Raw genomic sequence first — 121836 nt, forward strand, 5'->3', positions numbered from 1 at the left:
ATAATCCTCGCAGCACATTGGTGCCTGAGGAGGATTTGCTGAACAAAGCTGGAAACATTGGTTTACTGAAAAGAACCGGCTACCTCCCAACTGCTCTCCACGGAGTATTGCGTAAATGAAGGTTACAAAGTAGGCATATATAATATTTGGATTTTGGGCTTGGCAATGAATCAGGCCTATGGCCCAACACCCAAAAATAGGTTCAAATTTAAAAGCGGTTATGTGGTACCGTTAATCCGCGGTTATTTTATAACTATTAACCGTCTAAGACAGAACATTGCAATTATAAAAATAAAATAACCGCTTAAAAGGCCTTTTCACCTCAATAGTCCTAAAAATTATTCTTCCAAAATACTTTTTTTTTTTTTTTTCTCCAACACAACAAAAAAAAATCCGTATTTACGGTTTCCAAGGGTCATGACTCGACCTCACCCCCCATCAGCCAGCCCAGCCCATTGTCGTCATGTAATGCTCAAATCCAATAAATGCAATATTTTACATAAGACAAAGTTTTCCTTCAAAATGGGTTGAAGAAATTTTCTTCAACCTAGTCTATAAAAGTGACATGTGCCCCTTAAACATGTGAGATGCACATGTTTTTTTTAATAGCTGGGACAAAGTTGGAATACATTTGATTAAAAACTCATGTGAATCTCACATGTTATTAAAAAAATAGACACATGTCACTTTTATAGACTAAGTTAAAGGAAATTCCTCCAATCCAGTTTGAAGGAAAACTTTATCCTTTTACATATATCCTGTTTTTTTTTTTTTTTTTTTTTGATATGTTCGCACAAAGAAAGAGAGATTCGATTTAGTAATATCCGCTTCATAAGACGTCACCCCCCAAAGGTCATGACTCGACCTCACCCCCCATCGGCCAACCCAGCCCATTGTCGTCATGTAATGCTCAAATCCAATAAATGCAATATTTTACATATATCCTGTTTATTTTTATTTTTTTTGATATGTTCGCACAAAGGAATAGAGATTCGATTTAGTAATATCCGCTTCATAAGACGTAGCTTCCAGTTGATTGAGTTATCGCTTGTAAACTTTACATAACACTATTACTACATTCCTTATAAATAAAGCAGTGAAAAAGTTATATATATATATATTTTTCTTGAACTTTAACTAAACTATAAAACTGTAAGAACAAGTAATAGAACATCAATCTAAAACATTACTTGCATCATAACTTATAAATGCTTTAAACAATCCACCCATATACATGTACATTATGTTATCATTGAATTATTACGTTATCTTTAAGAGGTAGCTCAATTAGCTGAGATCACGCTTAGGCCCCGTTTGATTCGCGGATTAGACCATTGGATTGGACTAGCTAATACTAGGTATAGCTAATCCTTTGTTTGGTAACACTCTATTCCTGGGAATAGTCTATTCCCATGGAATTACTAATCCTATATACACAGGGTTAGCTAAGCCACTAAAAAACAAGTGGCTTAGCTATTCCTTTCCTATGGGATTAAAATTATCGTGTAAATTGCTCACAAAACCCTCACCCTTTTAGCACCCACGTCTCTCAAGGAGACTCTGCAAAATGATATCCATCTTTCAAAGAGCAACGATCTCTCTTCTCTGCGCAAGGTATCTCTCTCCCCCTCTCTTATCTTCTTTGTTTCTTGGTTATTTCATTTTCTCTCTGTTTCTTGGATTTTTTTTTCTCTGTAACGTTTCTTAGTTTTTTTTTTTTTTCTTCTTCTGTTTTTTTATTTCTTTTGATTATCTGTATCGTTTCTCTTCTCTTTTTTTTTTTTTTTTAAATTCTGTTTCTTCATCTCTCTTTCTCTATACTTTCTCAGTTTGATTTTTAATTCAGTTATATATATATATATAACCTGTATTCAAGCGTGTATATATATATATATACACGCTTGAACACAGGTTGTTCAAGCGCGCGCGCGCGCACACACACACACACACATATATATATACACACACACACTTGAACACAGGTTGTTCAAGCGTATATATATATACACACACGCTTGAACACAGGTTATTCATACCTGTTCAAGCGTATATATATATACCCAAAACGTTTCTGAGTTTTTTTTATTTTTCTTCTGTTTTTTTATTTCTTTTGATTCTCTGTATCGTTTCTCTTTAATACTGTTTAGGGTTTTTTTTTTTTTTTTTTTTTTTTTTTTTTTTTTTAATTCTGTTTCTCCATCTCTCTTTCACTATACTTTCTCAGTGTGATTTTTAATTCAATTATATATATATATATATATATATATAAAACCTGTATTCAAGCGTGTATATATATATATACACGCTTGAACACAGGTTGTTCAAGTGTACAAACTGTGCTCAAGCGTGTATATATATATAAAATTATATATACATGACATAACTAAAAAAAAAAAAATTATAGTAAAATTGTTTATGTTTCAAAAAAAAAAAAAAAAGAATGAAAGTCCTTAATAATATAAATTGTATTTATATTATAAGAGTATTTTAGGAAATAAGATCACAATACGATTCCATTCACCAATATATTGCATTGTACCAAACGAAGGAATATGATTAGGTAGTTTATTCCAGCGTTACAACCAAACAAAGGAATAAGACTAGCTAATCTATTCCTAGTGGTAGCTAATTCCAGTGATAGCTAATTCCAGTGATAGCTAATCCTTTTCCAATGGACTAGACAATCCGCGAACCAAACGAGGCCTTAATGAAGCAGATATTACTAAATCGAATTTTCCTCCATTTCTTGTACGGACATGTCAAAAAAAAAAAAAAAAAAATCATTACATTATACATAATATAATACTAAAAACTAAGATTCGATTATTTGTTTTTTATATAATAAAAACCAATTCTTAATCCTGCTCATATTATATAAATTAATTTTTAATTAAAAAAAAGAAAAGAAAAAGAAGTTCTCTTTGCAGAGCGGATCGACGGGCAAAATCCCAGCATTTAGCACCCTCTCAGAGACTGAGAGTCCACTGACGCTAGTGCATTTCGGTCCTTTCAAGGTAGAGAAAGGTGAAACGCTCTGTTATATTCATGGAGGATCCCGAAACCAATAGATATAGTTGTTGATCGGAGAAACACATAGTACCAAAACGATGCGTCGGGCGATATCGCTTTTGGTCCAGCCACGCTGCCTCCTCCTCTTCCTGGTCCTCTTAATTCTCCTCGTCTTCGCGTTTTCCAACCACAAAACGGTACGTTTTCTTTTTCTCTCTTTTAATTTTCAAACCCATTTCGTTTTATATGTGTGCGGATCTGAATGTAGGAGTGGGATTGAGTTTTGAGCTGTTTCTAATGGCAAATTTGGTCTGGGTTTTGATTTTTTATGATGGGTTTTTTTGTTTGGTTTTGGTTTATGTGATCTGAATGCCTTGGAGGAAGTGGTTTTTGATATGGGTTTGGTGTTTAACTGGGTCTTTGTGATGTGATAGCATTGGAAATTGAGATTACAGCTTTAATTACACTTGAATTCTGTCAAATTGGGTGCAATCGAAAAAAAAAAAACAATGTTCATATTTCGAATCTCATATTTGGTAACATTTTCATTATGCTTGACAGTTGAAAAAGGAATTACAAAGTGATGGTTAAGGTGGAATAGTTGGGATGAGGATTTCATTACTTGGATTTGGTAAAAATGAGTAGCATCGGCTTTAAGTTGATTAACGAAAGGATTGAAAGGTAGTAGGGGCAAATTGTTGGGAGGATTATCAAAAGTAGAAGTAATTTCCCCATGCAATTGGACAATTTCCTCTCATTTTCCCATTGTTTTCAAGGCTTTAGAGAATGCTGGAGTTTGTCATAGAACTTCGATTGTTGCTGTGGCAATACACCGGCATGTGGTGTATTGCCTATGAGTAATGCCAGAAGGAAGACCCATGTCCTCCCAAAATTGATGTGGCTTCTAAAACTACCATTGGATCAAAATCCAATAATCATATATAAGAAATTCAATGGTAATTTTAAAAGTTATATCAATTTTGGGAGGACATGGCTTAGCATTACTCATTGCCATATTGCATATAAAGTGTTCAAATCAAGGCTACCAACCATCTATTGCATTTTTTTTTGATTTGTGCCGGGGGGGAGGGTGGCTAATCATTATTTTTAAACAAATTGTTCAGATTTTTTTTTTCTTTTTTATCTCGTTATGTAACTTAGAGAGATACAATAAATTATGCTAAAATTAAAGACTCTTTAGAAGTCATAAATGTTAAGATGGAAAATTTTGAACCATTTAATAAAAAGTAATCGTTAGGATGTTAAGAATTCCACCAGGGAGTAACCCTAAGAAATCTAAAGAATCTTAATATGCTTGTGGCTATACACTTAGATGGAGAAGATCCATTGCTAAGGTATCAAAATGGGCATTAGTGGGAAAATTGTTATAATCAGTGGAGCTGTTTCTTTTCTCAAGGATTTGGAAAATATATGATTCTATACGATTACGAGAGAGTGAATATGGTTCCAAGTTCTCCTTGGACATGACATGGGAATCAAGTTTAACAAATAAAGGTGAGTGGGAAAAAATATGGCCCTTTAGATAGATACAAAGGGATTTTAGATTCCAGTTTTACTTCTTGCTTTAGTTATGTAGCTACCACCTCATGGTGAAATCCCAGGAGTCTGTTACTTCTGGAAATACCATTGCAACTCACGAGTCTGCTATGTAGAGTAACAACAATATCTGTATGCTTGAGAATCAAAATTTCTTTTTAGTACTCTTTTGCCATTATTTGCTTATACATTGATTTACCTTTTCATATGGTATGTATTTTCACACTCAACTATGTACCATTAGCTCTAATCTGATGGCAATATTCTAATATGTAGGTTGAGGAGAAAGCAGAAGAAGTACCTGAAATCACACACAGAGTTTACTTGGATGTTGATATTGATGAACAGCGTCAAGGTACGGCTTCATATTAAAACTGCAACTTAAACTGTTTGTTTGTTTTTTTTTGTTTTTGTTTTTTTAAATAAGTTTTTAAACTGTAATAATACAGACCTGGCTACTCTGAGTGGCACATATGCTAACGGATAAGAATTGATGTCTTATCGTTAGTTATTAATTGAAGCAATACCAATTTCTTATTGCAAAAGTTCTCTCTCAACTCCCACCCTCCTTAAACATCTCGTGTTACGTTCGCAAAACACAGCACTTTATAATTCTCAATGATTATGGTGAGGAAGACGTTTCATTATGGAGCCTACCCTGTTATTGTGTGATTGGATCTTCATGTTCTTTTCTTTGTAATTTTTATGATCAATAATATGGCAGTACTGTCTGCTTTATGTGGAATTGAATCAAAATATGGATTGGTTTATGATTGATTTTTAGATACTTTCTAAGTGGTGGTTCCAAGGCCATGGTTTATTTTATTCGGTGGTGGATACCTCAAAAGGATAAGTATGTTCAATTTTTCCAATGGATTGCTGTGCAACTCCATTTGGGCATATAATGAAGTCATTAATGGCCAGGGCTACCATTATTCATTGTCCAACTCTAGTTATTTACTCAAGCTTGGGTCTGTTAAAACTGGCACTTGCTGCTTAGATCAGTAAAGCATAAATATAGGTCCGGTTTGATTGAAAATATTACAATGTTTGCATTTTTTGATAACAACCCAGGTTCTGACAATAAGCCAGAAAGGTCATTGGTCTGAACTATAGAATATACTGCGCTGGGATTCATATAATAGGTCAACTTTTAATATTTCTTTACCCTGTTTATCTATTCAACTGCCAATTTATACCTTTACTTGTGCAGGTAGAATTGTGATCGGATTATATGGCCAAGTTGTACCAAAAACTGTTGGTATGCCCTCGAGCTTGTGTGTGTACTCATTTCAACTAGTGGTCCATTGATGAATCATATTGATTTTTTGTTACCCTTTACCTGCAAGACATGTCTACTTGAATTCAAGCTGTTGAGTTCATAGCAAACTGAAATGAAGTCATATAATTTCAACTTGTATAATTTTTTTTTTTTGTTGAAATACTGGTTGTATTTGTTCTCATGCCAAATAGTTGCCTAATGCTCAAGAGTTTTTTTGTTTGCAGAAAATTTTAGGGCTTTGTGCACAGGTACTGGGGTTCTTCTTACTTGTGTTGTGTGTTTGTTAACCTGATGGCTACGTTTATTGACAATACGCTGATTATAACTTGCTCACCTTAAACGCAGGGGAGAAAGGCAAGGGTCCCAGTGGGAAAAAACTCCACTATAAAGGAACACCATTTCATCGTATAGTATCTGGGTTCATGATTCAAGGTGGAGATATTGTTTACGGCAATGGTAGGGGGTTTGAATCTATATATGGTGGCACCTTTCCAGATGAGAATTTCAAGATAAAAAATGCACATGCAGGTCTTTAACTTCAAATCCTTTAGTGGTTGAGCAGTGTGTTATATAAGTCATGGATTCCTAAAGCTCAATCTTTTATTGAGTCTTGTTACAGTTCCTTTTCTCTACACCTTCTCTGAAAACATGCTTTGAATGTTGCAGGTGTTGTTTCCATGGTGAATTCAGGACCTGATTCTAATGGCTCACAGTTTTTTATCACTACAGTCAAAGCCAGCTGGTAAGCTATCTCTAGGGTGATATTATTGAATATTAAGACATAAAAAGCCTACATTAAAAATTTAAGGTCCAGAAACCTGATAAGTCCTAATTGATATGTTTGGATCGAGCTTTGAATCTTTAAATGATACAATCTTCTTCTGCCCACTACTTCAACAATACTCATCCGTCTATGTTTTCTAGGACCATCTGAAATTATTATCTTTCTTTTTTTGGATGAATAGAATTACCATCTAATTGTCATTGTGCAATTTGTTCTTATCTGAAGAAAATGGGGGCAGCTGTTGTTGACACAAGTGGATTTTCATATTAGATGGACAATCTTCTTAATGTATCAACTTCAGCTTGTATAAAATTTCATTGTTTAAAACTTTATACTCCGGGTCTGTTGCTCATATGCATATTGTGCCACCAAAGTAGATCTACTAAAATGATGTGTGCTATGATATACATGCGTCCAGGTTGGATGGGGAGCATGTTGTCTTTGGCAAGGTTATTCAAGGCATGGATACTGTGTTTGCAATTGAAGGAGGGGCTGGAACCTATAGCGGAAAGCCTAGAAAAAAGGTTGTTATTGCCGACTCTGGAGAGATACCCAAGAGCCAGTGGGATGAGGAAAGATAAGCTCCTTTATACATGAACATTAGCAAGCTTTTCTGTTTCAGGTTTGCGAATTTTGTTCGGATAGTTGATTCACATTCTCTTAACTTTGTAACACATCCATGAATTTTAGCAGTCATGATTTCTCAGAATCTTAGGTCTTCTTGGAAAATATTGTAGTTTGTCTTTTGTATTTTTCATTAACACGAACATGTTTGCTGTAGAGGAATCAAGAGGAAATGAAACTGTTTCTTGCATTTTAGTGTCCATTCTGTACATGAGACTGCTTTTATGAGTGAGCTTGTAAGCAACTTTATAGAGAAATGTTTTACATACTTAGAAAAGAGAAGCAAAAAGAAAGGAAAGAGCTCATTTGGGGCAGAGCCGACAGCATTTGGTCGTGTGCTACAAAGGGCTCACTTTTGTTGATCGTATTGCTATGCTGCTTCCTCACAATTAAATGTTTAGTATAAATAATAGATGGGTGCCGATTAGAAGAATAAAGTCATATAAATGTATATGAAAATCATATGACTGAAAATTATTAAATATGTAGGTGAGAATTAGAAATACATTTAATAAACTAAACTAAAAATATTTATTCCGACCCAATTTGCAGGTGATGCTTAATGTTAAAATTGTCGAGCATATACGCCGCCCAATTTGAAGGTGACGCTTAATGTTAGAATTATCAAGCATATATGCCGACCAACTTACCAAGATAATCTCCTCATTATGTTTATTGTTAAAAAGCCAAATTGCCAACGACAATCCGGATGTTGATGTTATATGATAAGGTTTTGAATTAGTTGTCATGAGATTGGAACGTGCGTCTGAGTTGGGTTTTGACTTAACCTGTTGTTTGCTGCTTACTCTGAGTGGGCATTATGAACCACCCTCTTTTTTACTCAATTGGGTTACAATATTATAAATACTATGTAGTAGACTTTTGTAGAACTTTCACAGAATTGAGATGTCGACTGCGAAAATCAGTTCTTAGATCAGCGTTTGTATTTTTGTTTTTTTCTTTTTCAAAAAAACTCCTCAGCAGTTTCCTGTGGGCAGGTGCTACGTGACTTGCCCTCGTACATTAAGTGCTTGTATTACATGTTGCAACACTGAAATCATTCTTTTTCAATATCCAACAAATAAATTGGGATTAACCACTTGTTGGGGCCAATGTATACTTCCCCACCCCTCCCCAAAAAAAAAAGCACAAAAGGAACCCTTCTAATAAGATGAGCTTTTGCTGCAGTCTTCGTAGCAGCCAAATTTGCATTTTGTTGTTTAGTACAGCCAAAAAAAGTTCACTGAAACTTTTGCACAATCCCTCTTTTGAATTTTGAGACCCACATTATATGACATAATTTTCACACACCAAGTGTAATAAATAATAATCCTTTTCTTTTTCTTTCTTTTCTTTTTGTTTTAATCTCGTTTTTTTGCAATTTCAAGGAAAAAAAAATTAGAAAAAAAATACATTTTACCCCCGAACTATTTACTCATTTGCACTTTTAATCAAAATGTTTAAAAAGTAACATTTTACCCTTCCAAACTTCTAAATTGTTGCAATTTGACCATTTTGACTTTTTTTGTTTTTGTTTTTTTTTTTTTCTCCAAAATATTCTCATCTCAAGTTAAAAAAAATTAAAAATTAATTTTTTTTTAAAAAAAATTTTAAAAATTAAGGGGTGGCCGACCACCCCAGTTAGGCTTGAGGGAGGCTTCGGCCACCTCTTAATTTTTAATTTCTTTTTTCTAATTTGGTATAGGGGTATTTTGGAAAAAAAAAAAGAAGTTAGAATAGTCGAATTGCAACAATTTAGAAGTTTAGAAAGTAATGTGTCACTTTTTAAACATTGAGATTAAAAGTTCAAATGAGTAGATAGTTTATGAATAAAGTGTATTTTAAAAAAATATATATATTACAAAAACAAAGATAAATATAAGACAAAACTAAGAAAAAGCCCTTTTCAATAGCCTTTCCGGCCATTTCTCATCTCTTCCCAGTTCCTGCCGAGCTAAAGAGTCAAACATACAACAGCTGGTCCATACTCCTCCCTGCGTGTTTCTCTGCGTGTGCGATGGGTAGCACCGAGGAACCCGACAGACCCATATCCTTGTATGACCCCTCCTCCTCCCCCAGCCATCCCCTCCTCTCGAAGCCACCCGACGACCCACAACCGGAAACTGAACCCGACCCGACCCAGTACCTCCAGATCTCCTACAACTACGGGCCGAGGCCATTCAAGGACCTTCCTTTCCTCGTCCTATTCCTCCTCATCGTCCTCTGCACCTTCGGCTTCGGCCTCTTCTCCGTCTTCAACCGAAACAGCTACTATTCCGACCTCTCCTCTTTCTCTTACAGCTCCAACTCCTCCTCGTGCGTCGAAAGCTCGGTCTCAGAGCCCTCGCCCACCACCTGGTTTAGCTTCTATTCGCTTTCTTCTTCCAATTTTTTGGACAGTTTGATATGGGTTTTTGTGGTTACTTTCGTTTTGAGTATACCCATTTGCTTCCTCTTGCTCCTCGCCCTCAAGCATTATACCAAACAAATCGTCTACGTGTCCCTTCCCTTCTTCGTTGTAATCCCCATCTTCTTCAATGTCTACTGGTTCGTCGCCTGCACCGTCAGCTCCTCTTGCAGCGACGCTTTCCCTTTGGTTTACCGGATTCTTGTCCTCGTCTTCGTGTTTTTGGTAATCGCCGTTATCGTCTGGATCTTCGTGGTCAATTGGCACCGAATCGAGCTTACTGTGACCATAATTGGAGTCGCTTCTAACGCGTTATCGAGGAACTTGGGTTTGTTCCTGGTGCTACCGTGTATGACGCTCGGGTTGGTGATCTACTACGCGCCGATTGTGGTGTTTTTGGTGTTTGCGAGCCATAACGGAGAGATTGTGCCGAAGGAAACGGACGGAGAGTATACTTGTGTGTGGAAGCAAGATGGGTGGGTGCCCGCGTACTATGCACTGGCAATTCTGACGATGCTGTGGTCTTTGGCGGCTATGGTGGAAGCGCAGGTTTATGTGATCAGTGGGACTATTGCGCAGTGGTATTTCTCCAAGGAGGATCAGAGTCCTAGGCGGAGTATAAGAAGTTCTTTGAGGTGAATTCCATTGCTATGTCTTGCTTTGTGGTCTAATTTATCATTATTTTCTTATATATGTCTTTTTGTTGGTTTTTGAAGAGTAATTGCAATTGCATATGATATAGCTTTTTGTGGGATTATATTTATATGTATCTATAGATTGGGCTGTATTTTATAAGAGCGTAAGTGAAATTTAGAGGATTAGTTGGAGATTGTGATGAAGTTTATGATACATTGTCTTTAAACTTGAATAATGCGTGGTGATGATGATGGTTGCTATGAGTAAATTTCAAATTTTTTTATTGGTAACTTACATGCACCCGGTGAGACTTGAACCCACGACCTCACTCTCCATCTTGCTACAAAGGGAGGAGTAGCAAGATGGAAGTACCATTTGAGCTAAAGCTCATTGGTACTATGAAGAAATTTCATATGATTATCTCCTAATAGAAGGTGTAGATAATGGCAATGCATACCGTGTCCATCGATGGCTACTTGGTTGTTGGAGATTGTGATGAAATTTAGGATAGAGTGTCATTAAACAGAAATCATGAGTGGTGGTGATATAAAGAACTGCTGAGTTGCCATGAACAAGTTCCATATGGAGAGCATTTTGTCATGGAGGTATAGATAATATCAATGTATGCCGTGTCCATTGATGGCTACTTGTTTGTTGCCATGGGGTACCAAGAGTACAGGATCTAGTTGAAGATCCCCACCTGAGTGAGATGTACATCCCTTGTGGTTACCCTTACAGTATCTGCCTCTTGTGCAGGGTTTCCATTGCAGAACAAGTTGTGTAGCTCTAAAAATTGATATTGTGTAGTCTGAGGAGGACGAAATTTGTTTTGAAGCTTAAGTTTTAGGATTGTCATGTTGGAGAGCAGCACGTGTGGGATTTTCTGTCACATACATGGGGTGCTGTCTTGTGACCCTTTCTATTGGGGTTTGCAACCTTCATACGAGATTCTGTTAGGCTAACCTATGGAGCATTCTAAACATCATCTAATGAGGATAAATGGATGATATATCTGCAAGGAATCCTTTATTTAATTCAGTCGCTTATGGCATGGGATTAAAAAATGTAATGTACTACTATTATGTATTTTCAGTAACTTTTTTTGGGATTCTGGCACTGTATGTCTATTTTCAATATTAATGGCAGCATGTGTTCATGGATATTGGTCCACTTGGTAGTGCCAGTTCACTCTGGCCTTCTGTTGCATAGCTCCACCCCAGTATAGATGTCCAGCTCAGGCCTCTGAGATGTAAAATATTGGAATTTTATTGTATCTGTTGAAGTTTAAGTTATCAGCTTTTGTTTGTAATTATGTACTTTTGGTGCTATCAGTATCAAACTTTTTATGGTTTCAGTAATCCTGTTGTCAATATTTGCTCATGAACCAAATCAATTGGTTGTGTATACAATAATAAGGTTGTGTAATCACTTGACAAAAGGCAGGCATTGTTTCACATGTCTTTCAATGTTTTTCTTGTTTAGTCTTTCCATCTAGTTGTATGGCCAAAACTTTCAGCACATTTCCTCGCTTGCTAGTGAAAAAAGAAAAAAAAAAACCTGACCTAGATGAATGCTTTTCAAATCATAGAAATGGCAACAGTGATCATCATATAGTTTCTTTCTCATATTTTTATTGTAACTACTTGCAGAAATGCATTTGGTCCCTCCTCCGGCACAATATGTCTGTCTGGCCTCCTTATATGTGCCGTGCGTGTGGTGCGCGCTGCTGTTGATACTGCAAGACAAGAAAACCTTCCAGGGATAGTGAACCTTATGCTACGTTGCTGTGTTAATGTTTTTCTGTCAGCAATTGATTTTCTTAACAAGTTTACTATCAACTTTGTGGCAATAACTGGTGAAGCCTACTGCACATCTGCAAGAATGACATATGAGCTTCTAAAACGTAATCTTCTCTCAGCTGTATTTGTGGAGACCATCTCCACACGTTTATTGGCGGGAATTATTTTTGTCCTCTCAGCTATATATGCAATTGCGGTATGTAGTCTTACCAACTCCCTAATCTTTTTGATTGCTATTAGTTACTGGTTCAAGTGGATCTTATCATGAGTTGGCGATGTGAGGAAGCCCTCTGTTTGTTATATGTGTTATTTTTACAGGCCAGATGAACCTGCTTGTCTCGAATTGCAATTGGATGACAATAACCATTTAAAGTGTAGCCTACTTTTTCTCTTTTTGGGAGGGGGGTTCTAGCCCCAAAAACACAGTAGGGGAGAGAATTTGGTACTGGTTGTAACGTGCTTAACACTATAGGAACTTGTATGAAGTCTTTGTTAGGGAGAAAAGAGAAGAAGAGAGAGATTGGAAGAAAAGGAAAGAAAGAGGGTGGGATTTTTTTAGGAGGGTGGGGTGGGGTGGTCGCTGATTGCTGTCTGTTTACAGTTTAATGTTGTTTCTAAACTATGCCTTTTAGATATTAAACTAGAGGATTCTTATATCAGGAAACCTTTTTCTTTTGCAAGGATATATAGAATATCATCAGAAATATAACACTGTTACACTGCCGACTACTTTATCAAAGTATGGCTAGTTTGAGTTGCCAACCTCTTGCACTAGTCAATCGAGAAGGCTTCTGGTGCCATACAAGGATAACTTGTGTCCTTTTTGATGATTAGATCTTCATTACTTGCTCAACCTTTTTTAGTTTGTTTAAAGCCTTTTTTATTGTGCTCTCCTTACTTTTTCTAATGCTTGGTGTTAATGGATGTGCATAAGCAGGCCTGTGCTATACTAAAGGCTGTAAGCCAACTTGGGGTTGATTCATACTATGTGGCTGCTCTGGCGTGGGTGCTGCTGATCATGGTGCTGGGTTTCTTTGTCCATGTACTGGACAATGCGGTTGATACTATTTATGTTTGTTATGCAGTAGACAGGGACAGAGGAGAGGTTTGTAAGCAGGAGGTTCATGAGGTTTTTGTTCACCTACCCATTAGTAGAAACCATAGACCATCTCTTGACTCCAGAACTCTGGGTGTATAAATAATCCTTGAATTCGAATAATGTGTTGTTATTGATCTGTCATTCGTTCTGTGTATCAAGTTAAACATGCCTGTCGGCAAAATGTGCATACCTTTGAGTGTATAACCTTGTACAATTTTGAGATTTATTCAATAAAGAAGTGGATTTTTTTTTTTTTTTTTGGCAACATTGAGCAGCAATCCAAAAAAATTATCTGGGTATTCACATTTCAACCAGATTCTTGAGCTGTGAGATTTGTCTCTTCTAATTTTGTTGCATGCTTGATGTCAATTTAGTGGTTCAGCCTGAATTTTTCAAGAGATTTAATGCTTTCCTTGTGTTATTCTATGTGTTTACATTTAATTTGACATATTTCATATCTTTATTCAACATTCTGAATTCATATATTTGGTTTTTATTTCAATAAAACATTTATTTATTATCTTGTCTTATAAAATATTATCCTAATGCATAAATTAATGTGTTTCCAATATGATTTTAATATAGTGGATAAACCATATTCGACAAGTTGATTTTATATGAAAAAAAAAAAAAAAAAAAACTAGTCTCAAATATATGTCCAGACAAATAGTGTGAACTTAATAATTGAAGGGCACATCAACCCTACCAATTTAGATAATGTTTGGAGGAAAGGGATGATATGGACAGAGGACGAAATACAATATGAGGTGTCTTGAGTCTGATGTTCTATAGCACTCCAAAATACCATTAATTTACAATTATTTTTATTGATTAATGTTTTTCACCTGCATTAAACACTTCAAATTTCAAAACCTGATTCATATTTTGCCCTAACATTTTTGGAAGACTTCAGTATCTGATATCTAGTAGGGTTTGCGGCTGGAGTAAGCTATTTGTCGTCTAGTCATTTGATATTTAACAGAAACAGTTAGATGCACACATGAATTCACATTACAACCAATTGCTGATTGACATATAGCATAATTGATGACTCATGTTAATTGATGTGATCGTAAAATTGGGTTTTTACCAAAAAAATCTAAAAAATCTAAAAAAAAAAGGCCACCCATTACAACCATTCCTAGTGGTCAATTGCTTTATGTGAGGGCTGCCCCTCATTAGATTTTTTATCCGGTTGCGGTTCATTGCCAAACATTTAGTGAGGGCGCGGCTCCTCTTCACTAAATAATAGATAATCCTTATAGGCAGGGATCAATCGTTTCTCATTTATTAAAAGGTAGTCGTGAGGAATAGTCAATATTTTTTATTTTTTTTAATTAATTTAAGGGTAAAACTATAATCTTATAATAATATCAAGCGACGTGAGTCATTAGCTATTTTATTAGCAACGGAATATGACGTGAATCCGCATATGCATCTAATAGTTTAGACCACAAATCTACTCATACATCCAAAAGATTTCATGGAACAACTTGATGATAGGGACCATTTTGAAGAAATAGCGTGGTCCAAGATCTTGAGGATATTTTTTGGTAGGGAGAAATGACTTTGGGAAGATTGGACATGATGAGATGGTAACGGAATTGCTTCAATTGATTCTCTTCAATCCACCCTAATAGTTTTATATAATAAGCTTCCCCTCCCCCATATAATTATTTATCCTTTTGCTTTTAATCATACGGTTGAAGGAGGCTGTTTTCTGTTTTATTTTATTTTATTTTCTGAATTTATAATGATTTTTGTTTATCTTATTAAAAAAATTTGAAGTTATTTTTGTTTTCTTACTGGGTTGAAGACATTGATAATTTTTGATAATTAGATGATGTTGTCGTAAGAAAAATTTTATTTAATAGACTGATATATACAAATTTATTTCATTAATCTTTTTCTTCACAAGTTCTTGTTAATTCAAAATATTAATTTTTACTACAAAATCATTTCAATCGTATTAAAGTTGTATAATAATTTAATAATTTAATAATTTATTAAATGACATTTCTTAGATTACACTCTAAAGTCTGGAATTGAAGAACAGTTTGAGAGGGGAAGGTATTTCATCCCCGAAAAAAATAAAAAAAATAAAAAAACTTTACCTTAGGTAAACAAAGCCTTTATAAACTCAAAATCCAAAAGCAAATGCTTACAGTTTAGCGCGAGCTTTTTTGGTCCGACGTTTGACATACTCTTTCTCTAGGTCTCCCGCCTGCTCACACACAAATCTACCAGCCATGGTTCTTGAGGTTAGTCTTGGAAAAATCAGTTCATACTTCTTAAACCTAAAAGGAAAGATCTTGTTGTTTTCTTTAATCATCATGTATTGCTCATAATTATTGGATTGTTGTTGTTGTAATCTTTTGATTAAACCAGGCAACAATGATATGTATCGATAACTCAGAATGGATGCGAAACGGCGATTACACGCCCTCCCGATTCCAAGCCCAAGCCGACGCCGTTAATCTCATTTGTGGCGCCAAAACCCAGGTCCTAAATACACCAATTTCTTGGTTATATGGGCACATTGTATGTATCTTATTAGAATTTTATGATTTGACTTTTTTATTTTTGGAAAATTGATAGACTAATCCGGAGAACACAGTTGGGATTTTGACAATGGCGGGCAGAGGGGTTCGTGTATTGGCCACTCCGACCTCTGATCTCGGCAAGATTTTGGGTTGCATGCATGGTATGCTAATCCAACGTACTCTGTGATTGATTTTTTCATGTGGGTTTCGGTTAATTTTTTGAGATATTTTATACCCACTGGAGTTGTCATGTGTACCAATTACAGAATTTGTGATTGAAAAAATTGTGACATTTATTCGGAATTGGTCTCTTGGGTTCACGTTAAGAACTTCGGAATTGTTAAATGTAAGTAATGAGTGATTACTTTTAGTTTAGTGTGAGGTTGATTTGGCTTAACATGCATGGTATTCTAATAAACTTGTTCTATATTTTATTTTTTATTTAGTTTTTGGTTTATTTATTTATTTATTTATTTTGAGATATTTGTACTAATTATAGAATTTGTATGATTGAAGTAATACGTGACATTACTTGGGTATTGCCTCTTTGCTCAACTTAAGAACTTGAAATTGTTAAATGTGTGTAACGAGTGATTAGTTTTTCAGTGTGATGTTGGTTTCAAGCATGGAAATTTGATGGTGTTTGCGATTCATAGTTCAGAAGGATTGTGGAGAGTGAGGTCATGAAATTGAGTGAAGAAAGATTAATTCTTTGGTATTAGATGGTAAGAAGCTGTTTGAATTTCAGCTTTTGAAGATAGCATTGCTAAAATGAGTTGTGGAGATTCAAAAGGTTGCTATTATGTTTAAACAATATAAAGTTAGATGGGAAAACAGCTGTCCTTTGTAGGTTATATACTTGTTTGTTTCATTTCCCCTCTTTTTTTCTTTTGGATGAGTACCTGGGTGATATTGGATTCCTATGGAACTTTCTGACCCGGAAATATGTGCTAAATTGGACATTTGAATAACTTTCAGCTGTTTCCTTATCATGTTGCAGTGCTTTCTCTATTTTTTTTTTTTTTTTTTTGATTTTCTGATTCCCTTTTGATAGGTCTTGAAATGGGGGGTGAGATAAACATAGCGGCTGCATTACAGGTTGCGCAGTTGGCTCTTAAGCATCGCCAAAACAAACATCAGCAGCAAAGGATTATTGTATTTGCTGGAAGGTAAATAATTTGAGCTTTGAGTTGCTCATTCATTTTTGTTTACATCTAACCTTTTCATTTCTTCCCTGTATTCAGTCCTGTCAATTATGACAAGAAAGTGTTGGAGACGATTGGCAAGAAATTGAAAAAGAACAGTGTAGCTCTTGATATTATTGACTTCGGTGAAGAGGATGATGGGAAGCCCGAGAAGTTGGAAGCCCTGCTTGCTGCTGTTAATAATAATGGCCACAGTCATATGGTTCATGTTTCTCCTGGTCCAAATGCTCTCTCTGATGTGCTTCTCAGGTGTGATATTGTTTTATTTTATATTATATTGTTTTCTTTTTTTGCTTTTATATAAATATTACTTATGAAAAAAAATATTGTTTTCTTTTTTTGCTTTTATTTTTTAATTTGCATTTTACATTTTGAAATTTCCCTTTTTAGTATAAAAAAAGAAAAAAGAAAAAGAATTGTGACTAAAATGCTTTGGAATTTAAAACTTAAATTTGACTGTCGTCATATATTAGTAAAAATCTATTTGAAAAAGGTAAAAGTTTTGGGAGACCAAAAGCAATGCATATTCGAACAAAGAAAGTTCTCAAATTCATTGAGGTTTTATTACCGGTTACTTTGAAAGTGATAGAAGAAGTGTTCATAATGTATAATTCTTATGATGAGAGGCAACCGAATTACATGCTGAACCGGACTTTACTTAATGGTAAAGGTGGTGTAACATCTCTATTACAATTAAGTAGAATGCTGTGTAAATTCTGATAATGGCCTACGTGATGTTAATTCATAAAAACACCTTGGATGTCTATATTTCTATCATGAAAAGAATACTGACTACAGAACTTTTTTAGTACATCATTTTATCATTTAGATAAAGCAGTTACACTCTACTACACCATAACCACCCCTGTCACAACTGTTTCTATTGCTTCCTGTACTTTCTCCACATCCTTTCCCTTTTTCTTCACCAAAAGCCATGACAGACTGCCTGCCTGTTTATGTCTCTTCTTTCCCAACCTTCCACAGTCTTCATCTCTTCTACACAGAAAATTTAATACTTCACCTTTCACCTTTTGAGAAGCCTAATATAATATCATGCCCCGAATCTCAACCGAAAGGAAAGGACAAAGAAGAAAGAACGAGAAAGGAGAGGTGTAGTAGGAGAAAGGACAATCTGGCCAACAATATGCAGGTTCAATGTGAGACTTTATTTACCTCAACGAATATAACTAGGCGAATTATACGAACTAGGGTATAAGTTTCCAATTCTGTTGTTCCTTTGCACACTTATTGTTCCTTCAACTTGGCTAATATTACTCAAAAGAACAGAATGGTGCATTTATCTCAATGTTTCACACAAGTGATTTAATTGTTTATCATAATGGCAGTTCTCCTGTTTTTACTGGAGATGGGGAAGGAGGAAGTGACTTTGCAGTGGCAGCAGCAGCTGGTAGTGCTTCTGGCTTTGATTTTGGCGTAGACCCCAACTTAGATCCTGAGCTGGCTCTTGCCCTTAGAGTTTCTTTAGAAGAGGAGAGGGCAAGGCAAGAAGCTGCTGCAAGAAGGGCTGCTGAGGAAGCTTCTAGACAAGAAAAAGATGAGGAACCATTATCTAATACAGAAGATGCAACTATGGCAAAGCATGTGGACATTGCAGATCCTGAAGAAAACAATAATGCCAGTGATGAGATGGTCGGTGTCTTCTTTTTAACTTCTATATTGACATTTGTGTGAGTGCGCTCGAGCGTTCATGCGCGTGTGTGAACACAGAAAATTACCGATGCAATGGTTGGTGTCACATTCAATTTCAATTGAAACTCGTACGTGTGTGTTGAAGACACTTGTTGAATATTGCGTGTACTGCTCACATTTTATGGAGTTGTTTGCTTGGATGTCATTATCTGTTACCATTAGATAATACAAAGAACTACTTTACTTTGAATTGGCCTTGACAATTGATATGGTTATAGGATGACGAGAATCCTGAGGAGGCTCAAGCTATGTCCATCGATATCTCTGGATCTGATCTCTCTGTGGGTGATGCTGAGATGACATTGGAAATTACTGAGGATCGGGAGCTGATCTTAGGTAAATTTTTGTGTTATTTCATTCATTTAGGGGCTGAATGATACTTTGACAACCTCCCCCCCCACCCCCAACACACAGCCCATCTTTTTTTATTTTGCTTATTGTTTATGGGAAATCATTTCTGTGTATTCTGTGTTGAGTCACTAGTTTGAAATGAGCTTAATACCAATATCAAATTCAAATTCTCTAATGATTTTTGTTGATACTCCAAGATTTGTTCCACCCACCATGAGAGGACTTTGGAGGAGATTAAGTTTTTATTTTTCAACACATTGTATTTTTGGACAACTACATTTGTTTCTCCTTTGGTGATTAGTTATCATGATTTTTTTTTCCTACTAGCTAAGTGGCTTCTCTTATATACTTCTGGTGTACGTGGAGTGCCTTTCGCTTTTAATGATATTTTGATTACTTGTATATGAAGAAAGAAAAAAATGGGGTTCTCTACATTTATGTGTGCATGCGATTGACTGTGATGACATGAAGGATTCTTCCATGGTCCATCACCTAACGTTTCTTTTATTGCTACATATTTCAAACATATTAGATCTTTCACTTTGTTGTATGGATGACTGAATTCTGAAACCCTAATATGAATCCTATCCTAAGATCTAAAATCATTTTGTGAATCCTACTCTTAAGACATTTGGCTGCACCCAAAAAATATGCAGCACCTTTCTGTATTTCTTTTCTTCTTTTCTGGTTGTATGCTTGCAAATGTTTAGAGGCGCATTTATGGCCTTGCTTGCTGTTGTAAGTCCTATGTTCAACTGTCCCCAAGAGGTAGCTCAATCGGCTTAGACCACGCTTAATGAAGCGGAGGTCACTAGTTCGAATCCCCCTCTCCCCTCTTGTGCGGACATGTCAAAAAAAAAAAAGTCTCATGTTCAACTTGGGACTGAATCAATGTCAAGTTGATGTTAATATTTACCAAGTTGGCGAAGTAGCATTTCGGATTGGAAAACTTGTTGATATAGAGCTTTCTTTGTCATCTGGTTAATGTGGCATTTGATTTTTTAAGATTTTAAACCTCAACAGAGATCCAGTCATGATTTTTTTTTTTTACCATTGACTTATTAACATGTGCTGATCCATTACCCTAATTTTGCTGCATGCAGCTCTTGAAATGTCCATGCAGGGAGGCGAAGAAGATCATCAATCGGCCGCCGAGTCACTTGTAAGCAAGGTGTTGAAGGATCAGGCCGCTGTGTCATCTATCCTTGCATCAGTATGTGTACTTGAACCTGCACTGATTAACTTCTAAAATAGTCAGTTTTGCATATGCGCCATTGTCCTGACATGTAATGTCCCTCCCAGCTTCCAGGAGTTGATCCTGATGATCCTTCAGTACAAGAAATTCTTGCATCGCTGCGAAGTCATTTTGATGTGAGTATTTAGAACATAGAGTAATGCTATATACCATCATTTTATCCCCCCAAAGCTATCCAATGGTGATTTTAAAAGTTACATTAGCATTGGGGGAATAAAAAGATGGCATATAACATTACTCTTTGAACATATCCGATAAGACCTGCATGGGTGACTAAATATACCTTCTTTTTTCCTTTCATCATGGCATTTGTATCCGTGTTTACTGTACCAACATCTTCTTGTGTATTTTCTGCAACTCCCCTTTTCTATTTTTATGTTTCTTACACACAACAGAAGAAGAATGAAGATGACCCACCAAGTGAGGACGATTGAACATGCTATTACCCTACTGCTGAATCTTCTTTGAGGTGGGAACTTCAATTTCAGATCCCAATTCTATTCAGATCCCAATTATACGTTTTAAAAGTGGATGATGCCTTAGTTGTTTTGACATTGATAATCTGTCATACAAGCATTCTGTTCTTCTCCTGCAGGCAATGGGTTCTTTATCCCCGAGAAAGGCTTCTATGTCTTTTGGGAAGGACGGTACAAGAAACAGATACAGGAGGAGCTCTTAGTCATGGAAATAGAAGTCTATTGAATTTCGCATAGAAAATCACAAGCTTGGAGCAGCTTGATTAAATTGCAATTACTTTGTTAGTAACTTCCAAACATTGTGAGCTATGTGATTAATTGTCTTTAACTCCATTCTTGATCCATAATTGCATCTATCGAAGAAAAAAAAAACAGGGCATAGTTGGATCGGAAAGGGTTTAGATCTAGATGTGCTGAATGGTATCTCCCTCAAAATGGGGGTCTTGTTCTGTTTCTGCTTTGCCTTCCCCACCCCCACTCCCCCTCTTGATTAATGTTTTTTAGTTGAGCAATGCTCCTCGTCACATCTATTTTCCACACCTATTTTACATTGACATGGAAAGCTACTCATCATACGTCACGATGTTACATTAGCTGGTATGAAATAGGTGTGAATGGTAGCATTACTCTTCTTAGTTGTATTTCCCCCTTCCCAATCCATTAATGGCTGAGGAACGCCTGGCGAGGCCTTCCAATGAGAGCCTTTTCCTCTTCTTAGGGTCTGCCGTCTCATGTGTTAAAGACCAGTATCATAAACCAACCTAATGGCCTGTGGCTGATGCTGAATAGTTGAGGTACCAAAGAAAATGTGAAACTCAGAGGAATCCTATTCAATGATATCCACAAAATCCATTGGGATACATTGCCGAAACATTATGATTTCCCCAAAACAAGTGATGTTTAATCAATGCTGCAATTTGCGGTGCTGAGAAATGCATCTTTTCGACTTTTATGTGGGTCAATAATGTGCACCACCAAATTGAGTGCTTCCATAAGGAAGAAGCTGGGAGCTACCGGCGGAATTCTTGGGTTTCGATCCCAGAGCAGGTACGTGTCATACTTGACAACATTTCTGCTCGTAGTTTTTGTGAGGATATGAGACTCCGAACTTAGAAAACAAATGAACCATGCCAACAAAGTCGTGGGCCTAAATGAGGATTTTGTCAAGGGGGGCGGGCCACCCACATGAGGGACATGCCTCCCCATGCTCTCTCTCTTGCATTGCTATTATGATGGATTCTAGTGTTTGTGATCTCTCTCTCTCTCTCTCTCTCTCTCACTTTCATTACCCAACCACTCATCTTTATCTTCAACAATGGTGAGCTATTTACCAGTTTATTTTATTGAATAATTGTTGGGATGTTCCTAGACAAACTCGTGGAAAAGCTGAAACCTTAGAAGTATGAAATCTAGAAAGTTATTTATGTACAGAAAACCAAAAAGATATCGATAACCAAGATGGCAAAAGAGGCTGATCAATGGAAGAAACGGTAATTGGAGATGCATACATTGACTCGTTTCTACCGAGAAAAGCTTTAACAAGTTCCCCATCCTCCTTTTCTCCTTTGCTTTCACGCCAAGACTTTTTGATGAACACAAAGATAGAGATGTGGGTGTGCGATCCGAGATGGGACCACTGTCTCAGTTACACTGCTTAGCTTGTATGCACCTCAAAATGAATGTTACATGCTCTTGTTTTGTTCTCCTTTCTTCACTATTGCTGTATTTTGCTTGACTGTGCCATGCCTATTTGCTGTTGTCCCTATCATGCACTCATTCATGATGGATCAAAGTGTGTCGGTAGCTATAAGTTTCTTAAACGTCCATGTCACTTATCACGTCAGTTACTAACATGTGTACCTGCTTTAGCCACTAAAATGTAGAGGCAGTTCACTTGACACTCATTTGTTATCGGGAATACTGTAATTCTTAGTACAAAATCGTTACGAACTAACATGATAGTCTACAATTGGTGAAATAATTAAGAACAAATCTCTGATTAATTAAATTAGTGGTTGACTTGTCAACCATACACTCTTAATCATTTCATCAATTATGAACTTATCATGTCAGTTTACAATTGAGTTATAGTAAAAGTAGTATTACCGTATGCATTTTTCCCTAACACCATGAACATGAACAGACATCGGGGTAAATTGAACAATGGAATGATTTGGCATTGGCCTAGGATGAGTTCAAATGTCATATCTTAACAAGATTGGAATCAATGTATTATACAAAGTTGCAATAATGAATGCCAAGGGCTGCTTTAACTTATCCCCATATGATTGTGATGAGCTCATAAGTAATCAGCTTGTTGGGAAGGCATTATCTACATAGAGTGGATCAGATTCCATGAAAAATGCTTGTGTTACTATAATTTCTTTACAAACTTACGTGGCAATTCACATAGATGCCATATGCCGCAACATGGGTGATAAAATTAAGCGACAAAATTTGACAGATAAATTTAATTATTTAGTGACTGGCGTAACAGTTCACATGAGTGTCACACAGATTACTATGTCAGTTTGTAAAAAACTTGTAGTAGAAATTGCAGTACCTCTAACAACACTCCGAATTCTATCTCTTTTGATTAATTAAAAGTAATTAAGAGAAATTATTAAGTTAAAATACACATTAAGCCAATTCATACCTAGTTGCCATTCAGACTTTGGTAAATCCACTGCACAACTGCAAAGAGAAACCAAATCTACTAAATCAAGGGCAACTTGGTCAATGACATCAACTATATATATACAACTTTAGTTAGATCTAGTATATGGACAAAGTTGTAATATGAATGAATATTAATGGCATTTCAATCTCCAAATCTTTATATAAGATCAAGTGCCACTCTCTCAAATTCAGACCACTTTAATCACATCACAACAACCATGGCTATGGCATTCAAGATGGTAATGTTTTCTTCCAAACACTTTTTTTCTTTTGATCTTTTTTCCAAAGAAAGTATGCTTTTTTATTTTGATTTGGTGTTGCTGGGTATATGGCAATTGCAGGCCACCACAGGAATGTGGGTGACAGATGAGTGCAAGAACTCGTTCATGGAGATGAAGTGGAAGAAGGTGCATAGGTACATAGTGTTCAAGATCGACGAGGGGTCGAGGCTGGTCACCGTCGATAAGGTTGGCGGCCCCGGTGAAGGCTACGACGACCTCACCGCATCGTTGCCGAACGATGATTGCCGATATGCTGTGTTTGATTTCGATTTTGTCACAGTTGATAATTGTCGGAAGAGCAAGATCTTCTTCATTGCATGGTCCGTCACCATCATTTCTTATATATTATTATATATCATGCTCTAGATCATAGCAGTTGTTACAATATTTTAGCCATGTTAGGTGACTGTTTTGATATTTTAGCCATGTTAGGTGACTGTTTTGACCCTATGGTATAGAAATGCAGGCATCGAATCTCTTTGCCACTCTTGTAAGCAACATGGTGCAACCACCCCACCATCCAAGTAATCTAGTAGGATTATATAGTCATTTTAGTGAAATAAGAATAATATGGTAATTAATGGAATCCTAGGAATTGTACTAGGACCCAATGACGGGATCTCGTGCATGTAATGGGCAGCTTTATTTTATGCGATCCAACCAAATTACTAATGAATGACGTCAATTTCGGGGTTTTTTAGGTCTCCGACGGCATCAAGAATAAGAGCAAAAATACTGTATGCAACCTCCAAAGCTGGGCTGAGGAGAGTGCTGGACGGCATCCACTATGAAGTCCAGGCAACCGACCCGGATGAGATGGGAATGGATGTGATCAAGGACAGGGCCAAATAGATTGGGGGCATCTTACTTTTATTTAATAACTCCAACCCTATGTGCTTTTCTTCTTGTTGCTTTCTCTCTTTTTTTCTAGATAATTAGCACTAATGTAAGCTAATCTTCCAATTTGTAATAATAAATTATGTCTTCGTGTGTGATAATTTAATGACAAAAGGGCCTTTTGATGTAATCCCTTTCATCATGGAAAGGTAAAAAAGGTGAATTAGTGTGATATTTGATTGCCAATGACCCTTTTGCTTTTACTGCCACTAGTAGTAGGATTCCCTGTCATCGTCACGATGGTGATAGGACAACCTTATCCAGGATAAGTATGTCTCTGGCTTTGGCTTGGTTTGACATTGATCAAACTCAAAGAGCTAAGAAGAGGGGAAGATAGATAATAACAGAGGAGATGATATTGGATGCTTCCTTAAAAAGGTCGGGAGCGGCCAGTTCTAACGTATTGTGAGCATACAAGTTAACACTTTTATAAACCTTTCTTGTCTTTTAAGATTAGACAGAAAATGAGTTAAGTATGTCTGAAATGATCGGGGAAATCTTTCGGTCCTCAGTGAGACTCGGATGATTGAGAATTAATGTCACAGTTAATGAATCGAATCACCCTCCCAAGATGAAGTTTGGTGGTAAGAGCTTCTCCAAAATTTGGCTTGCAAAGGGAGGATAATTATGAGGATAATAAAAGAATTCAGAGAAAAGAAGTTGTTCATACCACCTAGCTAGCATGATTTGGGCCAGACCCAATTGCCCATGATGCGACTCCCACATAAATGATATTTGATGGCTTCACTTAAGTTTATCGGATAGGATTTGAGGTATAATTTATGGGCCCTTTTTTGACTTGAGTCATTGGCACTAATGAGAGTAACGAGGATGTCATGAAGTGCTTGTGGTGCTATTTATTTTGTCTAGCCAATGATATCAAAAAACCAGGCTACTGCTAATTTAGAGCTTGAAATCTTTCCCTTTCCCAAATTCACCAAGCCTGATCTCATCTTTAATGAAGATTTTTTGACTTATTCTTTTAAAAACTGGTTAGCTTTATCAGAGAATTGTTAAAGAATAACTCTTTCATTTGTAAAGTGTAGTCTGTTCTCTTTGTTTCAAAGTCTAAACTTTTAGATTGGGTAACAAAACTCAGGCATGTTAGTTGATACTTGAAAGAAATGTTATAAACTACATGAATGAGGAGGCCCTTCACTCTCCAATCCATGAACAAACTTACATAAACTTGAAAGTTCTGTCAACTTTCATTCTGCGTAGGAAATGCTAGCCATACCACTACAAAAAAAAAAAAAAAAAATGGAGAGATTTTTTTTATGTCCGACACATGTCAGTATTGACACGTCACTAAAGTTTAGTGACATGTCGGACTTCCTGACACGTCAAAAACAGGTAGTAAAAAAATAATGCTTTTATTTTTTGTAGTGTACGTGTGGTATACGCACGACTAATTTACATGATGATATGACAATATAATTTGGCACTACCACGTCAGACTCCCAAAAACTTTATTGATAGCACAAACAAAATCTGCCCACTAGGACAATCGGCCACCTCAACCGAACTTTTGAAGGTGGTGTGACTACTTTTGAAAGCCATCAGAGACCGATCTGGTGGTCACAGTCACTAGATTTCTTTGATCGGGTAGTCTCAACTACCCTTGCTTGGTGGTTGGGAGTAGGTTGGCTAGATGAGAATGTGCAACTTATTTTTGTTGATGTGACATTACTATGTTAGCACATAAGGGGCAGTACATACCATTACTCTCATGGGAATCAAAAAGCATGAGAGAATAAAGAGTAATGCTACAATCAAAAGGGCCTAAAAGAATGTTAAAAGAGCATGGAGTAGCTATATATGAGGTGAAAGCAACGCAGACCACAAAGATGGGCATTCATTATCATGGGCCACCGTCTACAAGAATTGAATCATGTTTTGGCACCTAACTCTCACACACAACATCATCCCTCTCAGAGGTTGTCTTGTCTGAAATTCTGGATCTGTCCCTGTACTTAGTACTAATAATCATGTCTAAGCTGCATTAATTCAATGATATATAAACACCCTTCTTTTAACCACTTGTGCAGCAAAAACCTATATGGATATCTTCTTCTTTCACAGTTGAGGAAAACAACAGTTACAACCACCATTGCCATGATAACACACAGAAGTCAAAATAACCATAGAGACATGCCTTAAAGTTGCCCACAATGATGCACTCCACATGCAATTTGCATATGAATGCAGGAGAGTAAATGGTGTAGCATTGTAAATTGCACTTATGAAAATAAAATCATTTGTAAGCTGTAACAACATCAGTGTCATGTCAATTTTTGTTAATTTGTTAAACGCTTAACTGAGTTTTTAAAAATCACATTTTTAAATCGAACTTTTTGAAATCACAAATTCAAACAGACCCATAGCTGAGAGTAAATGGTGGAACCTGGCAATGGTAAATGTTCATTGCTGATTAGGTATTTTGGTTAAAGACTATTTGGGACTCTAGCTTTGTAGCAAGGATTGGTCTAGCCCAGGTCAAGTTAACCACTCCATGGTCCATGCCTTCAAAATATTTGCCTTCAAGGCCCTTTATGAGTTGCTGTATTCTGCCTTAAAGCGGGGGGGAAAAAAATGTAATGGGCCTGGTAGCCCAAGTTTGTTTCAATGCAATGGCCCAGTCAGCGGACCACTTGGTTTTGGGCTTTTCCATGAAACACTTTTTTTTTTTTTTTTTTTGTCTACGACCAATTGACCACCTAACCCAATTCAAACTTTTTCTTTTTCTTTTAGGTACCACCTAATTCACTCATCTCGGCTACAATCACGCAAATTATTTTGACTAATATAGAATTACTGTCCCAAGCCAAAAGAGCCTGATTGAAAAGAGATTACATTTTTCTGGTTAATTTAAATAGTTTAGTGAAACTCAATGTATTCTCATTAAAATGAATTGAATCAATAGCATATATTATATACTCTGATTATATATACATTATAAAGCGGTTATGGAGTTTTTAACTAAAGTACATTAATATACATAATTGAACACAATTCTATCTCAAAAGCCTAAACTAATGGATTAAGGTCTATTTAAGTATATTAACTACTATTTTCTTTTATATTTTTTCAATGTGAAATACATCATTTACAAGTGCGCTCACAACAAATAGTTACTCTGTTACTCTCTCTCAAGATGAGATATATCATAAAAGACTATGAAACCATGCAAAGCCAAATGGTTTAGTGAAGAGTTGATGAAACATGAAAATCTTAGTAAAAAAAGTTGAATCTTTTCTCGTACCAAATGACAATCTATTTCTGTATGTTTTGTAATTTGCTGCAACAATCTCAGGTTCTTTCTATTTCTCTCAGAGACACAAATCACAAAAACAAAGAATGTTTACACTATTTTATCAAAGTCATAACATATTGATGTGGTGCAAGAGACAACTAGAGGACTTTCCCTGGCAACCATTATTTTCTGAGTGAGTGCGTCGAGTCAAAATCTGAAATGGGCAAAGCCGTACATTTCCAACCTCAGACAGCTTTCCAGCTCAGAAAAAAGGTCAGATGATGTCACCACAGAGAACGGTGGGATCCAGCAGTGTATGTATAGATGACTGAAATGATCACATGTCCGCCACGCGACTATGTGAACGCACGGGTGACAAATCTGCACCGTTGAATCCGCCGAATGGTGGCCCATGGCCCCATTATTCAAATGATGCATGCACGTTCAATATGTGATCTCTGCCGTCGGTTGGGTGGGAATTTGGCAATGTCTATCTGGCCCCTGGCCCCTGGCCCCACCCAGGCCCCCCTAGCAGAAGCTCCTCCTTGATTAGGCTGATTCTCACCTTCCCGTCAGCTTCCCTGCTTTTGGTAAAAGAAAAGGAAGTGTGGGTGGGAGGTGATACTCCACGCGCCTTCGTAGCACGTGCTCAGCTGCTTCTCGTCAATCTCTTTGACCAGTTTTCACTTTATCTTGTCAAACAAGTTTTGATAACGTTGGACAGTACCCAATGAGAAGCTCTTTGAACAGCAAATGACTAGTTTATACCCAATGAGAAGCTCTTTGAACAGCAAATGACTAGTTTATACCCAATGAGAAGCTCTTTGAATAGCAAATGACTAGTTTATACCCAATGAGAGTTTATACCCAATGAGAAGCTCTTTGAACAGCAAATGACTAGTTTATACCCAATGAGAAGCTCCCATTAATTAAAAAGAAGATTAATTTTTGTGGCTTGAATGATAAGTGTTGTTCATATATAATTTTATATTGTAAATTTTTTTTTTTCTAAGCAAGTATAAATTAATGTACAAAAAAAGCAAGGCTTTGTTTGGCAACGGGGTTGGGTGTGTAGACACTGTTTACGTATCTGACCATTTGTGCGTTTTGTTCAAAAAAAGTTGAATTTTCAAAGTTTTCTCAATGTAAATTGATGAAAATGGATTGGATATTGGAAATGAACCAAAATATTAGCTTGATTTATGGTAAGGAGCGCGCATGATGAAGGGAGTAGTCGTTGGATGGATCCAAGACTAGTGGCGGATTTAAGAATTCGTAGTAGGAGAGGTGGAACTAAAATAATAATTTTAAAAAAAAATTTGGAAGGGTGAGAGAAGGAGGAGTAGGGTTTAAGGTCAAAAAAAATTAAAAAAATTACCCTTTAAAAAAAAATTTCAAAAATTTTTGGAAGGAAAGGCGCCCCTGCCATCCCCCTTTACATCTGCCTTGGTCTAAGACTAAGGTGGGGATGATGCTTGTTGAGAGGAAGGGAGGAGGGGTGAGGAGATTGAGCTCTTCTATTCTCTTTGTTAAGGGTTCATAAGGAAACTCTGCAATGGGAGAGAACATTTGATCATTTCAAGTATAATCACATAACCATTCACTAAGAATATTCTAATTCTATGACTAAAAAAAAGAAAGAGAGAGAGAACATGTGATCATTTCAAAGTACAAATCACATAACCATTCTTTTTTTTTTTAAAAAAAAAAAAAAATTAAATTAAATCACATAACCATTCACTTCGTGAATATTTTTCTATAAATCTTTGACTCTTAGCAATTTTTCACTATTTGCCTTTATTAATCAATATAAGCATCGCAGAATTCCACTACCAATAACCCACCCCCCCACAAGTCTAATTGTTTACATCCCTCTTGCAAGCAGGTGTCTATTAGCTAAGTTTGATCTTGCAATCAACTGCACCAGTAATAATGTATACTATTAAACTACGTACATAATCAAGAAACTTCACATATAACGAATGGATCAGATTGAATCAAGTAACACAACCCCTAATACGAAATTAATTTAACCAAACTATTTGATACTAATATTTGGACCCAAAATCGAACCATACTAATACAAAAACCGAATCGAATCAAATCAACCCAAATAATCCGAAGAACCAAGTTGCATTCCCCTACTTGCCATATATGTTGGTTATTTTAAACACGTCACATCAATCACTATAAAATAAGTACGAAGAGTAGCATTGCTCCAAAAAAAAGTGTTGGTTATCACTTGTATAAGTACGAGGTAATTACAATTTTTAGATATTCACTCAAAATTGATAAAATTATTACCGATGCCTCTTAACTTTTGAATGTTTAATAGAGCCAGGGTACTTAAAAAAAAAAATTAAAAAATATGAGAGACACGTAAGAATAGAGAGAGAGATGGGATATGTGTGAGGCTTTGGGTAATTGGGATGATACTCGAGATTTGCATGAAATATCTAGATGAGCCATTGATAAAGTAGGCAGGTGCATCTCACAATCAGCATGTGTAGACGTATGAAATGAATGAATTTTGGATTGTGATGGGGGGTTTGCATTTTATGCTCTTCATCACACCTTCTTTCACACTCGAGGAATGCATGGGAGATTAAGACTTTGTATGTTAAAGACTCATAATGGAGAGCAAAAGTTGGACGTGAAATATTGTAATTGATCCATAACTTTGAAAAATAAAATAATCTCAAACCATTTAATGCTTTCAATAATGGAAGACAATTTTATTCATTCAAATAATAATAATAATAAGGCGTTGTGTCCATTACTTATTTTTTATGATCTTATGTGGATATTATTTTTTTAAAAAAATATAAAAGACTGGTGCAGTAATTTTTTTTTCTTCATAATTGTTAAAAAAATAATATTTATCTAAGATCAGAAAAGTATAGGAATCGTAGTATTTCTCTTTCAAAAAAAGTTGGACGAATAATGATAATAGAGATACATATATTGAGGTGTTCAAGTAAGTGAGCCTTACACTCTAAACAACGCAAAAACTTGTTCAAACACTCTGCAATCTACACCGTCTTTTTTCGGAATTTAAATTTAATACGAGAGAATTCTTATAAAATTTATCAATCTAAATGAGTGGGAGAGAAGTAGATGGAACTCGTAAAAAATCTCTAGTGTTTACTATCCAAAGTAGAAGCAATCAAAACAATAAAATTATGTGTGCGTGTGGTCTATGGCTTTTGCAAGCCTAGTGAAAATATAGCTAGAGAATATAAAGCCTGCCTAGATTTACTTTGATCTGCTTCAATTATTTACGCACTTTGCAGCGCCAATCCAACGGCCATCATTTCCCTTTACTTTTTTCAGACAAACCTGACGTTGACAAGGAAATCTCTAGCCAAACCAAGGTAAAAGAGGAAGTCGTTTTTACCCTGCAAAATTCCAAGGACTACGTCGTTTTACAAGTACAGGAAAAGATCCCGCAGACACAGGGCTGACTCATCAATCCCCTGTCGCGACAATCAAAATCGGCACTCTTTCTTATGGATTAGACGATTAGTTGTTTAAATTAATCCTTAATTACTATTTAATTAAGTGGCCGTTAATTAAGATTATTAAAATAAAAAGACAAAAATCCCTCTTATATCATCGACTCACTCTCTTCTCTGTCGGTCACAAACACTCTCACTCAGTCACTTCCCTCACTCTCACACTCTCTCTCTCTATCATGGCCTCCTATTCAATCTTCTTCTTCTTCTTTCTCTTTCTATGCGGTTTTGTGTCTCAGGTTTTTACAGATTCAACCCATAAAACGGTTAAGACCTTTATCTTCCGAGTGGATTCTCACACCAAACCCTCCATTTTCCCCACCCACTACCACTGGTACGCCTCCGAGTTTGCCGATCCACTCGCTATTCTACACGTGTACGACACCGTTTTCCATGGCTTCTCTGCCAGTCTCTCACCGGAGCAAGTGTCCTCAATAAGTCAACACCCCTCGGTGCTTGCTGTCTTCGAGGACCGCCGGCGGGAGCTTCACACCACGCGCTCTCCTCAGTTCCTTGGCCTCCGGAACCAGCGTGGCCTGTGGTCAGATTCCGACTATGGCTCAGATGTTATCGTCGGTGTATTCGACACTGGAATCTGGCCCGAACGGCGTAGCTTCTGGGACAAGAATCTCGGTCCGGTTCCGAAACGGTGGAAAGGGACCTGCGAGGCCGGAGAGAAGTTCGCGGCGATCAATTGCAACCGGAAGCTTATCGGAGCGAGGTTTTTCATTAAAGGTCACGAGGCCGCTGGTGCGAGCTCTGGCGTACCGCCGATTACATTGATGAACGATACAGTGGAGTACCGATCTCCGAGAGACGCCGACGGCCATGGTACCCACACGGCGTCCACTGCCGCAGGACGGTACTCTTTCCAGGCGAGCATGGCCGGTTACGCTGCCGGAGTTGCAAAAGGCGTGGCTCCGAAAGCGAGACTCGCTGTCTACAAGGTCTGCTGGAAGGACTCCGGATGCTTCGATTCCGACATCCTTGCCGCCTTCGACTCCGCAGTCTCTGATGGTGTCGACGTCATCTCAATCTCGATCGGAGGCGGAGACGGCGTATCTTCCCCGTACTATCTCGATCCGATCGCAATCGGAGCATACGGCGCTGTTTCCAGAGGTGTTTTCGTCTCGTCCTCCGCTGGAAACGAAGGCCCCAGCGCAATGACTGTGACAAACCTCGCTCCCTGGCTTACGACCGTCGGCGCAGGCACCATCGACCGTAGCTTCCCAGCGGTCGTCATCCTCGGAGACGGGCGGAAGCTATCCGGCGTGTCGCTCTACGCCGGAGCGCCACTCAACGGCAAAATGTACCCTCTGATTTATCCAGGCAAGTCCGGGATATTCTCTGCCTCGCTGTGCATGGAGAATTCCCTGGAACCCAATGTTGTCAGGGGCAAGATCGTAATTTGTGAGAGAGGAAACAGTCCGAGAGTGGCCAAAGGCCTGGTGGTGAAGAAGGCCGGCGGCGTCGGAATGATCCTCGCCAACGGGGCTTACAACGGCGAAGGACTCGTCGGCGACGCTCATCTCCTCCCCGCCTGCGCAGTTGGTGCCGACGCGGGCAATCTCCTCAAGAAATACATCTCATCGACCTCCAATCCCACGGTCACCATCGATTTCCGTGGAACTCAACTCGGAATCAAACCTGCACCGGTGGTTGCCTCATTCTCGGGTCGGGGCCCCAACGCTTTGAGTCCCGAAATTCTCAAGCCTGACCTGATCGCGCCTGGAGTGAACATCTTGGCCGCTTGGACCGACGCGGTCGGGCCCACAGGGTTGGACTCGGATACCCGAAAGACCGAATTCAACATCTTATCGGGTACTTCGATGGCGTGTCCTCACGTGAGTGGCGCAGCGGCTTTGCTCAAGTCGGCCCACCCGGATTGGAGCCCCGCGGCGATCCGGTCCGCGATGATGACCACCGCTAGTGTTATCGACAACCGGGCTCATCCCATGACAGAGGAGTCGACTGGAAAACCAGCCACGGCGTACGATTTCGGAGCCGGCCATCTCAATTTGGACCGTGCAATGGACCCTGGGTTGGTGTTCGATATCACCAACGATGATTATGTGAACTTTCTCTGCGCGATTGGTTACGGGCCGAAGCTGATCCAGGTAGTTACGCGAATTCCGGCGAAATGCCCAGCGAAGAAGCCAGCCCCGGAAAATCTGAACTACCCGTCGATCGCGGCGTTGTTCTCGGGCGCGTCCAAGGTGGGGCCATCGAGTAAGACATTTGTCAGAACCGTGACGAATGTGGGGCCGATGAGGTCGGTGTACGTGGCAAGAGTTGAGGCTCCCAAGGGAGTGACGGTGACGGTGAAGCCTACCACACTGGCGTTCGCGGCGGGAGTGACGAGACGGAGCTTCGTGGTGACGGTGACGGCCGACACCCGGAACCTGGTGCTGGACGACTCGGGGGCTGTGTTCGGGTCGCTCTCTTGGTCCGATGGGACCCACGTTGTTCGGAGCCCCATTGTGGTGACCCAGTTGAATCCTCTGTGACCGCGAGCTTCGGGATTCGATCACGTCGTTTTGATCGATGGCCCAGGACTCGACAACTAGTAGCTGTAGTGTAGTCGTGTAGAACTCGCTCACTACGTGAAGTAGAGGTTTTTAAGTTTTAACCCACCCCTCTTTTTTTTCTTTTTTTCTTTTTTGTTTCCTGTGTGATTTTAATATTTTTATTTGCTTTTTATTATTTTATTTATCGTTTCAGATGTGTTTATAGACTTTGAGGCTTTCTATATATACTCAAATGTCATCAACTTTATCTATAAGGAATAGTTTTATAGCCTAGCAAAATTGGGCATATTTTATGATAGGGTTTCAGCAGCTAAGAATATGGTGCTCTGATAGATTCTGTTCTTCAAGGAATTTAGAATAATAACTTAATTGCCCCCAGATAAAATACCCAATAGTTTCAAAAATAATAATAATAATAAATTTATTTGTTTTTATAAATTTATTTATAATATGTGATTGTGGCATTGTGAGTGTGTGGCCATTAGATGTTTAAATAAAGTTAAAGATAGACCATTAGGTGTTATAAAGCATGTGGGGAAGCCTCTCTCTCAATCTTTCCCATTAGATTAAAGAAGATGCACTAGTCGTTTCATCTTTCAAATCTTTGTTTTTCGTCCATTTCAAAGCAATTATTATATTCTCTTCTTTTTCTAATTTTTATTACTTTTTTCTTCTTTTTTTTTTGGCATAAAGGCATTCAAATGTTAAACTATGCATACTATGTGTCTTGTCCTTAAATATTCCTTTTTAACCTTTTGATGTTTCCAATTTCTGAGGTTGGTTTACATAAATTTACGTTGTTGTAGTTGTCGGTAAATGAAGACTTTGTTTTTTTCTTCTTCTTTATCAAAATTACAACTTAGATAAGAGAAGAGAAGGAAGGAGCCCTTTTCTGTTTGAGGAGATGGGAGGAACCTTCATTCTTTAGAAGAGGTTGTAGCCAAACTTTGTTTTGGTTTGCCATTAAAGGCTTTTGAAGGTGTCTGGGCCTTTGGGGGGCGGGACAAAAACATTAAAATTGATTGAGATAGGTGAACCCACACAAAAGACCAATACTCTTTAATTTCCTTATTTTTTAACCAAATCTCTCTGCAAATCAATGTCCCATACAAAACAAAATGATGGTGGGGGAAGACCCACCTTCACTTTGGTTGCTTTTATTCAATCAAGCATGTGGAGTGAGTGGAGGGGGATTGTGATTAGTAGAAGATTGGATTTCCATAAGAAATTAAAAGGAGTAAAAGTTGGTATACTTCTCTACTCATTATTTAACCAAAGAGGAGACATTGTGGGTCGGCCACTAATGCTTGTAAAATATCTCAATTATTTGGATCTATAATTCAACTAATTAGGTGTAGGGGTAAACCTGTTTGTTTTAATCATATTGTAAAAAGTGAAAAGGAAAAAGCTCACACAGTGAGCACTATTGCCTCGATTGTTCATACCTTCTCTCTTTTTTTTTTTCTTTTTACCAACAAAATAAAAACATTAACAAATAACTTTAGACACAAACACTCTCAAAAACTTAAAAACTATTTTTATCTTTATGTCATATTAAAATACATTTTCAATCAGAACAAAAAAAAAAAAATCCTAAAAAATGTTATGAAACATTTCGTACAGCGTTTACTATAATTTTGTTACAAAGTGAGATAAAAATTCATAATTGATGAAATAATTAAGAGTGTATAATTGATAAGTTGGCCCCTAACTAATTAAATTGACAAGTTATACTTTTTGTGTAATCGTTTAATCAAATATGATCTGACACATCAGCTTGTACAATTTTTTTTTAGTAAAAGTTGTAGTATTTCTAATAAATAGCATTCAAGTCCAACTTCATGATTATTGCTTGTTGCTTAAATAATAGCTTTTCTTTAATTTGACACATGCATCTTGTTAAATAGGGATTATGATCTTTTCAAGTTTAAATGAACCGGAGAATATTTAGTTAGTTATATTTTAGGAGTATTTTTGTTCCCTCAAAAAGTAAAAAGCCAAAAATACCTCTCAAATATACATAACCGGATATGCGTCCGTTAAATAGAGGGGTACTTATAACGGACGAATCATTCCACATGCTTTTGATGACTGACCGGCACTATGCTGTTTTGCCTAAACAATGTGAATATGAAGTTACGCTTAGGCATTGCTCCGATGGTTGCTCTTCCTCATCAGTGGGGGCGAGGCTAGAAATAGTCCGCCATTAGATGGGTTGAGGCATAAGATCACCTGTAAGATATCAATCTGAGTGATTGTAAGGCTCTTTTTTTAGTCCTCTTGAACTATGGATTTAGTGAGTGCTTTGTCCACACCTCTGAGAGAGAAAACTTTTGAAATATCACATGAAACAAACCAACTACAGTATAAGTGAGGTACTAATTTTAATTCTGCTGTGATATTTTATTTAAGTGAAGGACTGGGCAGCAACTAGGGAAGCCTTATATTCTGCTTTGAATTAGCTTACATCAGTCATAGAGTTAAGAACCAGTTCCTGCTTGCTTTCTGGACAAGTTTCTGAGTGAGAACACTTATTATTATTGGGACTTGTATAATCCCTAGACACGGGCCAGAGCAAAAAGCAAAGAACCCTTAGAACCTACTTAAAGGTCAGAAACTTCAACAACAATTAATCAGATAAATTACACATATGATGATAGGATTAAATAAAGAAACACAGTTGTGTATGAAAAGAAAATTATTTTAAGAAATAATTCCAGGGGCCTGTGATTAAGAGTTTTTGATACGATCTTACCTACTACAACCAAATCTGATTCTAAGCCTTAAAAGGAAGACCCAAGTGACATGGTGGATAATGATTTAGCTTTTGGATTATTAGAGTTTTTGAAACCAACTTCAAGGCCCATGCTGTCCACTTTAGAAAATGACTTACCGACACTGGGTGCACATCTGACATGTCACATGTGTGTGGACCCTGTGGTTATAGTTCATCATTTCCGACAATAAGAGTTATTTTAGCTACTTAAAAACTTATCTCTTTTATTTTACCTATTCATTTCTCAGGACAAACTCTAAGAGTTGACAAGCTATTCTCTTTAAATAATATATATTTTTTTTAATAAAGAGAAAGAGAAAAGAGAAAGAGAAGAGAAAATAATAAATAAAAATCCTATAAATTGCTACGGTAGACTTTCATATTTGAAAGTTCACTGTAACAAATTGTTGAAAGATTTTCATTTTAAAAGGTGTACCGAAGGATGAAAACAACTCATAATAGCTAAATTTAACTTAAACAACTATTTGAAGGCTCTGCTGGAGATGCTTAAGTAGAGTGGTTTTGATACTTGATTAAAGATATGCTTTCTTCTACTCCTGTGGTAATGAACATGTGGAATTTAGTTAATGTGGCCATATTCTTTGGATTCGTCTGGTAAAACTTCAGCTTTCAGTCTTTTGTTTTCTTTTCTCAAAACAAAAATATTAACAATCAACCCAAACACAACAAACAAAAACAACTTTTAAGTTTATGTCACTGACACAATACTTTTTCAAGCCAAACACAGAAAGCACCCCCTAAAATGCATTGCAAACAAAGCCTCTAATTCTTGCTCAGACAAAAGTTCTTACAACATTTGAGATCAATTCCTGAGCAGAGCAGTACATGTCATATCCAAACAGCCCACTTTAAACACTGATTACGTCCATTATAAAAGAAACATTTTCCTAAATTACCCATATTAGCTAGCTATTACAAAGGTATATTGCAGGAGGGTTGTAACATATGAAACTTGAAGGTAAGCAACACTGGAAAGGTCAAAAGGCTTCATACAGCAACCATACACTGCAATTATACACTACATGAATTCTTTGTAGTCATTGCAAAGAACATGACAATTATGAACGTTATACCAACAAATGCCTGCATTGCGAGTGTTGCTTCCATTGCTGGTCTGCAAGCCAGCACGATGGGCACCGGAATGAAGTATGATTAGTGCGTCGATTAGAAGAGCAACAAAAATAAGAATGAAAGAAATGGTTGCAGAAAGCAAAAGGAGGGTGAGGCTAGAGAAGCTTAACAAACCACTAACTTGTAGGGAGTTGAGGAACAAGATAAAGAAAGCCCAGATGTAGTTCCAGTTGGAGGCAAGAATATCTGATATCCTCATGAGGGCCTATACAAAAGAAAGTTTGTTAGATAGAGTAAGGACTTCCTATAGTATATATAGGGAACAAAGACTTAAATGAAGGGTGTATTATTACTGCAAATTGAAGCAGAAACAGAGAGAAGAAGGGCGGGCCTAGAAATTCATGGAAGGATCAACTTTGTGAGGCTGATGTAGATGGGGCATAGAGGACTACCTGGATGGCTAAGATGGGCTAAATGAAGACCACTTTCAATGTATTCTGATTTTTGAGCTGAATGCACATGAAACCCAAGCACCACCTCTGGGGCACCATTTGGTAAACAGTTTGGTAAACGGTTTGGCAAAGGCAAAGGCAAAGGCACAAAAATCTCACTTTTTCATTTTTTCAATGTATTCTGAAATTGCTATATAAATCCATTTTCCTAGTAATTCTCCTCTACATGTGGTGCTTTTGTTGTAGTCATTTGGGGATTAGGATGCTCCACAGTGAAAGAATTTTTTTAGTTTACTAAGCCAAATATTTCTTTTAAAAAACTTTAAGAGAGATGAACTTACAGTTAGAGCCTAGAAGATTCCTGCAGAGTCTTCACAAGGTTGATGGTACCTTCATGACTTATCGTCAGAAATGTACTAGAACTTGTAAGAAAGAAGAATAAGTACATTGCGGGTCCACTTCTCTGGTTCATTGTATTCTGTATTTCATAGCTCTCTTGTGGATTATATGCATTCATAGCAAGCTCTTCTGAAGCCATAACTAATGAAAGCAGTCGCAGATGAATTGACATTGGGCAGCCTGCCTGGGTCCACTGCTCAAGATACTCTATCAAAACTCGTTGAAAAAGCGTCACCCTTTGCCACTGATTTCAAGGCCCAATAATTATACCATCAATAGCCATTCGACTTGTACTGCACTCAAATGCAAGTAGATAAAGATTTCAATATTCTCAGTTATCTTTGTTTCATCACCGTCACAGTAGCACAGAAAATCCATTGAACGCCATCTTTGTCCCATATCCACACTGCTTTGCCCTAACTTTCTCCAATCAGTATGTAATATAGTTCAGCTATCATTCATGAACCTCCTTTGAGAAAAAAATGCTAACTTGCAATACCGAGAATATCCAAGAGAGACATCCTAAACTTTGATGAATTCCCATCTAAAACTGCTCTTGTTAAGTATTTCAAGTTACGCAATCTTCATCCAAAATCATATGGAATCCCATTAAGTAAGCTGATCCCTGGATTTTTTAACAACCCCTTCTTCTTCAGGCTTGATCTCAATGATTCAGCATCCTGAAACCTACCAACTGATGCATAAACATTTGAAAGAAGCACAACTTGATCATATCCTTCTGGATCCCGCTCACATATTTTGCTTGCTGCAAGTTCTGCAAGCCCAACATTGCCATGAAGCAGACATCCACTCAGCAAAGCTCTCCAAACATTTCGGCCCATCCCTTCCAAAAATTTTCTAGCAAACCCAATCGCATCAGGTAAGCAGCCTGCCCTTGCAAGCAAGCCAACTACACAACCATAATGCTCTTCGCTTGGTTTTATTCTATTCATTTCCACCATCTGATTGAATATCACCAGACCATCATTCACCAAACCTGCATGGCTGCAAGCACTCAAAATGCACAGGTAGGTTGCACTATCAGGATCTTCGCCACACCGCCTCATCTCATGGTAGAGGGTGATAGCAGTTTTCCCATGACCATTAATCCCATACCCATTTAAAATCGCATTCCAAGAGACTACGTCTCGAAGATAACCCATCTCCTTAAAAACATTGTGGGCAAGTTCCACCATCCCACACTTCGAGTATGTTGATATGAGACTATTCTGAACGGGTCTATAAGAGGAGAAGCCAGCTTCAAAAGTAAAACAATGGAGCTGCTGGCAGAGCTCAAAAGCAGCAAGCCCACCAGAAGCAGTTAAAGCACCAATCAACATTGTTGGATCAAGGCAAAAGTTTTCCTCTAGTCTTGCTTCAACCAAGAGATTCAAAGCTTCTCTTGGGTGTCCATTCTGTGCGCAGCCCAAAATCATTGCCGTCCATGAAACCAAACTCTTTTGAGTTGTTTGATCAAATATAGTTCTCGAAGAATACAAATCACTGCACTTGGAATACATCGCAATGAGAGAGTTTGCCAGAGAGATTTCAGATCCAAATCCACAAACAACAGCTTGAGCATGGACTTGTCTCCCTCTCTTTAAATCCCTGAGGATTGCACAAGCTGAAATGAGATTTATGATGACCACAGTGTCATGACGGATCCCACTATCCCTCATTTTGCAGAAAAGCTCCAGTGCATTAGAGGCATATTCAAGGCCAATCATCAAACCCATCATTGTTGTCCAACTAATAACATCTTTGCCTTCCATCTCACCAAATATTTTAGCTGCAGCATCTAAATCTGTTAAACTTGAATACATATCAAGAATCGAATTATTGACAGATACATCAAAAACAAGTGCAAATTTAACAATTAATCCATGGATACATTCACAAAGCCTCTTTGACTCCAAAGCAATGCAACCCCTAATAAGACCTAACACCGTAGCTGCATTAGGTACCAAACCAGACTTCCGGAACTGGTTAAACAGCAAAAGTCCCTCTTCAAAGAGTTTGTTATGTACAAACCCGGCTACCACTGCATTGCACGAAATCAAACCCGGGCTCTTCAGTCCCTTAAATACTTTATAAGAGTCAATCATAGTTCCACACTTGGCATACATATCTAAGATAGCAGTGACCACTATCGTATCAGACTCTAACCCAGTTTTAACAACCAGTCCATGAACGGATTGTCCAAGCACCGAGCTTCGCAAGCCTGCAGTGCTAACAATAACACCAACCACGGTGAAAGAATTAGGATCCAAACCCAATTTCCGCATATGGGAATACAACCCCATGGATTTCCTATGGAAACCATTTTTGGCATACCCATGAATCATGATGGAATACGAAACAACGTCTTTGTCAGGCATATCGTCGAACAACTTCTCTGCATCTTCAATCCTTCCCAATTTGAAGCAATTGCTCAAGCGCTTTGAGGAGTTATACGGGTCAATGGTAGGACAAGAACGTTGGGATGAAATGGAAAAGTGTTTGAATTGCCAAAAGGCAACTGGGATTCCCTTTATCTTCATTAAGATCATAGTCCATAGAAATTGCCGGAGTGTCGAAGTATAATTAATACCACGTAGCTTTCGATTTTAGCATGTTGTAGAAATGGGTGCAAGTGCTACGTAACTCTGGTATTGGGCTTATTTGAGACTTGGGCCTTGTATTTTCTCCAACGTGTGAGATGGACCAATTTGGAGTCTCAGCCGGTCCAAAGCTCCAACCCCATCAATGTATGTACAATTTTTTTTTTTTTTTTTTTTTTTTTTTTTTGGGCATGTCCACGTAACGAACTATAGACCTCTGCTTTATAAGGTGTGATCTCTAACCGATTGAGCTACCTCTTGGAGACATGTATGTACAAAATTTAACCAACAGCAATGGACACAAAGACCAATTTTAAATTTAACACAAGGTCAAGACAAACCTAGGCCATATCTAATTTAAGGCAACAATTGTACCATCATTAATGAAAATTTACTACTTCTTGCACATATTTAAGGATTTGAGCCTATTTATTTTGTGATAACTCATTCCCTATTAGGCTAATCATGTTGGCGGTGCTTTTTTCATTTTTTTTTTTTTTAAAAAAAAAAATTTTAAACAAGGGTGGACGTGATAGAGAAAATGAGCACCATTACGTCAGTCCAGTAAGATGCATGGGGTGGGATGGAAGTATGACAAATAGCACAACCCTAATAATTTATTCAATAATAGATGATTTAAGGATTAATTTGCAGCGTCAAATTAACCAAGTGAAATAAAAGTGTGGTGTATAACATTTTTTCTTCTTCTTCTTCTTCTTTGGGTAGGTATTTATGAGTAACGCTAGAAATTTTTTTTGTGACACTTTAAGAATGATGTGGCTCTTAAAATCACAATTGAGCTTCTGATTGATCATTATTGGATTTTAATCAAGTGATAATTTTGAAAGCCACCTTATTTTTTGAGTGACACAAGAGAGACTTTTAAAATTATTCAGTATTTTTTCATGCAAAAATTAAGGAAAGCGCTAGAACAAAACTTAAATATATATATAAAAAGAGAAAGTTTATAATAAAAAAGAACATAGACCTTGTCACTTTTGCAATAGGGTAAAAAGACGATTACGGTCGGTGACTACTTGCAATTGTCTAGGGATTAGTAAAACTGTCTAACTGTCTAGACAGTTAGTGATTATTTAAGAACCGCATCACTAACCGCTTTTAAAAGGAAAAAAGAAAAAGAAAAAAATTGAAAAAATCAAAACCACGGCGTTTATATGGTTAATACCCTACTATATACAACTTTGTTTATAAAGTTTTATACATTTTATATATATATATATATTTTAACACCAAAACAACCTCTTTATATATATAGATATAGAGGCGGCTAGTAATTTTCTCGAACCCTAAAATATCTAATCGCACTGTTGTCCTAGGCAGTTATTAATTTTTTTTCAGCGGTCTTCAAAAGCGATTACACAGTTAACTATTAACGTTAGTGGTTTACTTCAGCCTCATTTTGCAGAGACCATTCCATACTCCACGTCCACGGTTATTACGCGGCTTCTTTCCCGCGTGCCACGTATCCTTCCAGCACCTGTAACACTGTAAGCCGAACCGACACGCCTTCCGTTTCCTTCAGTTCTAAGATTCCGGGTACGTAAAAACTCCGCAGATCTCTATATGCTTTCCTTCATCCAATCGAACACCCACGAACTCCACCATGTCTGCTTCGAAGCCCTCGCAAACCCCAAACCCTCTCTACCCACAAGTCATTCTCTCTAACCCAGAAGCCAATACTCCATTTTCGACCAACCCTACTTCTTCTTCAGCGCCGTCTTCGTCCCTATACCCTCCCGTTGACGTGAACGGCCTCGCCGAGAATCTCTTCCCGGCCGAAGACGACGCCGTTTCTGGGATCTCTTCAAGTTCGCTATCCTCCGAAGATGTTATTATCAGGGTTCCAGGCGTGTTGGTTCACCTCATTGAGAAAGACCGCAGTGTGGAGCTCGCTTCCGGTGAGCTCGAAATTGTTGGCCTCAGGCAAGGCAATAACGTCGTCGCAGTTCTTGCTCGTGTAGGCGATGAGGTTCAGTGGCCGTTGGCGAAGGACGAGGCTGCCGTGAAGCTCGATGACGCGCATTACTTCTTTTCTCTTCGGGTTCCGGCAACTGGGTCGGTGGGAAATGGTGAGGAGGATGATGAAGATTTTGGGAGTCAAGAGTGCGAGATGTTGAACTATGGGTTGACGATTGCGTCAAAGGGACAAGAGGCTTTGTTGGAGGAATTGGACAGGGTTTTGGAGAAGTATAGCTGTTTTTCGGTGCAGAAGGTTGGGGATCTTGGGGATTGGGAGGTGTTGGATGGCTCGGTGGCGAGGGAGACGACTCCGGAAGAGTTGGATTCGAAGGAGAAGAAGGAGTTGATGGGGGAGAGCTCGGCGGCGTACTGGACGACTCTGGCGCCGAATGTGGAGGACTATAGTAGCCACGTGGCGAAGCTGATTGCGGCGGGGTCGGGGCAGCTGATTTGGGGCATTTTGTGGTGCGGTGATGTGACTGTTGATAGGTTGAGGTGGGGAAATGAGTTCTTGAAGAAGAGGATGAGTCAGAGTTTCAATTCGGAGATTAGCCCGGAAGTGATGAAGAGGATGAAAAGGTTTGAATTTAATCTCTTTTTAAATCATAGTTTGTCTCAAAAGTTTAATAATTTAATTTATATTGTAACCCTTTTCTCACATGCGGGTACAAACTCTCCCTAAATGTTAATGAGGCCTGGCCCTTAAAATATTTAATTGAATTGAGAAATGAATAACTTCGAACTTGGGTCTAATACATGTTAAAATCTCTGATAAGTTTGTATATCAATGTTTGGCTTGTTTGCTATTTGAGTTGGTTAATTTGGATGGTTGGACTCATGCATATTTAATTATTCGTTTTTATAAATTTTAGACCTCCAATAGAAACTTTGTCTCTTTTTAGTTTCTTTGTATTTTCAAGCGTGTGGTTTTGAATGTAATTTTTGCTATCTTTGAATCTTGCTAATTTGAGCTGGTTGATATTGAATTATGTTCATTGAGGTTGTGAGGTGCATATAACAAAAGCTGTTATGCTGTTTGGACTGCTTAACATCTTGTTCAAAGAATTTCTAAAATACCTTTCGACTTTGATAAAAGAGGCTACCATACATTCGTCTGGGAATTTTTTCCATTAGAGAACTAATTATGATTGGGAATGTGAGGGAGTGAGTTCCCATTTTTCTGTCATTAAAGTGGTTAGATTGCCTGTTGATTTTGTTCAACAATCCTAGTGATCTTCCACTGCAGAGTGGAAAGCCTGAAAGTCAAGGTTCTATTATTTGTTCAAAACATATATGATCTAGTTTTTTTATTTTTTTATGGCTTCTGATGATTAACGTCTTCCTAAGTTGTCTTTATATTATATTTGAGGCTCCTGTTTTTCTTCTGGATTGTCGATATTGTAATTCATGTCCCTGCTTTTTGTCTGGATTATGTACATTTTGTGCGGAGTAGAATATTGTGGTTGATCTTTTAGGATAAAAAAGTTGACATTGGTTGAATTTTTTGTAGGGTTAAAAAGTTGACAAAGATGTCGGAGAAGGTGGCTTCTGGAGTCCTTTCTGGGGTTGTCAAAGTCTCTGGATTCTTTACAAGCTCAATAGTGAACTCTACTGTGGGCAAGAAATTTTTTAGCCTTCTCCCTGGAGAAATTGTCCTTGCTTCCTTGGATGGATTCGGTAAGTTCCTATCAACTCTCTGTGTTTTTTTTTTTTTTTTTTTGGTCGTTCTTTTTTAGTGGTAAAAGGGGAAGGAAGGCGAGGACTTTGCACCATTATACAATTATCATACTTATGCTTTGGTATTGAGTTTTAACCTTGTATATTGGTAGCTATTGGAAGGATACAAAAAACTATAAAGCTGCTCAAACTACAACTGCACATATTCCTCTGCTCTCAATGCCCTTTTATGTGTCTTACAGCCTAATATTTTGAAGTCCACCAGCATCTTGTGATGGGCAACACTTGTGTTTTGAAAGTTCGTTCTCTATGTTTCCTTGTCTATATATGCCATTTGTTATGGGTTATGCTTCATCTGGATTGACTAGTATTTGGACGCCAAATTCTTTTTCCTTCCTTTCTAATATAATATTTTTTCACTTAGTAGCTACCAAAGCTAGCTGACACTAATTGAAGCGGCTTGTTTTGTACTCATCGTATGCTAGTTTGAAGTGCAAATTTTCTATTCATAGGCTTTGTTTTCAGACTTCTAAGAAAGAAGATTTATTGATAACTACTTGTTTAGAAAGTCAAGAATTTGAATAGACAGCCAAGTTTGAAGACAATCTGTCCTGGTTGGAACTTGGTATGGTACTGTGAAATTCAACTCCCTCTTAGATGTAGGACAGTTATAATACATTACATGTATAGGAGATGAGATATACAAACAGATCCATAGAGGGTCAAGTTGGGACTGGAAGCTTCATAAGATAAAAGGAGGCTCTTGAAAATTGTAAAGAGGGAGGAATAGCTATGTGACCAAAGATTTTGGGATATGACCACTTGTGTGTTTTCATGTCTCTTGTTTTGTCTGCCATGGTGTGCTTTGTGCTTCTGCCACTCAATGTGTGCTCTGAATGTATTTGCAGCCAAGGTCTGTGATGCTGTTGAAGTTGCTGGAAGGAATGTCATGTCGACCACTTCAGTTGTGACTACCGGGCTTGTTTCACAGAGGTAATTCTTAATCTGAGGATGAAATTGATGCTGAAATTGCACCATCATCAATGTCATGAATATTGCTACAATCACCATCAATACAATTTTATGGTGTGCTGTTCTGTTTTTTAGTGGAATCTTTTATGGTGCCATTAGATGAGGTCTTGTTCCACTAAGGTTGGATCGTGGATGTGCTTGAACTTGACAGTAGTGTATATGGAAATCCTTATCTTGAGTCGTATGCCATTTGATGCAGTTCAAATTCCTGTAGCTTGGTTTGGACCTGTTTTGTTTTTTTTTGGGACAGTTGTTCAAAGCAAAAAAGGTTCAACTTGGGAAAACAGCGGATTAGCTGCCTCCCATGTTTGGAAAGGACCTGAACTTGGTTTTGGCCAAGATATAAGTACTTGTTTTTGTCAATGAAAAAACTGAAGCTGTTTTTTGTCATTGCAGGTATGGAGAACGAGCAGCACAAGTGACAAATGAGGGATTTGACGCTGCAGGGCATGCTATTGGTACAGCTTGGGCTGTGTTCAAGATAAGGAAGGCTATCAACCCCAAGAGTGTAATCAAACCAACAACTCTTGCCAAAGCAGCTGCTGAAGCGAACTCTGCTGAAAGGAAGGCAAAATATAAGAAGTAATGCCAGGGCCGCTGAGTTTTTTTTCACTTTTGTATGAATAGTAGATATAGCTAGCAAAAATATAAGCACAGTTCATCTTAGTTCCTTCAATAGCTAGTTGTTGATAGATGTTATCGATTGTATTTGTTCTTCGCTTGTATTTCAGTGGATGGTTCAGTGATAAAGCTTGGAAGAGGTTTTCTGTAATTTGTTTAGTACCCCAAAACTAGGGTTGCAATTCGTATTCGCATGTGGAGTTTGAATCGTGTGCATGAATATAATGATGTATATGTTGACCCTAATCTGACCCATTTAAATAATCGTGTTAAAACTTTTCAATCCAAATTTGCGAATTTCATTTCGGCTTTGTGGGTCATATAAAAAATTGTCGGCCCTAAATGTTGCTTGTTGGGTTCGAGTTGTGTCGAAGTTTGAGTATAAGACTATATAGGTAAACTTTAATTCAACTTATTTAGTTAAACAGGCTAAATTCTTCAATTTTAATGTTGTGTCAAAAATTGTCAGTCTTTCTCAAAACATATCGTCCATTGGCATAGCGTGTGGGTGTACATGTGGTTAGGCCTGTGTACATGTGGTTAGGCCTGCTCTCAACCAATACACGATGCAACCAATACACGATGCTGACCAGGGATCGGCGGATGCGGATATTACTTTACTTTTAGAACTTTGTCAGCACTTATGAAATCAAAGCACTTATGAAATCAAAGTCTTTAGTAGAGAGGTATGGTTGCAAGGCTAAAATTTAAAAGAAATTGACCAATGGGCACCACCACCAGGAGTAATTTGACTCAACAAAAATATCAAAGACTTGGAAGTTACTGAGGATGAAAATAATTTTGAAATTTCATAGTGAAGGGTTGATTCGAATTTAGAATCCCAACTCTGTAGCCAAGGACCGTGGCCTGGCAACACAGCATATACAAGCAACTTCACAGTAAGTGTACAGTGGGGTTTTGAAAGCTAGTTTTGGTTTTATTCCTTACTAGAACCCCCAAAACAAAAAGCAACCTAATTGGTCACCACTCTTTTCTTAATAACTAGTTCTGAATGGCTTGTAAGTCTTGAGATCCAGAGCAACTCCTGCAAAGGAGCCAACTGCAGCGGCTATAGAAATGAGAAGACATGTCATACTGATTATCTGAAGCCCAAGCCACCTGCTTGTCCAAGGTGCAATCTTCTTCTGCGCAATGTACATCTCAATGGGGAAGAAAACTGTCAATGGCCAGAATCCAAAGGCTCCAAGTATTCCAACAACATCATTGAAGAAAGGCATGAGCATGGATATTAAGGTTGTCATGATAACAAAGATTGTCCTCCATACTAGCCGGAAGAAGTTAAGCTGGTAAAGACCAAAGAAGGGGATAGGTATGTCATATTCTGCTGTCACAAAGTCACTCTTTGGCCACTTTCGTGCACTCCATTTTTCTATAAATGCAAATAAAGGCTGGCAAAAGACCTGCAGTTTTCATGCATAGAAAACCTGTAAGACTTGACTCAAATCAGAAGTAGAACAATTTGGTTTCTAATTGCTGCTTGAGAGTGCATTACCTGATATGCACCGACGAGATGAACAACAATTGCTACATTGGCAATGTCCAGCAGCCAGTAGGGGTTGTAGAATCCGAATCCGGTTAAAAGATTTCCAGGGGAGTCGTTACCAAAGGCTGCATATCCCATGGATCCACAGAGCATATAGAAGATCGTGGTGACGGCGATGCTCAATAAAGTAGCCTTCTTCATGGTCTTGTGCTCTGCAGGAGGAGATCTTATTGTATCCTGAGGATGCAAACAATTTGCACAAGTTATTCGATATGTTGTAATAGAAGTTGACATGCACCCTCAAGCAATTTGGCTATATATATATAAAATTGAAGAACCTGAATCTCAATAAGGATGATGGAAAAAGAATATGCAAAGGCAATAGCTCCAAGAGCTTGCAAACTCCTCCACAACTTCTGCATAGAAGTGACTGTTCCTGCATGTGTTTGTGTCCCTATACTAATACCCATTAGGCTTCCTTTGAAGGTCCCATTTTCTGCCAATGAAAAAAGCAGAGGTTATTCATACATATGATTGGCTGCCTTGATTGAATGATTTCTGAAAAAGAGCTATGTTAAGTGAGTGTCAAGATATCCAGAAATCACATATTTGAGTAAATAAATCACATATGATTGGCTCATGCAAGTATAACTAGAACATAAAAACAAAGTTGCTGTACTTTTTTTCTGTGTTTATACCTGCAACTTTGGCTACGCCAAGACTAAGACCCACACTGGAGTATGTGAATGACATAACTGCTGCGACTATAGAGAGCCACCATACTTGATCAAAATCCGGAATCTGAGAAAATATCACCTCTATGATTCCAAATGTTATCATGTACCCATTGCTTGACATGTGACACGGATCTTGCCCACCACTCTTGTGGAAACAGTTTGATCTCTTTATTGCCCTATGTTAAACACAACATGTGTTATAATATTAATTAAATAATGAAATCAACCATTTTTTATCCGCTTAACATGGTATTAGGAGCTAGAGGTTATAAGTTCGAATCATGACTTCATAATTCACCCCACTATAACGTTATCGACTTAAACTTTTGAGATAAATAGTGATTTAATAAGACGAATATAAGAGGAGAAGATATTGAATATTCTTCTCTGTGTACAAATCTTTTTTTTTTCCCCTCTGTGGTAAACATGTGAGCCTTTGTCACAAACAAGTAAAAAAGCTAAAACAGAATGCAAAATACATGAGTCAATAAACTAATGAAACTCACATCATGCTGACTGATGCTGCAATTGTATACCCTATGGCGATGCCAAACAGGTTTATGTACTGAATCAGCCCACATAACATGACCTTTCTCCCCCCTGCAACATCATGGATAACAGGTTTAGAATCAAAAGAAAAAATAATCTTAAAATGACAGAAATTATCCCTCACCTAAGTTGGCCTTGACAGCATCCATGTAGGTGTAATTTCTCTGTCCAGTAATGGGGTCACCTGCCCTATAGCAATGTGCTAGGAGGCCTGAAGTATAGACGTTGACAAGGGCAAAGAGTATCATGACAGCAGGCCCTGCAACCCAACCAAGCTGAGCTATGGCCCATGCCAATGAGAGCACCCCTGACCCAATAACTGCAGTGATAATGTGAGCAGTTGCAGTCCAGAAAGTCCCTGCATCACCATATTGTTATGATCATAATCAGTTCCATGTGTACTCAGTTGGATGATGTAAGCTTTTACCATGTAATTATAACCTGTCACAATTTGTACATAGTGAAAAAAATGAAAATAAAATTCTCACTTTTTACAGGTAAATGATGAGCTTAATTGGGTACTCATGAAACTGTAAGAAACTCAAAAAGGTCATCTTCATGAGCTTCAACAAATTGCAAGCTCAAAGCAAAGATAATTAGTGTACTTATCCTACACTTTCTACTTTAAATAATAAGCAATTAACTATCCAAAAAGAATAATAAGCTATTCAAAATGGTAATCCCCATATAAGCTGGGATATCCATCATGCGCCTCAGCCACACCAGCTTCGCTGACTGCATTTTTGCTCAACTTAATTTCACCTTTCAGGTCTCCCTCTGGAGCATCGAAGTGCTAGCTGTCTATCTAGATTCGGTTTTTATGTTGTTTTGTTTGTTTTTTGTTCTGATTTTCTTCTGTAGTATTTTAAAAAGCAAAAAAAACAAAAACTAAAGATAAATGATGTATCATTTACCAGTTCTCTTCAAGCGGCCATCATCATCAAAGCACTTGGAGTAGTTGGACTGAGGGTTTATGGCTTCAGTCTCAGCCTGGGCTTTAGGCTGGACCTCCACTTGCAAGTAATGCCTGATGTCATGCCTCTCTTCCACCTGATGAGGCAAAGAAGGACATGTACATACATCAAAGAAGAACATATGTAAAATTCCAACAAAGAAAGACATGAAAGGATTAGCTTGGTCTTACGGCTCCATGGTGGATTCTTGATGGAAGTGTACGACTCCTTGGCAACATGGTTCTGAAATGATAGAAATTGTATGCTCCAGAGAGAGAGAGAAGAAGAAGAAGAAGAAGAAGGAAGTTGATGGATGCTCAGAAACCATGGAGAGTGTGGTTTTATATACAGCAGAAGATACTGACTTGAATAGAACTACTGTATGGTTGTGGAACATGTTTGTTAACCATCATGAAACACGCTTCTAGCTAGTGCTTTTTCCAAAATCTCCATTCAGATTTTTGTCAAATTAAAAATTATAACATTATGATTTCTATAATGACTAGCTAAAAGTTCGTGAGTTCTTAATCTGAACTTGAAGGAAAAGTGGTAACAATCTGTAAAGTTACTCTAATATTACGAGGGTGAATTATAAAAGTACTCGTTAATTTCTAACTAGGTGATACTCTCTAATTACAATTTGACGAGTCATTTTGGAATGACAACAGAAATGAAAGTTGCACATGGTGTTAAGTCTCACATTATTAGAACTTAAAATTTAGAAAAGAGAAATGACAACAAGGAATAAAGACTCAGAGAATTAAGGTGGTTTGGCTTATGGCCTACGTCCGCACATCAAAGCCTTTTTTTGGCTACATCTTTTCTTGATATATTTGATAGTGTACAATACTCTATTTATAGAGAAAGAGTATGAACATTACAAGCATTTCTACTTCTACATTAACATTAATAAACTTATTGTATCATTTGTAACTCTTGTCACTTGAGTTCTTGTAACTCTTACTCTTGAGTTCATTGTCTCTTGAGTTATTGTAACTTTTGACTCTTGAGTTCTTTGTTCTTTGAGTTAATGTAACTCTTATCTCAATACACCCCCGCAAACCCAACGGTAGATCATATACGTTGAGGTTTGATCTTGAACATGAAAGGATTGAAAAATGGCTTCTATAGCCTAAATTGGAACATCGGTTGCTATGACCGAAACTTTGACATCGGCGACTCTTGGCCGGTATCGGCTACTTTGACCGGGATTTTGACATCGGCGAATTTTGGCCAGTATCGGCTACTATGGCCGGAACTTGGATGATAAGGATGTTTCGACGGTGAAAATGTCTTTGACCCGACAGTCACTCATTAAGGAAGAGTGATTGAAAAGAGAGGAAAAAAAATTCACAGGATCGATAATTGGCGTTAGCCTATAGCTCTGATACCATATTAAAGTATACAAAAAATATAAAGAGAAAAAACAATGAATAAAGATACGGAGAATTAAGGTGGTTCGGCTTATAGCCTACGTCCACACATCAAAGCTTTTTCTTGGCTATATCTTTCTTTGATATATGTGATGGTGTACAATACTCTATTTATAAAAAAAGAGTATGAACGTTACAACTTACAAGCATTTCTACTTCTACATTAATATCAATAAACTTAATGTATCATTTGTAACTCTTGTCACTTGAGTTATTGTAACTTTTGACTCTTGTTGTCTTTTGAATTATTGTAACTCTTGTCTCAATACATGTTAATTTCTTACTCAACTAGAAAACCTCAAATATAACTTGACAAATCATTTTAAAGTATTAGCGCTTTTTCACGGCCGTCACAAAAAGTAGAAATATGTTTTTGTGTGGTTGGCATCGTTTTAGACCTCGTAGACATGTTGTACATCACCGAATGCCAATCCTAACCAGATGAAGACATGGCATCATGAAAAAGTTGAACAATATGATCAACTCCTGGAAAATATCTACAACAATTCACAAAATATGGATGTATCATGTATCATGTATGTATATACTCATTAAGTGAAATCCCTAACAAATAACGGAGGATTTGTAATCTCATTGTTTGCTCTTATATGGTGCCATTATAGCTATTTTTTGTCGTTTTATATGGAGAAATCACCATTAGATCAAAATCCAATAATTATTAATTTCAAATTCAATGATAATTTTAAAAGTCACATTAACTTTGGGATGGTAAAAAGATTGTCTCTAACATTACTTGAATTGATAGTTTAGTACGAAGAAAAAGTGGTTTGACGAGAATATTTGGGTTATTCTCTCTATTCAGTCTATAAAAAATGACCATCAAATATTAACATACACTTTAATTAATTTGACCGTTATTTATAGTTTAGCTAATATTCTAAAACTTCATTTTATAAATGAAGTTCAACATGTGAAATATTCAATTGAAATGACCAAGAGGCGAAGAATTCAAAACTTTTACTCTGATATCATGTTAAATCATGATTCTAAAACATAAACCGATTAAAAAAGTAAGTTTAACTATTAATACAAAGCAATAGTTATCATGTTTCTAAAGTAGCTTTTATGAACACGACGTGATGCATATCACAGAAGATTACATATCCTCCGTTGTTTAAAATAGAACAAAATAAGTAAGAAAAAGCCACAGGGTTCCATCAGCATCACTACCTAATAGTTTGAAGCAAATGATTTTGCGAGAGAAAATATATATCTCCTTGTATAGTTTCTGGGGGGCCGGGGACTCATGATTGAGAATTTCAGACAGCAACTTGTGAGCAGAAACATTAGCTAGACACTGTTTAATTAAGACTAATCACTGTAATCAATATAAAATTAAAGCTAATTCGTATTGTAATGGCTTGTGACATCAGCAAGATAATGATGCATATCCGTTTACATATATAGCTCCCACGTTGTACATCTCCGAGATGTTCGTATTTTCTTGTGTGTCAGGACTGTACATCATCACCAACATGTCAAAAGGGTTTGAAATGAACAAGTTACAGCTACCTGCAATCATTTTTGACGATGTCTTTTTGCAGGGAATGTTGAATATTGGCTTAAATGGTAATTAAGTTGCTAGTTTGGTGGGGTAGCTCTTAATTAAGTTCAAATTAACAACCTTAGATGAGACCTTCTCAATTTTGTTTCATTTGGAAGTACTACAGTTAATTTATCACCAAGGTTAAAAGCTTGTCAGGATTCCTTACACTTTTTCTGTCCAAATTATGAATTCTAGACAATTATGAGAGGCTTTCGATGTGCCTGCTAACAAATGCTTGCCCGATTGCAGGAACACGTAATTACAAAAAAAAAAAAAAAAAAATCAATTGTAAGAAATCTCGATCTAGAGCCAAGTGTTATTTTTAGGCACATATTGTGATTCTCCCATTTGCATGAGTTTTTGATGGATATCCAGCCCCAACCCTGGGAGAGAAGATATCCAAATCCGCCATCCATGGGGTAGCGAGCGGCGGATATTTTCCGCTATCCGCTAAAACAACGCCTTTTGGAAAGTGGAAGGTTTTCTTTCATTAGCACATTCCCTTTCAATGGAAACTTAAAAGGGAAATGTGAGAAGATGGTTGTTGGAGTTTCAGGCATTCCCTTCCCTTTTGAAAGGTCCCTTTTTCGCCCTCCGCTTTGAGCCTATCAACTGCAAAAAGGTGGACTTGCTCTCTCTTAGGGTTTTGTATTTATGCTTTCTTGTGCTTTGTCTTAAAATTTATTAACTCTGAAATCTTTGTTTAAATTTCAGTTTTGAATTGCCCTTGCCCGGTCAAGAAGCGGATGTTAGGGGCGGTTAGTAAAAAAACGGCCCGCCCATGGGCAATTACAAGCGAAAGCAAAAGCAAAATATTGTTGTTATCCACCATTCCACCTGTATAGGGTGGTGTACAACCCTATGATTTAATCATCCAAAAGCATTCTCAGTTTTGGACGTACATGTCTCTAGAAGTACCACAACCAATTTATCACAAGGGATAAAAGAATATTTAAGCACTCTTTTTAGGCACATAACGTGGTCCATGCAATAAAAAAAACACATTGGTACCTAGAATGGAATGTGGCAGAACCAGAACCGCACAACTACAACCTAATTGGGGAGGTTCTAGATCTTAGTCATCCAAAATAACAGTTAAATATTGCTTTGTTAACCCTAGTGGACGGTGGTTAGGGTTTCATTAGGTTTAATTTGATCAAAATCAAGTGGCAGCTTGTCGACTTTCCACTACGGGACATGACAATCAAAACATCCCAAGTTATGATTACATATTTTGTTACCTTCTTTCCCTTTTGAGGACATCGGCATTCTCAGTCGTCCCATGGGGTGAACTACTCAGTAGGAGCACTTTAAATCTCTACTTTCCTTTTGTTGAGCTTATCTGTCCCTCCTCCAAATGCTTTCTGACACTCTCCTACAACAAAAATCACACCTCAAAAGCATACCAAAAAAAAAAAAAATTGGTACGCACCACTCCCACCATCCTAAAAAATATCACTTATTCTTTAAGTTTTTGTGTTAGAAAGTTTTTTTTTGGTAACTGACTTACTGGTTGGACTTACGCTAGAGTTTGTTTTCGTTGAAACTTGACTCGTTGGGATGGAGATACGTATATCTTATATTTTGTTATGAAATACGTGTCATAGTTGTAACGGGTTCAATTTCAATTGAACTGGACGGGGGTAGGTATCAATTCGGTCGGTGTCGGTATGGGCATTTTTGCCTACCGAACCGTAGAAGTCGATTAATTAAACTGACTTCATACCAATAATGAATATTTTCGATTTTTTTGGTTAATTGGTAAATAGGCAGTTGGTTAAGTCAATTAATTGTGGTAAAAAGTTTTTATTTTAAGATTTATCAACTTTCTTGTAACTACATAATTAGTAAAGCATGTGCTTTATAAGGACAATTCTACCGCTTATCAAATAGAATCGAGGTCAAAACAGTATTTTTATTTCATTTACTAACCACCGAAAGTCAGTTGTTAGTTTATGACAGTTCAATGACGGTCGGTAAATGGTTAATTTACCCACACCCTTAAGCTAAACAGTGGTTTTGATTATTGTTGATGAAAATTTTAAAAAGAAACTCATTATTAATTGGTCAGATAATCTGCAAAAAGCTTGGGAGTTGACTGAGAATATGATTGTATCGACTTATGGACCCGTGAAACACACATGTATGAAGAATATGCTTAGTGCTTTGGTGGTGAAGCACGATAAAAGTGGCAACAGGAACTAGGTTATAGAGAGAGAGGGAGAATTCATGATTGGAATAATTGGTTGTGTGCAAATTAGGAAACAAATTATACATATATAATTAAAACACTCTTCAACGTTGGATTGGATTTTGCCTTAATCTCTACCAAAAATCACCCTTCTAACAAAAAAAACAAAACATTATATGCAGTTGTTGCACGAGGGCTGACCATGAGGTCTACGCCACCCAAAGCCAAAGGTGCACCACCGCCCATATGCTCGTCCTTCCCACTCACTCTCGTTGCTTTCTTTCTTTTTCCTAATAAGGAAAAATCAGTATACCTACCAGGCTACCACTACTAGCTAGCTAGCCTAGCTGCTACCTAGTCCTTCTCTTAGCATCCCTCTTTCTACTAGTGCCTTGATCAATAATTAAACACCTGGATCAATAATAAAAAAGTCCGAATTTCAATGTATCAATTAGTTTTCTAGATAACCCACGACAAAGGAGCGGTGTGAGAGCATTACTCCCTCTCGTCACAGGGGCAATCGGCATTTAATGCCAACTGACTAGCTACAGAGAAGGTGTTATCAAGGACACTCCTTAATTATCAGAGCCGATGACCTAGACTCATGGAAAAATTACATGCAATCTAGTTGGAAGACGACATGAGACATGGTCGTACAAGAGAGGAATGACCTTTGACTAGAGTGAATAGGGTTCAAAAGAGAAGGTATACACTTTATTCATTCATTTGAAACACACTAATTCCAAAACTTCTCTTCTAGAAAAAATTACCGACCTAGATATCAAAGGTATCCATTATCGGCTCACCCCAACAGGCTTCTAAGCCAATTCTCTTAGTGATTTTCGTTCTCTTAAGAGTGAAATGTTTTACTTGAGCCTCTACTTCTTTTTTTGAAAAGAGTGTCTTATTTTTTAAAGTAAGGTGCCACTCAATACACTCCCTAGATGCATGCCATGTAACGGGCATTGAGCTATTTGATTAAATTTAATTATTCTCCATGTAGTGAGCTACTTGAGTCCGCCTTTTATATAAAATGAACTCTAAGCTTAGGTCGTATGCTCATTTATTGTACCAACTCTTACCCCCATGCATCCCATTGGCCCTTATAATAATTTAATTTAAAAACAATACTTAGGATTCAAGAATATATATAGTACCGTCAAAATTTTAAAGAGAAATGTTTTATTTTTATTTTTTTCCCATCTCTTGTTCATCTCCGTATGAAAAAAATGGACAAAAAATAAGAAATAGATGAATGTGTAACCCTTCTCAATTCTAAATCATCGCGATCTTACTTGACCTTACCTAAACATGATTTGAAAATCTTCAACCCTAGGTTGGATTAGGTTGAGCTTAAAGTTGCGCTTGGGCTGGCCTTAAACCCAACCCAACTCTCAATTGGGTTGACCCGATTAAACCAAAAAAAAAAACAAAACGTTTCGAAACAGCAAGAGAGCAAACGATGTCGTTCCCCATGAACTCGCTCCCCCAGTGCCTTGTCGCAAAAGAAATGGTTTTTATTTCTTCAGATCACTCGCAGAAAGGCTAGAGCCGAAATCAAAAGCAGAATCACTGAATCAGAGAAGCTAAAGAAGAAGAAGAAGATGGCGAGGTACGACCGAGCGATAACGGTTTTCTCGCCGGACGGGCACTTGTTCCAGGTGGAGTACGCCCTCGAAGCTGTTCGGAAAGGCAACGCCGCCGTCGGCGTCCGCGGCTCCGATATCGTCGTTCTCGGCGTCGAAAAGAAGTCCACACCCAAACTCCAAGACTCCAGGTGTCCACTCTCATACGCATACATATATATATAGTTGTGCGGCTGTGCCTACGAAAAACTTGCATTCGAAAAGTTTGTGTTTTCGGGTTTTGTCTGGACGGTGAATTTGGTTTGGGGTTTAGGCGGGTTTTGTGAATTAGGGTTTTTTCTGTGATGGGAATTTATTAGTTTCCAATCCCAGTTTAATAGGATGGTTTATTGGAATTTGTGAATGTGATAGATTGACAGACTGATATGTTGTCAAACGCTGACAATGTTATGTATAAATTTATAATGAATTTCTAGGAATTTATGAGTTAATTGATTGTCTGCTTACTAATCAAAATAATTCCATATGATGTATTTCTTTGTTCTTTTTATTTCTATGAAATTATTTTCTTTATTTTGTTTGCTAAATAACACAAAAATAATTGCTTGATACTTATGTTGTAATGCTTAGGCTTGCCTTGCGTTGAGGTCAAATGCACATATGGGTCACCTTTCTATTGCGCATTTCTAAAAATATGCTTCAAATATTTGGTGCTTTTAGTTTTGGATTTAATAAGTTTGCTGGTTAGTTATTTACAGCATGTGAAGAGCTAAGTGACATTCTTAGTTTTCTAAAGCTTGATTATTGATGTTTTTGTTGTTGGATTCGGGTTCCTGCGTGTAACGTTAACAATTGGACATGTTACTGAAAATCTGTGGCTATTACAATGCTTATGTCTAGCGCAATTGCCATTTCATGTTCACCATGTTTTCTGCTGCTTATGTTCTCAGATCTGTTAAGAAGATTGTGTCCTTGGATGATCACGTTGCATTGGCCTGTGCCGGTTTGAAAGCAGATGCTCGTGTGCTGATAAACAGGGCACGCATTGAATGTCAGAGCCATAGGCTTACGGTTGAGGATCCTGTAACTGTTGAATATATAACACGTTACATTGCAGGTCTGCAGCAGAAATATACGCAAAGTGGGGGTGTAAGACCATTTGGCCTTTCAACTTTGATTGCAGGTTTCGACCCGTACACTGGTGTCCCATCTCTCTATCAGACAGATCCATCAGGAACATTTCAAGCGTGGAAAGCCAATGCGACTGGGAGAAACTCAAATTCGATGAGGGAGTTTCTAGAAAAGAATTATAAAGAAACTTCCAGACAAGAAACTGTGAAGTTGGCGATTCGTGCTTTGCTTGAAGTAAGTTACTCCACCTTGTGCATTTGTGCTTATGTGTATGAGTTTGTGTGTCAGTGTGTGTGGGGTCAGAGCGTTATCCTGGACTTATTCCCTTTCATATGTATTAAGACCACCTGAACAGAACTCTTTTTGATTGGTGCTGCATATTTTGAATTGATGTTGCATAGATTTTGTTCAGTTGTCAGTCAAATGATGTGACATGCTCCCAATTAGGATCTCTGAAACCTACATTACTTGGCCTTTTCACTTTAACGAAGCTTAATTTGGCTGTGGATATTACTTGATTAAAAAGAAAAATGAGTTTGGAGCTCTATATGAGTTACTTTGTTATATTATTGTGAGACTGATTTGAGTTTCTTGATGTCTGACAAAGAAATTTTGTTTTTATAAGTAAATGGATTTCATTAAAACCAAAGGGGGCACCCAAGTAAATTTGCGGTGATTTTGATATCCCTCATCCTGACTAATTGGTTTAATGAATCATATTATCCCATGCTTTTGTATGAAAGGGCTCCTACAATCAGTATGGCTCGTAGCTATATACATCACAACTTTTGTTTTACTTCACATCTTTATTTATGGATATCTTAGTTATCATTGCATGTACTTAGAGTATTTTTATACTTTATTTGTAGATCCAAACATCTCTTACAATTGGCTAGAAGTTTTGGTGCATAAAAGTGGTTATTTATTCTCTTACAGAATCAATTTGTTTATTCATTTAAGACAATTTGCTCCCAGACTTGTACTTTTCTATGTTCCCTGAGCTGTTTTTGTATTGATCATGTTGTTGAAGAGGAACAATGGGAATATAAAGGTGGAAGAGGGTTCATATGACGTTGGAAGATAAGGAGAACCACCTAAACAAGTAAATAATGAAAACCTGAGCGAAATACATTGATAACTAACTAATAATGAAACCTCCTGCTCCTGGCTATAGGACCTGCCTTGAAATTCAATGATCTGAACATTGATATGAAAGGCTTGAGTATGATCTTTTTTTTTTTTTTTTATGTCGGGAAACCTCTCCAAGGCAGGGCCCTTCGAATCTACCCCTACAGAGTAAACCCCGGTCCCGTGCACCGCACCCTCAGAAGTTTCCCTACACGGAACTGGTTAAATCGCTAGCTTTTAAGGCTTGAGTATGATCTTATGGAGATCAGATGGGATTCTAGCACATTAGGTATGGTTGAGTCTGGTTGATGGTTGCCCTTAAGCCAAGGTCGAATGGGATGCTTGCAACGTAAATCAAATCAGTATTGGTTTCGTGGACGTCAAACTCATTTGGCTGTGCTGCTTTGAGTTGTTGTTTGGCCATAGAGGAATATGGCATATAGTACAAGGCTGGGTAAACAAATAAACATTTAATTGGTATCTTCTTTTCCCTTTTGTTTATTTTATCAATTAGGTTGTTGAGAGTGGAGGGAAGAATATAGAAATTGCCGTGATGACAAAAGAGCATGGGCTGCGCCAACTTGAGGAAGCTGAAATTGATGCCATTGTTGCTGATATTGATGCAGAGAAGGCAGCAGCAGAGGCTGCAAAGAAGGGCCCTGCAAGGGAGACCTAGTTCTGTTGCGTTCTCATATTTCACCTCAGTTTCTAAATACTTCATTGTTTCTTGAAACTTCCGCATCTAATTTATGGGTCAATCAGGACCTGAATTCAGTGCTTTTCTTCAAACCAACACCCCTCCCCCCTCCCAAAAAGAAATTCCACACCCCCCAACCCCCACCATTTTTTCCTCTTGTATGGAATTGTTGATGATAATTAAGCACATTTTTTGTTATGTGCAGACTGCTACATATATCCGTTCCATTTATGCTTTGTGAATAGTAGTCTATTACTTAATTTTGTGGGTGAAAATTTGTTACCTACTTAAAGTAGAGATTAACACATAACGGATACTGCATATGTTCTGTTTGAAAGCTTGGGGGATACCTTAAGGTTATGCATTCATTGTACGCAATCATTACAAACCACAGAGTTACGTTTTTTTCTGCTAGATTTTTCACCTAACATCCGGCGCTGGTCTTCATCATTGGCCTGCAGTTCTTCGTAGTCTGCATGGTGGATGAAGTAGCCATCAGTTTTCCAACAATCTGTTCAACATCAAAATCCAAAATATGATGCCCCAAATTATATGGTCTTATTAAGCTGGACCGTATCAAGTTTGGCAAGGTGCTATTCTTGGGCCTTATCTTCTTTGCTCTTTGGAAAGTTTTTTAAGTATAATTTTTTTTTTTTCCAATTTTTTGTTGGGTGGGGTTAATTTTCAGTGATGAAATGAAATGAAATGCACCCATAAACCTATTTTAATCTTGTGAGCTTTTTAAATATAAAGTTCAAACTTTAGTGATGAAAGCAAAAGACAAATTAAAGATTTGCTAAATGTAAAGAAGAGTACTTTCCTCTTCTTTACATTACTTGTCATCTTCATATATTACCTAATCCCATCTCTTTGAGACTAAAAAAAAGGTGGATGTGGGTTATGAAGTCATAGTGTTAGCTTCTAGAAAATCTTGATTATCTATCGTCACTCAAGATAACAACATGCTAACTTAAATCAAATATTCAAACAAAGATTGTGACCGCATGACGAAGGAAAAGAAACAAAGACTGGTGAAAATTCTAAAGACTTTTTTTCAAATTTGAAACGAAAATTCAGCATTTCTGACAGGCCGGCTGCAGCCATGTCAGCCTCCAGGCAACGTTTGTCGGAAATGGCCAAATTTAACTTCAACTGCCGTTTAAAGAGCATGTGCTCTTTTCCACGTACCCTCCATGGCATCGTTGACTACATCAATTACAACAAAGCAATCAAATCTATTCCGACTTACTTGTAAAGAAAGAAAACTCTTTGAAAAAATCTCCCTAATTCACACCTACGTGAGCGTGACCATATTTAAATCCGCCCACATAAAAAAAAAAAAAAAAAAAAAAAGAAAAAAAAGGCAAGAGATGACAATTTGTGTTCATATGTTGAATTCGGATCGTGTTGAAATATGTGTGTTAGTTGCAAAATGTCCCACCACCCTGATACTAAATCTCAGCTAAATGTATTTTGTCTCTCTCGATACTAGCGAGCTGCCAAATACACAAAGCTTAGACGCCCGTCAGGCTATTCCGATAAGAACTTTAATGTCTAATTTAGTAATTGACCTCTTACCTAGAAAATATGTTGAACTACCCTATTAGAGTTACTTACTTGGAGACGGTTCCTTCCATCACATACACATTTCATTGGCTCTTCTGCCATGTAGACCTCGGTGTCTCGCACCCTTCTCTCTTCTCGTGCTGAATGTCCCATCCTCCTGCTACCATCACTCACCTGCACTTGATGAGTGATCCGCCACTTCGAGCCACCAACAATAAATGCAAACATTCTCTCGGGCCTGGCTTGGGTCTTGTGAACGAGGGAGATTCCAAGCCAAGCCCAGGCGGGTTGAGAATACAAACCCAACAATATGTATAAGACTATATAGGTCAACCATAACCAATTCATTTAATTTAATGGATCATACCCTTCAACCATAATCAGCTAATTTCGTGATGGGTTTATGTCAAACATTGTCAGCTTTAATCAAAGTTTTGTTTGAAAAAACCTTTTCTCTCTCTTTTTCTTTTTTTTTTTTGCTTTTTTTTTTCTCTCATTTTTTTCACACAATATTAATAAACAATTCAAACTCTAAAAACTACTTTTACTTTTATGTCACATCAAAATACTTTGAAAAAAAAAAAAAAAGAACAAAACAAAAACAAAAACCACCTTGTAAAAGCATAAACAAACATGAGCCAACATTCGTGGAGGTGCAGACCATTTGAGAGTCTTTTTTACCCATATGTACCCAATTCTTACATTTGTTGGTTGCTTCAATCATTCTGCACAGAATTATATGCCTGTGAAATCATTTTGTTGTAAATCCTGTAGATGATTATGTTGAAATCTTTGTGCTGCTTATGATTTATAACGTGAATTTTTCTGTGCAGAGAATCTTCAGACACATCCAGTGGACTAAAATGTATCGTTTGATCTTATATTCTCTGCTACTTCCCCTTTTGAAATTTGCTTTGGCATACAGTGGCGTGCAAAGTCTAATGCATCATGATGAGCATGAATTTACATTATTTACTATATATATATATATATATATATATATATAGCATGAATTTACTATAATTGTAGGTCTCAAAATCAAAATTCCAAAACTCTTGACTTAATTTCATCTCCCAAGTCCCTGATAGTGACACAAAGATTTGCATAGTTTGGTCTGTGACCTACATCCACAAGATCAAGCCTAAGATTGCATTAAGCTCTTATTTCTCTGGGTAATATTTACAATATAACATACTCCTATTTATAGAAGAATCATGTTGGATACAAATAGACTTCTACTCTAACTTGGTTAGCTAGATGATAGTTTTTAACTATTCAATTGAAACTCAGTGATAGTCTTCAAGTGTAACTCAATGATATCCAACTGTAAGTCAGTAATAGTCTTATACTATGACTATTATTCTTGAACTACATGGTATACTCTAACAGCCATAACAAGTTGCAATTCTAGAACCCCGAGTTAGGGAAGACACTTTGTGTACGTTCAGATGTTGAATTTGAGTCATGTCGAAGTATGACTATAAAACTATATAGGTCAACAGTCATTTGACCCATTTAATGAAATGGGTTAGACTCCTTAACTATAACTAGGGCTGTTAAGTGAGCGAAGCGTCTCGCGAGCAAGCTCGGGCTCGGCTCGCATAAGATCGACTCGTGCTCGACTCGAATATTATATGAAGCACTTCGTGAACACAAATCCTAACTCGAATATTAAACGAAACAAGCTCGGCTCGACTCGGCTAACTCGTGAGCTCGGCTCGTATAAGGCTCGCTTCGCTTATTAAGCTCGGCTCGTATATTTTTTATTAAGTAACAAATAACAATATATAATCAACATTACTTATTTACTCAATAATAACAAATATATTATATACCTTTGTTTTTTTTTTTTGTTATTTATGTATATGTGTGTATATATATTATATATTAATATAAAAACATATAAGAAATATATATATATATATATATATATATATATATATATATATGATATTGTCATTAATCATTTTATCATATGATATAATCATATAGTACAACCGCACAAGTTATTGTGTCATTTAATACAAATATTATAATTAGATAGTTTATACTTTGGAAATTGGAATCGTATATATCACATAATCATTAATCATTATATAATCATATGGTATATCTGCATAAGTTATTGTGTTATTTAATCAATACATTATAATTATATACTTTATTCTTATAAAACATATATGATGTATCACATGATTTTAGATCTAAGATAATATTAATATTAATTGTGAGATAATATGATCATAAAATTTAAGTATGAGTATACGACCATTAGATCATATGAATTTATTACTTAGAATTTGAGTATTTCGGTTTTCTTGCTTCTGTTTTGTAATAAGGCTTGGCCACTCGATCTGCCTACTTGGATGTGAACTGAAGTACTGAACTTTGATCCAGATCTTTTAGGTCGTAGATGTGAATTTTAGTCCAAACCTTCGAGTTGTGGACATGAACTTCATCCTGGCTTTTGGGTTGAAGAGGAATTTGCGCTACCTATGCATTGGATTGCGTCTGTCTTATGTTTGTTTAATGTTCTTTAACATTTTAGTTGATTTTGTATGGATGATTGTGATGTTGGGATTAATCTATTATATTTGTTTAATGTTCTTTAGCATTTTAGTTGATTTTGTTAGTTTTAATTGTAAGGTTGACATTAATCTGATATGTTTGTTTAATATTCTTTAGTATTTTAAGGTGCAAATTATTCTGGATGATTTTTATAATCTAATACATCTGAATTACAAAAAAAAAAAACAAAGTCGAGCTCGAGCTCGAGCTCGAGCAGGGTACATAGCCTTTCGAGCCGAGCTCGAGCTCGAGCCTGACTCCAAAATAAACGAGCCGAGCCTGGACAGCCAAAGCTCGCCCAAGCTCGGCTCGTTTACAGCCCTAACTATAACTTGCTAATTTTGTGTTAGGTTCGTGTCTACTTTGTGAGCCATGCCAAAATATTGCTAGCCCTTAATATTGCGTGTCAAGTTCGAATCATGTCAATGCATAGATATAAAATTATATAGGTCGTCAACTATAACCTAACCCATTTAATTAAACAGACCAGACTTATCAACCATAACTCGTTAATTTCGTATTGAATTCACGGATCGTGTCAAAAATTGTTGACTCTACTATAAGGTGAAGAAACGTTAAAAACATCCCAATCGAAAGGGTTAGGCTATGACGAACTTTTCATAGCCACTATTAGAGTAGATTTGCATTAATTCTCCATAGTAGCCCGTTAATTATCCTACCTCGCAAATGTAGATTAGGATTCTCTATAATTGGTTTGCCTGAATTGCAAGAAATTTCTTATAAAAGCATTTCCAGCAAACTCTCTATAAGGGAGTCTGTTCTCTAAGTTTAGAGAATATGTCCAAAAAATTACAAAAAATGTCATGCAGCAGACTCTCTAAATGAAGCCTAAACATTAGAATTGCTACAGTGGAACCCAATATTTTGGGTTCCACTATTACAATCCTTATGATTATTAAACAAAAAAATGACTCTCTTTTCTCTCCTCTGTCCTCTCATGTCTCACAATTCTCTCTAATCTCTCATCTCATATATATAATATAATTAAAAAATATATATATATATTTTAATGATATATGGAATAATTAAGGGAAGCTATTGGGGATCCGGATCCCTTGAAATCCTAAGGGAATTCCAGATTTTGGAATTAGGGGATCCTAGCCGTTCAATTTAATCTAAAGGCCAGGATCCCGCCACATGTCCCACTAACTTAAAAAACATTTAAAATAATAAAATAATATTTAAAATTTAAAAAGTAATTATAAAATAAAATAATAAAATTTAAAAACAAAAATAATAAAATAATTGGGGTGGCCGACCACCCCATTTTTGGCATTGGGGTGGCATCAGTTGGGGGTGGCCGAAGCCACCACCATGGCCCTTGGGGGTGGATCGGCCACCCCCAAATGGTTGTTAGCCATTTGGGTTTGGCCCTTGGAGGTGGCCAATCCACCCCCAACGGCCATGGCCACCCCCAAATGGGGGTTAGGGGTGGCACCATGGCCCTTGGGGGTGGATCGGCCACCCCCAAGGGCCATGGTGGTGGCTTCGGCCACCCCCAACCGGCGCCACCCCAATGCCAAAAATGGGGTGGCCAGCTACCCCAAATATTTTATTATTTTTTGTTTTTAAATTTTATTATTTTATTATTTTCTTTTATAATTACTTTTTAAATTTTAAATATTATTTTAAAGGTTTTTTAAGTTAGTGGGACACGTGGCGGGATCCTGGCCTTTAGATTAAAATGGACGATCAGGGTCCCCTAATTTCAGAATCTGGAATCCCCTTAGGATTTCAGGGAATTCAGATCCAGCTATTGGGGTGTATTTTGATATAGAGAAGCAAAAAGTAATTTAAATCCTTAAATGTAGGAAAAATGACGAAAAAACTGCTGGAAATAGCTCTAAGCGGTATCAACCCACCTACTCAAACAATACCTACAAATTTATCTTCCATTTGCAGTCAAGTCTACAGTAACCTACAAATTTTTCTCTTTCACTTTCAGTTACAATTGAAAAAGACTTCATCTTTCTATATTTATTTAACTTGGTAGAAAATGCATCCACATCATGTGATATGATCTCTCTTTTTCCAATGGACGCATACCTTACCAGATAGAACCAAAATCCTGATCAAATTAATTGAAGAAGCAGCACCTGGACGGCTAAGATTTAGTATCAAAATCCCATCATCACCCCCATTGAAGACATCTCTCTCTCTCTCCCTCTCTCTCTCTCCCTCTCTCTCTCTCTCTCTACATGTGTGTGTGTATATATATATATATATATATATGTATATATATATATATATATATATATATGCGTGTATTGGTAGATAATGGTTAAAGGTTTTGGGCAGGTAGGGAATTTAAGAATAAAGTGAAGGACATCAGGGGTTTTAGTTAGTGAGAGATGATGATAAGGGCCCAAAATAATCAATTTAGGAAAAGAAGATTGTGAGGTTAAGTATAATGAAAGGGACAGAGAGTTGACCCCTATGGGCTGAGGACTTTGGGATCCATCACCATCACCCAAGCAACCACCACCTAACAACATCAACACCCATCCAAACCCCACTATTTCTTCTTCTTCTCTTCCCTCTTATACCTAGGTTTTTGCTTCTTTTTTCCTTCTCTAATTAATCAATGATCTTGTATTACTCACCAAACTTTGTTTAACTTTCCCCACCCCCTAAACTTTTATGACATTGATTTTCAACAATTTTGTTATTCGGATTGCTAGCGATTCAAACGGTAAATATGAGATAATTTTTATGGAGCTCACATGTCTGAATAGTTAGAGATTCTCATCAATTTTGTTGTCCAAATGTGAGAGAGTCTTTATGAAGTTCACGTGCTTGAGCAGGTCTCAAACAATCTGTTCACCTGGTGAGGCATGTAGGCTTCACAATGGTTGATCTCTTATATTTTTTTACCTGAATATTACTAGCAATTTGAACAAACCATTACTAAAAATCCAAATCCAAACTTTTACTACCTTGTTCTCAGTGCATCATTGACTCATTGTGGTAATGTACATTAGTGGGTTCTCATTTTTCATTCGAGTAATTATGTGATTAAAGTCATGTCAACTATTAGAAATTTTCTTAGCACTATTTAATTACATGCTGACATGTATCAACAAGCTAGTTGAAAAAGATATACAAGTCTAACATTCTTTCTTCTCGATATAATTTTTAGATTTCCACGTGTTAGTTCAAATTATCAGAAGAAGAAGTTGAAAAGGTTTTGTAGATTGACCAAACACCAAATGTTAAGATTAGAGCAGCGTTGATAATTTATTTTTGCGTGTGAGCTTTGAGTCATGTCCATACATAAATATTAGATTATGTATGTCAACTATAATTCGACTCCTTTAATCAAATGGGCCAAAGTTCTCAACTTAAATTCACTAATTTGTATTGAGTTTATGCCGAATTCGCAGAAGATGTCGAAAATTGTGAGACTGAAAGTATATATGTTAAACCAAGAGTCACATAGTACTAACAAGCTAGGCAAATAATTAGAGAGGTTTTACTCCCCTGGTGCTTGGTCCTATATCTGTTAAAGGCTTTTACAGTCCCATTTAGTAGGTAGGTCCAAATATGTAGGATGGAGGGTAGTGGTCCAATGCTTTCATCACAAGGTTTAGAGATTCTTTTGCTACCAGAAAACAAAGCCAATTTGTGTGCATCTTGTGAATTAAAATATCAGCTGTGAATTCTTCACATTTCTTTTTTAAAAAAAAAAAAAAAAAAACTACCAATTTTTTTATTTCAAAACTCCTCTTTTTTTTTTCTTTTTTTTTTTTTTTCTTTTTTACTTCACAAAAGACCCTTAAATTTCCACACGTTTCAAGAAGACATCCAAAGTTCAAAAACTCTCAATTTTATTCCTCAAACTTTTAATTTGATACAATCTATTTCCTTCTATTAAGATTTGGCGTTAAATCCTAACGGAGACTATGAAAAATATCAAAATACCCTCTAATTTTCATTTTCTAAAAAAAAAAAAAAAAAAAAAAAGGTAAATTTAGAATTTTATAAAAGTTTCAAGGGTATAAAGGTCATTTTATCATTTTTACCATTTATTTTAACACCCGAGTGAGGAGATTGCATCAAATTAGAAGTTCGAATTGATAAAATTGAGAGTTTTTAAACCTTGAACATGCCATGTTAAAATGTGCGGAAGTTCAAGGGAGTTTTGTAAATTTTTTTTTTTCTTTTTGTAATATGGCACAAGAACTTAAGGTCCCACTTATTAAGTTTTTCATGGGAGTCACACTCATCCTCGCAGGTAGTAAATTTGAAATAACTAATCCAATTATTTGAAAGATTTGTATTATTGAATAGTGATGGTGCCTCATATTTTAAACCAGGAAGTAACACTTGCTTATAGTACAAATTAAGGCCACATGGGACGAAGTTAAGTGAAGCTCATTTGGCCCATGGTTCACCCATGCAGTATAATAATTAAGGATATTTTGGAAATTTCAATGTATTAAATTAGGGTTTTAACAAGAGGAGTAACCTTAATCTTTTCTCAAACATAGTGATATTAGCTACTTGTTCATGTGGATATAGACACACTGTCAAACTACGTAAATTCTTTGCATTTTGTTTTTTCTCCCTTTTTTCTTTGCTTCTTTACATAATCATATATTCTTGACAATCTTAAGAGCAACTCCAACAAATTCTGTAAAACTTTTGTTTTGTATATATTTAGCTAATATGAGAAGAAAAAAAAATCACGTTTTCTCCTTATATAAAACACATATTTTGCTTTTTGATTACTTATGTATTTTTTTTTTTTTAATTGTTTCTCTTTCTCATGGTTTAAGCAAACAATTAAAAAAATACTAAAAAATAGATATTTAAAGAAAACAGAAAATATATTGGAATTTGGATTGAAAAAATAATAAGTATAAAACTGTACTTTTTATTTGCTAAAATGCATAACATTGTTGGATATGCTTTAACAATTTGTTTTACACCATCAAGGGTGGTAGTTCAATGATCCAAGAAAATTTCCAAGTGATTAGAGCATGTACTAGGACGTGGGTTCGAATCTCCGCAATGGAGAATTCCCACATATGTCTGATTAGTATTAACCACCTTGGATTCCTATTGATGCCCTGTTGGGGGTAGGTCAGGCTATGACTCAGTTGGATTTGAAGGAGCACCTGCAGTTTCCACCATCTAGGCCCCTCATGTCCGGCTTCCAGTAGGTAAGTGCTATTATGGTCACACCCAGGTAGGATAGTCACAATTGATCTTCCCGGCCAACTTTTATAAAAAAAAAAAAAAAAAAAATTGTTCTTACAAAATAACATATTATAGCAAAAACCTTCTCTCTTTTTCAAATATTTGATTGGTTATAAAGATAATTCTAATGTTTAGGTTTATCCGTATGTTAGTACCGTATAATCCTATTATTAGATAGAGGAAACATATAAAATAAAATAAAATCTCTTATTAACCCAAAAAGGAAAGGATAATCTATGTTTAGGCAATTAACCAAGAACCAAACACAACGATAAAGGAAGGAAAGCCAAAAAAAGAAGGTGGGGTAGGACAAAACGTCAGCGTTAGGATAAACAAAGAAAAAGAAAGGTGTATAATTAAGGTTAGAGCCTAGCGGGGTAGAGGGGTCCAATTGGCTGCTGGAGGGTGACATGTGTGGCCCCCACCGCCGCAACCGAGCACATGAGCCTACGTCGGACGGCTGCCAACTACCACCCAAAAAGAGAGGAGTAGGTATCGTGTGTGATGCCGACGTTTGCGAGTGTGCAACCCCTCTATTATAAAGGTCCCCCCACCTTATCACATTCCAACACCCCCCCCCTAATCATTTTCTCTCTCAATTGTAATGTGTTCGGGTGTTAGATTTCGTCGTGTTAAAACATATATATATAAGATTATATATATATTAATAATAATTCGACAATCACCTTCTAATTTTTTATTGAATTTGTGTCTGAGTTTGCGGATCATGTTAAAAATTGTTTATCATTATATTGTGTGTCGGGTTTCTATCTAGATCAATCATAACATAACTTATTTAATTAAATATGTCAAACTGTTCAACTTTAACTAATTAATTTTGTGTTAGATTTGTGTCGAATTCACGAGTCGTGTCAAAATTTCAAAAATGTCATCAGATTTGTTAAATTAAGTACATGGGACCTAAATTAATGGGTTAATTGCCCTAAAAGAGAGCAAGAAAGGGAGATCATAACTTAGGTTCGTCCTATGTTACTTCAGAAAAGAGGGTATACCTACCTTTCAGGATTAGTAGTAGCATCTTAACTCAGCCAGAAGACATACACATCATTCTATATATTTATAAATAATTTTAGATAATTAAATACACACAAAAAAAAAAAAAAAAATGCATCTTCATTTTCGTATGCCAGGTATATTAGTAAATGTTAAATAATTTTTATTAATCATATCAATTGCCATATTAGCAAATGTTTTAGCAGTTTAAAAATGTGCAGTTTAAAAAATAGCGATTTCAAAATATAACTTATAAATAAGAGGTTTTAAAAATGCAAAATCACAGGGTTTTTTATTCGTCAAAAAAAAAAAATTAATTGAGGCTTTTTAAAAAAATTTCAGGGATAAAATCAAACTTTATCTGTTCATCAAGGCTTTAATAGTTTCCAATCATATTGACGTTGACAGATATGATGAATATACAATGAACACGTATCCAATGATGGGCTAGGATAAAACTTGAATTTACATATAAATAATAAACAGAGTATATATATATATATATATATATATATATATATATAAGCCTGTTAGGAGTGAAAAATGCCCAATGACCCCAAATATCACTCGAGGTGAGCATGTGTTTTCACAGCTATCCTAAGAGTGAAAAATGTCCAATGACCCCAAATATCACTCGAGGTGAGTCTGTGTTTTCACAGCTATCCTAAGAATCACAAGTAAATTTAAGGAAAAAAATATCAAAAAGCCTTTCAAACTATCAGCGTTTGTAATATAACTCATATTCAAAATGTATTAAAGTAGCTTCTCAAACTATCAATTTTTTTTTTTTTTTTTGACATGTCTGCACAAGAGGGGGGATGAGGGGGATTCGAACTAGTGACTTCCACTTCATTAAGTGTGGTCCCAGCCGATTGAGCTACCTCTTGGGGACCTCAAACTATCAAATTAAATGAATTAAAAAGCCCACTTATTTTTTTTATATTCCTATAATACCCCTATTCTTTTAACAAATAAAATAATAAAATAATAAAATAATTGTAAAAAAAAAACAATTTTTTAAAAATACAAAAAACCAATGGGTGAATAAATACAAAAAAAAAATAAAAATAAATAAATAATTAGTCACTGTAATTGGCTTAAATTACAAATTGCTTCATGTCATATTAAAGTAAAATTAAAGGTCGAATAAAAACAATTTTTTAACAGAATTTGACTCCAAGGACTAAATTGTTTTTTTTTTTGGAATATTTCAAGAACCGTACCTTTAATTTTATTTTAATACAACATGAAGCAATTTATAATTTATATTAACTATAGTGACTAATTATTTATTTATTTCAAAAATTAATTTTTTTTGTCTTTATTCGCCCATTTGTTTTTTGTTTTTTTTAAAAAAAAAATTGTTTGGTTTTGTTACAATTATTTTATATTTTATTTGTTAAAAGAATAGGGGTATTGTAGGAATATAAAAAAATAAATTGCCTTTTTTATACATTTTGGTAGTTTGGGGGCTACTTTAATACTTTTTGAACATTGAGGAGTTATATTGCAAACGGCCAGTAGTTTGAAGGGCTTTTTATATTTTTCCTAAATTCAAATTTAGCAACCACACATAATGCCTTTAAAATCTAGCAAAGCATAAAATAAATTTGACATAAAAATTTGGTAACCAAGATAAAACTTTTTTTAATAAATTTGACATAAAAATTTGGTAATGAAGATAAAACTTTTTGAAAAAAAAAATAATAATAAAAATAAAAATTGAAAAGTAAACACACTCCGAGAGTTTGGGGTAACTAACCCCATAAAACTTATCCACTATAGAAGAACAAATTACAACTTGTTTATACCAACAAAATTTTTGTAGTAAAAAGTAAAAACTTAATGTGTACCCAACCAACGACTTGTTTGTCTCCTACCATAAAGATGCCAAAATATTAAATCCCAATACTCTTGAGGCTTTCATTCATTGATCGCTCGAATTGCTCGTTCTTTACCTCAATGTGCTCAATCTATGTGATTGAGCCTTTTAGGAGCTTAAAATTTTATGCCTTGAAGTCCTCCGTTCAAACGTCTTGCGATCGTGACCGGAATTGGCGCATTTTGGAACTCGATTTTTTTTAAAAGCCTTTATGATCTCGTTCAAAGTTCAAACGCCTTTCGAATGGTCTTGCGAGCTAGGAAATTATGCCTTGAATTCTTAAACCTCGTAAAATTGTCTCGTACGGGTTGTGAACAGCAGCTCATGCTAAATATGTTCTTAGATGCAATAAAACAAAATTTGGATCATGAAATGAAATGGAAATGATCCAATCCCAAATTATCTAGTCGGGGGTTGAGCTCTTAACTTTTACTGTGATATTATGATAAATCACTATTTATTCTTAAAATTTAAGCTGATAACAAATAATAAAATTAGTTATTTAATTAATACTTTAACAATATCATTATCTGACCACGATTGATTCTCCAAGCAAACCTCTCAGCTTTAAACCTTTCACTTTTTTTTAGTTCTCTCTACCATTCGAGTTTTGGAGCAACCAAAAAAAAAAAAAAAAAAAATGTTTGCACATAAAATTATCTAGTTTTAATTATTTTAAGGGTAAAATCCACTTAACTCCCTCAAACTACCACTTCAATGACAATCTACCCCCCAAACTATCAATTACGACAATTTACCCCCCAAACTACCAAAAAACGACAATGTACCCCTCAATGCTATTAAAATGACAAAATTACCCCTATAAAATTTTCAATAAGACAAAAATACCCTTCAAATTTTGGAAAAAAAAAAATTAGTATTTTTGTTTTTATTTTAGTAAGGATTATTTCGTCATTTTGTTAAAATTGGGGGTACATTGTCATTGTTTTAGTAGTTTATGAGGTAAATTGTCGCAATTGATAATTTGAGGGGTAGATTGTCATTAGGATAGTAGTTTGAGAGGGTTAAGTAGACTGTAGCCAAATTTTAAATATCTATCATTCTAAGAACCCTAATGACTTTTAGGAGGATATTTAAAAAGGCACAGCGGATCTCTTGAATAAGTCTTGCAAACTGCTACATCCCTAAGAATGTGGCATAAATTAATGTTGGTATTTTTACAATTTAATTTATATTTTCCCTACCAAACAAAATATAAAAATTACCATAATTAAGTTGAAGATAATTAAATATTCAAAGTATAATTGGATATTTGAGCCCATAAGGTCCCTTATTGGATGCAGAGGAAACCTAGAGGACCCCACCTTGAGGATCATGCATGTGATGTTGGTGGAAGTTGAACCTATTAACAATATTTAAGGTAGAACAATAATTTACTCTATTGATGGGGAAAGAAGCAACAATTTAAAAAAATAATAATAATAATAAAAAATAAAATATTATCTTTTAGAGCAAGATAGGAAAATATCCTATAGAAGCTTCTAATGTCTCTACCTAACACCTTTGAAAAAGGGGAAATGTTGAAAAGTACTTCCTTTTTATATGGGTGAAGGGCCATAGGTTTCTAGGGATATTTTTTAAAAAAAATTTTTTCCAAAGTTGCAGCCACTCAGTCATGTGTCCTTTTGCTCATGCCCATCTATGTCTTGGATTGCTTTTTGGGAATGGAATTCATCTCTTTCTTCTTTGGGAGATTCTTTTTCACTCACCCTTTTCATCTGCTTCTTTGCATTTAAATTTCTGCATTTCATCTTCAATATTGTTTTTTTATATATTTAGTTGCTACCGGTTGAGCCATAGAGCCAAAACTAGTGAAAGGACATTAACATTTTGCACTTTGTCTCGGACCCCAGTGACATTAACATAAATCCATTTACTTTGGTAGCTTGAATTTCAATCGATATGGTCGGTAATTGTGTCTCAGTCATTCATTGATGGGTACTATCACATCAACTTAATTAGATAAAAATGAGATTGGAGTACTATAATATGCATCGTTACATTTTATGTATGTTTGATAACGCATTTTGTCGGGTATTTTTTGTTTTAGTTTGAAAATTATTTTGATTTGACGTAAAAATAAAAGCTCTTTTTATCTCTTGATCGGAGTGTTTTGTGTTTTGAGTTGTTTTGTTAATGTATTAGTCTTTAAAACATAAAACAAAAAACACAAACACAAACAAATATGGGTTTAGTCTTTCTAATACTACCTTGAAATAATTCCATGCTCATTTGAAATGTATATATATATATATATATATATATATATATATATATATATATATAGAAAACTAATGTTTGAAAGATGCCTGTAATCTAAGGTTGAAATGGCAAACTCTTTTAGCTTAAATTTTTATACATAACCTGTGTTTTGGATCTTTATTACCTAATCTAATTTCTTGAATTAATTAATTTATATACAAAAATGTGGGCATATCGAGTTCCCTCTTTCACAGGTTATTTCAAATTTTCTACTCTTGCAAGTGGCCGTTATCAAGTTAACGCGTGCATGATCAAGATAGTCGGATTTATTATTTTTCTCTTCAACCTATGAAATACACCTATTAATAATATATATATAATATATATATAATCTGAAAGAATTAATCACCGGCTTCCCATGTTCAATAATTGCATTCCATCTTTTTCTTATATATATATAGTTGGTAGCAAGTTAACATAAATTAAGGAAAAAGTTCAATTAACGTTTAAAGTTTAAAACCTTTAGTCAAACACTAAAACTTAAAACTTATTAATATGAAGAAACAAACTAAAAAGAAAGGGAGTTTAATTGGCTTACTTTTTTCACTTGGAGTAGAAAAATTACCGTTTTTCGTTTATAACAATTGTATTACTAAACAACATTAATGATGCATGCGATGGTCAAAATTAACCATTGAATCAGCATTTATGTTGATCGTTATTGCTACGTCATCTTATTTGTACGGCAATTGTATAATAGTTGGTATATTAAAAAGCACGCTGCTCAAAGCACCAAAGCTAGTTAGGGTTTTCTTCCTCGATCTAGGGTTGTGTATTAAATAGAGGAAGATATGTTGGGTGATGGGTTAGATAACAAATGTTAGGAGCCAGGAGGTTGGTAGAAGGATGGTACTACGGAGAGAGTTGTTAGTTCCTGCACACTTCTCATATAGTGTGTATTATTATAGTGGAAACGATAGGTTACCCACCACTCCATCTTTTTCCTTATTTCTCCTCCTCTCACGGCTTATCCATACTACCCTCCAAATTTAGATCCAGCCCTCTTCCCAAAAAGACAAACCCAAAAGAATCTGAAAAACAAAAGGAAAAAAAGGAAAGAAAATAAGGGGGGGGGGGGGGGGGGAGGATGGGGGTGTGGTGGGAAGGAGAGAAAAGAGGCTGTGGAATCCTCTCCTCTGAATCACATGAATAAATAAACTAAAACCAATATGTATATATATAATTCCATAACTATTCATCTAAAGAAAAAACTTGCAAAAAGAAGCATGATATCAAAGAAAAAACATGCTTTTTGGACTCTCTTTAAAGTGAGGATAAGAGGGTCCTGATCAGTTCATGCAAATGAATCACTATCTATGTTTCAAAGTAATAATTTGCATTGGGGGAAAAAATGAATATCTAAACCCCACACGCAATAGAGAGAGAGAGAGAGAGCACAATATCAACAACAACTACATAGCCCTTTGAAGATCTGGTAGGGGCCTGAGAGAGCCCCAACTTTTTCCTGGAAGAAAAGGAAAAACAGAGAGAATATATATATATATATATATATAAAAAGAAGAAATAAAAACAGAAAACATTGAATAGACCAATAGAGGGAAAACATTGAGCAATAATGATCAACTGTACTGGTACTATATTATCACTATTCATTACCAATCATACAAATTAGAGAAAATTAGAGAGATTTTCTAACTAATATCAATCTCTTTTTCTCATTTCTCTCCCATTCTGTTCAGTTACACATGCAAATCAACCCAGTTTCAATTTCACTGCTACTCACCAATACTAGCAGCCCCGCAGCTACAATCCTTGCTATTCTGCAATCCCAAGCTGCAAGCAAAACATAAACTCTTCCCACCAGCTGTACTGATCTTCAATGGCTGATGATGATCGTGGGGCTGGTTTTGGCAAGGAGGGCTAATCCTAAGCTCAAGGTTCAAGTCAGGGATTTTGGTCATGTCTTTTGATCCCCCAAATATTCCAATTGTGGGTTTTTCTTCTTTCACAGCAGAAGCAGCAAAAGATATAGTGGTGGCATCCTGAGCTGCTGCCTCGTTGATTGGCCTGTGAGTTGCAGGGTCAATCCCTCTGTTCAAAAGCTTTCTTCTTATATGAGTGTTCCAGTAGTTCTTTATCTCATTATCCGTTCTTCCTGGTAATCTCCCGGCTATCAGAGACCACCTACACCAAAATCCAACAAACCCCATTGCATGATGTTAATTTAAGGAACCACAAAAGGAGTTTTTTTTCCCTACGGTTGGTATATTAGCACTATCCTATATATAGACTTACTTGTTTCCAAGAAGACTATGGAGTTTGATGATGAGCTCGTCTTCTTCTTCGGTGAAGTTGCCGCGTTTGAGGTCGGGGCGGAGATAGTTGATCCAGCGGAGGCGGCAACTCTTGCCGCACCGTAGAAGGCCTGCGGCTTTCGGGAGCGATCGCCAGCAGCCTTCGCCGTGTGCTCGGATATAAGAGATTAGACGATCATCTTCTTCTTTGGTCCATGCTCCTTTGTTTGTGTGAGCTTTCTCACAGCAAGGAGACCTTCCCATTTGAGTGGAATTACAAGTAGCTACAAACTATAGTTGCTGCTATAGCTGTTGCAAATGGTTTTTGTTTTCTTGTTTGTTTACAAGTACATTAAGGCCGGCCCTTGCAAAAACTTGGTGAGCTTGGTTTTATATGTAGCCTTTTGACTCTCTCTCTCTCTCTCTCTCTCTCTCTCTCTCTGTGTGAGAGAGATAGAATGAGAGAGAGAGAAGGAAAGAGAGAGATAGAGAGAGAGAAGGATAGAGAGAGAGAGAGAGAGAGAGAGAGAGAGAGAGAGACTAATTGCTTCTAGATGTGAGTTGGTGAGACAGGTTAGAGGGGAGTGGCTGGTGGCCTCTCTCTTGATGATATTGGCATCATCATATAATAAGTTCAAGGAACATTAACTATGGCTTACCTTCAAGTAGGTGTAAAGTAAGATATACTATAAAGTATGGTGTGATCTCTGCATTCTTTTTTCCTTTTTTTCTATCTGTCCAAACTTTACACTAATTATGTTTGTTTACCCTCAAAATCTTCTCCAAACTCAATACACAACATGTACCAGAATACATGTACAACTGATATTTTATGGTGTTGTTGGAACTAACACCATTAAACTTTTGTTAAATTAAAGGTCTACTCTATATATATATATATATATATATATATATATATATATTTTAGGGTTTAGGGAGATTAATAATATTAAAGACAGTCTTCAAGTAAGGCATTGAAACAATACATTGGAAAATCATTTTGATTCAAAGCCTTAACTCTATATATGAATTTGGTTAGGTCTATTAATATTATATTATATCAACTATACATTCTTGTCACTACACCACTTGATAAAGGACTTAATCGCGCATGAATATTTCCAACGTTAACCCTTGTTCATTTCAATTTTAATTAATTGTCCCTTTTTTGCAGTTAAGTATTAAGATGACGCCCTTTTTACACTCTCCGATGTCATTTTTGGTTTCCTGCAACAAATCCTTGACTCCACCTTCTCCTTTGATCTCTATAACCAGTGTTCCCCTTTTTCCAAACTCAATGTAATTATTATCAGAGCTATCTTTCCTGTTATGGCTATCAAGTTCTCTTATCGTTATAGTAGTCGTTTCTCCAAACAACTCATCTATAGAACCGCCTCAATAGCCGCAGTTTCCCATGGCCCCTTTCTTGGACCTTGTGCCAAGATACTATTGAGGTAGGCCATTTATTTGGTTCATTACGAGATATTATTAGGTTTTATCTTGCTCTATAATATTTGTACTTTGTCGGGTTTTCCATCGCTCTTTTTGTATTCTCTTTTAGCAGTATTTTATGCTAAAGGTGGGATTGTGTTGTAGATGACTTTGGACACTAGATATTTGTGCTTAAATTAAATTTTATGGAAATTTAATTACTTTGCATATAGCACGCTCAAAATTACACCATAGGAACAATTCAAGACTCAAATAGTACTGAGTTGGGTTCATATTAAAATGGAGAAATACAAAAATATAGTCAATTTTGCAAATAATTAATTAATTAGTTGCAGTGGACATTGAGAGGATAGGATTGTACTAAATGGTTTTGCTATTTAAGAATATGTATAAAAATGGTAGTTGTGGATCTTTATTCTATTGGGTACACTATCATGCATGAGAGAGAGAGAGAGAGGGTTTCTAGAAGAGTTGGAGGTTGGGTTAAGGGAGGATGCATGATGAAAGAAAAGGAGAGAATAGGAAAAGGAGATAATGAGTGTGGTTGTGGTTGCATGTGGGCTAGCTTTGGTTCACCTTCCACTTTTTTTTTTATTTTTTATAATTTTCTTTCCCCCCCAACCCTTGTGCTGCAAGTTTAGGCCACAAAATGGTAGGGTTAGGGATGGGGAGGTAAGGTTGATTCATCTTTTTGTTGTTATCTCCCTACAATTTGGCTACTGTTTGTTACCCACCACCACCACACATGGACTCTCTCTCTCTCTCTCTCTCTCTCTCTCTCTCCCATCATGAAAATCAAGTGGATAGTAATTGCTTGGGAGGATCATGGCACACGTTGTTTTCAAAGAGAAATATGTGTCCACTTGTGTGATTATCTGGGGTGTATTAATTTCACCAACCTTTTCACCTCTTTCTGACTGTCCTTGCACCCCCAGTTCAACTTTGGCCTCACTTTGATGTTGAACTAATCTACCAAGTACTTAAAAAACCTTTCTTTCTCATTTCTCTCAAAAACCCATCTAATCTTATCCACATTTTTTTTTTTTTTTTTTTACCAAAACAGATCAAAAAGAAAGCCAACCCCAAACCCTATTGGGTGATGTTAAAATAATTAACCACCCATATGAATTAATCGCATGCCCCCACTTGTCTGTCCTCTTTGAATCGGACGGCAGCCGTCGTCCCCATCAGTTAGGTGGCATTTAACTCGAGTTGTTAGCACAGTGGGTCACTCTCCCAACGGGGTCTTCACTGCAAGATATATTAACACACAGAGAGACCCACATGAGAAAAAAAATCCAGACGGGGAGGAACCAAAAAAGCGACACACAGAATGAAAATGTATATGAAATTTTGGTGATTGGTTAAGGAAGTCAGGCTCCATCGGCTTATTGCCTCTCTTTTCTGGATTTATGGTGATAGCCAGCAGAGCAAAACGTGAATGTCATGTGCCTTGGGTACCACACCCAGGATTAGGAAACTCTCTCCGTACCGTCTGGGGCATAAACTCTTTACCTACCTCTTTGGCTGCCTTCCTCATGCGGGGGTGTGCTTTGGGGACCATTACTCTTCCCCCACATTATTATTATTATTATTATCATCGATACATTATACATACACTGCTTCAAAATTCGTATTTTCTCTGTACTCCAAATATTATTTACTCTCTCCTAAAATTGGTTTTTTCAAGTCTTTAATTTGTGTGGACCTGCACACAATGCAGGATAGGATGATTGCCCATTGTATCCTTTTTCAGACATCCTCCTCTCTTTTTTGTCCAAGCTTCTGCGCCCACAATGTAGCAAAATAGGCCGCCCGGCTTTCCGCGGCATACTCTTTCTCACCTGTCCATTTGGCTGGACAAACAAACAAACAAACTATAATTTTTTTTTTTCTTTTATTTTCTGGAGAAATATCAAATATCAAAACAAGATAAATGGATGGGAGGCAAGACAACAGCAAGTAGTGATATATATATATATATATATATATATATATATATATATATATAGAGAGAGAGAGAGAGAGAGAGAGATTAATAGGAGGTCAATAAAAGAGCATTGCTTAGAGAAAAATGTTGTTGGAAGTTTCTTGGAGATCTGGTAGAAAACATCAAGTGCACGAATCTTTGGAGGGAACGAAACCCACCTAATTCAGAACATAATTACTGAAACTAACATCTCTACCATACTCTCTCCAAGACATTGATTAGCCATTTTTCAGACGCTTGTTCAACAACCACATGGCTGATATGATATGATAATTACTAGAGAGACGGTGGATTCCATTTGCTCAATTATATTCTTCCCATCAGAGGTGCTCAAGCCCCACATGCCTGCATGTCAGAAATGTTACAGTTTTGCAAGCCTTTACAGAGATGACCATTAACTTAAGAATTGACGGACACCATTCAAGAGGAAGAGAAGAGAAGGGTATCTAAACATCTATAAAGACTCATATGTCAGCATGTATTGATATTCACTAATCATTGGCGAGAAAGTTCACTTGTATCTTTCTACCAGTTTATCTAGCGGCCAAGGTTTTAGAAAGGCCCTGGCTGATGTTATTAGCAGATAAAGAGAAGAACAATATAGCTGTTCTGCTGCAAAACTGAACTTAGTGCCACATAATCATAGGGATAATATTTGCGACATTTGAGAGAGAGCCACGTTCATTTCATTTTTCGGCGAACTTCATAGAAGTAGCTCAAGATCACCACAGCAGCAGCAACCGCAACTCCAACCGCACTCTGTGCCAGTATGATACCATCCTTTACAATTACCTTAGAGCCAGGGGATCTAGGAGAAAACCCTAGCTCTGAGAGCTTTTTGTGTGATTCTGCATAATCTCTAAAGAATGCATCTTCATCCTGCATTAGGTCAAATTGAGCAGAAGGTAAGAGAAACACCATATAACATTAAAAAGGCCACTGAAAAGGGGGCCCCAAAGGTTTAAATTGGCAAGGACAGCTTATTTAAAGATAGCACAGAAGCTAGTACCATACAAGTTACTGAAACAAAATCATAAATACAATTATGCAGACTTGGAAGTTGGGTCTTTGCCTGAAAAAGCCCCATCCAAGAACCATCACAAACAGAAATTACCCATACGATGTCTCAGCTTAATTTCCTGATGAGCTACTGATTACAGCATGGGAGCTCGCAATCAGCCAGGTTTGACCCATTTGGGATCTAAGATTAGATCAGGGTCGAGTTTAAACACAGAACAAATTGGTTATTTGAAAAACAACCCCAAATCAACCTCTGGATCTCACAAAATGAGAGACACTCAAAGATACCTCTAAATATTTTCTTGTCGAGAAAAAAGTAATTAGAATGGGCTCAGTATCATGTCTGCCATATCAGATCTTGCTCCAAACCCTACCAGTTGGTAAAAGGTCTGTTAGAAGGGATTAAGAGAAGAGACAATTTTAATTTTTTTTAACTCAATCTGCCTCTACTTAATCCAAATTAGTTGGCAGGTCAGAATTGGTCAGAGTTTGCCTTCTCTACTACTAGGGTCAGCCATATTTGATTACCAGATAAAAGCGGTCAGCCAAGTATTATAACGAACACTAATATAGGATTATGTTGGGAAGAACAGGCAATGATAAATTCCATTATATATATATATTTGATAAGTTTCCATTACATTTTTAAGCAGCGAGATAGAACCATGATAAAGGTGACCACCTGTCTATAGGTTATGTATATTTCTGAATCATGGAGTATAACCTGGGTTACAATTGTATATTAGTCATTTCGCGGAATACGCCCATGTTACCTTTGCATACAGCTCAACATAATGACGGAACTCAGGATCATCCAATAAAGCCTTGTCTGTTGGAAGTTGCAAAAGGCCCTCTGATTCCCCTTTCAAAAGTTCCCTGGTATCAAGAGTAACTATGAATGGGTGACTGAAAATCAAAGGCTCTCAAAAGTACCTGTAAGAAAGTAAAGACATAACAATTTGCAAGCTCTTACACAAAGTATGAATTATCAAACTTCAGAGGTTCCATAGTCCAAGGACCATCAAAACCTGATCTGTCTGGATGTGCCCTTCCCTGTAACAAAAGAGTACAAGAAATGGTGTAGACATGTGCTTCTATTAACGAAGAAAATCATATACAGATGAAAACATTAAGAAAAAATTACCAGTGTGTGGCCCCCTGACAGTGCAACAATATCCTTATCAGACAGACCCATTCGATAAAAGATGTCCTTGAGATGTGGAGCACCTACCACCAAAATTCACAGAAAAGTCAACACCATATGGTGTTTTATGTGACCTCGCCAAATCATACAGACACAAGCACCACACAAGAAACACTTCTCATAAGGCTCAGCCCTAACAAAATAATTTATCAAACCAGGGAGGGAAAAGGAGCAAGGGAGGGAGAGTCATGGCAGTTTTATGACTTAAAAGAGTGAAAATATGAAATATCCCTTCTGAACTTTTGCATTCTACTTCCACATAGCATCTTCGATATTGAAAATGTGACCTCGCCAAATCATACAGACACAAGCACCACAAAAGAAACACTTCTCATAAGGCTCAGCCATAACAAAATAACTTATCAAACCAGGGAGGGAAAAGCAGCAAGGGAGGGAGAGTCATGGCAGTTTAAGACCATTTTATGACTTAAAAGAGTGAAAATATGAAATATCCCTTCTGAACTTTTGCATTCTACTTCCACATAGCATCTTTGATATTGAAAAGTTCTACCTGCTGCAAGATTATAATTATAAACAAGTTTAACAGATCTCAATTGTCTATGTAGTACAAACAGCTGCATACTAACCTCCGCACAAAGAGAGAGATTTGCATAGATACATATGAGAGTGAAAATTGATTTGCATTTCAGGGAATTGTAGCACATATCTCCTATTATTGTGCTTAGCCAAAAACAAATCATTGGATCCCTACGTATACTATAACAGGTCTCTGTATCTTCACGCAGAAGAGATGAACCTAAAACCTGAACTAGGACAGCAAAAAAAAAGTATCATAAAGCTAGAAGTATATTCATTACAACTAAGTACAAACATTTGTTCTGACATGTATGATTAAGCCTCTTCTTTAAGGATGTGGATATTTCACCTAAGAGAGTAATCTGTAGCTGTAGTTAAATCATGGCCAAGAAAGCTCCATCTTTGCTATCCTAGCCTAGTATTTAACCACTATGCCTAAAGAAATTCCCCCTGATTTTCTACACTATTCAGCTAGCTCAGCCACCAGAAGTTTATTTTCAACCACACACAATACAATAGAATGTTTAAATACAGCAGATAAAATTAGTAAGAGCAATATATGATCATCTGGTCTACTCCTAGACCTTCACATGAAAAATGTTTACAATTTATAAGTCACTCAAGAATACCTATAAAGGAAAAAGAAATTCATCGTGCATTTTTTTTTTCTTATATAAAAAGCTTTGTGATTAGAGACATTAAAAATACTATTTAAAGTATTGGGCACACCTTGTTTAGCATCTGGAAGTCGCCCTTCCTTGGGAGAAACGATTGAATCCTAAGAAGAAGGATAAATAATAAACAAAAATGAATGATGTGGTCATAAGCTATATTCTAAAAATATGCCACAACGCCATACCTTTCTGCCAGGAACAAAGTCAACGGTTGGGCCTCCAGTGACCTCAACTGCAACAACACCGGCAAGCTGAAAACACAAGTAATTGATTATGAGTCACCTCCAATTCGTTATGATTTATCATACCAACATATTTCTTGCTCCTGATTTCCAAATGGATCAACGAAAAATCATAGATTAGAGGCACTTTGACTTTTTCAACGCGACAATCACCTGGTATAGGTCTGCATATGTGATCTTTGGACGTTTAGACTTCACTTCCTCTGACATCAGAGAGACAAGACCAGTCAAATAAAATGTAAAGAACAACCCAATTTCAAATCAATTTAATAGACAACCATCTATAAAAATTTAACCGTGGAAAGGATTATTTTATAATGTTTTTTCATAAGCTGACACATAAAAATGACCAAAGTCATAACAAATTTCAAGTCTATGTTAAACGTGTGCAACCATTCATAGTTTCCCTACAATAATTACAATGCTCCATCCAATTTATCAAAGTTTTGGAAATTATATAAATCCTGCAATTCCTGTAACCATTTTCCCCATTGTATTAAATGCAACCATTGCCATTCCAGTTTGTTCAGCTAACTTTCTTTTAACGTGCTTGTCCTAAGGACCCCAACAAAATAGAAACATAATTAAAAAGCTCAAGCTCAAAACTCAAAACTTTTATCCCAACCTGCGCTTGTCAATGAGAACTACCACTAAATGATGGGGAAACACCAACTTCTTATGATTAAGACACCCCTATAAAGTAGATAAAGCCTTAATGGCATGGTTATTAAAAAAGCAAAGGGCACCCAACATCCAACCAAGTCTCTCAAATTATATCAGGCTCAAGAGAGAAATGCCTCAATGAGTAATGTCACATGAGATTTTCAACAAGCAACATGAGGCTCTCTATCAGTCTATCAAACACATGGATCTTGGAACAACATGCAGTATTTTAAGTGAAGCTGAAAAACCTTACCACACCAATCAATGGCTTTCTTCAAGCCACTGTTAGAACCATGACTATACTCTTCCTCGCTCCTAATTGACCCATTAGGTCCACCTGTTTTCGTATTCACATCATATGTCCCCGCATCGTGCCACCTACAAATCAAAGAAGAAGAAAAACGCATATAAATTTTTTTTAAAAAAAAAAAAAAAAAAACTCACAAAATACAATTATTAGCAGAAAATTACAAGCATTTGCATCATCCAAATCAAAGACAAAATAATTCAAATAACTACCAGAAAGGCAGAGACCATTAGAAACCAATTGAAATAAACACATCTGCTTACAAAATATGACAAATGAAAAAGAATCTCACGAAATACAATTTTTTGCAGAAAATCACAAGCATTTGCATCATCCAAATTAAAGAAAACAATTAATACAAATAATGACAAGAATTAAAACCATATGAAATCAACGGAAAATAAATTTTATATATATATAAGTTGTTTGATTCTACTATACCAAATAATCGTAATTCTTTTCTGCCTTTCTACTCATCTATTGCCATACAAAAAAAAAAAAAAAAAAATTCATGAACACATGAACTGTTGATACAATCAGTGAACCACTCGTGCTTGGTTGCTGAGAAAACAGTACGATAGACCAAAGTAAAACCAAATATATTACTATTAACTAAGCTACTAAGGCTTATAGACTCAATTTTTCCTTCGTTTTCATTTCTCGCAATTTCTAGAGAAACAAACAGAGAGAGAGAGAGAGTACGCTAAGCGGAGCATGATGGGAGCGCAGTTTCTAGAGGCGATGAGGGCACGGAGATCGCGACGAGCCTTGTCGACCTCCTTCAGGTACTCTGTGTCAACAACCGGTAACGCCATCGAAAAGCTCCTCACGAACGACTCGCCGACTCGCACACTCCTGAGGCTCAGAGAGAGAGAGAGAGAGAGAGTGAGGCTTTGGTTTTGGTTTTGGAGAGAAACGAAGAAATAGATTGTGATTAGTTTGGATTTGGATTAGGAACGAGCCTCGAGGCGCTGAGCTTTTTGAGCCAACCGAAGAAGACCATGCCTGCTTAAAGGTAATACTCGCGCGCGCTGGTTCTCGTCTTATCAAGATTGAAACCCCTACGTGTCCATACCACAAAAGCTACCACATTGCAAAAGTCAACCTACCATTTCCTTTGCCCCAATTCATCAGGATCCCAGTGTTTTTTTTTTTTTAAATCTGGACCATTGGATTTCATCCAACGGTTTAAATTTCGCCATGGGTCTCATATAAAAAATATAATAAAATATTATATATATTTTAAAAAATAAAATAATTAAAAATTAAAAAATTCATTTAATGCCAACCCATTTTCTCCCATAGAGGGTGGTGGGCCACCCCATGCCAGCCATGGGGGTGGCCGATGTCACCCCCAACGACCACTCCCTATGGCCAAACCCAAAAAGAATTTTTTTGTGTTTGGCCCTAGGGGGTGGTTCGGCCACCCCCATGGCTGGGCTGGGGTGGCCAGTCACTCCATATTATTAAATTAATTTTTTATTATTTTATTTTATATTTATTTTTTAAAATATATATAATATTTTATTATATTTTTTGAAATGGGACACATGGCAAGATTTAGAAATCTAACGGTCCAGATTAACAAAAAAACCCTCCAGCAATTCTCTAGCTATTTCTAGGGATCCTAATCCCATATAAGGAACTCAATAACTTTATCTTCTTATTGCTAATTGCTAACCCACGTGTTAGAGTAGGTGGCGGGGCAATCCAAAATTAAATATGCTGCTCAAATTGTTAGTAATTTGGGTAAAAAATTGTTAGAAATCTCTACCCGACTTATGAGACCGGGATCCCAACCAATTCTCCTTGCTTCTTGTAATTGGGTAGGAAAAGTGAAGGGGCCCAAAGGGATTCTCTTCTGTTCGGGCAAGAATTTTTGGTTCGAACAAGAGGCCCTTTATTCCGAAGCAACTTGCTTGGATAGTGGGCTTCTTGCTTGGGAAAGTAGCCCTCTCTCACATGGAGTTTGTAATTCTCCAGCTCTTTGGGTAGGCGGTTTCAAAGAAATGATAAGTGAATGATTCACTTGGCCAAGGTAATCTATATGTATAGCATGTAATAATGAACAATCCTACAATCCGCCCTCGATGCAGTACGGGCAATTTCAAAGAAAGGACAGGTATGAGACCGATTTGTCCTAATTAGTCTCCCGTATTAAATGTATACCCGTATTAAATGCAATTCAGGCAGTCCCACCCAAAAAAAAAAGAGGTACAAGGATCCACTTGTCTCAGGCAAGTGTACCTCATCCTTCAAGTTGCCTAGAGTTAGTGAACTTTGCACCTGTCGTACATGTGAAACTGCTTATATTACATGCAATACACGAGCATCTAATTGCACCCGATCTTTTTCCTTCGATGAGGAGATCTTGGTTCAAATTTTTACAAGGACAAAAAAATATTGTGATTTACAAGTTTTGAGGTTGCGGAACCAACTTACCGACATGATGTTTATGAGTGAGAACCCGCATCAATGCCTAAGATTTATTTGTATATTCACATCTAATTTGTGGCTATGCCGCGTGCTTGCAAGATTTTCATTGTTTTCGGAAAAGAAAACATAATGGTAGTATCTTTTCACGTGTGAAAAACACATAATTTTTTAATTAGCATGCGAGAAACACGTAATTTAAAAATTAAAATTTTTTTGAAAAAAAACTATGTACTTTTCAAGTGTTCAAGAAACACGAAAGTTTTATAGACTGGATTTTGGAGGGAAAAAAAAAAAAATTGTCCTATCTTCATGGCCCAATAGAAAAACCCAAACAATAACCTTACATTACTCAAAAGAACGTCACTCCAAGAAAATTACAAGCATTTGACACGTTGGGTTATGATAATGTTTAAACAAAAGCAAAGCAATGTCTCAATGAAACTATGAATCGAAATTGTAGTTATTATTACAATCATGTACATGAAAAACAAACAAATTGACATAGTATAAAGATGACAAAAAAAAAAAAAAAAAAAGTCTTCCCTGTCATGTGCTATTCAAACTCGGCAAACTAGAAAAGTGAAAACCAAAACAAAACAAATAAAAAAATAAAAAAAATAAAAAAGCATGCTCATGAAGTCCTCCATTGTAACTCAACCTGGATACGTCCATTCTTGGAATCTATAAGATGGTACTTCTCATTGATTCTTTTGTTGGAAATAACATCTGAAAGATTGATAGTAACATACCCCAGAGATTCCTAATTCAAAAATTAACAAAAAAGGAAAAAGCCCGGTTTCAATCAAGTCGAAAAATGATACTATGATAACTACTTTAAAGCCACTGTAAAATAAATAATAAATAAAAAATGGCATTTACTAGGAAATTTCATCAACCAACCATGATAACTACAGTCAACAAGTAAATTATTGTACCTTTGGATGCAGCAGGCCTATTCTTGATGAGCTGCTGAGAACCTCCACATGCAATTTGTCATTAACGGGAGGCTCATCCAGCATAAACGAGAACTCCTCTTCCCATCTTGGATCTCTGTTCTTCTTAATATGCTGTACAAGGAAAAGGGACAAAAAATAAAAAAAATAAAAGATTTGTTATCCATAGACCATGAAGCAACCTATATCATTACCTAATGACACCTTGAAACAACCCATCTCAAAGGTATGGCCTATTTTGAAGGATATAAAATTTTGGCAACTGGTAATGCTATCTTCATACCTTAGTCTTTCTCTCCTCCCCTCTGAAAAGAATCCGTACGAATGGATTAGTGTGGTGCTTCCCTTCAACATCTTGAGCTTCGTGAACTATAACTACAAGCAGACCTCCACTGGCAGGCGTTCCATCCGGAGCCTTCTGTAGTGTATTTGTTTCTTCAAAAGCTTTTGGTATGTCTTCCTCTTTGAAAGGGTTGTATGTTAATTCAACTACAAGCTGCCCCCGTGACTTCTCATTTTGAACATCATTCAAATCCATATTTTTAAGGAGGTCCAAAGTCATAACTTTTGGCTCGTTAGGGGGGAGTTCCTTCAAAGGGACTACATTCATACCCATCTTCTCATGTTTGCCAACCTAAGAAAAGGAGAAGGGGGGGGGTTGGTGGAGAAGCTTCAGACACTGGACATAAAACGGGGAAAAAAAATTATGACCAGATATTTGGAATAAAATACCTGCTCCCAATCATAAACACGAAACTCTAAAGCCTGTGTTTCTGGATCTTTAACGACAACGGTGAACTCCTCATTCCATTCAGGGTTTAGGTTTTTGTGCTTCACAGAGGTCTTCTTTGCAGGAAGCTTATCCTCCGTGAGCTTTAGTTTCACATAAGGGTCTGATGCACCTAGAATATCTTTTTTCTTTAGTTTCATGGCCCTCACAACCTTGACGTTGAGAAGTCCAACTGGCCTCTTGAAAGCTCTACAAATTCCAATTAGCTTTGTTAGCCAAATCATAGAATTGACTACCCAATGATATATAAATGTAGAAAACCATGCAAGAACATACTTTGCTGGATCCAAAATAGGCACTTCCAGGGTTTGGGGCCAAAGATACATTTTCGCAACCTGATCCCTTATAAGCTCCTGCAAAAAAACCGCTTCAAGAAACAGTTAAAACCATGGAACTTAATAATAGAATTGATAATAATATCTGGGATCAATGAGCAAATATTTGTTAGGCAAACACAATGCCCAAACATCCATTTACCACATAAAACAACTTCTCGATGCAATTCAGGGACATACCCCTTCTTAAGTGAATGGAACTAGAAAAATTCAACAAAACCTTTTATCCCAACCTCTAGGATAGCAGAAAGGATAAGAAGAGGTCATGGGAAGGAGTAAATGAAACATATAACATAAGGTGGTGTACCTGGACAAACCGATAGAGGCCAGGTATTGACATAAGATCAGCCCCAAGAAGCTTCAGTCCAAAGTCAACATGTGGCTGCAAAATGAAAAAAAAAATAAATAAATAAATTATGTATATATAATATATAATCAAGAGAGGAGAATTCCACATTAAAAGGATACATTCTATAGTGAATTATCCCATGTCAGTTTAAGAACCAAATATCAAACGAGTTGGACCAAGATGATTCCAAATGAAAGACCATCCTGGATAATTAGTGGAAATTCAATGTCAGAATTTTTCTGAACATACTGAATAGATAATTTAAAATTTGTGGTGGGTAAGAGTAATTTATATTTTAGTGTTTCAAAATTGTCATAAAATGGAATCGTTAGCTGAAGTTACATTGCCATAGCTGCCAACTATAGGGTACCAACACTGGCAAATTATGCAGAAATAAAGCAGACAAGCTAAAGCTCATTGGCTTAATGTTTGGAATTACTGCAAACCTCCAAATGTGGCACAAAATTTTGAAAGTATAACTGCATATTCAAAAGGTGGCTTATATACCTCCAACGATGATAGGATTTTAGTTCCCAAATAAGCATATTGGTGATGGAACTTGAGGAGGACCTAATTTTTTAAGAAGAAATGGCAGCGGTGATTTAGTAAAGTCTTCAGACCAACCAACACTATTGAAAATCTATGTTCAATGAACTCCGGTGCCTGTATAAGATGGGGTTATGGTTATACTTTTCAGACCCATCAAACACCTAAAGATGTCCAAATGCTAGGACAATAAGACACGACTAAATTCTCAAAGCTTTCCACAGTACCTCAAGATCCTGGTGTCAAATTAGCGTTTCAAATCAGTCAACAGGAATGGATTAAAAAAATAAAAAAATTATCCAAGGAACTTCAACCAGAAGATCAATTTCAACTCTTCCTCTTGTTGGACATGCCAGTTAGATACAGACTCGAGAACACCTCCCTACACCCAATCTAACAAGTATATACTTCAAACATATTTAAGTACCCATGTGACATGGACCTAAGCAATATAAGATGAATGATAAATAAATATACCCTTGATCACAAACCTTGTCCATGAGAGACACAGAGATATTGGCAAAACAAGGAAAGCTTGGAACCAAGGGCTTCAGAGTAATACGTGGTGCAGCAAAGATTTGCAAATCTATCACCTGAAATCATCCCAACTAAACAGTATTAAGAAGCAGCTTGTGTGTGTGTGTGTGTGGGAGGGGGGGGTGGGGGGTGGGGGAGGATGTCATAAGTACCCTTCCTCATAAAACAAATGAATCACCTGGACAGTTGCTTTCAAGCCAAATGCTTTAACAGCAATAGTGACATTAGGATTTCCAGCCCATTTTATGGATGGTTCCATAATCAACTCCTTCTCATCAGTGACATAGACTTTCATGCCTGAAATAACAAAAGTTGCAGCAAAAAGGGAAAAGCTGTGTGCATAAAAAATACAACAAATCTACCAATAATATAAAAACTGATAAAAAGAATTTTCCACTTTATCTATGAGTAATGAAGTGAAATATATTCAATCACAGGGGAAAATGGTAATTGAAAGGTGCTCCTGATATAACAATAAGCATGAAGGATGTCGTAGTAAAAAAAGAACTCCCTAAATGTATCTAGAATGCAGGTAGACAGTGGAAAGCTAATTCAAAATTTTGGTTGCATAAACTATACAGTTAATATTATCAATAGACAGCAATGCTGAGGGCATTTGACAAACCAACCAGCATTACAAGTCACTCATACAAACCCTCTCTGTTCCTATAAGCTGTTGGTGCAGTGCAGTTACATCAGAAGCACAAAGTAAGACTAGCTTCTCGAGGCATAAAAAAGATCTCAAAACCAGATTCTGATTATATTATGCATCAACTATGTGTTTGTAAAATCCTAATAAACATGACATATACTGCCAACAACCAGGAAAAAGAAAAGAGTTCAAAGAACATTCCTTTAACTATCTGCAATAGTTTCGCAAACTGACAAACCAAAGATATAACTGAGCAGTAAATGTCACATATATTAAACTTTCCAGATCTTGGCCATGACAACTTGATGCTAATCATCTGAAAGAGCAATAGAGATGAATCCAGAAAATTTCTCCCATAAGATCTGATATTTTTAACAAGTTACAAAAGCATTTAACGACAAAATGGCATCCCAACATGAAAGATGCGAGTATAGATGAAGGCATCTTTAATATCCTTTCTAAAAGCTGCAGATGTCCAATCAAGCTTTAACTAACAATGGTTAATTAGGAAAAAAAAAGACTAACAATGGTTTTTTTTTTTTCCATCACAAAAGCTAGAGAGATCTCACATGTAAGTTTCTATAAAATAGAAAAACTATAAAACAAGTATTTCATATCTACAAACCTTGAAAAGTTGGTGGCAGGGACCCTAATGTAAGTGCTTCAAACTCAACGGCCTCGATCTTATATTTTGGAATTTGCTCAGCAATTATTGGCTTTGCTATATTCTTTGCAGTCTGGCAAATTGCCTATGCAAGGGGAAAAAAGAAAGCACCTCAAATACTCAACACGAACAGGCATATAGAAGCAATAAGGTACCAAAAAACATTAAATAAATAAAATTCAAGAATGGTCAGACCTTGTCGAGATACGGCCACATATATCCAATAAACTTGTTCAGCCAGTCAACCTACACAAACAAAAACATAAGAATAAAATGCAATTGTCAAAACAACATGCAATCAAGACAGATAAAATATGGTAGCATAGTGACGAATTTACAAATCCTATTTACATACTCGATCATAGTCTGGATTTTTCACCCAAAGGGGTATCTCCGGAAGCATCCGCTGCAAAGTTTCTGAGTCTTGCTCAACCAGGGGACGAATTACTGGATCCTGACCAAGCCAACAGGAAACAAATTAAACCAATTAAAATTTACCTCATATGTTATGGTGAGGTAGATTCAAAAGTTTGGGCATGGTTATATCCAAAATACCCACATTTCTTCTTTTCTTTCTTCTAAATGAATTGTTATTCATATATTAGAGAAGCATCTTGGCAGTTGGCGAAGCCAAATATTGCCAGAAGTGCTACATATTGACTAAAAAATTGCAAGACAAGGTTAAGTCAGAGCCCCCAGATCATTGCTTTAACCATTAGAGTCAACCCTAAAAGCCTAAGGCATCATCCTGGTCAATGAATTGTTTCCAGTGCCAATGTGCAAGAAAGGTTATAAGGAGACAATGTTAACAATAGAGCAGCAGCGGTAGGACTCTCACGAGGTGTGTGTTAGTGTTTATTAAGAATACAACTAGTCTACAAAGTCACAGACTGCACTTCATGTAGAAAACAGTGCCATACCATCCACAAAAGGGGAACAAGAGAATTCAAATTCAACAAAGACATAAATAAACTTTTAAAAGACATATCTACTGCAGGAGGTCAATGATACTATGCTCAAAAGTTTTACCCTACAAAATCCTGACAATATTATATCCTTCTTTTTCTCTCATTTCTAAGCATTGTCTAACTAACCAAAAAACAAGCTGACCAAATTGAATTACCTGCATTGACAAATAACCAACTCAATTTACAGCATGTTTGGTTCACGTGTTAGAACAACTTTTTCTTATCTTATCTTTTCCTCTCGCCAACCAAACAGAGCATTACAAAAGCTATAACTCCAATTCCAAATCAATATATACACATAAGACAACACAAAGCAGTATATATATACAAAATGTGTGTGTACCGTGTACGTGTATATACATATATAGAGAGAAAAAGAGAGAGAGACCTGGACATCGCTGGGTTGGAAATATATGAAGAGGAAATACCCAGCAACAAGACCAATAGAAATTCCAAATCCAAATCCACAAAAACCAAATATGGTACTGAAGAAACCCATCTCAAATCTCCTTCCAAAAAGCCAAACAAAAACTTTCTCACGAACCAAACAACCCCAGAACACAATTTTCTCGCCCTCTCTCGTCTACTCAGAAAAATTCCAGAAAACAAGAAAAACCCATTTCCAATCTCCTCGAGTTCTCCTCAGATCACTGATCCACCGCCCAAATAAACCAATATAAAATAATATAATATAATGCAATCAACTAAAATAACATAATATAATAATAAAATATAATGGCTTATATGTCCTTGTCGCTTGAGATTTAAATGCAAAGCACAGAGAAAGAGTAAGGTGAACAGATGGTGGCAAAGCAGCGACGGAGAGACAACGCAAAGCACAATTTCTTTTCTTATCCCTTAATTATAATTAAAAAATATTATTAAATAAGTTTAGCTTTGTAAATATCAACCAGGACACGAATTCTTTGGCGAGTTGCTTCGGGCTAGTGGAGAGGCAATCGGATGGCGTCAGGTACGGTGAGATTGTACACGTGGAAGCATATAATTTGGTGGAGCATCAAAAAAGGTCAAAGTGAGATACGTATATCTTTTTGAGATTGTCAAGGGTAAAGTGGAAATAAAAATAGAAAGGCACTTGGCTAGGGTGCTTTCGTGGACTGGGTAATGATTTGGTGGGTTCAGGTCTACGTTTGCACTTGCAGGAAGCTAAAGCCTTCGACACGTGTTGGACGTTAAGTGGGTTGGGGGCCTTTTTGGATACTGACGGTTAACTGAACTAACATACCAGATAGCGACGTCCAGCAGGGACGTGAGATACGGCTTTAAATCATAATAAAAAAAATTGAAAACTTTTGCTTTTGTCCCATAAACTACAGTGCTTTTACATTTTTTTTTCTTATGAACAAATAATTATGATACTTGACTTCATTGATTACCATTTTATGATAACAAGATCACTTCCGTCAGTCAAAGAAATTAAAATTAAATGTTAACAATCATATGTTATTTTAAATTTTTTTTTTTCACTTTTACCTTCACTTCAGACTAATAAAATGACATTTATACCCTCCTAAACCCTAATCCAACACATAAAAATAATTTAAAATGAGAGCAAAAATGGAAAAAAAAAAAATTAAATTAAATTAAATTAAATGACACATAACTGTTGATCGTTAATTTTAACCCTTTTGACTGACGAAATGGGTTTTTCGTTATAAGATGATAGTTTGATAGGGTCAGGTGTCATAGTTGGTATTTTATGGAAAGAAAATGCCTAGACACTATAATTCATGGGGACAAAAAATAATTACCTCTTTTAATTACTTTTGTAATCATATATTTTAACTTTTTTAAATTACCATCTTTAAAAGTTTACAATATTGATTTTCCTGTTCAATTTTCTGTTCGGTGGTCATAAGTATGGCTGTAAAGAGGCAGATTAATAGGCTTTCCGTTGCATAAATTTGAGGGATAGAGGAATAGAGATTCTTACGCGGTCCTCTCTCTAGAGCCTCTCTCTAGGGTTTCTTCTAGGAATCCAAGTGAGAATCTGCTAGTGGTGAGGGAGAGTCTCCATCCGGTTTTCGGACGAGGAGTGATTGTGGTCTCTGTGCCGACGATTGGTGACACTGATGGCGGAAGAAGGTGAATTTATGGGTGGAGGGAATTCCCTAACCGAAGGAGAGAAGGTGGGAATTCCAATAACTGAGGAGGATGTTTTTGAGGCAAGGCAGCAGGGAGAACATTGCCTGGTGGGAAGGATCTGGACGGAGAAAAAAATTAACAAGGAAGCATTCAGAAATGTTCTCTCGCGGGTGTGGAGGGCAGAAGGCTGCGTTGAATTTTGGGAGTTACAAGACCACCTATGGATTTTTGAGTTCTCGGATGAAATTATTAAGCAGAGGGTCATGGCGGGGCGTCCATGGTCCTTTGAGCGCCAGATCATAGTACTCAAAGAATTTGATGGGCATCTTCCGCCATCACGAATGGACTTCACGCATTCCCCGTTTTGGATCCAAGTTCATGATATGCCTCTTCTTTGTATGTCACGAGCAGTGGGGGTCAAAATTGGGGAATCTCTGGGGGTCCTTGAAGAAGTGGATGTAGCAGGTGATGGAGCTGGATGGGGAAGGAGTCTCCGGCTAAGGGTCACCCTTGATCTCACCCAGCCCCTGGAACGTAGACGGGCCCTACTTTTGGGAGGGAAGTCTGTATGGGTCCATTTCAAATACGAACAACTTCCGATTTTCTGCTTCCATTGTGGGCGGATCATTCATGAAGCGAAGAGGTGTATTGCTAATCAAAATAGGCGAATGAACATTAGTGATGGAGCTAAGGAGTGGGGCCTCTGGCTTCGAGCGGAAGAGGGGCGTAAAAAACCTGGAGACAGCACCACCAGAACTGACAATGGAGCATGGATGCCGGAATACAAAGAGCCGGTACCGGACGGCTCACAGCAGTCTTCTCGGCGACCTGATTTGGCAAGTAGCGGATCCTCAGGGAAACCTAGAAATGATTACTCGCTGCAGAAGGAAAGGAGCGGAGAATCAATGCCAGGATTTAATGCTGATTCAAAAACCTCCCCGAAGAGGAAAAAAAAGGAGCAGGTTCCGGTTATGGAAGCAAAGGAGAATTTGAAATCCCATGATTTCAGGCCGATATCTGGGAGAGTTCAAAAGGAGGCTAAGGTTCCCGAAAATAACCATCCAAAAAGCATAAATGCATGCATGGCTATTGGGGGAAAGAATCAGCGACGCGGACAGGTGAATACTGCAGTGGGCCGAGTTTTTGGGCAAGACCATATGGGCCGGGGGGGGCAGAAAGTTGATGTGGGCCCAACTCGGAAAGCATGTGGCGGAATCAAAGCAGGTGCTGGGGGGAGTGAAGGTCTGACGCTTCAGCAGGAGGAGCATGCCATCACTCAGCTAACAGCAATGGTTGATTCTCCAGGGGGAACCAGTGTTCGAATTTGGAAGAGGAAAGCCCGTGACAGCCCAGGAGCAGAAGTAAGAACAGGAGGGGCTAAGTCTGCTCGATTGGAGATCACAAGTGAGGCAGAAAATGATGGGGTACATGTCCCACAAGTCATGGAATTGGTGGAGGCTGTAGAGCAGCCCCGCCAAACGTCATGATTCTCATAAGTTGGAACTGTCGGGGGCTTGGGAACCCCTGGACAGTGAGAGACCTTTGCCAATTAGCAAAGGAAAAGAAGCCCAACTTTTTGTTTCTCATTGAAACAAAAAGAACAGCGAAGGAAATGGAATGGATTCGATTGAAACTGGGATTTGAAGGCTTATTTGCAGTTGATTCAGTGGGAAGGAGTGGGGGTTTGGCAATTCTTTGGGCGAAGGAAGGCCATCTAACCATACAAAATTTCTCCCGGCGTCACATAAATGCAATAATATTTTCGGAGGAGGAAGGGATTGAGTGGAAGTTTACCGGATTCTATGGCAATCCTGAGGTGGGGAAAAGGCAGGAGGGATGGAGTTTGTTAAAACATCTCAGAACCTGTGCACCTAGTCCTTGGCTAAGTGTGGGGGATTATAATGAGATAATAGACAATTCCGAAAAATGGGGAGCGGCTTGGAGAAAGGAGGGGCAAATGGAAAGATTTCGAACCACTCTGGAAGACTGTCAACTGTGTGACCTGGGGTTTATAGGCCCTAAGTTTACTTGGAATAACGCAAGAGAAGACGGAAGCTTTACAAGAGAGCGCCTCGATCGTGCCTTGGCCAATCATGAGTGGTGTGCTGTGTTTAGAGAAGTGGAGGTACAAGTCTTGGCAGCAAGGTCATCGGACCACAATCCAGTGATGATTACTTTTGCTGGAACAAGGACCCACTGGGAGGCAAAGTCCCGAAAATTTAAATTTGAGGCAAAATGGCTCCTAGATGAGGAGTTTATTGATGTAGTAAGGAAGACGTGGAAGCAACAGTGTTATGAAGGGACTATGTTGGGCCATGTTGTTGAAAACCTTCAAAATTGTGAAAAGGTGTTAACAACGTGGAGTAAGAAAAAACATGGAAGCATTGATAAAACACTGAAGACTAAATCTGCCCAACTCACGGCATTGCAAGGAGCTGTAGGGCCTCCTAATCAACCACTCATTAAAAAAATTCAGAAGGAGATAGCTCAAATTCTGGATCAAGAGGAGGTTAAGTGGAAACAAAGGGCTAAGCAAGTGTGGTACGCTAAGGGAGATAGAAATACTGCCTTCTTCCATGCCTGGGCAAACCAGAGGCGTCAAACCAACAAAATCACAAGTATTAAGGATGAGAATGGGGCTGTACAAACAGATATGCATGAAGTGAGGCGGGCCTTTGTGAATTTTTTCCAGAACCTATATACCACGGGAGGATGCGAGGGTGTAGAGGGATGTTTGGAGGGTATAGAGGTTCGGGTTACTCAAGATATGAATGACCAGTTGGTGAATAGGTTCACGCAGTTGGAGATAGAAGCCGCCCTAGCCAGCATGGGTCCTCTTAAATCTCCGGGTCCAGATGGGTATGCAGCATGCTTTTTCCAAAACACTTGGGCAACCGTGAGTGATGGGGTCTGCAAAGCCATTCTTGGTTTCCTCAATGATGGTAATTTCGACCCTATCATCAACCAAACTTTTATTGCTCTTATTCCTAAGAAAAAGAAACCTACTAGTGTTGTGGAGTTTAGGCCTATTAGTTTATGCAATGTGTTGTATAAATTAATTGCTAAGGTTCTTGCTAATAGGCTTAAAAAGGTGCTGCCCCATATAATATCTCCATGTCAGAGTGCTTTTGTTCCAGGTAGAATGATAACTGACAATGTTCTAGTAGCTTTTGAAGCCCTGCATACTATGCAAACAAGAAAGAAGGGGCGGGAGGGATTCATGGCGCTCAAACTTGACATGAGCAAAGCATATGACAGAGTAGAGTGGGAGTTTCTGGAAGAGATTATGATCAAAATGGGCTTTCACATAAAATGGGTCAACCTGATTATGACATGTGTCAGAACAGTCTCCTACTCTGTTTTAATTAACGGTCAACCTTATGGAAACATCAACCCTTCTAGGGGTCTACGCCAAGGTGATCCTCTCTCTCCCTATTTGTTTATATTATGTGCTGAAGGTCTGAGTCATATGTTAAGAAAAGCTGAAATGAGAAAAGACATCACGGGGTTGCCAGTTACTAGAGGTGGAGTGCGCCTCACTCACCTATTCTTTGCGGACGACAGCTTGCTTTTTTGTAAAGCAAATGTGCAAGAATGGGAAAAGACGCAAGGGATTCTTGAAGATTACGAGAAAGCGTCGGGGCAGCGCCTAAATAGACAAAAGACCTCGCTATTTTTTAGCAAAAATACCACAGATGTGGTACGAGGCCAAATTCTCTCATTGGCAGGAGTTGGCTCAACGGATAGCTATGAAAAGTACTTGGGACTTCCGGCTTTCATTGGAAGATCTCGTTTGAAGTCCTTTCATAGCATTCAAAGCCGCATTTGGAATCGGATGACGGGTTGGAAAGAGAAGTTCTTGACGCCGGCAGGGAAGGAAGTTTTGATTAAGGCGGTGATTCAAGCTATACCGACCTATACTATGAGTGTCTTCCAACTTCCAAAGTCCTTATGTAAGAGGATTAATTCTATGATGCTTCGCTTTTGGTGGGGACATAAAGACAACCTCTCCAAAATTGCATGGATGGGATGGGATAAATTGGCGTTGGAGAAGAAGAGTGGTGGATTGGGGTATAGGGACCTTGAATGCTTTAACCGAGCCTTATTAGCTAAACAAGGATGGAGGATAATTAAAAATCCAGACTCTTTGGTTGCAAGGGTGATGAAGGAAAAATACTTCCCAAGGGGCAACTTTCTAGAGGCTCGACTGGGGCGCTATCCATCGTATGCCTGGCGGAGCATATGGCAAGCAAAGAAGCTGATCAAAGCTGGCATGGTCTGGAGGGTTGGAGATGGGCAGTCCATTAGAATCTGGCAAGATAATTGGTTGCCTACCTCTATCACACATAAGGTTCAATCCCCACAGAGCTTACTTCCCAGTGATGCACGGGTTTGTGATTTGTTTGATGAGAATACCTTTTGGTGGAATATTCCCTTAATTCAAGAGATTTTCATGGGAAATGAGGTAGAGAGTATATGCAGTATAGTGATTAGTCCTGGTTCCCAATCTGATACACTAGTCTGGGGAGGTACTAAGGATGGGATTTTTTCTGTCCGCAGTGCATACCACCTAGCTAAAACTCTTGAAGAAATGGAGAAAGGAGCTTCATCGATGGCTTCCAGTGAAAGAGACCTATGGAGTGGGATATGGAAATTAAAGAGTCCAAAAGTGGTGCAATTTTTCATCTGGAAAGCATGTCACAATATTCTCCCTACAAAAGGTAATCTTTTCCGGCGACATATAATTGAAGATGGATTATGTCCGATTTGTGAGAGAGAAGAAGAAACCCCGGTGCACATACTATGGAGCTGTCCCTCGGCACGGGACGTGTGGCTGGAAAGCTCAAGGAAAATTCAGAAATGTCACAGTGAGGTTGCTGATTTTAAGGATTTAGTAATACAGCTGATGGGAATGCTCGAGGAAACTGAGCTGCAATTGTTCGCAGTGGTGGCGCGGCAAATCTGGTTCCGACGGAATAGGGTGGTTCATGGTGAAGCTCTGTCTACTCCCTCTATGGTTCTACGCCAGGCACGGGAACAAATAGAAAACTTTGCAGAAACTCGGGCACAAAATGCTCCCGAACAATTCCCTGCCCAAAATCAGATGATGTTGTGGAAAGCTCCACCGGAGGGGTATATTAAACTAAACTGGGATGCTGCGGTGGAGAAGGAAACTAAGAGAATGGGCCTGGGCGTTGTGGCAAGGAATCACAGGGGCGAGGTATTGGCGATGTACTGTGACACGAAGGCTTTTATCCAAGACCCCACTATGGCGGAGGCAGTGGCAGCAAGTCGAGCAGTGTTGGTGGCTACTAATCTAGCCTGGAACAAGATAATTATCGAAGGAGATGCTTTGGAGATAGTGCAGCGGCTGCGTAGAAGCGAAGCCTGGATGGGGAGTTATGGAATGGTGTTGGAGGAGATGAAGATCAATTTGACACAGTTTCAAGAATGGCAAGTGGAGCACATTCCCCGTTGTGTCAACGAGGTGGCTCATAGCTTGGCCAAGCTGGCCTTACATTTGTCATCTGAAAAATTGTGGGTGACAGATTTTCCTTCTAGCATTTTAACACGTGTTTTTACTGAGCAAGGCTCTCATTAATAAATTCATTGAGATTTCAAAAAAATTTGAGGGATTAACGTCGTCCCCAAAGGAGATGTGTCTTACTCAGTTGTCTTTTTGGCTCCATATGCACAATACGGTCTAGACTGTTCGAACATTTTATTGGACAAGTGGACTTCACAAGGACACTTTCACAGTTGTCTATTCAAATTGCAAATAATATATAATATCGGCTGACAATTGTACTAGAGCTGAATCCCACCCCAAAAGCCTTCGTTGAACAATTGGGCTGAAATCATTGTCAGTCAATATCTGTATGTTTAAAATTCAACTATTACGCATTTACTGTCTAGGGAGGAATTTTCAATCATTTGTATTTAGATTTTGAGAGGACAAAAGGTAAACGATTTTGTTGATCTACACAATGAGCATATTTGATGGAAAACAAATTTTTCAATAATAGAGTGGATCAAGTTATAAATATTTAAGATTTTTGGGGAAAGAAAGGTGAACATGCCAAATATCATCACCTGATTCGAGATCAATTAAAAAAAAAAAAACCCTAATTCGAGGTCTAAACTCTAAAGTAAAAATTGCTTAAAAAGAAAAACCAATGCTTAACATCTAACACATGCTATAGTGAGGTGGTACGAGCTGAATAGGACATATATGCTGAATTGGTTTCTACTTTCTTGTTTGTGTTTTGGATTTGAATTTTTCATGAACGGATTCTTTCAACTGAGTTAGGCTAATTTTTTCCAATTTAGTATATAAAATTATCATGTGTGTGAGAAGAACACGATTTTAATATAAACATGTGCTCAAGGAACAAGACAATTTTATAGATTCGATCAGATAAAATCTTTCAACTCAATTTGAAAAAATAAACTTCAACATTTTTCATGGGTTGATTTTGAGTTGTAGAGTTTTATTAAGCACCCAGCACTTGAAGAAGAATATGGGTGAGACACCAAAGGCCGCTTCAAAAACAAAGGCCATGTTTGATTCACGAAATAAACTTCTGTAATGAAATATCACAATTTTTTTTTATTTGATAGTAGCTTAATTATAGGAATAGAAGTAGCTATTTATTGGGAATAACTACAAAGGTGAATACTCATTCCCCAGTAAAATTGAGAGGAATATGTATTACTAGAGAAATACACAATGTTTTTTAAAAATAAAATAAATAAAAAAAAAGCTCATATTATTTTTTATTTTTTCAAACTTCCAAAAAAAAAAAAAAATTACTGAATATGTAGATTTCTGTGGGTGGTTACATTACAAGGTTACACCACCCCCGGTACATTTGGAGGTGGCCAAGACCACACTCGGGGGGTGGTATGCATTGGGGGTGGTTGGCCACCCATTGTAGGGTTACACCACCCTTGATACATTTGGGGGTGCCCAATACCACTCCCAAGGCTCTGATCCAAGTGTGGTATTGACATGGGGGTGGTCGGCCACCCATTGAATACATAGGTTTAAATGGTTTTTTTTTTAAAAAAAAATAATTTTTTATTTAATTTGATTTTTTTAAAAGGTTTATTTTGTAATTGTAGTTCAGTTCCAATTAGAACATATGTATTTTTACCAAATTAATGAATAAAAATAATTATTATATTCCATCCTCCTCCATTTCCAATAATAACTATTATTCTCCTAACATAATACTAATTATGCATACCAAACAACGCCTAATGGGTCAATTACGCTTACCTTATCAATTACCACACATTTACACATTTGCCCCGCGAATACTTGTCATACTTAATCTCTTTAAACTACATTTTCTTGAAAAAAAAAAATTGTTAGGCCAACTCATCAAATCAGACGGGAAAATAAAAAAAGAAAGTGAGATTCATGTGATCTTTTTCCCATGAAATCACGAAAATACACTCAAATAAAAAATAAAAGAAAATAAAAACTATTAAAAAACTTAAAAGAAACTAAAATATAAAAAATAAAACAAAAAAAACAAAAAAAAAAAACAACAACAACAACAACAAACAAAAAACAAAAGAAAAACAGGTGATCATTGGGTGCACTGTATATCAACCTCCATACGATCAGCAAGAAGAAATAAGAGAGGTGTCCCAGCCACTCCAAATCATTTAGGGTGGTCAAACTACCACTCATAGAGTGTTAGAGGATGGCCGGTCACTCTGTTTTTGTTTTTGTTTTTATTTTTATTTTATTTTAATTTTAGTCCTTGAGTTTTAGGATTTTTTTTTTAAAAAAAAAAAAAAAAAAAAAACTTGGAGGCTATTTATGTAAATTTAGTTTATAAATGAAAGTTATTTTCACCATTTTACATTAAAAACAGGCATACGAGTGTCATGTATGCGTTTTCCCGTTTTATTTAACACACTCAACTACCAAAATAACTTTTTTGGCCAACAATTGATGTAGAAATCATTTGAATCTTGTTTTTATCATTCATCTATTATCTCAGTTAAATATTATGTTTATTAGGTTTATGTATTGAATGAAATAGTTAAAATATTAATTAAATGCTAAAATGTACCATTTTATATTACTTCCCCCATGAGAAAACTTGTAATTTAACAGACCCACTTAATGGGCCAGGGCCGGCAATTTGGACACGACCCGCGAATCCGACACGAAGTTAGCAGGTAATGGGTTTGGGCTTATCGGGTTCAGGTCTTAATCGGGTCTACCCGATTAAGACCCGGGTAAATTCGTGTCTGGCGGGTCGACCCGGCGAGTCCATGGGTCGACCCGCCAGACACGTTTAAGTTAACGGGTCTGGCGGGTCTTGGGTGACCCGTTAACTTATTTAAATTAAAAAATAATAATTTTAAAAAAAAAAACCCCACCCCGAGCGTAAGCTGCGTAAGCCCAACTACCCAACCCACAAGTGCAACTGTGCAACCCGGTAAGAACTAAGAACTAAGAATAAGTGAATAAGTTGAATAACAACTAACAAGTGAAAGTGTGAAGCAGTGAAAGTGAAACCCTAAAATCAAAATTTCCTAATTCCTAAACAGCTAAACAGGACTACTCCCTCTCACTACTCTTAGACACTCACGCTTAGACTGCTCAGTCGCTCACCCTCACGGTCACGACCTCACGAGCCCACTACGGCACTACCCCACCAATCGCTAGCTACCAGCCCCCCCCCCCCACCGGCGACGCCTCTCTCTCCTCTCTCCCTCTCCGGTGGACCAGCATTCCCTTTCGGCTCTCCCTCTCGACTCTATCTCCCTCGGACCCTCTCTCATCTAAAAACCCCTGCATCCGCCAGCTCCCCCCACCCAAACCGGCGATCGATCACCACTCACCGGACTGTCTCTCCTCTCTCCCTCTCCCTCTCGGCTCTATCTCCCTCTCTCACGGTCACTCTTTCAGTTTCAGTCTTTCTCCGTTAGCACTTAGCCCGACTCAGCCGCACCTCTCTGTCTCCGATTCCACTCTGTCTCAGACTCTCTGGTATGGCGGTATGTCTCTGATTCTCTCTATCTCTTGCTTTGATTTTTATTATTATTACTATTTTTTTAGATTTTACTGGTTGTCTTTTCTTTTCTTTTCTTTTTGCATTTTTTGTGTGTACTGATAATGTATGATTTGTATGATTTTTAGATTTTACTAGTTGTAAATACTGATAATGTATGATTTGTAAAATGTACAATGCATTTTTTTGTTGTCTTTAGACTGTTTGTTGGCTGGGTAGAGACTAGAGAGATATAGGCATGATTTCATTGATTTGGTATGCTTGTTTTTAGACTAGTAGACTAGTAAGTATAAAATTATTAATCTGCCTCTACTTTGTTGATTATATTGTGCTCAGAACATGCTTAGATGTGGCTAGAATTTGATAAACATTTTGTGTAAATAATCAAAGTGATATATTGCTAAAGTTGAAACTTGAAATCCTTGGAAATTTGGAATAATAGAGAAAGAGTGAATGGTCTAATATTTTATAATTAATTTTTTTAAATTAGTATTTATCCATTTGGAATTTGGATGTTGTCTTTAAAATATAGTACATACAAATTAAAAGAAGATGATCTATGGAGGAAGTGTTTGAATGATGTAAAGTGCATTAATGGCAAAATAAGGCTTTCCATTTAATATGTACCAAATTTTTGACAAGTAATTGTTATATAGTTATTGAATCTTATTAAACTACTTGATAGCATATACTTTATCTAATTGTTATGTGTGTAGAGGACTAATGAAGAAATTGTTCAAGATGCATTCGAGTCATTTGAAATTGACGACGATGTTGTTGAAGTAAATTCACTAGGAGATGACTCTGTTTCTATCGGGAATAAGAAAAAGGGAAAGAAGCGTAAGAAGACCTCAGATGTTTGGCAATATTATGACATCGTTCCTAATGCTGATCCAAATGACTCGGAAGTATGGGCAAAATGCAAGACGTGTGCTAATAAATATAGGGCTCGAAGTTCATATGGAACTGGAAATTTAATAAAGCATAGTAAAAATTGCGGGGGGAGAAACAGTCGTGATGTTGGGCAAATGCTTTTAGCTGGAAAAAAGCAGGATCTCTGGGGGTAAGTGACTATAAATTTAATCATAAAAAATATAGAGAATTGTTGGTTGTGGCGGTTATTAAGCATGATTTGCCCTTTTCTTATGTTGAATATGATGGTGTAAGAGCAGTACATCAATATTTGCGTGCTGATGTACCTTTTATCTCTAGAAATACTGGTAAAGCTGATTTGGTTAAGATGTATTTGAGGGAGAAACAAAGGGTTAAATCTATGTTGAATGCTTGTCCTGGGAAGATTTGTTTAACATATGATTTGTGGACTTCTTTGGCAACTGATGGGTATATTTGCCTTACTGCACATTTTATTAACAAAGACTGGGTCTTAACCAAGAGGGTGTTAAACTTTTCTTTTATGCCCCCACCACACAATGGTATCTCTTTGTCTGATGTTATATATAACTTGCTACAAGAGTGGGGGAATTGAGAACAAGATTTTCAGTATAATATTGGATAATGCTTCTTCTAATGATAGTTATGTTAGGTTCTTAAAAGATAAATTGAACATGAAAAAAGTAATTCCTTGTGATGGTGATTTCTTTCATACGCGTTGTTGTGCTCACATTCTTAATTTGATAGTGCAAGATGGATTGAAAGATATCAATGATGCCATCCAAAAGGTTTGAGATAGCGTCAAGTATGTTAGGGGATCACAAGTGCGAAAGCAAAGTTTTCTTCAAGCAGTGAATCAAATGTCATTGGACAATCATAAAGGGTTAAACAAGATGTGCCAACCAGATGAAATTCTACATATCTGATGCTTGAGAGTGCAGTTCACTATAGGCGTACTTTTAGTTATTTGGAGATGACTGATAAAAACTATAAGCATTATCTTACTGCAGTTGAGTGAGAAAAGGTGGATAATATCAAAAGTTTCTTAGCTTGCTTGTACCAACCTACATGTGCTTTTTCTGGTACTAAGTATCCCACTGCCAACTTATATTTTCCTGTGATTGCCATGATTTATGTGAGCTTGAAGGAAGACGTTGTGGGTGAAGATGAGCATAAGAGTTTAATGGCAACTCAAATGCTCTCTAAATTTGAGAAGTATTGGTTGGACTTCAGTGAAGTGTTGGCTGTTGTAGTTATCTTAGATTCTCGTTACAAGCTTCATCTTGTAAATTATTACTATACGAAGATCTATGGAGTTATGAATTCTACACAGTATGTGAATGTTAGTGATAAATTAAAGAGTCTTTTTATGAAGTATAGTGTTTCTTCTATACCTTCAAGTTCAAGCTCCATAACTGTTCAGCAGCCCCAAGTAACTCGAGCAACACTACCTTGGGAACGGGTAAATAATATTATAATATCATTGATTTCTTATCTTTTTAGTAACTTAGTATATAATCTTTTTAGTAATTTAGTAACTTAGTATACAATCTTTTTAATACTCTTAATTATTTATGTTTATATTTTCTCTTTTTCATGTAGGAATATTTGGCATTTGGTGGAGTCGATGTTAATTCACAAAAGAGTCAATTGGAAATTTATTTGGAGGAGCCTAGGTCTGTGGCTGTGAATGATTCATTTGACATCCTTTCATTTTGAAAAGGAAATGAATTTCGATATCCTGAAGTAGCTGCAATGGCTCGTGATGTTTTGAGTATTCCTATTTCCACGGTTGTTTCAGAATCCACTTTTAGTATTGGTGGACGTGTGATTGATCAATATAGGACCTCACTCAAGCCTGATATTGTTGAAGCATTAATTTGCAGTAGATATTGGTTGTATGGAGATCAAGGTAATATTATTTATTTGCATATTTAATTTCTTCATTTACTTGTATTACTTTTTTAACTACACTATAATAATACTAATTCCTCTTCTTTTCTTTTCTTTTTTTTTTTTCTTTTTTTTTTTTATATAGCACAAATGAAGTTGGATAGCATAGAAGAGGAAATTTTGACAACTGATGTTAATTCTTGTGACATTCCAAATTCATCTGGAGCACAGCCTGCTAATATTTCTTAAAATATTAATCTTATTTAGTTCATATTTTGTAATGACTCTAATGATGATGGCTCATAGTCATGGAAACTTCATTTAGTCATTTTGTTTAGAATCTAATGATGATGGACTATGTTAACTATTGTCTATATGCAAAGGAACTTGTAATTTGTAAAAGTTCAGTAGTATAGTAGTTTGATGGAACTGTAATGGGTTTTGTTAGGATTCCCAGTGAGAGTAACACTTTTAATCTTCATTACTGATGTTTGTTAAAGATGCTTAAAGTTTTGAAATTATTTGAGTCTTTGTTTGGACTTTGGAGCTTATTTGGTCTTGATGTGTTTTGGGTCTTGTATTTTTGGGGAGTTAACTTGTGAAATTCAATGAAAGTATTTGATATCCCCTGCCTTAAGTTTCTCAAGATAAGGGTCTGTTTGGCCTTGATTGAGCACAGGTTAATACACAATAGAGATAATATATTGTGATTGATTGATTATTGGATGACCTCTAAAATACTTAGACATGCACTTTGTAATTTCACTAAAAACCAGTACATATATGTATGGATGTATATCATTGTTATGTTCCTTCTAAACTATATTTACTTTGTAGTAATAAATTTTTTTATACTTAACATATAAATCCTTTTTCCGTGTTGCAAACCCAAGGTTTTAGTATATAATTATGTATGCAGATTATTTAGAATACAGATCAACCAAACAAATGATATGGTCAATTTACTTACTTTAATTATTTGTATACAATATATAATTGAAATCATAAATGACTTAAAAATAATTGTGCTTATATGTTTAATCCTACTCTCTTCTTCTTGTCCTTGCTATTATGCTGGCAGTGAAAGTGAATGTTCCCCTTTGTAGTTCTTTACATTTTCCTTTTTTTTTCCTTTTTTTTTCTTTTTTATTTTCAGGGGGGAATTTATTAAAGAAAAATGAAGAAAATTGTTGTAGTAATTATGTTTTACATTAATATAACAAAAACATTTAAAATCTTAGAGAAGGGAGATGGAAAGAATGCCTAAGGGTGGAGAACATTCATGCTTCTCTGTATTTTGGTCCTTCATGCACATTATTTTCCATTTAATTTTCGATTCTATTTAATTCATTGTAGATCTAATGTTCAAGCAGCTCAACAAAAGAAGCATGTCGGTTGCTCAAATGGGTTTTCTACATATTTTTTCGGGGCGGGTCGGGTCGGATTACCTGTTTAGCGCATGAATTGTGTCAGGTCGTGTTTACCCGATCTTACCTGGTAATGTTAAACGGGTCGTGTCGGGTTACCAAGGTATTTTCTGTGTCATTATCGTGTCAGACCCGTTAACCCGATTAGCTAAACGGGTCGTGTTTGTGTCTTGGATAATCGGGTCGCGGGTCTTAATCGGGTCTACCCGATTACCTGAATTGCCACCCCTTAATAATGGCTATGCCAAACAATACACAAATTGACTCCACCTAGTCTACTTAGGCTTTGGTTGTCATTTTATGCATCTTATGGTAAAAGATTATGCACTAAGTTGGACAAATCTTATTCTATCAATCTTTAAGAGAAGGAAAAGTACTATTATTAGTCAACAAGCTATTGATTATGACCAGCTAACTTTCACCAACAAAAATATCAACAAGAGTATCTAGCCTCAATTGTGTTCTTCCTTCGCAATCCAGCAACACTAAAGCTCAAAACTCAAAACTCAAAATCCTTTAGTTGGCGTGTCTGCAATAGTTTTATGGTTACAACCCTTGGCAAAATATATATGCTTTATGTGTTATAATGGCAACTAGTAATCATTTTACTTTTTTTTTTTTTTTTTTTTTTTAATTAAAAGAAATAAATGAGTAGTAATTGCATCCAACCTTGAAGAAGTGAATCGGGCTTGAGCTTTGGTCCAATTCCGGTATGGGACACGTGTTTCAATCCCAATAATTAAAATTGGACCTAAATCAAACCTTAAAGAAGTACCATTTACATTACAAGGTTATGAATAATTATGCTAACAAATTTCTATTGCGTTTAGAATGTCATTGGCGATCAACCTAGTAGTTTTTGCTATATTGTAGAAAGGCTGCGATGCTCACCTGCTCTAGACCTATATGCTTAGAACATATGAGCTCTGTAACCTTTTTTAGATCTTTAGAAGTCTCCCAAATTCAAAAGTCATATAACATAAAACCATATATGTATATGCATATATCATATAAATGTATGGTAAAAGTCGAATTGGGAGGTCACAAAATTCCAATTTATAGGGCCAAAGCCGACGAGGCAGAGGCCCAAGAGAACAAAAAGTAATGGGTTAGGAGTTTGCCTCTTTTGGTATTAGAAAAGCTCAAAAGGAGTGAAGCCTTCTCAAGTAGCACATCGTGCGAAAGAAAGCAGCAATTAGCCAAACAAGTTTGACGAGTAATTTTAGAAGTTTATTTTAAGTCTCTTTAAGAATGATGTTATTATTAAAATTATTATTTGATCAAAATTTAATAATGATTAATTATAAATTCAATGGTAATTTTAATAATCACATTATTTTTGGAGAGACTCAAAAGAAACTTATAGCATTAGACCCTATTGAAATACGTGGTGACCCCTTGAAGTCATTTCACCTGAGAGAGATGCACAATGCGGAGAAGCATGAATTAAGATTCCCTCTAATTGAAGAGAAATTTGAGATTCTCAAATTGTTAATTGCGGTCATTCATTTTAAATTCAATGGTCTATAAAATATCAGTTGTTTTTGTATAACTTATGGATTAAATATTGACTTTTATTTTACCGAAGTTTAAATAATTTTATGATCATTAAATTTAAAATAAAAAGTCACAATTAACCAATAGAGAATTTTTTAGTTTTACCCCAATTAGAGGGGATCCGGATCCGGAGAAGCATTCACCGCCATGGAAGCTCCTCATCGCATCCCATCCCACATGACAAAAATCTATTTATTTATTTTACACACACACACATCAAATAAATAAAGAAAAAGAAAATTTAAAAAATATATAAAAGGTCGTCCCGTCCTTTATTCGTTCGTCACTTTAGGGTTTTCATTGTGGAAAGACTCTCTTTCTCTCTCTCTTGTTCTGTAATTCAACCCTAAATTCGCAAGCCTTTTGAAAAAATTGGTTGATGCAGTCCGTAAATTGTATAGATTCTAAGCGATATTTTCCCATCAATCGTTAATTTCTTTGGTTCTTGTGTGGCTGATTGGAATTCCAATTCCACTTCGAAGAAGAAGAAGAAGAGGAATATAGGGTCTGCTCCAGCTGATTCGATAGCAGAGCTTCGATCGTTTCGAGAATCCGGTGCGGGCAGATGCAGCGTGGGAGCGGATCTCGGAGTGAGTCGTGATCGCCCCGCCCGCCCAGGGGTGGCCGGAGCGAGCGTCGAACCCTAAGGTTTGGTCGCTTTTGTATGGAAACTCGGAGCCGGAAGCGGGCGGAGGCCACGTCAGCAGCGCCCTCTTCTTCCTCCTCCGGTCCCACCACCCGTTCCTCCAAGCGCGCACGCCTACTCTCATCCGCCGCCACGTCATCTGCCTCCTCTGCCGCTCTCTCATTGATCTCCACTCGCTCCCGCTCTGCAGCCTCTGTCAAAGCTAACGACCACCCTATGGACCCCACCACCGAGTCCTCTGGGTCCCGCCGCCGTGGCCGAAACTCGGATAACAGAGACAATTCCGAGAAAGGGAAGGAAAAGGAGCACGAGATTAGGGTTAGGGATAGGGATAGGGAAAGAGAAAGGGATAGGGATAACGAGCGGAGCTTGGGGCTGAACGTCGATGCGGGCTGCGACGATGATGACAACGATAGCGAGGGCGGTGGAGTCGGAATTCTTCACCAGAATCTGACCTCGGCTAGCAGCGCCCTCCAGGGGCTGCTGCGGAAGCTCGGGGCGGGGCTTGACGATCTTTTGCCGTCATCGGCAATGGGCTCGTCGTCGGCCTCGCACCAGAGTGGGCGGCTTAAGAAGATTCTGTCTGGGCTGAGGGCCGACGGCGAGGAGGGGCGGCAGGTCGAGGCACTGACGCAGCTCTGTGAGATGCTTTCCATTGGAACCGAGGAGTCGCTGAGCACATTTTCCGTCGATTCGTTCGTACCTGTGCTCGTTGGGTTGCTGAATCACGAGAGCAATCCTGATATAATGCTCCTAGCGGCGAGGGCGCTTACGCATCTGTGCGATGTGCTTCCTTCGTCCTGCGCCGCGGTGGTGCATTATGGCGCGGTTTCCTGCTTTTGCGCGAGGTTGCTTACAATTGAATATATGGACTTGGCTGAACAGGTTGGTTTTTTTCTCTATGAAATGATTTGGTTTATTAGGGAATTTGATCATTTCTCCTGCTTTGTTGTATATAGTTATAACTGTTATTGCTTTAGAGTGGAAGCGAAAAAATTTGTGACCTTAGAATCGTATATGTGAAACTTATGGAGCATTGCTCAAGTAATGCATTATAAATTTGAAATTTTATATTAAGGAGCATGGGTATTCTGCTTTATTAGATATGGTTGTGACTATGTCAGTTTAGAGTGGAAGTGAACAAACTATGCCCTTAAAATTATGTGAAGCTAATGGAGCATTGCTTAGGTGCTGCATTATGATATTTATGCTTGTTATGATGTTTAACAGTCTCTACAAGCCTTGAAGAAGATATCTCAGGAACACCCGACTGCCTGTTTGCGAGCTGGTGCTCTTATGGCTGTGCTTTCGTATCTGGATTTCTTTTCCACAGGAGTTCAGGTAACTTAATTAGTGGAATTTGAAACCAATAAGTTGGTTCCTTCGGTTGAGAAGAAGGACCCATTTTGCATTTTGGATCTCAATTGAGAAATTCTCATTTTTTTTTGTACTTTTGTCCCAGCGAGTGGCATTATCTACGGCTGCAAATATGTGCAAGAAACTCCCTTCAGATGCAGCTGACTTTGTGATGGAAGCTGTTCCCCTGTTGACTAACCTTCTTCAGTATCACGATTCGAAGGTAATAGTAATTACTTAATAGTTTGTGAATTGAGGATTTCCCTTCTGGGTATAATTCCTGCTTATCATGTTGCATTGTGTTATGTTTGTAGGTGTTGGAGCATGCTTCTGTTTGTTTGACTCGAATTGCTGAAGCATTTGCATCATCTCCGGATAAATTAGATGAACTTTGCAATCACGGTCTGGTTACTCAAGCTGCCTCGCTTATTTCCACCAGCAATTCTGGAGGTGGACAGGCATCTCTCAGTGCTCCTACATACACGGTAAATGCAATTTGATCCTTGCAATTTGATGCTTATATATATTGGAGGGCCATTCTTGGTAGTTGGGATTAAGGCTTTAGCTAAATTGAGATGAGTTTATGTATATTGGAGGGTTCCAATTTTGACTTATTTGGCATGCAGGGTTTAATACGACTTCTTTCCACTTGTGCAAGTGGTTCTCCTTTGGGATCCAAAACTTTGCTTCTCCTGGGTATCAGTGGTATCCTTAAAGATATTTTAGCGGGGTCAGGCATATCAACTAATGCTTCGGTTTCACCTGCTTTAAGTAGACCAGCGGAGCAGGTATTGCTGTTATTTAGTGGCTTTTATTATAGCTGGATAGGTTTGTTTTCATTGCAATATTGGTATATAAAAAGGATTGCAATTCTCAGCCATTTTTTAAGCAATGTGAAATTCTACTTGACTTATACTCATTATGATATAAAATGATTACAGAACTTGTTTTTATTGTTTTTTCTGGCTGATATTAATGTTTTTTATATGTGGTTGTTGTGTTCTTTATTTTAGTTGTCATAAATATACTGAAGGGTTTATATCAGAGTCTTTGAACCTTGCAATTACCTTTTTAACATTGAGATTTTGAATTTTTCTGATTTTCAATCAACTATGTAGATTTTTGAGATTGTCAACCTTGCAAATGAGCTTCTCCCTCCATTGCCGCAAGGAACCATCTCCCTCCCATCTAGCTCCAATTTATTTGTGAAAGGATCTGTTGTTAAGAAGTCTTCTGCTGGCAGTTCTGGGAAACAGGAAGACACAAATGGAAATGTTCCTGAGGTTTCAGCACGTGAGAAATTATTAAATGATCAGCCTGAACTTCTTCAGCAATTTGGAATGGATCTCCTTCCCGTTCTAATACAGGTAAGTTTTTGGTGCGCCTAACTAGTTTCTGATTTATACTTGGTTTAGTTAGTGAGTAATAGTGTTTGTTTATTTTTCAATCAGATCTATGGTTCTAGTGTGAATGGCCCTGTTCGTCACAAATGTCTTTCAGTGATTGGAAAATTGATGTACTTCAGTACTGCAGAGATGATTCAGTCTTTATTAAGTGTGACAAACATATCAAGGTATCCAACTTTAATTGATTAAGATTTCTTCATATGCTCACAGTATACTGTGTGCAAAAAATACTTATTCTCACTTCATCATTTGGCTTTGCTATCATAGTTTCTTAGCAGGTGTTTTAGCATGGAAAGATCCACATGTCTTGATTCCCGCCCTTCAAATTGCTGAGATTCTGATGGAAAAGCTTCCTGGGACTTTCTCCAAGATGTTTGTTAGAGAAGGTGTGGTACATGCTGTGGACCAACTTATTTTAGCTGGTAATCCAAATCCTGCAGGGTCATCTTCTGCTGAGAAGGAAAATGAGTCTGGCCCTGGAACATCATCACGCTCTAGGCGTTATAGAAGACGGAGTGGAAGCACCAATCTAGATGGAGGTGCTTCAGAAGAATCTAAGAATCCTGGTTCAGTAAATATTGGATCGCCTCCAAGTTCGGTGGAAATTCCTTCTGTCAATTCCAATCTTCGTATGGCAGTCAGTTCATGTGCTAAAGCTTTTAAAGACAAGTACTTCCCTTCAGAGCCTGGTTCTGTTGAAGTTGGAGTTACAGATGATCTTCTACATTTAAAGAATCTTTGCATGAAATTGAATGCCGGTGTTGATGACCAAAAGACTAAAGCAAAGGGGAAATCTAAAGCTTCTGGGTCTCGCCTGGGTGATAACTCTGTGAATAAGGAAGAGTATCTGGTTGGGGTTATATCTGAGATGCTATCAGAACTAAGCAAAGGAGATGGTGTATCCACTTTTGAGTTTATTGGTAGTGGTGTGATTGCTGCTTTGCTGAACTACTTCTCTTGTGGCTACTTTTCTAAGGAGAAAATATCAGAAGCTAACCTGCCCAAACTTCGCCAACAAGCACTTAGAAGATTCAAGTCATTTATTGCTGTTGCACTTCCTTCCAGCATTGATGAAGCAAGTGTAGCTCCTATGACTATCTTGGTTCAAAAGCTTCAAAATGCTTTGTCCTCCTTGGAGCGTTTCCCTGTTGTGCTGAGCCACTCATCTAGGTCATCTAGTGGAAGTGCACGCCTCTCCTCCGGACTGAGTGCATTGTCTCAGCCTTTTAAGTTGCGTCTCTCTAGAGCCCAAGGTGAAAAATCTCTCCGCGACTATTCATCTAATGTTGTACTGATTGATCCATTGGCAAGTTTGGCAGCTGTTGAAGAATTCCTTTGGCCCCGAGTTCAGAGAGGTGAATCTGGTCAGAAGTCCACTCCGTCTGCAGGGAACTCTGAGTCTGGAACTACACCTACAGGAGCTGGTGCTTCTTCTCCATCTACTTCTACTCCTGCTTCCACTGCTCGTCGTCATTCTACTAGATCCAGAGCATCTGTTAATATAGGCGATGCATCTAAAAAGGATCCATCACAAGAGAAAAGCACAAGTTCATCGAAGGGAAAGGGTAAAGCTGTTTTGAGACCTGCTCAAGAGGAGGCTAGAGGACCTCAAACAAGAAATGCTGCCCGTAGAAGGGCAGCGCTGGATAAAGATGCTCAGATGAAACCTGTTAGTGGGGACTCTACTTCTGAGGTATGCTGCTAGTATTCTAGGATTAGAACTTGCCAAAACCATGTTTATCTGACTTAGTTAGGAGAATAAATAGAAGACACTAAGTTTAAAATACTGCCTTTTGATTTGTTTAGCCTATGTTAACTTGATTCTTATTGCTGTTTCCTATTTTCCTCCTTGTGCCTAGGATTAGTTTGCAAGTGTGAATTCTGTGTTTGTGCATCATAATGTATAATTGAAAAATTAAAATAAGTTGACCTGAATGCAAGGACTTAGAATAAAAGTTAAAAAAGTAGAAACATAAAATGCCAAAATTATCTTACACAAGACATTGATGAAAAGTGCCTTGATGTATCACTGTGACAGTCCTGATACTTGAAATATAAATAAGCTCTTTCATTGCTATATTATGAGAAGTTTGTCTTCCTACTTGAAATGATTTATATTGCTATGATTGTATTTATGGATGGAGATTATGGATGTAATCTTTTTCTTTCTTTAATTTCAAACTTACAGATTTGGGACCTATTTTTGCACTTAATAATCTCTCCTCCCTTCATGTTAGCTCACGTTTTCTTGTCTGGCTATCCCAAATTTTGTCCTGTCAAATATTCAATTAATGATTTGTGCACTTCCCAGTAATTCCTTGTGTCTCATGTATTTTTTCCCCTTGTTCAATTTAAAAGTAAAGGTATTATTCCAAAATTAATAGTGAAAATAGGTGAGAAAGCATTTAATGTTAGTTTATAGAATTTATGTAAATCGAGATCTTTTAAATATGGAGGGAATATGTGAGAAAGCATTTAACGCTAGTTATTTAGAATGATGTAAATCATTTAAATATTTTTTTGATAAGTATGGAGGGTGTATCATTTTGAACAGTTGCTTTTGTGCATATTTGCATTATATTTATTTTAAGTCAAAATCTTTTAATTATGGATGGTGCGTTTTTTTCACCGGTACCTTTTGGGTGTTTTTAAAAGGTTCTGCGTTTAGTCTTCCTCTAGTGCATGATTGTATGTAAGTTGGTGGCATCTTGTTTCAAGACCTCTAAGAACTATTTTATCTATTTCTATAAGATTTTGATGTCCTATGAAACATAGGATATGGATATGGGAGTGTTTCAATATGCTGCTTCTTTGGTTGGTTGAAACAAATGTGATATGCAAGGTTAGGAAATGGTCCTTGCCTCTTTTTTGGGCTAAGTACAATGATACATCACTCGCTTTAGGATTTGAGTGAAGCTAGAGACCAATAGATAGATATTTTGAAGCTTATGAGGGATAGTGCACAAATAAAATGTCTTTGAGGTCTACTCTCTCTCTCACACGCGCATGTGGGCCTTTTGTTCAGGTTGCAGGGTTGGGTTCTAATTTTATCGAATTGAATGTTTTTCAGGGACCAATTCCATCAGTAATGTTTTGGTACTTGTGGACTCTTTGTGCCTCTTGAAATCTGTTCATAATATTCCATATTTCTTTCTGTTTTCTTTATAATATGTTTCCTGTAATTGGCAATTTCTTCCTGTGACATTCTTAACCATCTCATGTAGGACGAGGAATTGGATATATCTCCTGTTGAGATTGATGATGCATTGGTGATTGAAGACGATGATATCTCAGATGATGAGGACGAGGACCATGAAGATGTATGTTTTATGGCTCTTCTAATTTTTTTTTTTCTAGCATTCCTTAGAGTTAGAGGATGACAATTTAATATTTGCACTTATGCTTCTCAACTGTCTCATATGATTGCAGCTTTCTTTTCCTTGTTCTTTCTTTTTTTTTTTTTTTTGGGGGGGTGGGATACGGTAGTCTTCTATTGTATGTGATATTGTCCATCATTGAGATAACTTGTAAAATGTTTTCTGATGGAATCATCTTTGTTTTCTTCCAGGTGCTAAGAGATGATTCCCTTCCTGTTTGCATGCCTGACAAAGTACACGATGTGAAATTGGGTGACTCAGCTGAGGATAGTTTTGTTGCTCCAGCAGCAAGTGATAGCCAGACTAATCCAGTTTCTGGTTCTAGTAGCAGAGCTGCTACAGTTAAGGGCTCTGATTCTGCTGATTTTAGAAGTGGAAATTCTTATGGTTCAAGGGGTGCAATGTCATTTGCTGCTGCTGCCATGGCTGGTCTTGGATCTGCTAATAGTAGAGGTTTTAGGGGAGGCAGAGATAGGCAAGGGCGCCCTCTATATGGAAGTTTGAATGATCCTCCAAAATTAGTCTTTACTGCAGGTGGGAAACAGCTTAATAAGCATTTGACTATCTATCAGGCTGTTCAGCGGCAGCTTGTACTGGATGAGGATGATGATGAGAGGTACGCCGGTAATGATCTCATATCTAGTGATGGAAGCAGGCTGTGGAGTGATATTTACACTATTACATACCAGCGGGCAGAAAGCCAAGCTGATAGGGCTTCTGTTGGGGGATCAAGTTCTAATACTACATCAAAATCTACCAAATCTGGTTCTTCGGGTTCTAACTCTGATGCCCAGTTGAATCGATTATCACTTCTAGATAGTATCTTGCAGGGAGAGCTTCCTTGTGATCTGGAAAAATCTAATCCTACTTTCAACATACTCGCACTTTTGCGTGTATTAGAGGGTTTGAACCAGCTTGCACCTCGTTTGAGAGCCCAAATAGTTTCTGAGAATTTTGCCGAGGGAAAAATCTTGAGTCTGGATGAGCTGAGCACAACTGGTGCCAGGGTTCTTTCCGAGGAATTTATCAACAGCAAACTTACTCCCAAATTAGCAAGACAAATTCAAGATGCGCTTGCACTCTGCAGTGGTAGCCTTCCTTCATGGTGCTACCAGTTGACGAAAGCATGTCCCTTCTTGTTTCCCTTTGAGACCCGGCGACAGTACTTTTATTCAACTGCTTTTGGGTTATCTCGTGCTTTATATCGTCTTCAGCAGCAGCAGGGTGCTGATGGTCATGGATCATCAAATGAAAGAGAGGTGAGGGTTGGGAGGTTGCAGCGCCAGAAGGTCCGTGTCTCTAGAAACCGCATTTTGGATTCTGCTGCAAAAGTAATGGAGATGTATTCTAGCCAGAAGGCTGTGCTTGAGGTAGAATATTTTGGTGAAGTTGGCACTGGATTAGGTCCCACCCTTGAATTCTACACACTTCTAAGTCATGATTTGCAAAAAGTTGGACTTGGAATGTGGAGAACAAATTCTTCCTCAGGGAAGCCTGCAATGGAAATTGATGGAGATCAACATAAAAATGGAAAACCCAATGATGCTGATGGGGACCTTGTCCAAGCCCCTCTTGGGTTGTTCCCTCGTCCCTGGCCTCCAAGTGCTGATACTTCTGATGGTAGCCAGTTCTCTAAAGCGATTGAGTACTTCCGGTTGGTAGGGCGTGTGATGGCCAAAGCTCTTCAAGATGGACGGCTATTGGACCTCCCACTGTCGACAGCATTTTATAAGCTTGTGCTTGGTCAAGTAAGCTTATTAGATTATGAAAAAACTAACCCCTTTTTTTGGTTAAAATTTAGATGTTGCTATGTTACTGTGTCTATACCTCTATTTTGATCAAGACATTCAATCTTTGAATCCATTGCAGGAGCTTGATTTGCATGATATTCTTACTTACGATGCCGAGTTAGGGAAGACTTTGCAAGAATTGCAAGCCCTTGTTTGCCGGAAACAATATCTAGAATCAACTAGTGCTGATAATAGTGATGCAGTTGCGGATTTATGTTTTCGTGGAGCTCCAATTGAAGATCTCTGCTTTGATTTTACACTTCCTGGTTATCCAGAATACATTTTGAAACCTGGAGATGAAAATGTATACAATTTACATACCTTGAACATATCTATGTTTATTTTGTCATTCATGATTTTTTTTTTTTTTTAATCTTTCTTTTTAAATTCAAGATATGTCTGACAAATGCTAATTTCTAGGTTGATATTTATAACTTGGAGGAGTATATATCCTTGATAGTTGAGGCAACTGTCAAGACTGGAATAATGCGGCAAATGGAAGCATTTAGAGCAGGGTTTAATCAGGTGAAATATCTACTCTGATCTTTATTTGGTAGTAATCCAAAGATTGCTATGTCATGTTTTAAAGAAACTGTGAGGGTAGTTTGTGATTGGAGTTTTTCATTTGTTCTCTCTTCCTTGGCTGATAACAAGTTCATCCTTCTTTCTACTTCACGCTCGCACCCCCTTCGCCATGTTCTCTTTTTCTTTTCTGCATTTTGCATGAAATTTGAGTTGGAATTTGCTGTAGTAGCTGGTGATTTTTAAAACAGGTGTAGGTGGTTTGGGTAATGGTCATGCAATGAATGTTCTGGTTGCTGGGTGCAAGGCCCATACATGTTGGTGATCTTTGAACTTGGCAATGGTGTAGGTAGGTGCTGGTTTGGGTAATGGTCATGCAATGAATGTTCTGGTTGCTGGGTGCAAGGCCCATACATGTTGGTGATCTTTGAACTAGGCAATGATTATAGTGATAAAATTGGCTAATATTTGGTGGGCGCATTGTCTTAGTTGTGGGTATTGGAAAACTAGGAGGGAAAAACTTAGGTGATTTTCACCAGAAAATTTAAGATAGATAATGGAGTGGGAGAGAGCCTATGAAAGGGGATGCAAATCGGGGAAAGGAGAGATATTGAGGTACAAGCATATAGAAGTGCACTTATGTTGAAAAATAGAAATAAAAGACAAAATTACTTGCTCCTTTCTCCACCAGGCCTTTTTGTTGAAATTTGTTCCTTAACTTTTCATGTCTCTTGGCTTTTTTGGCTTTTTTTGGCTTTTTTTTTCTTGGTTAAAAGTCATTAGGTTTTTTATTTTATTTTATTTTATTATAATGTACTATTATCTTCTGATTCATTTTGTTGATTTGGATATAGTTGTCTTTTTCTTCTAAATTTGAATTGTAAAACTTATTCCTGTGCTAACAAGACTTTTTCTTTTGCCACATGACAATCAGGTCTTTGACATAACATCTTTACTTATATTTACTCCACATGAATTGGATTACTTGCTTTGTGGCCGCAGAGAGTTATGGGAGGTAATTTTTTCTTATTTCTGCATTTCTGCATTACGAAACGTTATTGGAACCTCTTTTGTAGAATGCTATGGTTATACATTAATTTCTAACTTTTGCAGGCTGATACACTTGCTGATCATATAAAATTTGATCATGGATACACTGCCAAGAGTCCAGCAGTAGTTAACGTATGCTTCTCATCCTAGATTTGGAAGTCAGTACTCTGGAAATGAATTTTTACTAAATTATTACATGGTCCTTATTGTGTCTTTTGTGATGTTAGTTGCTAGAGATTTTGGGAGAGTTCACACCAGAGCAGCAGCGGGCCTTCTGCCAGTTTGTCACTGGTGCACCTAGGCTTCCACCTGGTGGTCTGGCAGTACTGAATCCAAAACTTACGATTGTGAGAAAGGTATCAGCATAGTGGATTAGATTTAAATGATGTCCGTTGAAATTGTAATTCTGATGCATTTGAATGTTTGTCTTGGATTGTTGGCTGTCACATATATCCACGTCGCTTGCACATATTAATAGCATTAATGCTTGCATATCTTTCGTGCAGCATTCTTCGTCTGTAAGTAACACAGCGTCAAACGGGACAGGGCTTTCAGAACCAGCAGATGATGACTTGCCAAGTGTCATGACATGTGCAAACTACCTGAAGCTTCCTCCTTACTCTACAAAGGTATTATAATTGATGAAATAGGCCAATACAATACATTAAAAATGTTCATAATGATATATCTTTCATTCTTATCCAGTTGTTAATACATTTTTATTACTTCTTAAACAGGAGATTATGTTCAAGAAACTACTTTATGCGATCAGTGAAGGGCAGGGATCTTTTGATTTGTCATGAGTTTTTGGGACTAACAAATCGACTTTATGTATATTGTATCTCAGCATTGATTTCTCTTGCCTGCGATAATTTTGATGTTGAAGGTCAAATAATGGCTTCTTTTTAGGTGCCTTTCTAAAGTAGCTGCATGGTCGAGGTCAGTTCCTATATTCTCATGGTGGCTGTAGTCTCCAATTTTGTTGTCAGGGCCTGTGGTTAGGTCAACCATTTATACTCTTGCCGTCTACTGCTTGCATTTTTCTTCCGGGAATCCTCCATTCTTTCTGCAATACTGCCTGCCGCATCAATATGCTTTCCTCTATTAATATTTTTTCTTCCTATTTTTTACTTCGCCATAAATTTGTATTGGTGTCATAAACAATAGCAGTAAACTGTTTTCAGGTTGGATCGCCAAATTTTCAGGAAGCTGTAAAGGATATTGGAGAGCACCTTTTCAGCTGCTAGGGCCTGTAAATAAATAGGAAATTGTTCTTTTTTTTTTTTTTTTTTTTTGAAATGTTCAACTCATTGGTGGTAGGATATACATGTATGGTATGAAATGTTAAAAGGAAAAATAAATAATTTTGAAGTATTATTATGTCTTCTAATTCTATTGAATTTCTTGTTTACATTTTTCCTAATTTTTTTCCTGCACATTTTGTCCTATGTGGAGTACACTGGTCCATACCTAGGTGGGGAACTTAACCATGTCTGGTGGATTCTAAATTCTATCATCGTGGTGAAATCCAACCAAGGCTTCAATTGTTTGTTAAAATAGAAAAGAATCAAGAAGCGACTATGTCGTGCCATTTTTCAGTTATTTAATAAAGGTTGCTGAACAATTTTTCCATCAAAACAACTTGTCTCCTAATTTAAACCTTCAATATTGA

The 121836-nt window shown here is 37.1% G+C and overlaps 13 protein-coding genes across 16 annotated transcripts; 8 read left to right on the forward strand and 5 right to left on the reverse strand.

Moving 5' to 3' along the window:
* The first annotated feature begins 2908 nt into the window (after positions 1-2908).
* On the forward strand, positions 2909-7446 carry LOC132183090 (Cyclophilin-like peptidyl-prolyl cis-trans isomerase family protein). Its single transcript, XM_059596491.2, has 7 exons — positions 2909-3206; positions 4843-4921; positions 5780-5827; positions 6073-6096; positions 6194-6376; positions 6515-6590; positions 7051-7446. The coding sequence occupies exons 1-7, from the start codon at positions 3108-3110 to the stop codon at positions 7211-7213; spliced, it is 672 nt and encodes a 223-aa protein (XP_059452474.1). The 5' UTR covers positions 2909-3107; the 3' UTR covers positions 7214-7446.
* A 1736-nt stretch (positions 7447-9182) lies between these two features.
* LOC132181504 (Plasma-membrane choline transporter family protein) lies at positions 9183-13450 on the forward strand. Its single transcript, XM_059594758.2, has 3 exons — positions 9183-10298; positions 11949-12294; positions 13036-13450. Exons 1-3 carry the CDS (start codon positions 9274-9276, stop codon positions 13294-13296), a joined length of 1632 nt encoding a protein of 543 aa, XP_059450741.2. The 5' UTR covers positions 9183-9273; the 3' UTR covers positions 13297-13450.
* Positions 13451-15308: 1858 nt separating this feature from the next.
* On the forward strand, positions 15309-21261 carry RPN10 (regulatory particle non-ATPase 10). The gene is made up of 11 exons (XM_059599711.2): positions 15309-15458; positions 15586-15699; positions 15796-15901; positions 16795-16909; positions 16985-17194; positions 18292-18595; positions 18874-18991; positions 20110-20219; positions 20309-20377; positions 20657-20730; positions 20857-21261. Exons 1-10 carry the CDS (start codon positions 15447-15449, stop codon positions 20693-20695), a joined length of 1197 nt encoding a protein of 398 aa, XP_059455694.2. The 5' UTR covers positions 15309-15446; the 3' UTR covers positions 20696-20730; positions 20857-21261.
* Positions 21262-23619: 2358 nt separating this feature from the next.
* LOC132190775 (actin-depolymerizing factor 5) lies at positions 23620-24708 on the forward strand. The gene is made up of 3 exons (XM_059605824.2): positions 23620-23655; positions 23758-24017; positions 24399-24708. The coding sequence occupies exons 1-3, from the start codon at positions 23635-23637 to the stop codon at positions 24547-24549; spliced, it is 432 nt and encodes a 143-aa protein (XP_059461807.2). The 5' UTR covers positions 23620-23634; the 3' UTR covers positions 24550-24708.
* A 6777-nt stretch (positions 24709-31485) lies between these two features.
* On the forward strand, positions 31486-34183 carry LOC132182402 (subtilisin-like serine protease 2). The gene has a single exon (XM_059595644.2). The coding sequence runs from the start codon at positions 31542-31544 to the stop codon at positions 33867-33869; it is 2328 nt and encodes a 775-aa protein (XP_059451627.2). The 5' UTR covers positions 31486-31541; the 3' UTR covers positions 33870-34183.
* Positions 34184-37430: 3247 nt separating this feature from the next.
* On the reverse strand, positions 37431-41213 carry LOC132177339 (pentatricopeptide repeat-containing protein DOT4, chloroplastic). 2 transcript variants are annotated; one of them, XM_059589618.2, is made up of 3 exons: positions 38552-41213; positions 37940-38023; positions 37431-37801 (listed from the first exon to the last, which is right to left on the reverse strand). In XM_059589618.2, the coding sequence occupies exon 1, from the start codon at positions 41156-41158 to the stop codon at positions 39194-39196; it is 1965 nt and encodes a 654-aa protein (XP_059445601.2). In that variant the 5' UTR covers positions 41159-41213; the 3' UTR covers positions 37431-37801; positions 37940-38023; positions 38552-39193. The 2 variants fall into 2 exon arrangements, with proteins under 2 accessions (XP_059445601.2, XP_059445593.2); XM_059589610.2 differs by having other exon boundaries at positions 37431-38023.
* A 1394-nt stretch (positions 41214-42607) lies between these two features.
* LOC132163319 (protein EARLY-RESPONSIVE TO DEHYDRATION 7, chloroplastic) lies at positions 42608-46726 on the forward strand. Its single transcript, XM_059573565.2, has 4 exons — positions 42608-43768; positions 44700-44866; positions 45775-45859; positions 46295-46726. The coding sequence occupies exons 1-4, from the start codon at positions 42834-42836 to the stop codon at positions 46482-46484; spliced, it is 1377 nt and encodes a 458-aa protein (XP_059429548.2). The 5' UTR covers positions 42608-42833; the 3' UTR covers positions 46485-46726.
* Positions 46727-47325: 599 nt separating this feature from the next.
* LOC132186568 (amino acid permease 3) lies at positions 47326-50640 on the reverse strand. Its single transcript, XM_059600549.2, has 8 exons — positions 50454-50640; positions 50224-50359; positions 49434-49667; positions 49267-49360; positions 48722-48936; positions 48362-48519; positions 48033-48260; positions 47326-47940 (listed from the first exon to the last, which is right to left on the reverse strand). Exons 1-8 carry the CDS (start codon positions 50499-50501, stop codon positions 47515-47517), a joined length of 1539 nt encoding a protein of 512 aa, XP_059456532.2. The 5' UTR covers positions 50502-50640; the 3' UTR covers positions 47326-47514.
* A 6276-nt stretch (positions 50641-56916) lies between these two features.
* LOC132185061 (proteasome subunit alpha type-7) lies at positions 56917-60220 on the forward strand. The gene is made up of 3 exons (XM_059598893.2): positions 56917-57230; positions 57990-58404; positions 59813-60220. The coding sequence occupies exons 1-3, from the start codon at positions 57058-57060 to the stop codon at positions 59972-59974; spliced, it is 750 nt and encodes a 249-aa protein (XP_059454876.1). The 5' UTR covers positions 56917-57057; the 3' UTR covers positions 59975-60220.
* A 15834-nt stretch (positions 60221-76054) lies between these two features.
* LOC132166871 (myb-related protein 308) lies at positions 76055-77393 on the reverse strand. The gene is made up of 2 exons (XM_059577714.2): positions 76788-77393; positions 76055-76676 (listed from the first exon to the last, which is right to left on the reverse strand). Exons 1-2 carry the CDS (start codon positions 77048-77050, stop codon positions 76268-76270), a joined length of 672 nt encoding a protein of 223 aa, XP_059433697.1. The 5' UTR covers positions 77051-77393; the 3' UTR covers positions 76055-76267.
* A 3282-nt stretch (positions 77394-80675) lies between these two features.
* On the reverse strand, positions 80676-85843 carry APX3 (ascorbate peroxidase 3). The gene is made up of 9 exons (XM_059602300.2): positions 85578-85843; positions 84822-84946; positions 84059-84108; positions 83849-83914; positions 83719-83767; positions 82393-82475; positions 82222-82301; positions 82022-82124; positions 80676-81107 (listed from the first exon to the last, which is right to left on the reverse strand). The coding sequence occupies exons 1-9, from the start codon at positions 85688-85690 to the stop codon at positions 80910-80912; spliced, it is 867 nt and encodes a 288-aa protein (XP_059458283.1). The 5' UTR covers positions 85691-85843; the 3' UTR covers positions 80676-80909.
* A 1993-nt stretch (positions 85844-87836) lies between these two features.
* Positions 87837-93948, reverse strand: LOC132181230 (synaptotagmin-1). The gene is made up of 12 exons (XM_059594354.2): positions 93494-93948; positions 92493-92591; positions 92333-92383; positions 92099-92222; positions 91000-91118; positions 90776-90877; positions 89697-89771; positions 89331-89407; positions 88997-89243; positions 88548-88898; positions 88247-88378; positions 87837-88071 (listed from the first exon to the last, which is right to left on the reverse strand). Exons 1-12 carry the CDS (start codon positions 93602-93604, stop codon positions 87943-87945), a joined length of 1617 nt encoding a protein of 538 aa, XP_059450337.1. The 5' UTR covers positions 93605-93948; the 3' UTR covers positions 87837-87942.
* A 16350-nt stretch (positions 93949-110298) lies between these two features.
* On the forward strand, positions 110299-121541 carry KAK (HECT ubiquitin protein ligase family protein KAK). Of its 3 annotated transcripts, none has more exons than XR_009440885.2 (18): positions 110299-111548; positions 111894-112004; positions 112126-112242; positions 112334-112504; positions 112646-112807; positions 113138-113386; positions 113471-113592; positions 113693-115118; positions 116650-116745; positions 116994-118550; positions 118672-118896; positions 119013-119117; positions 120049-120129; positions 120228-120296; positions 120392-120520; positions 120671-120793; positions 120902-121103; positions 121335-121541. XR_009440885.2 is itself a non-coding variant. In XM_059602878.2 (17 exons), the coding sequence occupies exons 1-17, from the start codon at positions 110682-110684 to the stop codon at positions 120965-120967; spliced, it is 5676 nt and encodes a 1891-aa protein (XP_059458861.1). In that variant the 5' UTR covers positions 110299-110681; the 3' UTR covers positions 120968-121541. The 3 variants fall into 3 exon arrangements, 1 of the variants encoding a protein (XP_059458861.1); XR_009440884.2 differs by having other exon boundaries at positions 121349-121541; XM_059602878.2 differs by having other exon boundaries at positions 120902-121541.
* Positions 121542-121836: the final 295 nt, after the last annotated feature.

The sequence above is a fragment of the Corylus avellana genome, chromosome 2 (genome assembly GCF_965113065.1).
Source record: "Corylus avellana chromosome 2, dhCorAvel1.hap1.2, whole genome shotgun sequence".
Classification (NCBI taxonomy): domain Eukaryota; kingdom Viridiplantae; phylum Streptophyta; class Magnoliopsida; order Fagales; family Betulaceae; genus Corylus; species Corylus avellana.

Coding starts and splice junctions, on each gene's coding strand:
- LOC132181504 (XM_059594758.2), top strand. CDS start 9,274: ATGGGTAGCACCGAGGAACCCGACAGACCCATATCCTTGTATGACCCC. Junction 10,299..11,948: donor AGTATAAGAAGTTCTTTGAG/GTGAATTCCATT, acceptor AACTACTTGCAG/AAATGCATTTGGTCCCTCCT. Junction 12,295..13,035: donor CAGCTATATATGCAATTGCG/GTATGTAGTCTT, acceptor GTGCATAAGCAG/GCCTGTGCTATACTAAAGGC.
- LOC132190775 (XM_059605824.2), top strand. CDS start 23,635: ATGGCTATGGCATTCAAGATG. Junction 23,656..23,757: donor TGGCTATGGCATTCAAGATG/GTAATGTTTTCT, acceptor TGGCAATTGCAG/GCCACCACAGGAATGTGGGT. Junction 24,018..24,398: donor AAGATCTTCTTCATTGCATG/GTCCGTCACCAT, acceptor GGGGTTTTTTAG/GTCTCCGACGGCATCAAGAA.
- APX3 (XM_059602300.2), bottom strand. CDS start 85,690: ATGGCGTTACCGGTTGTTGACACAGAGTACCTGAAGGAGGTCGACAAG. Junction 83,915..84,058: donor CATATGCAGACCTATACCAG/GTGATTGTCGCG, acceptor TTGTGTTTTCAG/CTTGCCGGTGTTGTTGCAGT. Junction 83,768..83,848: donor ACTTTGTTCCTGGCAGAAAG/GTATGGCGTTGT, acceptor CCTTCTTCTTAG/GATTCAATCGTTTCTCCCAA.
- LOC132163319 (XM_059573565.2), top strand. CDS start 42,834: ATGTCTGCTTCGAAGCCCTCGCAAACCCCAAACCCTCTCTACCCACAA. Junction 43,769..44,699: donor GTGATGAAGAGGATGAAAAG/GTTTGAATTTAA, acceptor AATTTTTTGTAG/GGTTAAAAAGTTGACAAAGA. Junction 44,867..45,774: donor TGCTTCCTTGGATGGATTCG/GTAAGTTCCTAT, acceptor ATGTATTTGCAG/CCAAGGTCTGTGATGCTGTT.
- KAK (XM_059602878.2), top strand. CDS start 110,682: ATGGAAACTCGGAGCCGGAAGCGGGCGGAGGCCACGTCAGCAGCGCCC. Junction 120,521..120,670: donor AACTTACGATTGTGAGAAAG/GTATCAGCATAG, acceptor TCTTTCGTGCAG/CATTCTTCGTCTGTAAGTAA. Junction 120,794..120,901: donor TTCCTCCTTACTCTACAAAG/GTATTATAATTG, acceptor CTTCTTAAACAG/GAGATTATGTTCAAGAAACT.
- LOC132177339 (XM_059589618.2), bottom strand. CDS start 41,158: ATGATCTTAATGAAGATAAAGGGAATCCCAGTTGCCTTTTGGCAATTC.
- LOC132186568 (XM_059600549.2), bottom strand. CDS start 50,501: ATGTTGCCAAGGAGTCGTACACTTCCATCAAGAATCCACCATGGAGCC. Junction 48,520..48,721: donor TGGCGTAGCCAAAGTTGCAG/GTATAAACACAG, acceptor TTTCATTGGCAG/AAAATGGGACCTTCAAAGGA. Junction 47,941..48,032: donor ATCTCGTCGGTGCATATCAG/GTAATGCACTCT, acceptor TGAAAACTGCAG/GTCTTTTGCCAGCCTTTATT.
- LOC132185061 (XM_059598893.2), top strand. CDS start 57,058: ATGGCGAGGTACGACCGAGCGATAACGGTTTTCTCGCCGGACGGGCAC. Junction 57,231..57,989: donor CCCAAACTCCAAGACTCCAG/GTGTCCACTCTC, acceptor TTATGTTCTCAG/ATCTGTTAAGAAGATTGTGT. Junction 58,405..59,812: donor CGATTCGTGCTTTGCTTGAA/GTAAGTTACTCC, acceptor TTTATCAATTAG/GTTGTTGAGAGTGGAGGGAA.
- LOC132182402 (XM_059595644.2), top strand. CDS start 31,542: ATGGCCTCCTATTCAATCTTCTTCTTCTTCTTTCTCTTTCTATGCGGT.
- LOC132181230 (XM_059594354.2), bottom strand. CDS start 93,604: ATGGGTTTCTTCAGTACCATATTTGGTTTTTGTGGATTTGGATTTGGA. Junction 91,119..92,098: donor CCTGCCACCAACTTTTCAAG/GTTTGTAGATAT, acceptor TTGTTATTTCAG/GCATGAAAGTCTATGTCACT. Junction 89,244..89,330: donor CCTATTTTGGATCCAGCAAA/GTATGTTCTTGC, acceptor TGGAATTTGTAG/AGCTTTCAAGAGGCCAGTTG.
- LOC132183090 (XM_059596491.2), top strand. CDS start 3,108: ATGCGTCGGGCGATATCGCTTTTGGTCCAGCCACGCTGCCTCCTCCTC. Junction 4,922..5,779: donor TATTGATGAACAGCGTCAAG/GTACGGCTTCAT, acceptor TTACTTGTGCAG/GTAGAATTGTGATCGGATTA. Junction 5,828..6,072: donor AGTTGTACCAAAAACTGTTG/GTATGCCCTCGA, acceptor TTTTGTTTGCAG/AAAATTTTAGGGCTTTGTGC.
- RPN10 (XM_059599711.2), top strand. Junction 18,992..20,109: donor GGATCGGGAGCTGATCTTAG/GTAAATTTTTGT, acceptor TGCTGCATGCAG/CTCTTGAAATGTCCATGCAG. Junction 20,220..20,308: donor TGTCATCTATCCTTGCATCA/GTATGTGTACTT, acceptor TGTCCCTCCCAG/CTTCCAGGAGTTGATCCTGA.
- LOC132166871 (XM_059577714.2), bottom strand. CDS start 77,050: ATGGGAAGGTCTCCTTGCTGTGAGAAAGCTCACACAAACAAAGGAGCA. Junction 76,677..76,787: donor CATAGTCTTCTTGGAAACAA/GTAAGTCTATAT, acceptor ATTTTGGTGTAG/GTGGTCTCTGATAGCCGGGA.